The 144,179-nt window shown below is 46.0% G+C and overlaps 2 protein-coding genes and 1 long non-coding RNA gene across 3 annotated transcripts; 2 read left to right on the top strand and 1 right to left on the bottom strand.

The window, feature by feature from the left end:
- Positions 1-40,159: 40,159 nt before the first annotated feature.
- LOC134969649 (cytochrome P450 2J6-like) lies at positions 40,160-71,527 on the top strand. The gene is made up of 9 exons (XM_063945736.1): positions 40,160-40,403; positions 43,953-44,115; positions 46,682-46,834; positions 51,216-51,376; positions 53,028-53,201; positions 54,574-54,718; positions 54,998-55,185; positions 68,486-68,627; positions 71,185-71,527. Exons 1-9 carry the CDS (start codon positions 40,176-40,178, stop codon positions 71,364-71,366), a joined length of 1,536 nt encoding a protein of 511 aa, XP_063801806.1. The 5' UTR covers positions 40,160-40,175; the 3' UTR covers positions 71,367-71,527.
- Positions 71,528-81,519: 9,992 nt separating this feature from the next.
- On the bottom strand, positions 81,520-86,750 carry LOC134969648 (uncharacterized). The gene is made up of 2 exons (XR_010189514.1): positions 86,402-86,750; positions 81,520-81,831 (listed from the first exon to the last, which is right to left on the bottom strand). It is a non-coding gene; the product is annotated as an uncharacterized LOC134969648 (long non-coding RNA).
- On the top strand, positions 84,829-136,537 carry LOC134969647 (cytochrome P450 2J6-like). The gene is made up of 9 exons (XM_063945735.1): positions 84,829-84,990; positions 86,445-86,607; positions 87,233-87,385; positions 110,140-110,300; positions 127,273-127,446; positions 127,724-127,868; positions 127,983-128,170; positions 132,717-132,858; positions 136,149-136,537. Exons 1-9 carry the CDS (start codon positions 84,829-84,831, stop codon positions 136,328-136,330), a joined length of 1,470 nt encoding a protein of 489 aa, XP_063801805.1. The 3' UTR covers positions 136,331-136,537.
- The last annotated feature ends 7,642 nt before the right edge of the window (positions 136,538-144,179 follow it).

Raw genomic sequence — 144,179 nt, 5'->3', positions numbered from 1 at the left:
CCGCGCCACACACAGGGCAAAAGGGGTTTACGCTTAAAATGTTTACCCCTCTAAAACAGGCTACTACATTTACCCCAGAGAGTACAAAGACCATTCATCGTGTGATCCTTTTTGGCATGCTTTTATATTTCGTAATTTTTTAGTTGCATAGATTGGTGTATTTTACTTGCACTTTTAGTGACTGCTTTAATTTTTTTTGTAACATTTGAATGTCTGGTGTTTTATTGACCCTTTTTTTATTGACATTTTGCAATGTCAGTGTTTTATTGACTGTTTTATTTTCAAAGAAATGTGTATTGAAGGTTATTTCATTTGTGCAGTTTTTGTATTTGCACTTTGTACCGTTAAGCATTTTGTTTCATTGGGTTTGTCTTGTTTTATTTTTACCTTCTGTATTCTAAAGCTAATATAGCATTGAAAAGCAAATTGTATAGTTATTTGAATACAACTCTTTCAGATAAATACAAGGCTATTAAAATATGCTAATTAACTTGCAGCAGCTGTCCTTGAGGTTTGTTGTAACCAGAATGATTAATTTGTCGTTTTCTAGAAAAACAGAGTCAGGTTAGGGCAGGGGCGTTTTAAGTGAGAAGGGGGCTCGCGTGCAACCTCCGTTGCAGGCGCCCTCCTCTCCAGCAGCTAGTAGACTCCGGCTTAATGCACAGGTCTGCGGGAACATGGCACCCGCGCGTTGTTCCCGAGGACATCTTCAGTGTGCATGCGCATATCACTTGGAAATGACTGCAGCGGCCATTTTACAAGTGATTTGTGCCCGCACTGCAGGGCTGCCGCTGCGGTACTCTGGAGGAGTAAGCATGCTATATGGGTGCAGTGCATAATTGCCATCTTTCCCGGAAAGGCCGGGAGACTCCCGAAAATCGGGTGGTGCTCCCGCCCCCCCCCCCCCCTCAAAGAGTGGGCAAATATTTTATCTGTATGCCTTCTTTCAGCAAATAGTATTGTTGGCCATTGACTATCGATGTTTAGTAAATATCAATTGTTCAAGGCCAATGTTGAGGGTTTCCCCATGAAAGGTAGGGGTCCAATGTTTCTGCACCATCTAATTTATTTTCCAGTAATGGTCAGAGTGACGTTTCCAAGTTAATTTTCATGTGTTTGCATCGATACTTAGGAGGGAATTCAATTGACGGCGGAAAATTTAAACCCCCCCCACCCCCACCCCCACACACACACACACACCCTCCGCGGCGCTCAGTTTTTCCCGCAGCGGGGTTTGGATATTTAAATAGAGTACTGAAAATAAGTGTTTTTTCTCGCACCTCCAGATTAAGTCTGATTTTTCCTAAAATCATTAATTTTAGGACAGTGAACAGAGTGTGTGATCACCATTTGCTCCCTTCCTCAACTATTTAGGCAGAGTTCGTAGTGCAGCATTGTCATCATTGTGGCCCACGGGCCATTGGGTGGGATGTACTAACCTTGTGGTATACATCCCACCACATATCACCGATCATCGCACCAATACCAATCGCAAATGCACTAACATATGCATATGCACTAATTTTATTTACACAGAATTGCACAGCCAATTCCATGCGACTATGCAAGTCCATACAGTCATGAATTACCCCCTATATGTCATATTTAAATTGGGGATACTGTGTGGCATAATGGGTACTGGCAGCCCTACAATGTAACAGCATGTAAACTAGGGGACTACGATGGTTCATAAAATCAACTAGGGCACTACTATGGGGCATTACATTAACTAGGGCACTACTATGGGGCATTACATTAACTAGGGCACTACTATGGGGTATAACATTAACTAGGGCACTGCTATGGGGCATTACATTAACTAGGGCACTACTATGGGGTATAACATTAACTAGGGCACTACTATGGGGCATTACATTAACTAGGGCACTACTATGGGGTATAACATTAACTAGGGCACTACTATGGGGTATAACATTAACTAGGGCACTACTATGGGGCATAACATTAACTAGGGCACTACTATGGGGCATAACATTAACTAGGGCACTGCTATGGGGTATAACATTAACTAGGGCACTGCTATGGGGTATAACATTAACTAGGGCACTACTATGGGGTATAACATTAACTAGGGCACTACTATGGGGTATAACATTAACTAGGGCACTGCTATGGGGTATAACATTAACTAGGGCACTACTATGGGGCATAACATTAACTAGGGCACTACTATGGGGCATTACATTAACTAGGGCACTACTATGGGGCATTACATTAACCAGGGCACTACTATGGGGTATAACATTAACTAGGGCACTACTATGGGGCATTACATTAACCAGGGCACTACTATGGGGTATAACATTAACTAGGGCACTACTATGGGGCATTACATTAACTAGGGCACTACTATGGGGCATTACATTAACCAGGGCACTACTATGGGGTATAACATTAACTAGGGCACTACTATGGGGCATTACATTGACTAGGGCACTACTATGGGGTATAACATTAACTAGGGCACTACTATGGGGTATAACATTAACTAGGGCACTGCTATGGGGCATAACATTAACTAGGGCACTACTATGGGGCATTACATTAACTAGGGCACTACTATGGGGCATTACATTTACTAGGGCACTACTATGGGGCATTACATTTACTAGGGCACTACTATGGGGCATTACATTTACTAGGGCACTACTATGGGGCATTACATTTACTAGGGCACTACTATGGGGCATTACATTAACTAGGGCACTACTATGGGGCATTACATTAACTAGGGCACTACTATGGGGCATTACATTTACTAGGGCACTACTATGGGGCATTACATTTACTAGGGCACTACTATGGGGCATTACATTTACTAGGGCACTACTATGGGGCATAACATTAACTAGGGCACTACTATGGGGCATTACATTAACTAGGGCACTACTATGGGGCATTACATTAACTAGGGCACTACTATGGGGCATTACATTAACTAGGGCACTACTATGGGGTATAACATTAACTAGGGCACTGCTATGGGGCATTACATTAACTAGGGCACTACTATGGGGTATAACATTAACTAGGGCACTACTGTGGTTCAGAAAATGAACTAGGGCACTACTATGGGGCATGTAATTAACAATTGCTGCAGATAAGTGTCTCTCTAGAAGCATTGGGACAGGGCCCCTTCAATATGTTGCTATTGGCAGGGGTGGATTGGCCATAGGGCTCACCTGGAAGATTCCTGGTTGGCCAACGTGTCTGTGGGGCCTGTTTTGTGTGTTGTCATGTGGCCCCACCCACCACATGACAGGAAGCCAAGTACACTGCATTGTCCCCATTCATGCTGTTATTCCATCTCTGCAGTACAGCAAATCTGCCATCCAGTGACGCTGCCATTGCTACATGGAGGATCTGTTCAATTTGCCGGCTGTCGGGATCCCGGCAGTCAGGATGCAATGCCACCAACTGGAATCCCGGCAAAACAGGACTATTCCCACTCGACACCCACAGAGTGGGAATAGATCCTGTGGCGAGCCTCCGAGCCCATAGCGCGCAGAGCGCAGCGAGACCGCAAGGGGACTTTTTGCGCTTGTCTCGCTGCCGGCAATCGGGCAGGCTGAGTTGCCGCTGTCGGGATATGGACAGCTGGCATCCCACCTGCCGGTAAATCGTATGTATTGCCCACATGGTATGTTATGCCCCTTGTGCTGCCCATGGCATGACACAACTGCAGCAAAAGACACAAGGAAGGCCGCAATTGCGTACAATCAGGACTTATGAGGACGGGTCCCACCCCCCTCAACCGACCCCATCCCCCTCATCAGACCACACCCCTATTAGCGCTGCTTCCATAAATTTCCTGGGCTGGTTTTCCATCCCAGTCCACACCTGGCTATGGGGCCCACAAAGTTCTGATTATGCCCCTGCCTATATACTGTCGTGGTATCTAGTGACTTTAAAGATACGATTCTCAAAAATACTGGTGTGCTTGAAACCATCACTTGGATCCATGTTGCATACCTCTCAACTGTCCCGATTTTCGCGGGACAGTCCCGATTTATTGGGTCTGTCCCGCTGTCCCTCCCGCGGGCCGCAGTGTCCCGCGGTGGGGGGGGGGGGGGGGGGCAGTTGGGAGGCTCTTGATCACTCACTGCTCTGCTCAGTTGAGAGCAGAGCAGCGGTGAGCAGACGCTGTGCGCATGCGCAGAGCGTCTATTCCAGTGAGTTAGAGGGAGAGGGGGCATGCCAGCAGCTCACAGAGCGCTGGCCATGCCCCCTCAGTGACGAAAACGGCGGCGTGGCTCGCGATCACGGACCCTCCACGAAGCCACGCCCCCTTCCACACAAGCCACACACCCTTTTCGGGCGCGGGCGCGCTACGCGTGCCAAGATGTCTCTCCTTTCTATACTTGAATGTTGGGAGGTATGATGTTGCAAAAGTTAATGCATGTAGAATTAGAAACAAAGAAACAATCTCAGGTACTGTAGGCTAGGTAGACTGTGCATCATTTTAGGGAACATTGGCCCAACATTTGGCAGCCGTGCAAACGCATAGTCGCCGCCCACGGGGGAGTGTATTTTCGCTTTGCAAGTGTGCGAACGCGTGTGCAGCCGAGCTCTGCAAAAACAGTTTGTGCAGTTTCTGAGTAGCTCTGGAATTACTCAGCCGCTGCGATCACTTCAGCCTATTCGTGTCCGGAATTGACGTCACACACCCGCCCTGCAAACGCTTGGGCGTGCCTGCGTTTTTCCAACCACTCCCAGAAAACGGTCAGTTGACACCCATAAACGCCCTCTTCCTGTCAATCTCCTTGCGATCGGCTGTGCAAATGGATTCTTCGTTAAATCCATCGCTCAGCAACGAACCGCTTTGTACCCGTACGACGCGCCTGTGCGTTGCGGTGCATACGCATGCGCAGTTTTTACGTTTTTTAACCAGATCGCTGCACTGCGAAAATCGTCAGCGAGCGATCAACGCAGAATGACCCCCATTGTTAGGTGGAGATAGGATATGCAGCTTTTAATTTGTTTCTGTTTTAATGGCGATTTAACACCAAATTGAGGATAAAAGTCAAGATAAGCTGATACAATTCAAAAAGAGCCTGTTCACTATTCAGTTAGGATGACATGATAGACTAGTGTGTTCACAAGAGCCATTATTCTCTATAAGGGGCCTATTTATCACCATCCGCATCCAAGGATGCGGATGTAAGGCGATAAAATCGCCCAAATCCGCACTGCGATAATTGATTACATCGCAAGGATGTATCAATTATCGTATGCGATGCCTGTCTGCAGCATCATCAGGGAATTTTTCATGAAAACACCCCAATGTCCTCTTGGGCATGCACCGATATCGCCGGTCGACCCCCCCTGTCGCGACTACTCCCCCCGCGCCGCGGCCTCCTCCCTGCAGGTTATTATACTTACCAGTCCAGGGAGCTGGTGATCGCTGCTCCCACAGAGCTGACGGGCACTGAGTTATGTGAACTGCTGTGACCCCCAGTGCTGTAAAGGGAGCTGCTGTTTTGCAGCGTCACTTTACTGCACCAGGGGTCACAACGCAGCACATGGAGGACCCGGTGCACAGCAGCCCGCAGTGGAGCACCGATCACCGGCTCCCTGGACTGGTAAGTATGTTTTGTTTTTTCCTTTTTTTTTGTTTTAAACAGTGATCAGCTTGTGTATCCATCGGACACACAGAGCTGATCACCGGAGGCCGGTCCCCAGTGGCGTCACAAGGCGGGTGCGGGGGGTGCGTCCCGCACCCGGGTGTGACGCCTGGAGGAGGGAGACACCAAATGTCAGCTCCTTTCGCACTGACAGGAACCAGGTGCTGCAGTGAGAAAGTCTCCTACAGCACCCGTCTCCTGTCACAGAAGAGGAGCCGACAGCGGATGGAGACTGGCTCTTGGGGAAGCCCAGCATCTCCGGAAATGCTGGGCACGCCCCCAGAGTGACTATTCTGGGATCCCCGCGAAGCCACGGCCCCTAAATACAAGGCAATCGCGGCAGGAGATCAGGGGCGCGCACCGGGTGTCACCACACCTGGTGACGCCTCTGCCGGTCCCCGCACAGCTTTCTGTGCCAGGGGCAGAGAAAGCTGGGCAAAGGGTGCAGATCGCAGTGCTGCCCTGTGATTTCGCCAGCCCGAGCTGGCGAAATTATCAAAGGGTTCACTGCGGTGGTTTGTTTTTTTTTAAAGTAAATACGGCCATATCGCATTTCCCATTATAAGTATGGGAAATTCGATGTGGGTTAGTAAAAAAATTACAATTAAATGGTTTGGAGCAGCTTTTAAACCACTTAACTGACGATTTTTCCCTTCAAAAGCGTTAAAACATTGTTTTTTTTTATTTATTTTATTTAATCAAGTTGAAAAAGTATTTTTTGACATATTTAAACATTATATTATGCACATCTGCAGAACGGATCTCCTCGTCAAAAACGGGGGGACAGAGTGGGACAGCGCAGTTGCATGAAATCTGACCATGCCAGTTAAGTGCTCCAAATGCTCCAAATGCCCTTTAATACGTTGGAGTGATACTAAAATAATGTGAAAAGGGTGTGAAAACACACTTTTTCCCATTATTTTAGTAAAAATAATGTTAATAAATAGGCCTCTAAGTCATGGAACTAGTATGCCCTCTAGTGTCTATATATGATCTTGCATATATATTGGTAGATGCTCAATTAGCTTAGTGATATCATTCAGGTGCTCGAAAGGGAGGGGTATTTCTAAGCAAGAAAAAAAGGCATTTGTTTCCCCCAGCACCCTGAATGATAACCGTAACCAGATATAAATTCCACATAATAATAGAATTCAGAGATCTTCGTTACACATATTTGCGCAAATATGTGTAACGAAGATCTCTGAATTCTTGTATTATGTGGAATTTATATCTGGTTACGGTTATCATTCAGGGTGCTGGGGGAAACAAATGCCTTTTTTTCCTATATATGATCTTGCGCCATATAATTTTGTCGTTCTACATAGATATAGCTTGTACACACTGTGAAGGGCCTTTACACGTGGCAAAATGGCTATTACCAGAAATTGCTTCTGATCAGCTGTGCCGAATTAACGCGAGATCGTATTTATCCGGATTTTTCTTATTGGCTATCCAAAACACATGACATCCGAGAGCCAATCAGACACTGTTTTGAGATCCGGTTAAATCCGGTAAATCCGAACCCGCACATCTCTAATTTTCATCCTGTAAGACTGGGTAGACACTTGCCTGATATCACATGATATGTCGTTTTCGGCAAATCAGAACGACATATCGTACAGTGTCATATACAATATCCTCTAGTTGGCTTCCCTGCCAATTAGAAGATATCATGTACGATATGGTGCAGTCAGGGCCGTTTCTAGACAATATGGCTCCCAATGCGGACAGTACAAATACGTCCCCGCTCCCCCATATTTAAAAAAATGTAGCATACAGAGGAGCGTGCAACAAAAAGGGGAGTGGTCTCACTGCAAGGGGCGTGTCCTTATCCCCCGTGACACATACCCCTAATGCTTGATTAATTAAAATGCTTACGTCAAAGTGATATTGCTTATCTGCGATCCTACGTTTGTCAATCTATAGGTTTGTGCCTCCGCTTTTGATAGACTGCAACTTGCCAAGGGGAACAGATACAGATAGGGAAAAGGGCAGAGAAACAGATGCGGATGGTGGCAGCCAAGGTAGTCCGGGGTCGGGGGGCATAGATGGAGAATAGGGAAGAGGCTCACACGAGGACTGTGACTGCAGCTACTCTCATTGCCTCTGACGGGTCTGGGACTCAGAGTCGACAGCACAAAGGTCGACACACCTTAAGTCGACGCCAATTGGTCGACACACCTTAGGTCGACATGGACAAAAGGTCAACATGGACAAAAGGTCGACAGGAACAAGGTCGACATGGAAAAAGGTCGACATGAGTTTTTTTATGGGTTTTTTTGTGTCGTTTTCTTCGTAGAGTGACCGGGAACCCATGCCATGCTTCGGGCATGGTGCCTTCGCTCCGCTACCGCTTCGCTCGGCACACTTTACCGTTCCAATCGTAGTCCACGTGGATCGTTAAGTATGAAAAGGTTCAAAAAAAGAAAAAAATCGTGAAAAACTCATGTCGACCTTTTTCCACGTCGACCTTGTTCCTGTCGACCTTTTGTCCATGTCGACCTTTTGTCCATGTCGACCTAAGGTGTGTCGACCAAATGGCGTCGACCTAAGGTGTGTCGACCTTTGTGCTGTTGACCTGGAGTCCGGATACCGCCTCTGACAGGGGTGGTGTAGTCCAAACTCCGTAATGATGAGTCTGCCCACTGGAAGCAGGGGTAGTAGCTGGAGAACAGAGGAGGATAGCCGGGCGCAGGGATACATGGAGGCACGCTTGATAGCTGGGCACAGGGATACATGGAGGCACGCTTGATAGCTGGGCGCAGGGATACATGGAGGCACGCTTGATAGCTGGGCGCAGGGATACATGGAGGCACGCTTGATAGCTGGGCGCAGGAATACATGGAGGCACGCTTGATAGCTGGGCGCAGGGATACATGGAGGCACGCTTGATAGCTGGGCGCAGGGATACATGGAGGCACGCTTGATAGCTGGGCGCAGGGATACATGGAGGCACGCTTGATAGCTGGGCACAGGGATACATGGAGGCACGCTTGATAGCTGGACGCAGGGATACATGGAGGCACGCTGTTGTGACTGGCAGCTTCCTGCTCTAGTCCCTGTAAAGACATTTCCAGCTGAGGTCAAGGTCACCCTTCCTGCAATCTGCTGGGTCCTAGTGCCCAGACGCTCCAGCCATAAAAATGGGATGGCTGTCATTAGGTCGACCTAACATACATTGTGTCAACAACATTTGGTCGACATGTATTAGGTCGACATGATCACTAGGCCGACATGGTCATTAGGTTGACATGTAAAAAGGTCAACGTGAGTTTTTCACAATTTTTTTAATTTTTTGACCTTTTTCATACTGAACGATCCACATGGACTACAATTGGGAATGGTAACCTGTGCCGAGCGCAGCGGGGCACCATGCCTGAAGCTCGCGAGACATGTTAGGGGGCACGGTGCACTAATTGGGGTTCCCCGTCACTTTTTGAAGAAATCAACACCAAAAAAAGTATAAAAACTCTTGTCAACCTTTTTCCACGTCGACCTAGCACATGTCGACCTAATGATCATGTCAACCTAGTGATCATGTCAACCTAATGCATGTTGACCAAACGTGGTCGACCCAATGTAAGTCAACCTAACTCATGTCGACCTAATGAACCACACCCATCTCGCTTAGTCTGGGACAAAGGGAGTCCGTGCCGACCATCGCACAGACAGGCCGTTGTTCTGGTGTGTACCGGGCCTAGGTACAGACACGTCACTGTGTAATAAATACATTTGCCCATTGTGTCGCAATCTTCAACCTGTCCCAGCACCAGAGAGCCTGGGAGTGCTTCCTCTCCATAACCATCCTGTCTTATGCCACAGTCGCTTCTCTGTCTTTATGCTAATACCACTACAGAGCCCTTCCCTGGCGTAGAGCCATGCGTCCGAATGTGCAAGGACTTAGACGCTCACTTCCGGCATCCGTAGACACTGAAATGCCGCTTTGTGCATCTGAAGGAGCACCATTGGTCTCACCGTTTACACTGGCACCAGCCCCATACCAGGTGCAGTCTCTCTGTCTGAGTATGGCCCCTGATATGGCAGAGGAGCGCACCCCCCCCCATTTGTCTCACAGCATCGCTTTACGACACTGCAAATACTTTTTCTTTTTTTCTACCAATGGGGGCGTGGTCACGCCTCCCACGGTTAGCCCGCGCCCCCAAGGCATTACCAGGACCCAGCAGACCTCTCTATAGCAGTGTGTCTTTGGACTCAGTGGCTGGGCTAAAATATGTTAATACTGCAGGAGGCATCTTGTGTTAAAAGATATCCACTGCTGGAATCTCAGAAGACGCAGCATGGGAACACCATCCAGAGGCAGAACTCTGGGAGGCAACGGAGTCATCTGCCGCCGGGCTCCTGCTCTGAAGGGGGACACCTCTACTTCTATTCTGTCACACCAGTGAATTAAGGTAATTGATAGCTTCCGCTGTCTTTTCAGTGGCTGACTTCCTCACTGGTCCCTGCACCTTACAAATCACACCCTCTTTATTATACTGAATATACAGATTTTACAGGTATCACACCCAGGATTAGAAACCACAACCTATTACACTGGAAGCAGGCACCTTACTGATGATGCTTCTGTACAGGAAATATGAGAATTTTAACTATATGAAGCTACTTCTCTGACATTTACACATAACTTCATATAGTTAGAATTCTCATGCTTCCTCTACAGGAGCAAATAACTCCATCAGTAAAGTGTCTGCTGTCAGTGTAACAGGTCATGGGATGTAATCCTGGGTATGACTGCTAAGAAATTTGTGATTTAAGATAAAAGACAATTAAATGTATACATACAGTATATAATTTTTTTTTCAGAACACCACACACACACACACACACACACACACACACACACACACACACACACACACACACACACACACACACACACACACACACACACACACACACACACACACACACACACACTTATCTTGTTAAAGGAAATAGTGGGGCACCAATATTTATCTTGCCTCCGGGCAACTGGGACGAACTTACGCCACTGACACCATCGCTATCACTGATCGCAGCATCGGCCATCTGAGTCACCCTAAGGTAACTCAGAATGGCCACCACATCTCCCCTGCCAGCACCAATACATGCACAGTCCCCAAATCATTGGCCAAGTGCGGCCGATTGGGGTCTGCAAGCAGGGATGCATCATCCCCTCTTCTTCTCATGAGCGTATCCATAATGGTTGCAGGTTGTGTGGCACACACCGCACACCCTGCTCCTATAACATAAGCTTTCCTGTCTGGAATTACACTGCAGAAATCACTGGGAAGATGTTACTGGTGACATTTTCCCGGAGATTTGTGCAGTAGGGAAATCACTGGAAATATGGCGTGGACGCCATCTTCATGGAGACCTGAGCATGTGCAGAAGACTCTGCAATTGGGCCAGTAAAAGGGGGGGTGGGGGCGTGGGATTCACAGACACTGCACATTGGCCCCTCCTCTCTTAAATCATCCATTTCTACTGTTTACACTGGTTGCCTGGACATTACTTACCCTCTATTACTCAACATTACTAATCAGCACTGTGAGTGCTGGACTGATCCACTGTCGGGGTTGTTACTGCTGACCTAGTAGGTTGTTTGCACCATGCCAGGCTATTGTCCAGCAAGCCCTGTTCCAGCCCCACAAAACCCAGTCTCTCCTCCCTTCACTGGCTGCCTGTAAGATGGCAAAACGTTTTCAAGATTGGCGTACTGCTTTACAAAGCTCTACATGAGCAGAGCCCAAGTTAACTGAAGCAGCTTCTGATTCCATCCAGCCCCACTCGCTTACTGTGATCTGTAGATGAAGGGCTATTAACAGTATCTAAAGTCTCCTGGAATTCATCTGGGCGTCGAGGAGCTTTCAGCTTTGTGGCTCTGAATTGGACACTGCGAAGCGCGCCAGCTTCTATGCTGTGTGTGGGCGCTACCAATGCACTTTCTATCATTATTTAGTTAAAATGTATAAACTCGCTGTATTATTTTGCGCACGTTGGGCCTAATTCAAGGTTGATTGCAAAAGCAAAATCTTTCTCTAACGGGTAAAACCATGTGCACTGCAGGTGGGGCAGATATAACATGTGCAGAGAGAGTTAGATTTGGGTGGGTTATTTTGTTTCTCCGCAGGGTAAATACTGGCAGCTTTATTTTTACACTGCAATTTAGATTTCAGTTTGAACACACCCCACCCAAATCTAACTCTCTCTGCACATGTTACATCTGCCCCCCCTGCACTGCACATGGTTTTGCCCATTAGAGGAAGATTTTGCTTTTGTGATCAACCTTGAATTAGGCCCTTTGTCTCCACCCAAGTAAGAGCAGTGTGACCAGGGCCGGTTCTTGGCCTTGTGGCGCCCCGGGCAAAGTATATGGGCGTGGCTTCAAATGGGGGCGTGGTCAGTTACGCCCCCATTTGTGCCCCCTGTAGCGCCGCTGAAAGAAAAAATAAAATAAAAAAAAGTATACTTACTATCCCCATTCCTGATCCAGACCGCTGCAGACCTCCTCCGCCGGCGCCGCTCTTCTCCTCTCCTCTCCTCGATCTATGGGAGAGACGTTATTACGTCTCTCCCATAGAACAGCATAGACACTAGAGGTCAATTATGACCCCTAGTGTCTGTGCCACTATGCTGTGCGGTGCGCGATGACGTCATCGCGCACCGCACAGCAAAGGTCCTCTCCATGAAGGGAAACTAGACCGTAGCGTCTAGTTTCCCTTCATGGAGAGGACCTTTGCTGTGCGGTGCGCGATGACGTCATCGCACACTGCACAACAAAGGTCCTCTCCATGAAGGGAAACTAGACGCTACGCGTCTGGTTCCCTTCAAAGCGGGGGGTACAGCAGGGCACTGCGGGGGGCACAGTGGCGGATCTTGCCATGGAATGGCGCCCTCCGGAGGGCGCCTGCGCCCTTCGGAAGGCGGCGCCCTGGGCAAAAGTACTGCTTGCCCGTGGCAAGACCCGCTACTGAGTGTGACACACCATGTAATACAGAACTGAACCTGCATACTAATACCAACTGCATTTATACAGCAAACTGAGTGTCCAATATAGGAATTGCCATATTATACCACACTAACCTATATTTGTGTACAGTAGCGGATCTTGCCACGGGCAAGCAGGACTTTTGCCCGGGGCGCCGCCTTCCGAAGGGCGCAGGGCGCCATCCGGAGGGCGCCGCACCAGGGCAAGATCCGCTGCTGCTGTGCCCCCCGCTGCCCGCTGCCCCCCGCTGTGCCGCTGCCCCCCGCTGTGAAGGGAAACTAGACGTACGCGTCTAGTTTCCCTCCGTGGAGAGGTCCTTTACTGTGCGGTGCGCGATGACGTGTGGAGAGGACCTTTGCTGTGCGGTGCGCGATGACATCATCGCGCACAGCACATCATTTCAGTCTGTACAGGGGGCATAAATGACCACGCCCCCTGTACAAAGCCACGCCTCCTATTGCCGCCCGGGGCGCACAGAGCCCCAGAACCGTCCCTGTCTGTGTATGTGAGCTGCAGCAGCACCATTCAGTAATAGTATAGCTCATTCAGCATGGGATCAGTACGAGATCCCGGTGGTCGAGATCTCGTACTGATCCCACTGCGGGCTCACTGCGCTTGCCACGCTTCGGGACAGGTTTATATTCCCATCCTGGTGGTGGTCCAAGAGGGGTTACCAGCCGGCGGTCAGGACTCCGACCACCGGTATTTCAGCTGGTGTCGGGATTCCGGCGTCGGTATCCTGACCGCTGGGATCTCGCCAGACGGTCACTTGACTGCCTCCCTTCAGCATCCATTCCCCAAAATTGGTTACACTATAACAACATAGTGCCACAACACTGGACTTGATACAAAGCATCCTACAAATATAAACATGTTTGCATAAAAATAAGTGATATATACACAATTATAATATATGAAAACCCACAAGCTCACTGTATAAACTCATTCATATAGTGTTGTATCCATCTTTGATACTCCTGTTTTGTTCATACAGGTTGATCAGATTATTACATAAATAACTCACCAGTGAGAGTGATGTATCATCCTTGGGAAATCACTTTGCTATGTAATTGGTAAATTAGCAGCACTATCCGATTTAGGAGTAGAAACACAATATTTTAAAGAGGAGACTGGAACAAATTATCATAAGACGAAAAAACATCTGATTTTATTGACACAATCTATATAAGAAGGTCCACATACGTGCATATCTCACACACAGGGGCAGATGTATTAAGCCTGGAGAAGTGATAAAGCAGTGATAAGTGCAAGGTGATAACGCACAAGCCAATCAGCTCCTAACTGTCAGTTTACATATTGGAGCTGATTGGCTGGTGCATTATCACCTTGCACTTATCACTGCTTTATCACTTCTCCAGGCTTAATACATCTGCCCCTTTTTATATCACATTTTTCCTACTTTCTCACTTCCTTCTTTTCTTTACATTTTGTAATTTTGAAACAATTTTAAAAAACCACACAGAGACAAATCCTTTTTTCTTTTTTTGTTACAGTATATGCTCATTTTTATTTCTTATGTGGTAGCACACCCTGCATCAAAATAAGTGTACTTGCTTACATTATAATACAATAGGGGGTCCTCTTTTTCTGATATTCTGACAGAGACAGCATCCTGTGCGATTGGCATCCTCTATATTTCCGGTTTCGCCTGTACCCCTGTGGGCCAGTCCAACCCAGGCCGAGCTTTCAGCTTTGTGGCTCCAACTCTCTGGAACTCACTTCCCCGCACAGTTCAAGAGGCCCCCACTGTAGAATCCTTCAAATATAGACTCATAACTTCCTTTATGTCCCACGCATTTCACTAATGTCTCTTGTGAAGCTTGTTTTGTACTTTGTGATGTAATGGCAAATGTAAAGCACTTTGGGGTCTATTTATGAAGCAGTGAAAAGTGTGGAGAAGCGATGGCAACCAATCAGCATTGAAGTAACATTTATAATTTGCATACTATACAATTGTATGGAGGAGCTGATTGGTTGCCATGGGTAACTTCTCCACAGGCTCTCTTCTCCACTCTTTTCACTGCTTCATGAATAGACCCCTTTTTGAGTCCTATTAGTAGAAAAATGCTATATAAATAACATTATTATTATTATAAGTAACATTATTCCCTGTTTGCGGTAAAAGTGTTAGCTTTCATATCTAAGGATGTGAATGTGATAAAATCGACCCAATCCACACTGCGATAATTTATTACATTGCATGGATGTATCAATTATCACATGCAGGGATAGAGCTTGCAAGAAAGCTCTGTCCCTGTGATGCCCTCTGCAGCATTATCATACTATTTTTTGTATACCGTCGCTACTGCCGCCTCCGTCATGACTACTCCCCCTCGCGCCGTGACCTTTCCCCCTCACCACCACCATTGCTCCTACTCACCTACCCAGGGATCGGTGGTCAGAGCTCCTGGAGGACTGACAGACATTGGGGCTCCCTGCTGCTGTGTACTCCGGTGCTGTAAAGTGAGCTGCTGCTTTGCAGCATCACTTTACTGCACCAAGTGTCACAGGAGCAGCAGGAAGCCCTGATGACTGGCAGCCAGCACCGGAGCACTGACCACCGGACCCTGGGGAGGTGAGTATGTGTTTTTTTTTACACAGTGATCAGCTTATGTTTCCATCGGACACACGTCGCTGATCACGCCGCCGACTCCCCGCACAGGTTTCTCTGCCTAGGGCAATATCAGGATGTTTGTAGACGCATGTCTACGGGGGCGTTCGTTGCTGTGATAACGCGTGATCCCGATCACATGACCGAACATCCCAATACATCAGGAAATTAGATAATAATTAATATAAGGCTGACGCTGCTGGTCACGTGACCGGCTTTCTCAGATTTCTGATTATTCTACACTTCAATCGAGGCCAGAATTTATTAGCGTATGCATGACCCAGGATGTAGCTAGGTGCCCTGACCAATGAATGTGCAGCAGGTCTGATTGCCTAGCAACCAAAACATACACAATGCACCTGATAGGTGCATATTCCAAAAGTCACTTGCTCTCGCTTGACCTTAATAGGATTAAAATAAACGAAATGGCAATATAAAACAAATGTTTTTATACTTATTAAGTTTGTTGACAAGTTGAGTTTGCCTCCCTTAATCTGTTTATACAAAATGATGTGTATTTTATTTAATTGATATTCCATATTGAGACGTAGAGATGTGCACCAGAAATTTTTTGGGTTTTGTGTTTTGGTTTTGGATTCGGTTCCGCGGCCGTGTTTTGGATTCGGACGCGTTTTAGCAAAACCTCCCTGAAAATGTTTTGGCGGATTCGGGTGTGTTTTGGATTCGGGTGTTTTTTAAAAAAACAAAACCCTCAAAAACAGCTTAAATCATAGAATTTGGGGGTCATTTTGATCCCATAGTATTATTAACCTCAATAACCATGATTTACACTCATTTCCAGTCTATTCTGAACACCTCACACCTCACAATATTATTTTTAGTCCTAAAATTTGCACCGAGGTCACTGGATGACTAAGCTAAGCAACCCAAGTGGGCGGCACAAACACCTGGCCCATCTAGGAGTGGCACTGCAGTGTCAGACAGGATGGCACTTAAAAAAATTAGCCCCAAACATCACATGATGCAGAGCTAAATAAAATTAAAAAAGAGGTGCAAGATGGAATTGTCCTTGGGCCCTCCCACCCACCCTTATGTTGTATAAACAGGACATGCACACTTTAAAAAAACCATAATTTCAGCCACAGGGTCTGCCACACGACTGTGACTGAAATGAATGGTTGGTTTGGGCCCCCACCAAAAAAGAAGCAATCAATCTCTCCTTGCACAAATTGGCTCTACAGAGGCAAAATGTCCACCTCCTCCTCATCGTCCGATTCATCCCCCCTTTCACTGTGTACATCCCCCTCCTCACAGAGTATTAATTCGTCCCCACTGAAATCCACCATCTCAGGTCCCTGTGTACTTTCTGGAGGCAATTGCTGGTGGATGTCTCCACGGAGGAATTGATTATAATTCATTTTGATGAACATCATCTTCTCCACATTTTGTGGAAGTAACCTCGTATGCCAATCGCTGACAAGGTGAGCGGCTACACTAAACACTCTTTCAGAGTACACACTGGAGGGGGGGGCAACTTAGGTAAAATAAAGCCAGTTTGTGCAAGGTCCTCCAAATTGCCTCTTTTTCCTGCCAGTACACGTACGGACTGTCTGACGTGCCTACTTGGATGCGGTCACTCATATAATCCTCCACCATTCTTTCAATGGTGACAGAATCATATGCAGTGACAGTAGACGACATGTCAGTAATCGTTGGCAGGTCCTTCAGTCCGGACCAGATGTCAGCACTCGCTCCAGACTGCTCTGCATCACCGCCAGCGGGTGGGCTCGGAATTCTGAGCCTTTTCCTCGCAGCCCCAGTTGCGGGAGAATGTGAAGGAGGAGCTGTTGACGGGTCACGTTCCGCTTGACTTGACAAGTGCCTCACCAGCAGGTCTTTGAACATGTGCAGACTTGTGTCTGCCAGAAAGAGAGATACAATGTAGGCTTTAAACCTAAGATCGAGCACTGTGGCCAAAATGTAGTGCTCTAATTTCAACAGATTGACCACCCGTGAAACCTGGTTAAGCAAATTAAGGGCTCCATCCACAAGTCCCACATGCCTAGCGGAATCGCTCCGTTTTAGCTCCTCCTTCAATCTCTCCAGCTGCTTCTGCAATAGCCTGATGAGGGGAATGACCTGACTCAGGCTGGCAGTGTCTGAACTGACTTCACGTGTGGCAAGTTCAAAGGGTTGCAGAACCTTGTACAACGTTGAAATCATTCTCCACTGTGCTTGAGGTGCATTCCCCCTCCTTTGCCTATATCGTAGGCAGATGTATAGGCTTGAATGGCCTTTTGCTGCTCCTCCATCCCCTGAAGCATATAGAGGGTTGAATTCCACCTCGTTACCACCTCTTGCTTCAGATAATGTCAGGGCAGGTTCAGGAGTGTTTGCTGGTGTTCCAGTCTTCAGCATGCTGTGACTGAATGCCGAAAGTGGCCCGCAATTCTTCGGGCCACCGACAGCATCTCTTGCACGCCCCTTTCGTTTTTTAACAAATTCTGCACCACCAAATTCAATGTATGTGCAAAACATGGGACGTGCTGGAATTTGCCCACATGTAATGCACGCACAATATTGGTGGCGTTGTCCGATGTCACAAATCCCCAGTAAAGTCCAATTGGGGTAAGCCATTCCGCGATGATGTTCCTCAGTATTAGGACCGCTATTGTTCAATATTTTCATTAACAACCTAACAGAAGGTCTAGAGAGCATGGTGTCAATTTTTGCAGATGATACTAAATTGTGTAAGGCTATAAATACAGAGGAGGATGCCGAATCTCTTCAGAATGACTTAGTTAAATTAGAAGCATGGGCAGCCAAATGGAGAATGCGCTTCAACACAGACAAGTGTAAGGTAATGCACTGTGGTAACAAGAACAAAAATTACACCTACCTACTAAATGGGGTAAAATTAGGGGATTCTGTACTGGAAAAGGACTTAGGTGTCCTCATAGATAGCAAGCTAAGCAGTAGTACCCAAAGTAGGACTGCAGCAAAGAAGGCTAAGAAGATATTAGCATCCATAAAACGGGGTATTGATGCTAGGGACGAGAGTATTATACTCCCGTTATATAAATCACTAGTGAGGCCACACCTTGAATACTGTGTACAATTCTGGGCACCGTACTACAAAAAGGATATCCTGGAGCTTGAAAAGGTACAGAGGAGGGCGACCAAACTAATTAAGGGCATGGAGACGATGGAATACAAGGAAAGGCTTGAAAGACTAGGCATGTTTACATTGGAAAAGCGGAGACTAAGAGGGGATATGATCAACATTTACAAATATATAAGGGGACAATACACAGAGCTTGCGCGGGACCTGTTTTTGGTTAGATCAACACAGAGGACTCGTGGACACTCGCTCAGGTTAGAGGAGAGGAGATTCCGCACAATACGGCGTAAAGGCTTTTTCACAGTAAGGACAATACGTGTTTGGAATTCCCTGCCCGAGGGAGTTGTAATGGCGGAATCTGTCAACACCTTTAAGAATGGGTTAGATAAATTCCTAATGGATAAGGATATCCAGGGGTATGGTGCATAGTCATGCATTATAGTTACTATAAATAGGGATAAAATGCAACGGCTGACAGCAGCATCAGTCAAAAATTTTAGTCAAATCATCATGCATAGGAGACCACAAATAGGTTGAACTCGATGGACAATTGTCTTTTTTCAACCTCAGATACTATGTTACTATGTAGTTTCCGTAAGAGGTTGTCAGCTGTGTGCCTCTTATGGAAAGCGGTGATACAAAGCGTAGCCTGCCTAGGAATGAGTTGGCGTTTGCGAGATGCTGCTACTGGTGCCGCCGCTGCTGTTCTTGCTGCGGGAGGCAATACATCTACCCAGTGGGCTGTCACAGTCATATAGTCCTTAGTCTGCCCTGCTCCACTTGTCCACATGTCCGTGGTTAAGTGGACATTGGGTACAACTGCATTTTTTTAGGACACTGGTGACTCTTTTTCTGAGGTCTGTGTACATTCTCGGTATCGCCTGCCTAGAGAAGTGGAACCTAGATGGTATTTGGTACCGGGGACACAGTACCTCAAGCAATTCTCTAATTCCCTATGAATTAACGGTGGATACCGGACACACGTTTAACACCAACACAGCTGCCAAGACCTGAGTTATCCACTTTGCAGCAGGATGACTGCTGTGATATTTCATCTTCCTCGCAAAGTACTGTTGGACAGTCAATTGCTTACTGGAAGTAGTACAAGTGGTCTTCCGACTTCCCCTCTGGGATGACGATCGACTCCCAGCAGCAACAACAGCAGTGCCAGCAGCAGTAGGTGTTACACTCAAGGATCCATCGGAGGAATCCCAGTTAGGAGAGGACTCGTCAGACTTGCCAGTGACATGGCCTGCAGGACTATTGGCGTTCCTGTCTAAGGAGGAAAGTGACACTGAGGGAGTTGGTGGTGTGGTTTGTAGGAGCTTGGGTACAAGAGTAAGGGATTTAGTTGTCAGTGGACTACTTCCTCTGTCACCCAAAGTTTCTGAACTTGTCAATAACTTCTGATGAATGCGCTCCAGGTGACGTATAAGGGAGGATGTTCGTAGGTAGTTAACGTCCTTACCCCTACTTATTACAGCTTGACATAAGGGGACAATATACAGATCTTGCGCAGGACCTGTTTTTGGTTAGATCAACACAGAGAACTCGTGGACACTCACTCAGATTAGAGGAGAGGAGATTCCGCACAATACGGCATAAAGGCTTATTTACGGTAAGGACGATACGTGTTTGGAATTCCCTGCCTGAGGGAGTTGTAATGGCCGACTCAGTCAACACCTTTAAGAATGGGTTAGATAAATTCCTAATGGATAAGGATATCCAGGGTTACGGGGCATAGTCACGCACTATGGTTATTATAAAAAAGAGGGGTAAAACGTAACGGCAGTCGTCAACTTCAGTCATAATTTTATACAAAATAATCGTGCATAGGAGACCACAAATAGGTTGAACTCGATGGACAATTGTCTTTTTTCAACCTTAGATACTATATTACTATGACAAAGGCAACACACAGCTTGACACCTGTTGTCCGCATTTCTGTTAAAATAATTCCACACCGAAGAGGTGATTTTTTTTGTCATTTGACCAGGCATGTCAATGGCCATATTCATCCCACGGACAACAGGTGTCTCCCCGGGTGCCTGACTTAAACAAACCACCTCACCATCAGAATCCTCCTTGTCAATTTCCTCCTCAGCGCCAGCAACACCCATATCCTCATCCTGATGTACTTCAACAGTGACATCTTCAATTTGACTATCAGGAACTGGACTGTGGGTGCTCCTTCCAGCAATTGTCTGTACTCCTCTTCTTCTTATGATTCTCAATACCTTGGAGATGAGAGGAAGAGGAGGAAACACATAGACCGACTGGAACACCCACGGTGTCACCAGGGCGTCCACTGCCACTGCCTGAGGGTCCCTTGACCTGGCGCAATACCTCTGTAGTTTCTTGTTGAGGCGTGACGCCATCATGTCTATCTGAGGCAGTCCCCACTGACTTGTAATCTCTGCGAAGACTTCCTGATGAAGTCCCCACTCTCCTGGATGTAGATCGTGTCTGCTGAGGAAGTCTGCTTCCCAGTTGTCCACTCCCGGAATGAAAACTGCTGTCAGAGCGCTTACATGAGCAAAGAATCCTGGTGGCTTCTGCCATTGCCACTCTGCTCTTTGTTCCACCTTGGCGGTTTACATGAGCCACTGCGGTGATGTTGTCTGACTGAATCAGAACCGGAAGGTCGCAAAGCAAATTCTCCGCTTGACGAAGGGCGTTGTATATGGCCCTCAACTCCAGGATGTTGATGTGAAGACAAGCCTCCTGACTATCAGGAACTGGACTGTGGGTGCTCCTTCCAGCAATTGTCTTTACTCCTCTTCTTCTTATGATTCTCAATACCTTGGAGATGAGAGGAAGAGGAGGAAACACATAGACCGACTGGAACACCCACGGTGTCACCAGGGCGTCCACTGCCACCGCCAGAGGGTCCCTTGACCTGGCGCAATACCTCTGTAGTTTCTTGTTGAGGCGTGACGCCATCATGTCTGTCTGAGGCAGTCCCCACTGACTTGTAATCTCTGCGAAGACTTCCTGATGAAGTCCCCACTCTCCTGGATGTAGATCGTGTCTGCTGAGGAAGTCTGCTTCCCAGTTGTCCACTCCCGGAATGAAAACAGCTGTCAGAGCGCTTACATGAGCGAAGAATCCTGGTGGCTTCTGCCATTGCCACTCTGCTTTTTGTTCCGCCTTGGCGGTTTACATGAGCCACTGCGGTGATGTTGTCTGACTGAACCAGAACCGGTAGGTCGAGAAGCAAATTCTCCGCTTGACGAAGGGCGTTGTATATGGCCCTCAACTCCAGGACGTTGATGTGAAGACAAGCCTCCTGGCTTGACCAGAGACCTTGGAAGTTTCTTCCCTGTGTGACTGCTCCCCAACCTCGGAGGCTCGCGTCCGTGGTTACCAGAACCCAGTCCTGAATGCCGAACCTGCGACCCTCTAGAAGGAGAGCACTCTGCAGCCACTACAGGAGAGATACCCTGGCCCTAGGGGACAGGGTGATCATCTGATGAATCTGTAGATGTGACCCGGACCACTTGTCCAGAAGGTCCCATTGGAAAGTCCTCGCATGGAACCTGCCGAAAGGAATGGCCTCATAAGACGCCACCATCTTTCCCAGAACTCGAGTGCAGTGATGCACTGACACCCTTTTTGGCTTCAATAGGTCCCTGACCAAATTCATGAGTTCCTGGGCCTTTTCTATCGGGAGATAAACCCTTTTCTGGTCCGTATCCAGAATCATGCCTAAGAAAGGCAAACGAGTCGTTGGAACCAACTGTGACTTCTAGATATTGAGAATCCAGCCGTGCTGTTGCAACACCTTCAGGGAAAGTGATACTCTGTTCAGCAACTGCTCTCGTGATCTCGCTTTTATTAGGAGATCGTCCAAGTACGGGATAATTGTGACACCCTGCTTGCGCAGGAGCACCATCATTTCCGCCATTACCTTGGTGAAAATCCTCGGGGCCGTGGAAAGCCCAAACGGCAACATCTGAAATTGGTAATGACAATCCTGTACCGCAAATCTCAGGAACGCCTGATGAGGTGGATATATGGGAACATGGAGGTATGCATCCTTTATGTCCAGCGACACCATATAATCCCCCCCTTCCAGGCTGGCGATGACCGCTCTGAGCGATTCCATCTTGAACTTGAACCTTTTTAAGTATAGGTTTAAGGATTTTAAATTTAAAATGGGTCTGACCGAACCGTCCGGTTTCGGGACTACAAACAGGGTTGAGTAATACCCCATCCCCTGCTGAAGCAGGGGAACTTTGACCACCACTTGTTGAAGACACAATTTTTGAATTGCATTTAAAACTATCTCCCTCTCAGGGGGAGAAGCTGGTAGGGCCGATTTGAAAAACCGGCGAGGAGGCACCTCTTCGAATTCCAGCTTGTAACCCTGGGAAACAATTTCTATTGCCCAGGGATCCACCTGTGAGTGAACCCAGATGTGGCTGAACAGTCGAAGACATGCCCCCACTGGGGCGGACTCCTTCAGCGGAGCCCCAGCGTCATGTGGTGGATTTTGTAGAGGCCGGGAGGACTTCTGCTCCTGGGAACTAGCTGTGGTTGGCAGCTTTTTCCCCCTGCCCTTACCTCTGGCAAGAAAGGACGATCCCCGTACTCTCTTGGGTTTATGCGACCGAAAGGACTGCATCTGATAATGTGGCGTTTTCTTAGGCTGTGAGGAAACATAAGGCAAAAAAGCTGATTTACCTGCAGCAGCTGTGGAAACTAGGTCCGAGAGACCTTCCCCAAACAATTCCTCACCCTTGTAAGGTAAAACCTCCATATGCCTCTTTGAGTCGGCATCACCATAGCGTTGGCTCTGGAACCCAGTAGGCCAATGTCTCTCTGAGCATCTCATATTTAGGACAGCATCTTTAATATGACCCAGAGTCAATAAAATGGTTTCCTTATCTAGCGTATATATATCAGCAGATAAGGTATCTGTCCACGCTGCTACAGCGCTACAAACCCAAGCCGACGCTATCGCCGGTCTGAGTAAGGTACCAGAATGTGTGTAAATTGACTTCAAGGTAGTCTCCTGTCTGCGATCAGCAGGATCCTTGAGGGTTGCCGTATCTTGAGACGGCAGCGCTACCTTTTTGGATAAGCATGTCAACGCTTTGTCCACCCTTGGGGAGGATTCCCACCGTATCCTGTCCGTAGCCGGGAAAGGATACGCCATAAGAATCCTTTTGGGAATCTGCAGTTTTTTGTCTGGAGATTCCTAAGCCTTTTCAAAGAACTCGTTCAGCTCATGAGATGGGGGAAAGGTTACCTCAGGTTTCTTTTCCTTATACATGCGCACCCTCGTGTCAGGGACAGAGGGATCATCTGTGATATGCAAAACATCCTTTATTGCAATAATCATATAATGAATACTTTTAGCCAATTTTGGCTGCAACTTTGCATCATCGTAGTCGACACTGGAGTCAGAATCCGTGTCGGTATCAGTGTCTACTACTTGGGATAGTGGGCGCTTTTGAGACCCAGAAGGTCCCTGCGACATAGTGAAAGGCAGGGCTTGACTCCCTGTACATTCCCTGGACTCTGCTTTGTCCAACCTTTTGTGTAATAAATTCACATTTGCATTTAAAACATTCCACATATCCAAACAGTCAGGTGTCGGCGTTGCCGACGGAGACACCACACTCATTTGCTCCACCTCCTCCCTAGAAGAGCCTTCCGCTTCAGACATGCCGACACACGCGTACCGACACCCCACACACTCAGGGAATTCTCTAACTGGAGACAGTTCCCCCACCAGGCCCTTTGGAGAGACAGAGAGAGAGTATGCCAGCACACACCCAGCACCAATGACCCTGGACAAAAATATACCCAGATAGCGCTTTTATTTAACATAAATATATCACTGCGCCAAATTATGTGCCCCCCCTTCTTTAAAACCCTGTGTCACCGTGTTCAGCAGGGGAGAGTCCGGGGAGCCAGCTTCTCAGCGTGTGCTGTGGAGAAAATGGTGCTGGTGAGTGCTGAGGATCAAGCTCCGCCCCCTCAGCGGCGGGCTTCGGTCCCGCTTGATTTCATTTAAAAACTGGCGGGGAATCTCAAATATACAGTGCAGAGCCTATATATGTAGTGTTTTTGCCAGACCAGAGGTTTAAATTGCTGCCCAGGGCGCCCCCACTGCGCCCTGCACCCGTATAGTGCCTGCCGTGTGTGTGTTATGTGGGAGCAATGGCGCTGCGCGTTACCTCAGTAAAGATCCGAAGTCTTCTGCCGCCTCTGAAGTCTTTTATCTTCTTATACTTACCCGGCTTCTATCTTCCGGCTCTGTGAGGAGGACGGCGGCGCGGCTCCGGGACGAACTGCTAGGAGAGACCTGCGTTCCAACTCCCTCTGAAGCTAATGGTATCCAGTAGCCTAAGAAGCAGAGCCTAGCATTTAAGTAGGTCTGATTCTCTCTCCTCAGTCCCTCGATGCAGGGAGCCTGTTGCCAGCAGGCTCCCTGAAAATAAAAAACCCTATTGATTTATGGAATCATATTTATGAATATTAATATTTAATATATCATATATGGTATTTAATATATGAATATATTTGAATTAATATGCGTTTATCATATATATCTGCAAATATATTATGTCAGGCCTACAAACTAATTGGCTGATACATATATGCAGTCCTTATACATATGACTTATTAATTTATGAAGTTAAGATTCCTTAAAGAGAGTTCAAGCTTGAATATTACCGCTCTTTTTATATGATTCTTTATTTACAGGCAGATCAAATCGTACAGAATAAGATATACACAGTAGTGATATATATACTAATTATTATATTAAGCTTCCTTCGTTACATAACATAAAACAACATGACATAAGTTTCACAAACAGTTCCAATTACTATCATATTTATACTTGCAAGTTAAAGATTGCCATCCCAAGAATCATTCCTTCTGCATGTTCTCCATGACTTCTCCTCCTGACTGACTTCCTTCCTTCTCCTTCTCCTCCTCCTTTCTTCCTCCCTCTAACTAAAAAGTCTGCTGCTTTTTATCCCATATTTTACCAATTCAAACTATCATATTCTCATAGTTTCCAATGGAATAGGTAATTATAGGTTTGTCAGATTCCAAGGTGTAATAAAACAAACATTGAACTGGGCTGTCGTGTCCTGTTCACAGAGGCATGGTGTCATAAAACGTGTCCTTTCCTTATACTGTACATCAAAGACCTTCCTTTGGTTATTTGAAGTGTAACAATATTTGTTTGCCTGAAGCATGTTTTATCAATGGATGTGATCTTTTTTCGTAGTAGTTAATTTATGGTCCTACTGGACAATTGACCAGCTAGTTTTATAATTGCTAAAGGTATTGCGAATCTTGATTCTGATCTACTGTAAGCACACCTGTGAATTCCAATGACCAACAGAGCTCTGTCACACACCTATTATCATTTATGGCCTAATACCTTTTCTCTACAATGACTCTTGATCTTACTGTGACCTCTCTAGCCTTATTTATGACTAGAGCAGAATAAACCTGTTCCCTACACTGTTTTACCATCTTGCAGTAAAACACAAATATACAGTATATCTATATAAACACATACACAAACCTAATCTCTTAAATCAGCTAAACATTACCTCATACATTCAAATTTATTTCATATCTATTCCTTACTATATATATCCACTATACTGTCCACTATGGTAACATCGCCTATTTATAATGAATTATATTTTGATTCAGACAACATCTATTAGCCTAATATTATACTAAGTGCAGACAATTACCCATATGGCAACAGTCGCCCCCTTGTGGCCATGAGAAATTCTTTTGATTGGCCACACATTAAACTAGCGTAATTGCTTCCAAATACATTTCAAAATATTTCTTCAAAACATAACTTTTGTTGTAACCATAATATAAACCATAAGTGTAATAATAATAACCATTATGATTTAAAAAAAAAATCTCTAAAAACTCTTAGCTTACCTAACCTTATTTTACTTTTTAACTAAAGCAGACAAGACTGAGGTTTTTATTCAGTATTCATGAGGAAAACTAATTTCTACAGACATTTGGAATACCATAGCCCAATTGTAGACCTTTTTTTTCTGTATCTGGATCAGTACGTTTGGACATTTTTGCTGTTCTTGGCTGTAGCAATTTACTGGGAGAGTAATGTCATCTGCGTGGTTTGCTTGCCATTGGAGACGTATTACGTTTGCATCATGGAGGCAGTTGAAGTAGAATTCTTCATAGCAGCTGCTCCTTTGCTTGCCATTTCGCTGTTTGAGGCAGAGGGCTGTGTACGTCGAGTGCTGTGTCTTGAACATTCAGTACTTGTGACGACCCTCAGTAATGGTCTTTAGCCTTGTGCGTCCTTTAAATGTTTTTCCAATGCCGCAGTTGTGACATGTGTCCATATTGCTTTTGTACAAACAGGTTGTGATTTTGAATAGAACAGGCATATATGAAACAGTCTTTTTTTTCTTTCTTTCTTTCTTTCTTTCTTTCTTTCTTTCTTTCTTTCTTTCTTTCTTTCTTTCTTTCTTTCTTTCTTTCTTTCTTTCTTTCCTTGTTAATAGTAGGTCTTAATTGTCTTCGGGCAATAGTACCACAAATGGCTGTGAGTAGTACACCTACTCTGTTCTGTATTTCCTCACTGAATAAATTACCATGCAGTCTTAAGTCTCCTTATTCTACCTTGAACCTATTTATACATCTCAATCTTAAATAACCCTATACCAGTTTAACCCATATAAAGGCGTTTTCTATCCTACCTATATTTTGACTAATAATTATTTAAAATGCTTTTGATGTGTATATAGTAACATCCTATCAATACAATAAATGAATACAATTTTGCTTCAAACAGATATTAAATATCATTTAGGAATGGTTTTGATTAAATCTAATTCCATCCAGTATTAGATATTTAATTACTTTTGAAGCTTTTACGAAGGAAGCATAGGTAGTATCTACTGTGTAATATAAAAAAAAACATAAAATATTTACAAGGTATATAATACAATGATATAAAATATATATATATATATATATATATATATATATATCAGACAAATGTTTACATATATATTTGATTAAGGTATATGAAGGGATGAGACAGTTCTGTATAATCGCAGTGATGAGATGTGCTGTACACTGTTGTGGGGGTGTACATGTAGTTTGAAAGACAAGTAATGATTACTTGTGATGAAAGGGTTAATGAAAACCTTCCCCTTTCTTGTGAAACTGGAAAACTCCTTGAGGATTTGTCCATATATCAGTCTTTAGGGATGCTATGTAGATTTTGCTGGATAGCAGCGATGAAAGGGTTAATGAAGACCTTTTCCCTTGTAAATTGGAGTCTTTTTGGAGTCTTGCACCATTCTGTATACAGGTTGCCAGGATTACTATGAATCAAACAAAAAGACATACAATGAATATCACAGATATTTATACAGTGATGTAACATACCGTGCTATGCATTCTGTCCTATCTGCTGCATGTTATCAGGTACAGAATTTACAAATGTGTCTTTAAAGATTGAATAACAAACAAACAATTGTTTCTGGCCTGTGCCAATCTTTCCTGTCACCTTGTGTGTCAATGGCAGCACAATTGTCGCTGCAGATTTGATGCAGGTTTAATTTGGAAACTGTGGCTGTTGGAACATCAAAGCAAACAATGGCTACATTGGATCTAACAAGTAAAGGAATGATACTACCGTATTCACTTGTGACCATACTCCCTTGTGATGCAGCCTGGTCCCAGACTGTCTCCAACCATAGCGTTTGCTGCTTGGCATGGCTTCTTGGTCTTGAAGCATCTTGTATTTCCTGAAAAATATTCTTGTGGGGAGAGAAACTTGTTAGACTTTGCCAAATATGTTTTGTAGGTTCCAGGGCCTTCTGTTTGTCCACACCTTTAATAAAATGGTTATGGCACCAGTGCATAAAAACATTTTCATCCTGGTGATCCTTTTTGTCATTGTTAATTGGTGTGTGGTTTGCAGAATGACATTCTGCATGTGGTCTCTCTGAGAGCCTGCAAACATTTGCACCATCACTAGATGTCTCTGAGTGTTGTGTGGGGGTTACAAAAGTTTGGGAACTTTGTTTGTAAACTTGCATTCCTGAATTAATTTCATGGATTTTCCCTTTAAACATGTTCCCAGGTGAATACATTTCAAGGTTTGCAACTCTGGTTGCCATGGGAGTTTTCACCATGGGGAACTTCTCCACCCCTGTGTGCACTGTACTGCAGCTATCAGTGTTTAAGTCTGCTGACAATTCACCTTTGCCTAAGGGCATAACAAATTCTTCATTTACATTGGGAACTCTGAGAGTGTATTCAGCAGAATACTCATAATCTGAATTACACTGATCTTCCCCCTTACTAGACACAGTATAGGGGACATCTCCTATTGCTGCTACCTCCTTTACATTAATGTGCTGTCTGATGATAGACACATCCGGCACATTGCTACTTTCTTCATTTACCACAGAGGCTGTTCTGCTGGTGGTCTGTGTGACCATAGCAGACTCTGTGTGCTGCACATGGACAATGCTGTCCTGAGTCTCACCTACATCTACAATATTCTCCCTTGTACTTCCTTTTATCTCCTCCTGAGAGGTCATGACAGTTTGCTTACAATCTGCCAGGCTTTTTGCTTCTGCCCCAAACTTTTTCTGTTTATTTTTCTGTTTAAGGGACTTAAATAATGAATGCATTTTTGCATTAATGGTCAGGCACGCCTTACGAAGACGTGAACCTGATCCTTCTTTACATTTCTGTTTGGCTTCTAAAGCCGCAGTTCTGCGCATTTTTCCTAATGCTGCTGCAACTTTTTGCATATTTAACATTACAATGCTAAATTTATAGATTCTTTGTTTTTAGTACTGAAGGTATCCTCTCCTTAAGATTGACCGGTGTCTTAAGGTTAAACTCTAATACCTGGTACATATATTCATTTATTTGGAAATACTCATTTCCACTGTGCACATTTTCTATTCTAGGCCTTTAAATTCTTTATTCTCATTTGTAACCTATTCCACTGTGATCTTGTACTTTGCCAGCAGGCTTACAGCCATTGGTGCTGCTTCCTAATAGATATTATGTTAGTTAAAATAACGTATATTGCACTAACACATTTATCCTAGGTTATACAGAATACAAAATTGACATTACACAATGGTAATAAATTTTCATAGATACATCCCCACCGTGATTCTGCAGATTTGGTAGCCAGCTTATAGCATTTGCTACTCCTCATAAATATTATAAATCAGATAATCAGATTCAGTAATAACAAGTCCAATTCGTGGTCGCCAATATTGATTTATGGAATCATATTTATGAATATTAATATTTAATATATCATATATGGTATTTAATATATGGATATATTTGAATTAATATGCGTTTATCATATATATCTGCAAATATATTATGTCAGGCCTACAAACTAATTGGCTGATACATATATGCAGTCCTTATACATATGACTTATTAATTTATGAAGTTAAGATTCCTTAAAGAGAGTTCAAGCTTGAATATTACCGCTCTTTTTATATGATTCTTTATTTACAGGCAGATCAAATCGTACAGAATAAGATATACACAGTAGTGATATATATACTAATTATTATATTAAGCTTCCTTCGTTACATAACATAAAACAACATGACATAAGTTTCACAAACAGTTCCAATTACTATCATATTTATACTTGCAAGTTAAAGATTGCCATCCCAAGAATCATTCCTTCTGCATGTTCTCCATGACTTCTCCTCCTGACTGACTTCCTTCCTTCTCCTTCTCCTCCTCCTTTCTTCCTCCCTCTAACTAAAAAGTCTGCTGCTTTTTATCCCATATTTTACCAATTCAAACTATCATATTCTCATAGTTTCCAATGGAATAGGTAATTATAGGTTTGTCAGATTCCAAGGTGTAATAAAACAAACATTGAACTGGGCTGTCGTGTCCTGTTCACAGAGGCATGGTGTCATAAAACGTGTCCTTTCCTTATACTGTACATCAAAGACCTTCCTTTGGTTATTTGAAGTGTAACAATATTTGTTTGCCTGAAGCATGTTTTATCAATGGATGTGATCTTTTTTCGTAGTAGTTAATTTATGGTCCTACTGGACAATTGACCAGCTAGTTTTATAATTGCTAAAGGTATTGCGAATCTTGATTCTGATCTACTGTAAGCACACCTGTGAATTCCAATGACCAACAGAGCTCTGTCACACACCTATTATCATTTATGGCCTAATACCTTTTCTCTACAATGACTCTTGATCTTACTGTGACCTCTCTAGCCTTATTTATGACTAGAGCAGAATAAACCTGTTCCCTACACTGTTTTACCATCTTGCAGTAAAACACAAATATACAGTATATCTATATAAACACATACACAAACCTAATCTCTTAAATCAGCTAAACATTACCTCATACATTCAAATTTATTTCATATCTATTCCTTACTATATATATCCACTATACTGTCCACTATGGTAACATCGCCTATTTATAATGAATTATATTTTGATTCAGACAACATCTATTAGCCTAATATTATACTAAGTGCAGACAATTACCCATATGGCAACAACCCTAACAAAATACTTTCTTTCAGGAAACTCAGGAGAGCTCCTTGTAATGCACCGTCTCCTCTGGGCACAGTATCAAACTGAGGTCTGGAGGAGGGGCATAGAGGGAGGAGCTAGTGCACACCCATTCTAAAGTTCTTTATAGTGCCCATGTCTCCTGCGGAGCCCGTCTATCCCCATGGTCCTTACGGAGTCCCCAGCATCCTCTAGGACGTAAGAGAAATATGCAATAGAATGCACATGTGGACTGTGGTATGTTGGTCGCACATCTAGAGCCCTAAAAATACGAATAGGCAAACACCTTCGAAACATAAAAAAGGGAATGACTACCCAAGCCCTTTCCGAACATTTTAGGGTTCAGCACAATAGCTGCATATCTGGGATAAAACGTTTCTGTGGACTGAGACATATAAAAGGTCCATGGAGACGGAAAGACCTAGATAGACAACTAGCCACAGCTGAAATGAAGGCCATATATGAGTTAGGAACCCTTAAACCAGAAGGTCTTAATGCAGATTTTGAAGTCAAGTGGTTTTTATAATTTTCCTATTTCTCATCTTTTAATTTTACTTTTGAATTTTACATTATATAACTAGCCTGTTTATAAGGTAATATTTAGTAGGATTGAATATTAATATTTTTCTTTATTTTAGAATAAAACATCGTGGTGCTGATTAAAAAGCGTCACCGGAAGTGACGTAACGTTTTAGGGAAAGCTTTGTGTATTTATTAGTGATGAGCACCGGAAATTTTTCGGGTTTTGTGTTTTGGTTTTGGGTTCGGTTCCGCGGCCGTGTTTTGGGTTCGAACGCGTTTTGGCAAAACCTCACCGAATTTTTTTTGTCGGATTCGGGTGTGTTTTGGATTCGGGTGTTTTTTTCAAAAAACCCTAAAAAACAGCTTAAATCATAGAATTTGGGGGTCATTTTGATCCCAAAGTATTATTAACCTCAATAACCATAATTTCCACTCATTTTCAGTCTATTCTGAACACCTCACACCTCACAATATTATTTTTAGTCCTAAAATTTGCACCGAGGTCGCTGGATGGCTAAGCTAAGCGACCCAAGTGGCCGACACAAACACCTGGCCCATCTAGGAGTGGCACTGCAGTGTCACGCAGGATGGCCCTTCCAAAAAACACTCCCCAAACAGCACATGACGCAAAGAAAAAAAGAGGCGCAATGAGGTAGCTGTGTGAGTAAGCTAAGCGACCCTAGTGGCCGACACAAACACCTGGCCCATCTAGGAGTGGCACTGCAGTGTCACGCAGGATGGCCCTTCCAAAAAACACTCCCCAAACAGCACATGACGCAAAGAAAAAAAGAGGCGCAATGAGGTAGCTGTGTGAGTAAGCTAAGCGACCCTAGTGGCCGACACAAACACCTGGCCCATCTAGGAGTGGCACTGCAGTGTCACGCAGGATGGCCCTTCCAAAAAACACTCCCCAAACAGCACATGACGCAAAGAAAAAAAGAGGCGCAATGAGGTAGCTGTGTGAGTAAGCTAAGCGACCCTAGTGGCCGACACAAACACCTGGCCCATCTAGGAGTGGCACTGCAGTGTCACGCAGGATGGCCCTTCCAAAAAACACTCCCCAAACAGCACATGACGCAAAGAAAAAAAGAGGCGCAATGAGGTAGCTGTGTGAGTAAGCTAAGCGACCCTAGTGGCCGACACAAACACCTGGCCCATCTAGGAGTGGCACTGCAGTGTCACGCAGGATGGCCCTTCCAAAAAACACCCCCCAAACAGCACATGACGCAAAGAAAAATGAAAGAAAAAAGAGGTGCAAGATGGAATTGTCCTTGGGCCCTCCCACCCACCCTTATGTTGTATAAACAGGACATGCACACTTTAACCAACCCATCATTTCAGTGACAGGGTCTGCCACACGACTGTGACTGAAATGACGGGTTGGTTTGGACCCCCACCAAAAAAGAAGCAATTAATCTCTCCTTGCACAAACTGGCTCTACAGAGGCAAGATGTCCACCTCATCATCATCCTCCGATATATCACCGTGTACATCCCCCTCCTCACAGATTATCAATTCGTCCCCACTGGAATCCACCATCTCAGCTCCCTGTGTACTTTGTGGAGGCAATTGCTGCTGGTGAATGTCTCCACGGAGGAATTGATTATAATTCATTTTAATGAACATCATCTTCTCCACATTTTCTGGATGTAACCTCGTACGCCGATTGCTGACAAGGTGAGCGGCGGCACTAAATACTCTTTCGGAGTACACACTTGTGGGAGGGCAACTTAGGTAGAATAAAGCCAGTTTGTGCAAGGGGCCTCCAAATTGCCTCTTTTTCCTGCCAGTATAAGTACGGACTGTCTGACGTGCCTACTTGGATGCGGTCACTCATATAATCCTCCACCATTCTTTCAATGGGGAGAGAATCATATGCAGTGACAGTAGACGACATGTCCGTAATCGTTGTCAGGTCCTTCAGTCCGGACCAGATGTCAGCATCAGCAGTCGCTCCAGACTGCCCTGCATCACCGCCAGCGGGTGGGCTCGGAATTCTGAGCCTTTTCCTCGCACCCCCAGTTGCGGGAGAATGTGAAGGAGGAGATGTTGACAGGTCGCGTTCCGCTTGACTTGACAATTTTGTCACCAGCAGTTCTTTGAACCCCAGCAGACTTGTGTCTGCTGGAAAGAGAGATCCAAGGTAGGTTTTAAATCTAGGATCGAGCACGGTGGCCAAAATGTAGTGCTCTGATTTCAACAGATTGACCACCCGTGAATCCTTGTTAAGCGAATTAAGGGCTCCATCCACAAGTCCCACATGCCTAGCGGAATTGCTCTGTGTTAGCTCCTCCTTCAATGTCTCCAGCTTCTTCTGCAAAAGCCTGATGAGGGGAATGACCTGACTCAGGCTGGCAGTGTCTGAACTGACTTCACGTGTGGCAAGTTCAAAAGGTTGCAGAACCTTGCACAACGTTGAAATCATTCTCCACTGCGCTTGAGACAGGTGCATTCCACCTCCTATATCGTGCTCAGTTGTATAGGCTTGAATGGCCTTTTGCTGCTCCTCCAACCTCTGAAGCATATAGAGGGTTGAATTCCACCTCGTTACCACTTCTTGCTTCAGATGATGGCAGGGCCGGTTCAGGCGTTTTTGGTGGTGCTCCAGTCTTCTGTACGTGGTGCCTGTACGCCGAAAGTGTCCCGCAATTCTTCTGGCCACCGACAGCATCTCTTGCACGCCCCTCTTGTTTTTTAAATAATTCTGCACCACCAAATTCAAGGTATGTGCAAAACATGGGACGTGCTGGAATTTGCCCAGATTTAATGCACACACAATATTGCTGGCGTTGTCCGATGCCACAAATCCACAGGAGAGTCCAATTGGGGTAAGCCATTCTGCGATGATCTTCCTCAGTTGCCGTAAGAGGTTTTTAGCTGTGTGCGTATTCTGGAAAGCGGTGATACAAAGCGTAGCCTGCCTAGGAAAGAGTTGGCGTTTGCGAGATGCTGCTACTGGTGCCGCCGCTGCTGTTCTTGCGGCGGGAGTCCATACATCTACCCAGTGGGCTGTCACAGTCATATAGTCCTGAGCCTGCCCTGCTCCACTTGTCCACATGTCCGTGGTTAAGTGGACATTGGGTACAACTGCATTTTTTAGGACACTGGTGAGTCTTTTTCTGAGGTCTGTGTACATTTTCGGTATCGCCTGCCTAGAGAAATGGAACCTAGATGGTATTTGGTACCGGGGACACAGTACCTCCAACAAGTCTCTAGTTGCCTCTGCAGTAATGATGGATACCGGAACCACGTTTCTCACCGCCCAGGATGCCAAGGCCTCAGTTATCCGCTTTGCAGCAGGATGACTGCTGTGATATTTCATCTTCCTCGCAAAGGACTGTTGGACAGTCAATTGCTTGGTGGAAGTAGTAAAAGTGGTCTTACGAGTACGACTTCCCCTCTGGGATGACCATCGACTCCCAGCAGCAACAACAGCAGCGCAAGCAGCAGTAGGCGTTACACGCAAGGATGCATCGGAGGAATCCCAGGCAGGAAAGGACTCGTCAGAATTGCCAGTGACATGGCCTGCAGGACTATTGGCATTCCTGGGGAAGGAGGAAATTGACACTGAGGGAGTTGGTGGGGTGGTTTGCGTGAGCTTGGTTACAAGAGGAAGGGATTTACTGGTCAGTGGACTGCTTCCGCTGTCGCCCAAAGTTTTTGAACTTGTCACTGACTTATGATGAATGCGCTGCAGGTGACGTACAAGGGAGGATGTTCCGAGGTGGTTAACGTCCTTACCCCTACTTATTACAGCTTGACAAAGGCAACACACGGTTTGACAAATGTTGTCCGCATTTCTGTTGAAATACTTCCACACCGAAGAGCTGATTTTTTTGGTATTTTCACCAGGCATGTCAATGGCCCTATTCCTCCCACGGACAACAGGTGTCTCCCCGGGTGCCTGACTTAAACAAACCACCTCACCATCAGAATCCTCCTGGTCAATTTCCTCCCCAGTGCCAGCAACACCCATATCCTCCTCATCCTGGTGTACTTCAACACTGACATCTTCAATCTGACTATCAGGAACTGGACTGCGGGTGCTCCTTCCAGCACTTGCAGGGGGCGTGCAAATGGTGGAAGGCGCATGCTCTTCACGTCCAGTGTTGGGAAGGTCAGGCATCGCAAACGACACAATTGGACTCTCCTTGTGGATTTGTGATTTCGAAGAACGCACAGTTCTTTGCTGTGCTTTTGCCAGCTTGAGTCTTTTCATTTTTCTAGCGAGAGGCTGAGTGCTTCCATCCTCATGTGAAGCTGAACCACTAGCCATGAACATAGGCCAGGGCCTCAGCCGTTCCTTGCCACTCCGTGTGGTAAATGGCATATTGGCAAGTTTACGCTTCTCCTCCGACAATTTTATTTTAGATTTTTGAGTCCTTTTTTTACTGATATTTGGTGTTTTGGATTTTACATGCTCTGTACTATGACATTGGGCATCGGCCTTGGCAGACGACGTTGCTGGCATTTCATCGTCTCGGCCATGACTAGTGGCAGCAGCTTCAGCACGAGGTGGAAGTCGATCTTGATCTTTCCCTATTTTTGGAACCTCAACATTTTTGTTCTCCATATTTTAATAGGCACAACTAAAAGGCACCTCAGGTAAACAATGGAGATGGATGGATACTAGTATACTTATGGATGGACGAGCGACTGCCGACACAGAGGTAGCTACAGCCGTGGACTACCGTACTGCGTCTGCTGCTAATATAGACTGGATGATAATGATATAAAAAATATATATATATCACTACTGCAGCCGGACAGGTATATATTATATAATGACGGACCTGCTGGACACTGTCAGCACTGCAGACTCCTAAAGTAAGCTACTAGTATCAAGAAGATAGAAAAAAAAAAAAACACCACAGGTAGGTGGTATACAATTATGGATGGACGAGCGACTGCCGACACAGAGGTAGCTACAGCCGTGGACTACCGTACTGCGTCTGCTGCTAATATAGACTGGATGATAATGATATAAAAAATATATATATATATCACTACTGCAGCCGGACAGGTATATATTATATAATGACGGACCTGCTGGACACTGTCAGCTCAGCACTGGTGACTCCTAAAGTAAGCTACTAGTATCAAGAAGATAGAAAAAAAAAAAAACACCACAGGTAGGTGGTATACAATTATGGATGGACGAGCGACTGCCGACACAGAGGTAGCTACAGCCGTGGACTACCGTACTGCGTCTGCTGCAGTGCTAATATAGACTGGATGATAATGATATAAAAAATATATATATATCACTACTGCAGCCGGACAGGTATATATTATATAATGATGGACCTGCTGGACACTGTCAGCAGAATGCGTTTATAGAATAAAAACACCACACGACGAGTGTTTAACTTTTTCAGGCAGACAATCACAATATACTGGTGGTCAGTGGTCACTGGTCAGTCACACTGGCAGTGGCACTCTGGCAGCAAAAGTGTGCACTGTTAAAATATGTACTCCTGCTATAACTTCTCCCCAGTCTCCCCCACAATTAAGCTGTGTGAGCAGTGAGCACTCAGCACAGTCAGATATACAGTATTACATAGATGATGCAGCACACTGAGGGCACACTGAGGCTGAGCACAGATATGGTATGTGACTGTGTCACACTGTGTATCGTTTTTTTTCAGGCAGAGAACGGATTAATTAAACTGGTGGTCACTGGTCACACTATCAGCAAGTAGTACTCCTAATATGCTCCCCAAAATTAGTAAATCAAGTGTCTCTACTACTCTCTAGTCTACTCTAAACGGAGAGGACGCCAGCCACGTCCTCTCCCTATCAATCTCAATGCACGTGTGAAAATGGCGGCGACGCGCGGCCCCTTATATAGAATCCGAGTCTCGCGATAGAATCCGAGCCTCGCGAGAATCCGACAGCGGGATGATGACGTTCGGGCGCGCTCGGGTTAACCGAGCAAGGCGGAAAGATCCGAGTCTGCCTCGGACCCGTGTAAAAAGCGTGAAGTTCGGGGGGGTTCGGTTTCCGAGAAACCGAACCCGCTCATCACTAGTATTTATATAAAACTTGGAACACTATAAATATCCCATATGAGTGGCTCCCATGGAGAGGAGACGGACTCCCATATATCCAAAACAAAGCATGTTTGCGCTGAACAAAGATGGACACTGACAACGCTGGCGGGTGTGAGACGCTGGTGTTGCCATAACAACTGTATGACGCGGACGGCCGAGACAACACGGGAGCCATAGGACGGAAGTGTTGTCAAACGGAAGTTCGGGTCACCATGACTACGGCGGGACGCGGACTTAGCGGAAGTCACGGTAGTCATGACTACACGTGACGTAGAAACCGGACACTCTCACCCTCAGCTAAAAGAACCATGGGACAAGTAGTCATTTTTGTATAGTGTTCAGCTGAGAGTGAGACTTTAGGACTGGCCAGGAGGTATTTAAATACTCATGGAAGCAGAGCCATTGTTAGTCACACCTTGAAAAAGACCCTAGCAAAGAGGGTAGAAACGCGTTGGTGGATTGCTGGCATCCGGACGTTGTTCCAAATAGCGGGACCTACCTCAGCTGCTTGCCTGTGGGAAAACCCTGCAAATCTCTTTCCCACGGACTTTTATGCTGATTTGAACTGATTTCATTTCCAACATCTCTGGTAATTCCCCTATACATTGGGCATTAGAAGGATTGTCACTGAAAAGACTGCTGCTGATGTTTTTAACGTTTTAAAACTGTGTGTTGTTCAAATATATGTATTAAACGTACTTCACTATATATATTCTTTTCTTATTGCATATTTCCCTCTGCAACGAGGTAGCTGATGTTGGAAATCAACAAAGAGGATATACTGTGGAGAAGCGCTAGTTAAGTAACCCCTCCATTTATTTATTTTGTACATACAGTGGTGGTGAAGGGTGTTGGAAACCTTCCAGGAGGTGTTACAAATAAGCTGCTTTCAGTGAGCACGGTTACTTTCACTACACTCACTTTCTACACCAGGAGCTTGGTCATCCACAGTACAGTCCAGGCCTGGCCCCCTGCAACTTCGTCTTGTTCCTACAAATCAAGCGCAAGATGTTTGGGATCTGTTTTGAGCCACCAGAAGCTGCGGTGGAGACCTTCATCCAGAATGTAGAAGACATACCTGCCTCGGACTGGTCCAGCTGCTTCACCAAGTGGTTTGAGCGCATACAACTTTGCATAGACTTCTCTGGCGGGGTTCCGTATGATTGACCGACGGTCGGGATGATGACCGTCAGTATACCGACAACAGCATCCCGGCCGTCAGTATGTCAGCAGCGGGGCGAGTGCAGAGTCCCCTTGCAGGCTCTCTGCGCTCGCCACCGGTTCTGTTCCCACCCTGTATGGGAATAGACTCTGTGAGCCGGGAATTCGGGTGTCGGCATTGTCAGCAGTCGGGATTCTGGCGTCAGTATCCTCAGGGGCAAACGCAGGATTTACTTGGGGGAGTTTCTGTATCTTTTATATACATACATACAGTATATAGCAATCGGTGTCAGCAGCACTGAGGTAGTGAAAAGACTTTTCATTACCTGAGTGCCGCCGACACCACTTGCTATATTTGGGCTCCTGGCCGGCGGGCACATGACGCCTTTAAAATAAAGAGTGCAATAAAGAGTGCCCGTGTGTGTGTGTGTATAAAAAAAAAATTCCATATACAGTATGACACACACACGCACATACATAACATACATATAAACACACACAGCCATACTTGCCTTCCTGACCCTCTCCATGAGGGAGAAAATGTTCTGTTCCTGGACTTTCCTGGTAATGTATGATTGCCATCACCTGTGGTGAGCTAGTTAATTGATAAGAAAGGTGTTTCACCAGGTGTAGTATTGTATGCCGGCGCCCGGGCTCCCGGCAACCAGCGTACCGGCGCCGGAATCACGACCGCCGGCATACCGACAGCGTGGTGAGCTCAAAGGAGCCCCTTGCAGGAACGGTGGCGCGCTATGCGCGCCGTGCTATTTATTCTCCCTCCAGGGGGGTCGTGGACCCCCAAGAGGGAGATAAAGTCTCGGTATGCCGGCTGTCGGGATTCCAGCGCCGGTATACTTTGTGCTGGGATCCCAACAGCCGGCAAACTGAATACCACCCATTTCACCACAGGCGATGGCAATCATACATTACCAGGAAAGTCCAGGAACAGAGCATTTTCTCCCTCATGGAGAGGGTCAGGTAGGCAAGTATGACACACACACATACCCCAGGCTGAGAGGAGGAGACTGGTGGCCGCCTTGTCACTGTAGATATAATATGATCATGCACAAAGCCTCCCGCGTATATTCTGTGCAGAGAGCTCTGACTACTAGAGCTCCCTGCAGCAGCAGAAGCTGTGATCGCGATCGCGGTTTATACTGAGACAGAGACCAAGCTGTCTCCGTCTCTAAAAACAAGAATTTTCCAGATCGGGGGGGTTGCTGGGTACTCAGAAACCCCCCCTGCGTGCGCTACTGATCCTGGCCGCCAGGATCCCGACTGCCGGCAAATTAACTGCATCCCCTCTTGCAAACACTTTGAAAAATTATAATGTTCACTTTGTAAATAATAATACATTTTGTGCTTCTGGAAACTTATTGCACCTCCCTGGTATTGCCTGTGACATTGAACAGGGCAGGGACGTTTAACTTGCGTGCTGTGTAACCAAACGCCTATTATTATCATCACGGCTTCCCTTCTGGGAGGGGAGCTTCATCATTGTACTTTGTATGTTACAGCAGCAGCATGAGGCCCTGATAAGGAAGTCAGTGCAGGAGGAACTGCTAGCAGCCAGCATGGAACTCAGCACTGCTCTGATACTGGGACTCATCCTCCTGGTAATTCTATGGAGGAAACTGTCTCGGCCAAAGGGTTTCCCTCCTGGTCCCCCAGCCCTGCCCGTAGTGGGCAACCTTCTGCAGATGGACTTCTCCAATCCCCTGAAGAAAATAAGGGAGGTGAGTGCAGAGTCTACCTAAGTGCAAGCAAATATCTGTCTATAGGCAGGCTTACCATACTATCCCTTTAAATCAGGACACTCATGAATTACACAGGTTCTGGGGCTGGCTGACTTCAAGCCTGCATTTCACCTAGTTTAAATTAGCCGCAGAACCTGTGTAATCCATGAGTGTCTCAGTTTAAAGAGATGGGATGGTAAGCCTAAGGATAGGGACAGAATATACCCCAGATGCGCAGGGGGTGTTCTTGTTACGGGTGGGGGGCAGGAAGTCGGCACAAAAAGCACGTATGTCAACCTCACAATGTCGGTGCCGGGATCACGGCATTTTACCCATGCAGGTAATCATACTGGTAACCGGCATGGTAAGTGTACTAACACCCACACAGGACATGTGCTGTAAGGAACATTGGGGGTCATTCCGACCCGATCGCTCGCTGCAGTTTGTCGCAGCGCAGCGATCGGGTTGGAACTGCGCATTCGCCGGCGCCACAGTGCGCCGGTGCATGGCAGCCGTTGTTGCCTAGCGATCGTCTCTGAGGCAGAGGCGGTCGTTGGGCGGGAGGGGGCAGGACGGTGGCGTTAAGCCGTTTAGGCGTGTGGCCGGACCGTTGGGGGGGGGGGCCGCGGGCAGCAACAATCAACTCCCGGCTAGCCGCAGGAGCTGCGCTGGCCGGGAGTTACTCCACAAATACTAAAGCATCGCCGCTGTGCGATGCTTTTGTATTTGTGTGTGTGTGTGTGTGGGGGGGGGGGGGGGTCTGGACTGACATGCGAGGTGGTCTAGCCCTGTGCTGGGCGTCCCCCCGCATGTCAGGGAAGATAATCGTAGCTGTGATAAATTTAGCACAGCTACAATCAACTCAGAATGACCCCCATTCAACGGAATCCCTTTGTGAGGTCGACATATGGTGAGTGCCGACTTCATGACCGCATACTCTTGTTTCTAGTGTAGATACTGTAGGTATAAGCATGTGATTTATGGTAGAGCTTAATTTACTTATTCGAACTAGAGATACTTATTTGGGGCAGTTCACTGCTAAATAAATAAACTGACCCTGTGACGCTGGCAAATGCTGACGCATTCCACCGCCGTCCCCTGAAAATAATCACATTATTTTGGGCATATTATGATTAGAGATGAGCGGTTTCGGAGTTACTTGGATTTACTTCGATCTCAAACACAGCATCTTATTGGCTCTCACATGTTTTGTACAGCCAATAAGATAAATCTGAATTTGCGCTAGTTTGGCGAAAAGAACTGAGAAAATCTGAACCCGCTCATCTCTAATTATGATTGGGGAATGCCACGTCCTCTGGGTGATTATTACCTGTTGCTTCTGCCCCAAGTTTATTTCCTTTAAAACCACCCTGGCCTGCATTGCCACCTGCACTGGACCTGATTCAGAGGGGATAGCACTGCCGATGTGTACGCCGTGGAGTGATTATCATCCGACTGCGCATACGTTATAATCGAACTGCACATTCGCCAACATACGTTTACGATGCCGCTTGCAGTGAGGAATTAACTGCAAAGTGATTGACAGGAACCGACCGTTTGGAGGTGGTTATGGGGAGAACCGGCAAATATGTCAGCGTGTTGCAAATGTTTTCAGGGCGTGTCTTAAGGCCCGTACACACTAGTCGATATATCGGCCGTTCTCTTGAACGGCCGATATATCGCGGGTCCGTCGGCCAGTGTGTACGGGCGATACGTCTGTGAACTCGGTCGTTCACAGACGTATCGCGTCGGCCGCGCAGCACAGCCGACGGCCAATATATCTACCGATATATTGGCGCGTCGCTGTGTGTGTACGGGGCGGTCGTCCGACCGCCCGTACACATGCTGCGGCGGCCGGCGGTGATTGACAGGTGAACTGGGCGGGCGCCCGCCCAGTTCATGACGTCAGTCCCCCGACGGATCGGGCAGTGTGTATGCACAGCACAGTGCCCGATCCGTACATAGATATATCTGCAGATCAATTGATCTGCAGATATATCTACTAGTGTGTACCCACCCTTAGTGTCCGAATGTAATCTTGTACGCAGAACACACGGAGCCAGCATTGCAACTCCCGTGGCCATCCTGCCAGACCGTAGACACGCTCATCACATCTGCATAGTGGTTGGATGGAGTACGCAGTTCTTGAGCTGTTGCGGTGGCTTTGGTGGCCGTCTCTGTCCACCTGTGGGCAGCTGATACACTTGCGTTGGCTTTGCGGTTCCATAGCTTTAAAAATCACAGCTGCGTAGGCTTTAGCGACCACATCTGAATCATGCCCAAAGGTCAGCAAGACACACCTTCCAACAGTGCAGAAGCCTCCTGAAAGTCCAGGAAGGTGGGGCAAAAATCCTCATACATGACATGCTAAGGAGGACCTACTTATGAGGCCGTTTCTGCTGCCAAAAATTGGCAATGTCTGCTGCAGAAGTTATTGTACAACGGACATTCCGGAGCTTGGCTCTGGTAGCTAAAGTCATTATAGCCTATAGGCTACTCACCGAAAAAATACCTTCAGGAGAGGGGTCCGTCTGACCGCAGAACCAGCAGTGTCGGCGCGGGAAGTGGGGAGGGCAGAAGGAGGAAGTACAGTGATCGCATATGCGACCACTTCGCATTGATTACCAGGGGGGGCTGCTTCCAGAGCCCGTCCCAGCAGCTCAGTAATGATACATTCCAGCGATCAAGAATTCCTTATTGCCATGAATTGTGGTAATAAAGAATCTTTAATATCGAGGATATGCCGCAAAAAAATAATAAATGTGCTGTATAGACATATTTCTTAATATCTGTTCTTAGCAAAGTGTCCCTTGAAACTATTTAAAAATGTTTGCCGTGATAGGGGCTGCAGGTCAGCAAGCTCTAATCAGTGCGCCTTATCTTCTCTGTATAGGTGCAGCAACAGACTTGATAAGGCTAGTTACATGAGTGGATGAGTACACGCAGTCATATATGACCACATTACTTTTCTGAGTGCATGGTTTTGTCTTGTAGCATACAGTATCACGTCAGTACATTATAGTTCCACTTATGTAACACTGACCACATGCAAAGAAGACACAACACTGTACAGTAGGATGACACGCATGTAATATATCTTAACACACCATATGACCTTTCTGTGTCAGTTCTCCGAGATGTATGGTATAATGCAAAGCTTTGCAGGTGCAGCAACAGACTGGTCAGGACTGGTTACATGGCTGGATGAGTACATGCAATCATATAAGATCAGTGTAGATGTATGCTGTATGTGGATTGCATCTCTGCTAATCACTTGCCATACAGGAAGTGTTAGTTACACAGGAAGTTTTTGTTAATACAGGAAGTGCTGCTGCAGCCACTGTTCAGCATGACTTGCAGCTAGTAAAGTCACACTTCTACAGTTCTCCAGAGTCCTGAGGTGATTTGCACACAGAAGTGAGCATATTATGTCAATGCACTATAATTCCACTTATGTAATACTGATCACATAGAAAGACAGAACACTACACAGAAAAATGGCATACCAAGTTGTTATAGCTAACACACAATATGATCCTTCTGTGTCAGTTCTCTGAGGTGTATGGTCCAGTGTACAGCATCTACCTGGGATTCACACCGGCTGTGGTGATCCGGGGACTCAAAGGACTAAAAGAAGTTCTGGTGAATAAAGGAGTTGACTTTGCAGACAGACCTCAGAACAGATTATCACAAGCCATCTCCGGTACCAGAGGTAAATTGTATATACACTACAGTACCCTGTAATTGTCTCAATACTGCAGTACCAGGGCTGCCAAGAGAAATCCTGGTCCCCAGTACAACAACTTTCTGGTCCCCCCACCCCCCTGGAGGGGGTGTGACCACAGCATGCAGGATGCATTTTAACACAGGGGGCAGAGCGGGGACTAGAGAGCAAAGACTCAGTGCCATCTTCCTGGAGATATCACCGGGAAGATGGCCCCAGCCACAGGTATTGATGTAGCATGCTCATCTTGATGTGACTATTCACAGCCGGCAATCCCTTAATTCACTCCTAATGGAATTAATGGAGCGATCGGCAGTGGCGAATAGTCACAGCCTAGCACACCACGCAGCATGCCACATTGCAGCAAGATGAGCATGCTTACCTTTGTGTACTCCGGGGGGAAGCAGCGGACCAGGGCCCCGCCTAACCCCCTCCAGCATCCTGGGTAATTAGTACCTGCCCCTTCCCCTCTCTGCGCCACTACCAGCCCTATACTAGGTACAATATATCTGCCTGCACAGCTTTTACTTCCATTGACAATCATCTTTACCTACATGAGAATGGTCAGTTACAAATCAGCTATGCCCCTTCCACTGCTAGTAGAGATGGGTTCGTCTTGCGTACGACTGTTTTCATCTGTAATTGCATACGCTTGATACCAGAGCATGTGCGGAGCGAAAACATGCACAATATGCTCTGTAAATCTAGCTACATTCAACTCTACATCAGCCCCATAGCATACCTGGGGTCAGTTTGATTTGCCGATGGACGGGATGCCGGTGGTCAGAATACCGACAGCGGCATCCTGTCCATCAGAATCCCGACAACTCCCTCTAAAGTACTCTAACCCTACCCTGCCCCCTACCCTAACCCTCCCTTGTGATTGCCTAACCCTAACCCTCCCTTCCCCGCTGCCTAAACATAACCCTCCACGCATGGTGCCTAACCCTAACCTCCCCTTCTTTGTGCCTATACCTAATCCTCCCTTCCCAGTACCTAACCCTAACTTTCAAGATCCCGAGGTCGGTATATCGACCGCCGGGAATCCCGTCCGTCGGTAACATAACTGCAACCCACATACCTCTTTCATAATGTTGACACTACAATGTCGATATGGTTCAACAGATTGAAATACACCATGTATACATCCTTAGGTTAGGTTTATGTTGTAGGATGGAAGCACTAAGAATAGGCACTTGAGGAGTTTAGGTTTAGGCTGCAGGGTATGGGTGTAGGTTAGGTACTCAGGGGTGGGCTAGGCACTAGAAGGAGTTTAGGGTTAGGCTGCAGGGCGTGGGTTAGGTACTAGGGGGCAGGTTAGGCACTAGGGGCAGTTTAGGGTGAGGCTGCAGGGGGTGGGTCAAGGTTAGGTACTCGGGGGTAGGTTAGGCACTGGGTGAGTTTAGGGTTAGGCTGTAAGGGAGTGGGCTAGGGTTAGATACGAGGGGGTGATTAAGGCACTAGGCGGAGTTCAGGGTTAGGCTTCTGGGGTGGTTTAGGGTTACGTACTAGGGTGCGGGTTAGGCACTAGGGGTGTTTAGGATTAGGCTGCAAGGGGTAGGTGAAGGTTAGGTACTTGAGGGAGGATTAGGCACTAGGGGATTTTAGGGTTAGGCTGCAGAATGGTGGGTTAGGGTTAGATACTAGGAGGTGGGTTAGGCACTACATGGAGTTTAGGGTTAGGTTGCAGAGGAGTGGGTTACAGTTAGGTGATTGGGGTTGGGTTAGGCAATAGGGGGAGTTTAGGGTTAGGCTGCAGGGGGTGGGTTAAGGTTAGGTACTCGGGAGAGGGTTAGGAACTAGGAGAGTTTAGGGTTAGGCTGCAGGGGGTGGGTTAAGGTTAGGTACTTGGGGGCGGGTAAGGAACTTGGAGGAGTTTAGGGTTAGGCTGCAGGGGGTGGGTTAGGTACTCGGGGGAGGGTTAGGCACTAGGGGAGTTTAGGGTTAGGCTGCAGGGGGTGGGTTAAGGTTAGGTACTCGGGGGAGGGTTAGGCACATGGGGGAGTTCAGGGTTAGACTGCAGAGGGGTGGGTAAGGGTTAGATACTAGGAGGTGGGTTAGACACTAAGAGGAGTTTAGGGTTAGGCTGCAGAGGAGTGGGTTACGGTTAGTTGCTAGGGGGTGGGTTAGGCACTAGGGGGAGTTTAGGATAAGGCTGCATTGGGTGGGTTAGGTACTAGGGAGAGGGTTAAGGATAGAGTTAAAATATTTACTGAAACCGCTACTCCATCTGGGGTCTACGCCACCAGTGATGGCCACTTGCCACTGGCCGCTGGAGTTGCTACAGCCATTGAGACCAGTTAAGTGACCAATGGGGAACCAGGGATGTTAAGACGTCATGTCATCCAAGTAGACAAGGTGAGTGATGACATTCCAAAATGTCAGCCATGTCGAAATCCTCATGTCAACCTCATGCACATTGACACCTATCTGTCAATCTAACATACCATAGCCAATTATACGACCCAAATTTCATTATTGTTTTGCTCTCATTATAGCCAGTTATATTGTATTTTAGCTTATCCTACCGTCCCATGCATGTTTCTCTCTCCAGGGCTCATAATTGCTCCTTACGGCCAAGCATGGAAGGAGCACAGGCGCTTCACCCTGTCCACGCTCCGCAATTTTGGGCTGGGGAAAAGGTCTATGGAGGAGAGAATCTGTGAGGAGAGCACACACATGATTCAGGAGTTCATGAAGAACTCAGGTAAGGCTGTGATGCCCCGGCGTGGCCATGTGTGCACACAAACTCCTTTCTTTGTCCCTTTGTTTTTGGAAAACTTTAATGATCTGTCTGAGTGTGGCTCTCTCCCTCCACCTACAGTATGTCTGATTTGGACATATGTCTGAGACGGAGCCCTTATAATTGTGCTCCCTAAACCTAAGAAGGACCCTCTTCACCTCGATTCTTATCACCCTATCTCCCTCTGTCTATCGACATCAAGATACTTGCTAAGCTACCAGGCTTAATAAGGTAATAAGTTAACTGAGGTTATACAGCCAGATGAAACTGGGGTTATGCCTGGAAAATCCACTTCTGTAAATCTTAGGCACTTACATTCACACATTTAATTACACTATCCTGCTGACCCTGATGGAGCTGGTTTGTCCTTGGATGCATCAAAGGAGTCTGATTCTTTTGAAAGGTTGTACCTATGGAAGGTTCTGACTCCGTTCGTTCCTACTTTCTTGGTGGGGGATTCAGTTATTTTACTCTAAGCCAGGAGCAAGTGCTTAATGGCTTTGCCACTAGATCCTTCTCTCTGGCTAGGGGCACTTGACAAGGTTGCCCACTCTGGTCTCTCCTGTTTACAATGACAATTGAACCCCTAGCATGTGCTACAAGGGCTGATGATTCCCTCTGAATAGTCCAATACAGTGAAGATATCGTTATAGGTGGACGATATGCTAGTAGTTTTGTGGACCCTGTATCTCCTTTGTATGGTTAATCAATTTGACTCCTTTTCTGGCAATAGAATTAATTGGGACAAGTCTAGAATTTGTCCCAATCGGAGTGACTCTGCCTTTGCTAATCACCTGCAATCTCCCTTTCACTGGGTTACTCAGTTGCACTATTTGGGAATTGTCAATTTCCATAGTAATGTGGATTATTTTTGGTTGAATGTACAGCCTCAGACTGACTTTCTTAAAACCAAGTCTTATATGTGGAAAAATTGCCATTGATGGTTGATTATGGTTGAAAGTTAACCTTGTAAAAATGGTCATTCATCCAAAATTCCTGTATGTGCTTCAGTCAGCCCCGGTATTTGTACTCGCCCATCAAATAAATAGGTCCATGGGGCCAAATGTAATAGAGTGAGAGTTTCAGAAAGTGAGAGATTTGGTAAGATTTTTCTGTTTTTTTGTTTTGTTTTAAAGTGGCAATTATTTACACTGCAAAACCAGGGTGATCTTGCTGTGTAAATTATTGCCACTTTAAAAAAAAACTGCAAAACCTTACCAGATCTCTCACTTTTTGAAACTTTCACTCTATTACATTTGGCCCCATATCTTCATTGATGTGGGGTGATTAGAGAGCCTGTATAACGGCCCTCATTCCGAGTTGTTCGCTTGCTAGCTGCTTTTAGCAGCTTTGCACACGCTAAGCCGCCACCTACTGGGAGCGAATCTTAGCTTTGCAGAATTGCGAACGAGAGATTAGCACAATTGCGAAAAGAAATTTCTTTGCAGTTTCTGAGTAGCTCGGGACTTACTCTACCACTGCGATCAGTTCAGTCAGTTTCGTTCCTGGTTTGACGTGACAAACACACCCAGCGTTCGCCCAGACACTCCCCCGTTTCTCCAGCCACTCCCGCGTTTTTTCCAAAAACTGCAGCGTTTTTCCGCACACACCCATAAAACGGGCAGTTTCCGCCCAGAAACACCCACTTCCTGTCAATCACACTCCGATCACCAGAACGAAGAAATATCTTCGTTAAGCCGTGAGTAAAATACCAAACTTTTTTGCAAAATTACTTGGCGCAGACGCACTGCGAACATTGCGCATGCGCAGTTTGCGACAAATCGCTCCGTTGCGAAAAACACTAACGAGCGAACAACTCGGAATGAGGGCCAACATTCAAGGCGTTGTGTAGGACACAGAGTGAAGGGAGTATGGCACTGCTTGACTTGCAACTTTATAACCTAGCAGCACAGCTCATACAGAAGTGACATCAGACATTTAGCCTCAATACGCCACGCACAACAATACAATTGAGCCCTCGGTTCCCATGCAACATTGCTAGCGTCAGGCATCTTTTTATGCAGAAATTGCATCTTAGCCGCAACGTGGTGCAGCTAGGGCGCACCAGGAGACTGTGCTGATTGATTTGATATGCGACACTTGTATACAGTATCTGTGTGTGAGTCTGTGTATGTATAAATGAATCAGCACAGTCTCCTAGTGCATCCTAGTCGCATCTCATTGAGACTAAGGTGGAGATGTACTAAGCAGTGCTAAAAGTGGAGAAGTGAGTCAGTGGAGAAGTTGCCTATGGCAACCAATCAGCATTGACATAACATTTATAATGTGCATACTATAAAAATATACAGAGCAGCTGATTGATTGCCATGGGCAACTTCTCCACTGGCTCACTTTTCCACTTTTATCACTGCTTAGTACATGTCCCCCATAGGCGCATTTTTAGCAAAAAGACGCCCTGCGATAGCAGAGTTTCACGGGACCTGGCACGCTGAGAGGGGCCCATCTGTTTCTACCTGGCTGCGGCAGACTACTTCTGGAAGTGCTGATTGCTCCGTGGTTGTCCCCCGTTATTGATACAAACAATAAAGGTGTGGCTTGTCTCCCGTCCTTCATCTGCTAAACCCCTCATTGATTCTGTTTCCTCGCTATGTGGTAATCCTGGCTTTTAGAGAGTGCTACATCTGGAGCCTGTCTCTGGCATACCTATGGGGTAATGTCTATTGGTCATCTCTATGGTGTATTTCCAGTTGTGCCTTCATCTGGCACTCTTAATGCAGACTGTTGGGTTCTCCTTTGAGCCTGTCAGGAAATTTTTCTGTTTTTGGTCTCGGTTTTGGTCTGTAGTTACTAACTGAGTGATGACAACGGGAATGAGTTTCCCTATTTTTCATTCTAGAATTTGTATTTTTTGGATTGGTGTGGATGACTTTATGCCCTCTGCTCTCCAAATGCAGGGGTGTAGCGAGGGTGGCTCCAATGGAGCGCCGAAAAAGATAGAGGGCGCATCATCACCCTCTCTCCTCACAATGCACTGTACAGGCAGCCGCAAAGCAGGAGCAGAGGGGGCGCACACTGACTCTGACTCAGAGAATACAGTAGGTAGGGCACAGGGCAGGCCACAGGCAACACAGCAGGAGACACTAACAGCCGGCACATGCCAGAGCTCTGCCTGCCCTCTTTATATTCACTGTCTGCTTGTAGCTGTGCAGCATGGTTACGTCTGTCCAACAGCACCACTCCCTGCCCCTGCTGCTGTAGCACCTCTTTCTGTCTATCCCAGCTGCTGCAGCACTTCTCTCTGCCCCAGTGGCTGCATAATCTCTCTCTTTCCCAGTTTCTGCATCATCTTTCCTGGAAGCTGCAGCACATGTCTCTACTTCTGATGCTGCAGCACCTCTTTTTGCCCAGGCTTCTGCAGCACCATTCTCTGCCACCTCTCTCTGACCCGTGTATAAGCGGCTATACTGTGGTGTAATGTGTATAAGTGGCTTTACTGTGGTGTAATATTAATAAGCGGCTCTACTGTGTGGTGTAACGTGTATAAGGTGCTCTATTGTGTGGCTTATTGTGAATAAGGGGCCCTACTATGTAGCATAACCTGTATAAGGGGTACTACGGTGTGGTGTAATGTGTAACGGACACTACTGTGCTGTGTAATGTGAATTGGTACTATTCTGTGGCCACATCCCTAGACCAGGCCCTTTCACCAATTTAGAATTTTAAATATTTTTTCTTTTCAATTGTAACATGCCAGCACCTCTTAGCTAGGCCCTCAATTCAGTACAGGGGAGCGGGGCGCTAAAACATACTCCTTGCTCCAGGCACCATGGCGTCTAGCTAAACCTCTGTCCATATGTATGTTAATAATTTATGCAAGCTCGCTAAGGTTTGCCTAACCAGGAGATGGATAGTTTCAATACCAAACCCAATTACAATTTAAGGTACTTGGGTTTTGTTCAGAGTTAGCAAATCAAAAAAGCTAGCAATTGGGCAAAACCATGTCACACTGCAGGTGGGCCAGATGTAATATGTGCAGAGAGAGTTAGATTTGCGTGGGTTATATTGCTTCTGTGCAGGGTAAATATACTGGCTGCTTTATTTTTACACTGCAATTTAGATTTCAGTTTGAACACACCCCACCCAAATCTAACTCTCTCTGCACATGTTACATCTGCCTCAAATTGCAGTGCAGCATGGTTTTGCCCAATTGCTAACTCTTTTGGTTTGCTAACAACTCTGAATAACCCCCTAAAGGTCATTTCACTGCTGACACCCTGGTCGAGGTTTGAATGAATAGTTGTCTATACTATTTCTTTGTTACCAGTGGTAGTTATCCATATGTATGACAGTGAATAATACTGTAATTGCCGCTGGTATTTTTCAGATGCACCAATAGATCCACACTTTGTCACTGACAACGCTGTGTCCAACATCATATGCTCCATTGTGTTTGGGAAACGCTACGACTACGATGACTCATCGTTCCGAGAGATTCTCAATCTTCTCCATGAAAATATGAAGATGGCAAGTAGTTTCTGGGCTCAGGTAAGTCATTTTATGGCTGCCAAAACCTAAGGTGAATAAGGATAAAATGTAAATATTTATTAAGTAACTACATATACCATGTATCAAAGGATATTTGCAAGTGACCTTTAAATTGTACTCAAACAAAATTGCAACAATTGGACACACATTGAGTGAACACATACCTTTTGAGTAGCCCTATGATCCGGATTACCTTACGCGCCTGATTTGCGCGCCCCCACAGTCATTAGCGATATATCTTCCGGTTGGCATTGCTTTATGGCTGTCCAGACGATATTGCATTCGGCTCCGTGCATGGTAATGAAGGTCGGAACGAGGGATTGTTCCGTCCTTCGTGATATTGTTCTGATGTGTACCAGGTTAATAATATGTTGGCCCATCAACTGCCATATTGTCCCGGCACACATTGTAAGTACCCAGCTTTAGGGGGTCATTCCAAGTTGATCGTAGCTGTGCTACATTTAGCACAGCTACGATCATTCACACTGACATGCGGGGGACGCCCAGCACAGGACTAGTCCGCCCCGCATGTCAGTCCAGCCCCCCCCCCGCAGAAGTGCAAAGGCATTGCACAGCGGTGATGCCTTTGCACTTCAAGAGTAGCTCCCGACCAGCGCAGCTTTAGCGTGCTGCCCGGGAGCTACTCATCGCTCCCCGGCCCGCAGTGGCTGCGTGTGACATCACGCTGCCGCCACGGCCCGCCCCCCCCAACGGTCTGGCCACGCCTACATTGGCCGGACTGCGCCCCCTAAACGGCGGCTTGCCTCCGAGGCGATCGCTAGGCAACGACGGATGGCATGCACCGGCGCACTATGGCGCCGGCCCATGCGCAGTTCCGACCCGATCGCTGGGCTGCGAGAAACTGCAGCGAGCGATCGGGTCGGAGTGACCCCCTTAGTTACTGACTTTAATGAATAAACCACTCCTTGACCACCAGCGTATGCTGCAGTAGACTTATTTAGCACAATGTCACATTTACAACACTAGACACTAGGCATTTCCTTTAGTAAATTAAGAACAGCACCTCCCACATTGAGGACGGGATGTACTAACCTATTGCAGTACATTCCGCCACAATACGCGCATTGATGCTATCATACATGATGAGTATAGCAAAGGACAGATCTTTCAAAAAGATCTGCCTTTCGCGAAGCTGAGACGTCTAGGTTTCAGCCCCAGGAGTCCCTCTGCTCTGGAGGAAAGCTGAAAAAAGCTCATAGGCTTCTATAGGGTATGTTGGGAGGGGACCGTATCGGATCCCCAGGAAGATGTCCATAGGCTCCCGCATTCAGGGCTTAGTACATATGGAAATGCAGTAAACACCCTGAAAACGTTTTTTTTTTACCGCATTTTTCCTTTAGTACATCCCGCCCTGAGTGCTCTCAACATGACCACGTCCACTCCATTCGCAAAGATATTTACAGTCAGGGACCCTTTGGGGGCGATCAGGCCAAAACTACTTTGGCTAAACTGAACCATACTCTGACAGGGCAATGGGATGTATATTTTATTGGGATATTATATTTTCAGGAGACATTCTGTCCCCTGTACCATTCCTCAGCATCTCCACAATGTAATTACCTGGTTGGGATTGTAACAATACTGTATGACAGATATTCTCTGCACATATGTCTGTGGTTCCTCCCCGCAGCTGTACAATGCATTTGGATTTGTCAGATATCTTCCTTTGCCGCACCAGAGGATTTTCAGAAACGTAGACGTGATTTTTGGATTCCTCAGAAGAGTTTTAGAGGAGCACAAGAGAAGCAGGGTACCAGGAGAGCCCGGAGACTACATAGACTGCTACCTCGAAGAGCTGGATAAGGTAACTAACAGGTGTGATACAGGAGGCCATTGGTTGGGATGTTGGCGGTCATGTGACTGCTAACCGCATCCCGTACTAGCATACTGTAAATACAAAGAGCCTAATTTTAGACTCAGATTCATCAAACTTTGGAGACTTATAAATTGCAAGTATAGGTTGAGTATTCCATATCCGGAATGCTTGGTAGCAGGAGCATTCTGTATAAGGGATTTTTTTTGGGATAACAGAATACCTGTTATCTGGATGGGTCCTGGGGGCCTGCAGCAAGTCCGGAGCGTCGGCAGGGGATAGGTCCCGGTGGTGCGCAGCAGGTCCGGCGCATCGGTGGCAGGGTTCTGGGGGTCTGCAGTGGGTCCGACGTGTCCGTGGTGGTTCCTGGCAGCAGTGACAGTGAGGGAATGGCTGCAAAGCCACTCCCCCACCTGTCTGTGATTGGCCGCAGACTGCAGTGACTTCATGACGCCGGCCATGTCATGACGTCACTACAAGGCATCCGGATAGCGGATACTCGACCTGTACCAACCAACCAGCTCCTAACTGCCATGTTACAGGCTGTGTTCGATAAATGACAGTTAGGAGCTGATTGGCTGATACTTTATCACCGTGCAATTTATCTGAATCTTAGAGGTCTATTTATGAACATTTTTTTAACTAAAATAATGTGAAAAAGGGTGTTTTCTGTTTTCTTACCCTTTTCACATTATTTTACTATCACCTGAATGTATTAAAGGGCATTTGGAGCAGTTTTCATGAAAGCCACATCGCATTCCCCATACTTATAATGGGAAATGTGATATAGACAAATTTACTAAAAATTCCGCAGTGTGCCCTGTGATAATCTCACCAGCTCAGACTGGCGAGATCAGAGGGCAGCACTGCCCAGCTTTCTCTGCCCCTGGCAAAGAAAGCTGAGCGGGACAAGGCAGAGTGATCAGCTACGTGTGTCCGATGCACACACAAGCTGATCAGAGTGTAAAAAAATAAAGTGAAAAAAAAAACCCCAACCCATACTCACCTGTCCAGGGAGCCAGTGTCCGCTGCTCTGGTGAGCGCTGCTGGGCCCCCCATATGCTGCAATGTGACCCCGGTGCAGTAAAGTGACGCTGCAAAGTGGCAGCGCACTTTACAGCACCGGCGGAACACCGCAGTACACAGAATCTGGCGCCCAGCAGAGGCAGCGCGGGCCGGCTCCCTGGACTGGTAAGTATATTGATCTGCTGGGGGTGTGTTGGCATGCAGATAATATTGCATCACATGTCCTGTCCAAGTGCCATTTTGGACCCTTTATTTGGCTTCACACCCTTAAATATTGGGCAGGCTTCTCCGGCGCAGCAATGACTACTTGTGAACTCTCCTCTTGTACTGTATTCAGGAGCAGGAGGACAGTAACAAGTCAACCTTCAGCGATGAGAATCTCTTCACATGTGTGGGTGACTTATTTCTTGCCGGGACGGAGACCACATCGGCCAGTCTGGAGTGGTGCTTCCTTTACATGATGATGTATCCAGACATTCAAGGTTCCAGAACGCACTTCCTCATACATTAACTTTATTATTTATGCATGGCTCCATTCTAGTAGGAGTAACACAGTCAGTGGCAGTTACAGAGTTGGGGCTGCGGCACTGTCCAAAATTCAAATAGAGGAGCCGCACTAACTGCCAGTAAGTGCCGGCCGGCGATGTTTGGCAGTGTTGGGGGGCAGTTGGCGTGGCCCCCCTATTTGAATTTTGGACTGTACTACAGCCCTGCCTCTGCAACTGCCACAACTGAATGCAATGTATCTTCTCTTCTGTCAGATAAGTGTCGGGAGGAAATAAATAAGATTCGGGGGGACAGAGAACATCTAGACTATGAGGACAGAGTGAGGATGCCGTATACACAGGCTGTGCTGCAGGAAGTCCAACGCTTTGCCTCTGTTGTGCCACTGGGTGTCGCTCACTCATCCGTAAAGGACGTGCAGCTGAACGGCTATACCATCCCAAAGGTGAGCAGCAATTATATCAAGTCAAAGTTGGCATCAGTAACTGGACATAATATATAGTAATATAATAGTGCTGTTACCTTTCTTTATCAGCCTACAGTATATCCCAATTATTGTATTATTTACTTGTTACATTGATATTATGTCACCAGTGGCACATAGAGGGGGGCAGGTACACTTTACCTGGGTCCCTCTACCCCCCTTCCCGGTTGTAGAAACTGGCAGGGAGCTATAGGACTGACGGCTGCTGGAGCAGCCTCTCTCCCCAGCCCAGCATACAGTACATCACACGCTGCTGTGTGCTGGGCTGGGGAGAGAGGAAGCTGCAGAAGCAGTAACTCTTCACTTTCCCTGCGTAGAGCGGTCACACCCACCGCCACCACTGGTCTCTGCCACCACCGACCGAACATGACACCGGCTTTGCAATTAGAGATGTGCACTTGAAATTTTTCGGGTTTTGTGTTTTGGTTTTGGGTTCGGTTCCGCGGCCGTGTTTTGGGTTCGACCGCGTTTTGGCAAAACCTCACCGAATTTTTTTTGTCGGATTTGGGTGTGTTTTGGATTCGGGTGTTTTTTTCAAAAAACACTAAAAAACAGCTTAAATCATAGAATTTGGGGGTCATTTTGATCCCAAAGTATTATTAACCTCAAAAACCATAATTTCCACTCATTTTCAGTCTATTCTGAACACCTCACACCTCACAATATTATTTTTAGTCCTAAAATTTGCACCGAGGTCGCTGGATGGCTAAGCTAAGCGACCCAAGTGGCTGACACAAACACCGGGCCCATCTAGGAGTGGCACTGCAGTGTCACACAGGATGGCCCTTCCAAAAAACCCTCCCCAAACAGCACATGACGCAAAGAAAAAAAGAGGCGCAATGAGGTAGCTGTGTGAGTAAGATAAGCGACCCTAGTGGCCGACACAAACACCGGGCCCATCTAGGAGTGGCACTGCAGTGTCACGCAGGATGGCCCTTCCAAAAAACACTCCCCAAACAGCACATGACGCAAAGAAAAAAAGAGGCGCAATGAGGTAGCTGTGTGAGTAAGATAAGCGACCCTAGTGGCCGACACAAACACCGGGCCCATCTAGGAGTGGCACTGCAGTGTCACGCAGAATGGCCCTTCCAAAAAACACTCCCCAAACAGCACATGACGCAAAGAAAAAAAGAGGCGCAATGAGGTAGCTGTGTGAGTAAGATAAGCGACCCTAGTGGCCGACACAAACACCGGGCCCATCTAGGAGTGGCACTGCAGTGTCACGCAGGATGGCCCTTCCAAAAAACACTCCCCAAACAGCACATGACGCAAAGAAAAAAAGAGGCGCAATGAGGTAGCTGTGTGAGTAAGATAAGCGACCCTAGTGGCCGACACAAACACCGGGCCCATCTAGGAGTGGCACTGCAGTGTCACGCAGGATGGCCCTTCCAAAAAACACTCCCCAAACAGCACATGACGCAAAGAAAAAAAGAGGCACAATGAGGTAGCTGTGTGAGTAAGCTAAGCGACCCTAGTGGCCGACACAAACACCTGGCCCATCTAGGAGTGTCACTGCAGTGTCACGCAGGATGGCCCTTCCAAAAAACACTCCCCAAACAGCACATGACGCAAAGAAAAAAAGAGGCGCAATGAGGTAGCTGTGTGAGTAAGATAAGCGACCCTAGTGGCCGACACAAACACCGGGCCCATCTAGGAGTGGCACTGCAGTGTCACGCAGGATGGCCCTTCCAAAAAACACTCCCCAAACAGCACATGACGCAAAGAAAAAAAGAGGCGCAATGAGGTAGCTGTGTGAGTAAGATAAGCGACCCTAGTGGCCGACACAAACACCGGGCCCATCTAGGAGTGGCACTGCAGTGTCACGCAGGATGGCCCTTCCAAAAAACACTCCCCAAACAGCACATGACGCAAAGAAAAATTAAAGAAAAAAGAGGTGCAAGATGGAATTGTCCTTGGGCCCTCCCACCCACCCTTATGTTGTATAAACAGGACATGCACACTTTAACCAACCCATCATTTCAGTGACAGGGTCTGCCACACGACTGTGACTGAAATGACGGGTTGGTTTGGACCCCCACCAAAAAAGAAGCAATTAATCTCTCCTTGCACAAACTGGCTCTACAGAGGCAAGATGTCCACCTCATCATCATCCTCCGATATATCACCGTGTACATCCCCCTCCTCACAGATTATCAATTCGTCCCCACTGGAATCCACCATCTCAGCTCCCTGTGTACTTTGTGGAGGCAATTGCTGCTGGTCAATGTCTCCACGGAGGAATTGATTATAATTCATTTTAATGAACATCATCTTCTCCACATTTTCTGGAAGTAACCTCGTACGCCGATTGCTGACAAGGTGAGCGGCGGCACTAAACACTCTTTCGGAGTACACACTTGTGGGAGGGCAACTTAGGTAGAATAAAGCCAGTTTGTGCAAGGGCCTCCAAATTGCCTCTTTTTCCTGCCAGTATAAGTACGGACTGTGTGACGTGCCTACTTGGATGCGGTCACTCATATAATCCTCCACCATTCTTTCAATGGGGAGAGAATCATATGCAGTGACAGTAGACGACATGTCCGTAATCGTTGTCAGGTCCTTCAGTCCGGACCAGATGTCAGCATCAGCAGTCGCTCCAGACTGCCCTGCATCACCGCCAGCGGGTGGGCTCGGAATTCTGAGCCTTTTCCTCGCACCCCCAGTTGCGGGAGAATGTGAAGGAGGAGATGTTGACAGGTCGCGTTCCGCTTGACTTGACAATTTTCTCACCAGCAGGTCTTTGAACCCCAGCAGACTTGTGTCTGCCGGAAAGAGAGATCCAAGGTAGGTTTTAAATCTAGGATCGAGCACGGTGGCCAAAATGTAGTGCTCTGATTTCAACAGATTGACCACCCGTGAATCCTTGTTAAGCGAATTAAGGGCTCCATCCACAAGTCCCACATGCCTAGCGGAATCGCTCCGTGTTAGCTCCTCCTTCAATGTCTCCAGCTTCTTCTGCAAAAGCCTGATGAGGGGAATGACCTGACTCAGGCTGGCAGTGTCTGAACTGACTTCACGTGTGGCAAGTTCAAAGGGCAGCAGAACCTTGCACAACGTTGAAATCATTCTCCACTGCGCTTGAGACAGGTGCATTCCACCTCCTATATCGTGCTGAATTGTATAGGCTTGAATGGCCTTTTGCTGCTCCTCCAACCTCTGAAGCATATATAGGGTTGAATTCCACCTCGTTACCACTTCTTGCTTCAGATGATGGCAGGGCAGGTTCAGGCGTTTTTGGTGTTGCTCCAGTCTTCTGTATGTGGTGCCTGTACGCCGAAAGTGTCCCGCAATTCTTCTGGCCACCGACAGCATCTCTTGCACGCCCCTGTCGTTTTTTAAAAAATTCTGCACCACCAAATTCAAGGTATGTGCAAAACATGGGACGTGCTGGAATTTGCCCATATTTAATGCACACACAATATTGCTGGCGTTGTCCGATGCCACAAATCCACAGGAGAGTCCAATTGGGGTAAGCCATTCTGCGATGATCTTCCTCAGTTGCCGTAAGAGGTTTTCAGCTGTGTGCGTATTCTGGAAACCGGTAAAACAAAGCGTAGCCTGCCTAGGAAAGAGTTGGCGTTTGCGAGATGCTGCTACTGGTGCCGCCGCTGCTGTTCTTGTGGCGGGAATCCATACATCTACCCAGTGGGCTGTCACAGTCATATAGTCCTGACCCTGCCCTGCTCCACTTGTCCACATGTCCGTGGTTAAGTGGACATTGGGTACAACTGCATTTTTTAGGACACTGGTGACTCTTTTTCTGAGGTCTGTGTACATTTTCGGTATCGCCTGCCTAGAGAAATGGAACCTAGATGGTATTTGGTACCGGGGACACTGTACCTCCAACAAGTGTCTAGTTGGCTCTGCAGTAATGATGGATACCGGAACCACGTTTCTCACCACCCAGGATGCCAAGGCCTCAGTTATCCGCTTTGCAGCAGGATGACTGCTGTGATATTTCATCTTCCTCGCAAAGGACTGTTGGACAGTCAATTGCTTGGTGGAAGTAGTAAAAGTGGTCTTACGATTTCCCCTCTGGGATGACCATCGACTCCCAGCAGCAACAACAGCAGCGCCAGCAGCAGTAGGCGTTACACGCAAGGATGCATCGGAGGAATCCCAGGCAGGAGAGGAATCGTCAGAATTGCCAGTGACATGGCCTGCAGGACTATTGGCATTCATGGGGAAGGAGGAAATTGACACTGAGGGAGTTGGTGGGGTGGTTTGCGTGAGCTTGGTTACAAGAGGAAGGGATTTACTGGTCAGTGGACTGCTTCCGCTGTCGCCCAAAGTTTTTGAACTTGTCACTGACTTATTATGAATGCGCTGCAGGTGACGTATAAGGGAGGATGTTCCGAGGTGGTTAACGTCCTTACCCCTACTTATTACAGCTTGACAAGGGCAACACACGGCTTGACAAATGTTGTCCGCATTTCTGTTGAAATACTTCCACACCGAAGAGCTGATTTTTTTGGTATTTTCACCAGGCATGTCAACGGCCATATTCCTCCCACGGACAACAGGTGTCTCCCCGGGTGCCTGACTTAAACAAACCACCTCACCATCAGAATCCTCCTTGTCAATTTCCTCCCCAGCGCCAGCAACACCCATATCCTCCTCATCCTGGTGTACTTCAACACTGACATCTTCAATCTGACTATCAGGAACTGGACTGCGGGTGCTCCTTCCAGCACTTGCAGGGGGCGTGCAAATGGTGGAAGGCGCATGCTCTTCACGTCCAGTGTTGGGAAGGTCAGGCATCGCAACCGACACAATTGGACTCTCCTTGTGGATTTGGGATTTCGAAGAACGCACAGTTCTTTGCGGTGCTTTTGCCAGCTTGAGTCTTTTCATTTTTCTAGCGAGAGGCTGAGTGCTTCCATCCTCATGTGAAGCTGAACCACTAGCCATGAACATAGGCCAGGGCCTCAGCCGTTCCTTGCCACTCCGTGTGGTAAATGGCATATTGGCAAGTTTACGCTTCTCCTCCGACAATTTTATTTTAGATTTTGGAGTCCTTTTTTTACTGATATTTGGTGTTTTGGATTTTACATGCTCTGTACTATGACATTGGGCATCGGCCTTGGCAGACGACGTTGCTGGCATTTCATCGTCTCGGCCATGACTAGTGGCAGCAGCTTCAGCACGAGGTGGAAGTGGATCTTGATCTTTCCCTAATTTTGGAACCTCAACATTTTTGTTCTCCATATTTTAATAGGCACAACTAAAAGGCACCTCAGGTAAACAATGGAGATGGATGGATACTAGTATACTTATGGATGGACGAGCAACTGCCGACACAGAGGTAGCTACAGCCGTGGACTACCGTACTGTGTCTGCTGCTAATATAGACTGGATGATAATGAGATGAAATCAATATATATATATATAATATCACACTAGTACTGCAGCCGGACAGGTAGATATATTTATTATGTAATGACTGATGACGGACCTGCTGGACACTGTCAGCTCAGCAGCACCGCAGACTGCTACAGTAAGCTACTATAGTAGTATGTATAAAGAAGAAAGAAAAAAAAAAACACGGGTAGGTGGTATACAATTATGGATGGACGAGCGACTGCCGACACAGAGGTAGCTACAGCCGTGGACTACCGTACTGTGTCTGCTGCTAATATAGACTGGATGATAATGAGATGAAATCAATATATATATATATAATATCACACTAGTACTGCAGCCGGATAGGTAGATATATTTATTATGTAATGACTGATGACGGACCTGCTGGACACTGTCAGCTCAGCAGCACCGCAGACTGCTACAGTAAGCTACTATAGTAGTATGTATAAAGAAGAAAGAAAGAAAAAAAAACCACGGGTAGGTGGTATACAATTATGGATGGACGAGCGACTGCCGACACAGAGGTAGCTACAGCCGTGGACTACCGTACTGTGTCTGCTGCTAATATAGACTAACATAGAAACATAGAAACATAGAATTTGTCGGCAGATAAGAACCACTTGGCCCATCTAGTCTGCCCCTTTTTTTTTTATATTATTTTTTTTTATCACTAACCTTATTTGATCCTTATTTCTTTGTAAGGATATCCTTATGTCTATCCCATGCATGTTTAAATTGCTCTACTGTCTTAGCCTCTACCACCTCTGATGGGAGGCTATTCCACTTGTCCACTACCCTTTCTGTGAAATAATTTTTCCGCAAATTTCCCCTGAACCTCCCCCCCCTCCAGTCTCAGTGCATGTCCTCGTGTCCTATTGCTTCTCTTCATTTGGAGAATGTTTCCCTCCTGGACTTTGTTAAAACCCTTCATATATTTGAAAGTTTCTATCATGTCCCCCCTTTCCCTTCTCTGCTCCAAACTATACATATTGAGATTTCTTAGTCTTTCTGGGTATGTTTTGTGATGTAGGCCATGCACCATTTTAGTTGCCCTCCTTTGTACAGTTTCTAATGTATTAATATCCTTTTGAAGATATGGCCTCCAGAACTGAATACAGTATTCTAGATGAGGCCGTACCAATGACCTATACAGTGGCATTATTACTTCTTTCTTTCTGCTGCTGATTCCTCTCCCAATGCAGCCAAGCATCTGACTAGCCTTCCTCATTGCCTTGTTACATTGCTTACCTGCTTTTAAGTCATCTGAAATAGTGACTCCTAGATCCCTTTCCTCCTCAGTAGTTTTCAGTATAGTGCCATTAATACTGTATTTAGCTTTAGGATTTTTGAGACCCAAGTGCATGATTTTGCATTTTTGGGCATTAAACTGTAATTGCCAGACTCTTGACCATTCCTCTAGTCTACTTAGATCCTCAATCATTTGTTTTACCCCACCTGGTGTGTCTACCCTGTTGCATACCTTTGTGTCATCTGCAAAAAGGCATACTTTCCCTTTAATGCCATTTGCAATGTCACCAATAAAGATATTAAAAAGCACTGGTCCAAGTACAGATCCCTGGGGTACTCCACTGGTAACATTTCCCTCCTGTGAATGCACTCCATTTACCACAACTCTCTGTTTTCTATCCTTCAGCCAAGATCTTATCCATTCAATAATCCTAATATCCAATCCCAAACTTTCAAGTTTATTTAGCAGTCTGCGATGTGGAACTGTATCAAAAGCCTTACTAAAGTCTAGATAAGCTATATCCATGGCTCCACCTTTATCCATCACTTTAGTCACACGATCAAAAAAGTCAATAAGATTTGTTTGACATGATCTCCCCCCAGTGAATCCATGCTGTTTGGGATCCAGTAAATTGCCGGATTTGAGATGATCTACAACTCTTTCTTTTAAGAGTGTTTCCATCAATTTCTCTACTACTGATGTAAGACTCACTGGTCTGTAGTTGTTTGCCTCTTCCTTGCTTCCACTTTTGTGCAGTGGGACTACGTTTGCTCTTTTCCAGTCCCCTGGAATTTCTCCTGTAGCTAATGACTGGTTGAATAATTCTGTCAATGGTGCTACCAGCACCTCTTTAAGTTCTTTTAGTATCCTTGGATGTATCCCATCTGGCCCCATAGATTTGTCCACTTTCAGCTTTGAGAGTTCTGTTAGGACCTTCTCCTCTGTAAATGTACTTGTTTCATTTTCCTGAATATCCCTGCAACTTAACTGTGGCCCCTTCCCCTCTCTTTCAGTAGTAAATACTGAGCAAAAATAATCATTAAGATGATCTGCTATTAAATTGTCTCCTTCAACAAGACTCCCAGTGTCCGTCTTTAGTTTTATAATTCCGCCTTTTGTTTTTCTCTTTTCGCTTATATACCTAAAAAAAAGTTTTGCCTCCTTTACCCACTGACTGGGCCATTTTCTCCTCAGCTTGTGCCTTTGCACATCTGATTACCTTCTTTGTCTCCTTCTGTCTAACAAGATATATCTTTTTGTCTTCATTATTTTGTGTCTGCTTATATTTGCTAAAAGCCATCTTTTTTGCTCTCACAATATTTGCTACTTCTTTTGCAAACCACACTGGCTTCCTTTTCCTTGTGTTTTTCCTAACAGTTTTGATACAAAGGTCTGTTGCCTTCAATATTGCACATTTGAATGTTTTCCACCTCTCCTGCACTGTTTCCAAGTTCCTCCACTCTGCCAAAGAATCGCTTACACATTTTCCCATCCCTACAAAATCAGCCTTCCTAAAATCCAACACCTTTGTTTTTGTATGGGACGAGTCAGTCTCTGTCTAATGCTGAACCATACTGCTTGATGATCACTGGATCCGAGGTTTTCACCCACTTTTACGTCCGATAATCTGTCTCCATTTGTAAGTATTAAGTCTAATATTGCGTCTTTCCGAGTGGGCTCCCTCACCAATTGGTGGAGGGATGCTCCCTGAAGGGAATTTAAAATGTTCCTACTTCTAGTGGAACTAGCAACAGACACCTCCCAGTTTACATCAGGAAGATTAAAGTCTCCCATGATTATTACCTCTCCTTTTAATGCCATTTTAGTTATGTCCTGCAATAGGTTCTTGTCAAGTTCCTCTTCCTGACCTGGTGGCCTGTATATCACGCCAATACGAATAATAAACTTTTCCCCTGTTTCTATGGTCACCCAAAGGGCCTCAGTTTTTTCTTCAATACTTTGTATTAATGTAGTATTTATGGCATTTTTTACATACATTGCTACCCCTCCTCCGATTTTTCCAATTCTGTCCTTCCTAAACAAAGTATATCCCGGTATAGCTATGTCCCAGTCATGATTTTCATTGTACCATGACTCTGTAATTGCCACAATGTCTAGATCATCCCTTGTCATTATTGCAGTTAGTTCTGGGATTTTATTTCCTAAGCTCCTAGCATTTGCACACATAGCTTTTAGAGTTTTGTTTGTGCTTTTTCTGTTCCTAGCTATGTTCTTCTCTCTGCCTATTTTTATTTGGTTTTGATCTGAATTATATTCTGTTGCTGTGGATATGCTTCCTATTCCCTTTGCCTGCAGAAACAATACCTCTGTGTTGGGGGAGCAGATTTCTTTATTCCTATTTATGTAATATCACACTAGTACTGCAGCCGGACAGGTAGATATATTTATTATGTAATGACTGATGACGGACCTGCTGGACACTGTCAGCTCAGCAGCACCGCAGACTGCTACAGTAAGCTACTATAGTAGTATGTATAAAGAAGAAAGAAAAAAAAAAAACCACGGGTAGGTGGTATACAATTATGGATGGACGAGCGACTGCCGACACAGAGGTAGCTACAGCCGTGGACTACCGTACTGTGTCTGCTGCTAATATAGACTGGATGATAATGAGATGAAATCAATATATATATATATATATATAATATCACACTAGTACTGCAGCCGGACAGGTAGATATATTTATTATGTAATGACTGATGACGGACCTGCTGGACACTGTCAGCTCAGCAGCACCGCAGACTGCTACAGTAAGCTACTATAGTAGTATGTATAAAGAAGAAAGAAAAAAAAAAAACCACGGGTAGGTGGTATACAATTATGGATGGACGAGCGACTGCCGACACAGAGGTAGCTACAGCCGTGGACTACCATACTGTGTCTGCTGCTAATATAGACTGGATGATAATGAGATGAAATCAATATATATATATATATATAATATCACACTAGTACTGCAGCCGGACAGGTAGATATATTTATTATGTAATGACTGATGACGGACCTGCTGGACACTGTCAGCTCAGCAGCACCGCAGACTGCTACAGTAAGCTACTATAGTAGTATGTATAAAGAAGAAGAAAGAAGAAAAAAAAAACGGGTAGGTGGTATACAATATTATATATATATTATATACAATTATATATATATATATATATATATATATTAAACTGGTGGTGATTATTAAACTGGTGGTCAGGTCACTGGTCACACTATCAGCAACTTGCAAGTAGTACTCCTAAGCAGACAATCACAATATATATTATACTGGTGGTCAGTGTGGTCACAATGGCAGTGTGGCACTCTGGCAGCAAAAGTGTGCACTGTACGTTATATGTACTCCTGAGTCCTGCTCTCAGACTCTAACTGCTCCCCACTGTCAGTGTCTCCCCCACAAGTCAGATATACATTATACAGTCACTCTATCTATCTATCTATCTATCTATCTATCTATCTATCACTTCAACAAGTAGTAGTACTCCTACTAATGCTCCCCAAAATTACTACTGTGTCTCTCTCTACTCTAGTCTCACTCTCTTCTCTATAAACGGAGAGGACGTCAGCCACGTCCTCTCCCTATGAATCTCAATGCACGTGTGAAAATGGCGGCGACGCGCGGCTCCTTATATAGAATCCGAGTCTCGCGATAGAATCCGAGCCTCGTGAGAATCCGACAGCGGGATGATGACGTTCGGGCGCGCTCGGGTTAACCGAGCAAGGCGGGAAGATCCGAGTCGCTCGGCCCCGTGTAAAAAAAAATGAAGTTCGGGCGGGTTCGGATTCCGAGGAACCGAACCCGCTCATCTCTACTTTGCGTCCGCACATACTGAAGCCTCTTTTGCTCATATTTCCCAGAGGGGTTCTAGCCACACCTCCACTTGTTGACCATGCTCCCTCCATTAGTGGGGCCCAGCAGAGCTGTCAGCGGCCCTGCCCACCACTGAGTTATAGAACTCTGTGCATTAGAATGTGACTTGCTACAGGGTTATGTGGGAACAAGGTAGAAGGGGAAATGATCTCTACAGCATTTTTCATGGTGTCCCGAACTGAGCTATTTGGCACGATTTGAAGGTAGGTGTTATATGGACACATCTGTAGACAAATAACAATATATAATAAATACAATAGTAACATGAAGGACATATAAATGTATATAATATGGTAAATCTGATTAGTATTCTGCATGCCACCAATAAGAGCTTCTCCCAAACATGAAAACGGTGGACCTCTCACTTGCACGCTCCTCCGGCATTTACCCCGGTTCCCTCACATGCCGCCGGTTCTTTGTACTCTTAAACCTCACTTACAGTATTAAATATAATTGAGCGCTATTTTGTATTGTGTGGCACCTGTAAATTAAATTGTGTGGCACCTGTAAATTAAATTTGGCACCTGTAAATTAAATTTGTTAAACGATTGTTTACAGCTCTTTTGTAGACAGTTTTGTTATAGTTCAGGATTTCCATTTATGAAGAGTGGCGTTACTTACTATCTGTCCCTACCTCTTAATGGCCAGTGGGATTCCTCAGTCCTTAGTGTGAAATTGAGACTGTCCGCGGCTCTCCCACAAGCGGCTGCCGTCACCTCTTATCGGCCAGTGGGATTCCTCAGTCCTTAGTGTGAAATTGAGACTGTCCGCAGCTCTCCCACAAGTGGCTGCCGACAGTGGTGAAATTGCGGGCCGTGAGATGGTGACATCACTCGGCGGAGACAATGGTGTTACAAGGGGCTCTCTTCTGGATCTCTTGGCTTGCACCTCTAACGCGTTTCGTGCTTGGCGCACTATTTCAAGGAGTGTTTTGATCTTCGGATTTGCTGTTTTTATACTTAAAAAAACTAAAAAACTTTATTGTTCACATTCATTAAAAGCTGGAACTTCCAGCCGGAAGTGGTCCATTTTTGATGGTAACCACATGTTTATAGAGTATAATTTGAAATAAAAAATTAATAAAAATGTAATTGATTAAAATAAGGTGCCACACTTATGAAATGTTCTTTGTACAAGAAAACTATGTATCAAAAAATTATTTACAAAAAATTGCAGAAAAAGAAGAATTTTAACATACAAACTTAGAACCAACTTCAACATTTATTCCTATTCATTGCAATGGCCCTCACATAGATACATTTGAAAAACTATTAGAAAAAGAAATTGAAAATCTGCCAGAAAAACAAAAAATTAAATACAATATATCAGAACAAGAAAAGAAAGCTATGAAGGAATTACGAACAGATACAGAAATTGTCATAAAACTGGCAGATAAGGGTGGTGGAATAGTAATAATGGGACGTGAGCAATATGGACAGGAAGCAAACAGGTTACTGTCTGATACAGAAATATATGAACTTTTATCAGAAGGTCCTACTGCAAACTTTGCAAAATCTCTTGAAGAACATCTTAAAGAAGGACTAAAAATAGGGATATTACTTTTGGTGCCTCTACCTTTTGGTTTGGCATGGAACTCTGGTGCACCAGGCCACCGTTCAAGCACTGGTTCTCCTTACATGAGGTAACTTTAGGCTTCAAGTTCAGCTACTCGCCTTCATTGGCTCTAGGGGCCTGGTGGGATTATATCTGTTTTCCAGTCATGGAGACCTGATTGGCTATTGACATTCCAGTTTGTTTTTTTATAGGTCTTTTACCTCAGTCTGGATATCTGCCCCGCCTCACTCTTCATCATGGTGTATGACACAATTATCAGCTTTGTGTTATACTAATGTAAACCCATTTGACCTCATTTATAAATACACATATGTGTATTAGAGATATGCGCCGACCCCTGTATTTTTGGTTTTGGTTTTTATTTGGCAAAACCACCTTTGCATGTTTTGTTTTTGGATCTGTTTTGTTTTTAAATGCCCAAAACTGCCAAAATTATGCAATTTGGGCCTGTTTTTGTTCCTACAGTATTATTAACCTTATAACATTAATTTCCAGTCAGTTTCTATAGGTGAGGGCCGATAGCACACTTTACACATAACATGGCAGAGGGTGTGGGCATCCTCGTGGGGCACAGGGGAGAAGGGGATCTTCAGGAAGGAAAAGGTTGGGGGGATGGAAGCTCAGGGTGGAGGAGGAAGGAAGGGTGAACCAGGTTGGGGGGATGCTCAAGGGTCACAGGATGAGGAAGGAGAGATCAGGGTGCACAAAGTAATGGGGGGACACTCAGGGAACACAGGATGGGGGAGGGGAGCTCAGGGGGCCACTAAGGGGGGCAAAGTGTAAGGAACACAGGATGGGAGTGTTGAGGGACACAGTGTAAGGGGGGCATGCAAACTTTCCAGACCATCATGAAATTGGTCTGGGGATCACAATAATGATCAATACTGAATAGGCCCTCTGATTGGATTCGACAGACAGAAATAAGACTCAGGACTTTCCGGACCAAAACACGGAGATCCAATGGCGGGATCTCTGTGTTTTGGCACATTTTGAGATCTGAACCCGGCAGGAAGATCTGAGCCGGAGTTGGATCTGCTTGGAACCCCTAAATTCGGGTGGGATTAGTTCCCAGGAAACCAGACCCGTTCATTTCTAATATGTATTGGACATTATTACCAAATTACACGACAAATTCTATTAAAGTCTTAAATTCCATTCCTGGTTGACCTTCTTTTTCCATCCAGGGGACATTCATTTTAACAGACCTGACCTCAGTGCACTATGACGAGAGCCAATGGAAGTATCCGCATGAGTTTAATCCAGAGAATTTCCTGACCAAGGAGGGAGAGCTGGAGAAAGTTGACTCCTTCCTGCCCTTCTCTGCAGGTAACACAGGGCAACGGGAGTAGTTGGCGGGGAGCTTCTAAAAATGAAAAGTGGTGATGTTGCCCATAGCAACCGTTCAGATTCCATCTATCATTTCTCTATTGCATCCTAGAAAAAGATAGTCAGAATCTGATTGGTTGCTATGAGCAACATCACCACTTTTTAATTTTAGAAGCTTTAGTAAATATATATACACCTTAGTGTTTTGGCCCATGAGAACAACATAATTGAATCAAATGGATTTTGTTTGCCAATAATCAGAATAATGTGTATGTTCTGGGAGACCCAGAATTGGCCGTCTACATTTGTGGCCAACTTCCCACTGTGATGAAGGTTGGTGGGTGATAGACAATCAAAAGGTCTACAGGAAATAGGTAGACATGTTCAAATGGTCGACACATGAACAATCTACACGTTTTTTTGGAGGGTTTTTCATGTTTTTTCAACTTTTACTGAAATTACTATCCATGTCACAAACTATTACCTTTAGTAACCTTGTGGCGAGTGACGTACCCATCGCCCCTGTGTAATGTCTACCTTTTTTATGTTGATTGTTTGACCCTGCCAACCTTTTGTACCTGTTGACCTATTGAGTGTCGACCATACAGTGTCGAGCTATCAACTCTAGACCTTTTGACAGTCTATCTGTTAATCCACACCAGTGTTGAGATCATTTAATTTATTGGTTGAACAATCAGATCCATGCAATCTGGCCATCCAAAGCGCAACTAATACCCCTTTTCCACCTCTAAGCACGGGTTGTAGCCGGGAGACTGACACGTGTGCTACCCGGCTGCGGCCCGTGCTCAGCGCCCTTTCCCACTGCGTTCACCAACCCGGCATATTGCCGGGTTGGTGACGCTGCTGGTGACGCGGCAGGGGTGGCGCTGGGAGATCACATGATCTCCCAGCATTGCCCTTCCATAGATTGTGAACGGGGGCCGTGTCGCATCGACACGGCTTCCGTTTACACTGCACAGTTTACCGGGTTGAACTCATGTTCAACCCGGTAAACTACCCGGGTAGGATTCCTGGATCACTTGATCCAGGTTGACCCTTTTCCACTAGCAAAAAACACGGGTAAATGCGCACCCCCATGCATTTACCTGTGTTTTTCGAGCTAGTGGAAAAGGGGTATAAACCACTCACAAGTCAAATCATCCAATGACAGTCAGTCATATGGAAATCACTGGAAATCAGCGTGTGGAAATTAGGTCAGCTACTGATTTTATTAATCCATATTTCTTGTTAATGTTTAGTAGTGTAGGTTTGGAACGCTGAGCTTTCTGGGTTGCATAGGTCCAGCTGGAATTCATCACTGAAGGACAGGAAGGGTTTGAAATCCATACACACCCGGTGCTCGAGGCACTGACGCTGAATAGCAGCCAGTGAGTAGGCCAGAGTCTCAATAGTGCCAAGAACTTTATGAACTAGTTGTGCCAGGAAGCACAGCAGACTGTGGCTGCACTCTGTCAGCAGACTGAATACTAACACTTTTAGTGCTGAGACATTTATCCAGACTTGCATGTCTACTTACTGTGCCTATCTCTCTCTCTCTCTCTCTCACAATATATATATATATATATATATACATACATACACTTGCATATCTGGAAACCCCCTTTCTTCTCCAAACACCACAGCCACCAAAAGGATAGAGACCCTTGTACATTGATTTGTCCAGGGGCCTACACGGCTGTTAAGACGGAATTGCCCGAGAATTCTTCTGTGCATGTATAAGATCATGCGCTCGCCATAGGGGACAATAGGAGGAATCTGAATAGCTCTCTCAGTGCACATTGCGAAAGGAAAAGTCTGTAGACTTCTATTAGGCAATACCACATACAGAAGGCGTTGCCTACCGGGACCAATCTTCAGAATATATCCCATTCCAGGGCTTGGTGCAAATGAGAAATTACATTTTCGGGGGGTTGACCGCATTTTTACCTTTGATATATATATTGCCCAATGTCACAAAACCTTATTTGCACTGCAGAATCATACATGAGGTTTATAGTTGTTGCTGTTTTCCTGTTTTGATTATTTGTTTATGTACTCTGTAATTGGGCGCAGCTGAACCATTGTGGCGCCATATAAATATAGGATAATACTAATAATAATAGTTGTCTATAGAGATGCCTGCACTGGCCTTTATAAAGAAGGCAATCTTGCTTGCAGCTCCTCTGATGAAGGTAAATGCAGTATCAAATATGGGTTTTAGTCCAGTATAAAACTGTCTTTGCCATGAAATAAATTCTGCGTAATATATATGACGTAAACACGCCTGTGTCATGTGACTATAGAAAGAAAGTATGATCACAGCGTCCCTCCCAGTCACACAGTCAGCGGCATCAGTGCTACCCAACTCCCCACCCTAGTGGTGGACCTGTGACCCCTGCCGCCACAGACCCAGTCATCACTCTGAATTATTGGCTGGCATTCCATGGGAACATACAAATGTTTTCTGAGACACGCCTTTAATATCATTCATTTATGTCTGCACTTACATATTGCAGCACCTTGGCTGCCCTCTGACCGTTCCTTTGTTTCTCCTCAGGACCACGAAGCTGTCTCGGGGAGAACCTCGCACGCATGGAGATCTTTCTCTTCTTCACTAATGTGCTGACACATTTTAAGCTCTGTTGGCCGGACCCCAAGTCACCTCCAGACAGCACCCCGGTGTTTGGAATCTCCCACACTCCTAAACGTTATCAGATGAGGCTGGTGGCCCTCACATAGAACTGAGAAGAATGGAAACGGACTTCAAGAACCTTCTCAGCACTGATATGATAGGGGAACATGTAGTCAGCACTGATATGATAGGGGAACATGTACAAGAAATTATAATTATTGGTTCTTATTAATAAATAGTCCCTAATATATGGATGGATGCTACTCTGTGAGATTTTCCACCCTATGTTGATGATTTATGTATAATTTGACTCCTGAAAAGAGTGTAAGGTAATCCAATCTATCTGCACATACAGCTATGGAACTCTGCTACGCGATTATATTTCATTCTATGAAGACAAACAAATTGGTGTATAAACGGCCTCACATTGGTTAAAAATAGCATCCTTCATAAATAACTGAAAGAAATGATAGCTTAGGGAAGCAGTTACCTAACCGACGGCCGGGATACCGACGGTCGCTATACCGATGCCGGCATCCCGAACAAGGATGCTATCCCAACGTCTGCATACCGACGCCGAATGGGATGCCGGTGTCACAATACTGACAGCCGCCATCCCGAACGTCCTGACAGCGGGACGCAATGGCATCCAGCCGCGGGGGGGTTTAGATTTAGGCTGAAGAAGGGGGTTAGGGGGAAGCGCAGGGAAGGTTAGGGACCGGGGAGGGAGGGTTGTGGTTAGGCACATAGAAGGGGAGGTTAGGGACCGGGGAGGGAGGGTTGTGGTTAGGCACATAGAAGGGGAGGTTAGGGAGCGGGGAGGGAGGGTTAGGCACATAGAAGGGGAGGTTAGGGTTAGGGACCAGGGAGGGAGGGTTAGGCACATAGAAGGGGAGGTTAGGGTTAGGGACCAGGGAGGGAGGGTTAGGCACATAGAAGGGGAGGTTAGGGTTAGGGACCAGGGAGGGAGGGTTAGGCATATAGAAGTTGAGGTTAGGGTTAGGCACCAATCGGGGAGAGTTAGGGTTAGGCACATAGAAGGGGAGGTTAGGGTTAGGGACTGAGGAGGGAGGGTTAGGCACATAGAAGGGGAGGTTAGGGTTAGGGACTGAGGAGGGAGGGTCAGGCACATAGAAGGGGAGGTTAGGGTTAGGGACCGGGGTGGGAGGGTTAGGCATATTGAAGTGGAGGTTAGGGTAGGCACCAATCAGGGAGAGTTAGGTTTAGGCACATAGAAGGGGAGGTTAGGGTTAGGGACCGGGGAGGGAGGGTTAGGCATATAGAAGGGGAGGTCAGGGTTAGGTACCATTCGGGGAGAGTTAGGTTTAGGCAGAGGGGAAGGGAATGTCAGGATTAGGCACCAAGCAGGGAGGGTTAGGCACCACCGGGAAGGGTTAGGGTATGGAAAGGGTGAGGTTTCGGGGGCTTACTGGGGGACTGTCTGTATTATAATGGACGGGATGCCACTGTCGGTATGCTGACCACCGGCATCCTGTCCATCAGTCATTTATACTGATCCCATGGCCTATATCTAGAAGTTTTCCTATGGTTTAATATGATCTCCTGTAACTTTCCTTCGTGACTGAGTATGGGTGACATTTGCATTGTGTAATTGGTGAGACTCCAGTGACCTTCTCAATATAGTAGATTACGTATGCAAGGCAGCGGTTCCCAAATGCGGTCCTCAAGGCACCCTAACAGTCCAGGTTTTAAGGATATATATGCTTAAGCCTACGCACCATAACCCTGAATATCTTTATCCAATAGGAATTTATCTAACCCATTCTTAAAGGTGTTGACTGAGTCGGCCATTACTACTCTCTCAGGCAAGGAATTCCAACTACGTATTGTCCTTACTGTGAAAAAAACTTTTTGCCTCAATGTACGGAAACTCCTCTCCTCTAACCTAAGCGAGTGACCACGTGTCCTCTGTGCTTATAGAAAACAGGTCCCTCCCAAGCTCTGTGTATTGACCCCTTATATATTTGTAGATGTCCCCTCTTAGTCTCCTCTTTTCCAATCTAAACATGCCTAGCCTTGCAAGCCTTTCCTCGTATTCCAGCGTCTCCATGCCCTTGATTAGTTTGGTCGCCCGCCTCTGAACCTTTTCTAGCTCTAGGATATTCTTTTTGTATATGGCACCCTTTACTCCTACTTCAGTGTATATGACACCCTGTACACCTACCTCTGTGTATATGACACTCTGCACCCCTACCTCAGTGAATATGGCACCCTGTACCCCTACCTCAGTGTATATGGAACCCTGTACCCCTCCCTAAGTGTATATGGCATCCTGTAACCCTACCTCTGTGTATATGACACCCTGTACCCTACCTCTGTGTATATGGCACACTGTACCCCTACCTCAGTGTATATGGCACCCTATACCCCTACCTCAATGTATATGACACCCTGTACCCCTACCTCTGAGTATATATGGCACCCTGTATCCCTACCTTCCTGACGTTTCTGACAGTGTACACCCCCTGATGCTTTGTGTGACACCCTGTACCCACCTATACCTATGTGTGTGTGGTTTTTTTTGCCTTGTACCTGTGTGTGCTCAGGGAGAGAGGGGAGCTGGCAACTGTGCCCAGCGAGGGAGGGGATATTTTGTGTACGTCCCTCGAATATTCGCTGGAATGTGTTAAGTGGCCCCCCAGCTGAAATAATTGCCCACCCCTGCTGTAGACCCTGCTAGTTTGATAAGGTGACCCTATTTGGAAGATCCAGGGGTCCCCTACTGATCTGGCAGCTTGACCAGTAGAAACTGTTTGGGGGAAGAACAAAGGAAGAGGAATGCACCTTGGACTGAAAGAGTTAAAGAAAGGTGGGGACCAAGGAACTAGAGGAATAAGAGTCAGATACTACCAGCACAAAGTGTCCACTACTTGGAGAGAAGTGAGGTTGACTGAGGGGTGTACCAATCTATTTTGTAATCTCTCCATGCCAATAGGCCTAGTTAGTAAGTAACTTTATTTTAATTTCCTCTCTTTTATTTTCTGAAACTAATTGCAATATAATCTGTATGACAATGTTTGTAACATATCTTTGTAACTAAACCTTGGAAGTATTTTTAAGATTAAATACATTTAATTTAGTATATTCTCTGTGGTTCTTGTTGAACTCTGAGGGCCAATACTACATACCAATGTGTAATTAAGTGTGAAATAGTAATCTTGGTGAATATTGTGATGGCAGTGAAATTGTGTTATTTTCAATGAGTGACTTAAGTGCGCACTGTCACAACCCAGCTGTCCTAGATTGTGGTATCTGAGTGCAGGCTAGAATCGTGACATGCCTTATAAGAAAATGAAGATATTTAGATACCATTGATGGTATTGAAGTGTTGTGTCTATTCCGACAGACATAAAAGGCATCACTCTATGCTCACACAGGTTCCAAATTAAGTTTTTCACCATAACAGTCAAGTTTCTAACATAGGGGGAGCTGTATAAATCCTTCTAAAGAGTGGAGAAGTGTACATGTAGAAAAGTTGCCCATGGCAGGTATGGGACTCAAGGTCGACACCCATTAGGTCGACACCCATTGGTCGACAGTGGGTATGTCGACACTAGAAATAGGTGAACGTGGCCAAAAGGTCGACATGAACAAAGTCGTCATGAAAAAAGGTCGACATGAATTTATTTTTTGTGTGTCGTTTTCTCTGTCAAGTGACCGGGAACTCCAATTAGTGCACTGCGTCTCCTTGCGTGGCTGCTGGTAAGCTGCCTCGCACCGCTACCACTGCGCTTGGCACAGGTTGCCATTCCCAATCATAGTCCACATGGATCATAAAGTATGAAAAAGTAAAAATAAATGTGAAAAACTCATGTCGACCTTTTTTCACATCGACCTTGTTCATGTCGACCTAATGGCCATGTTGACCTATTCCTAGTGTTGACCCATCCACTGTCGACGAATGGGTGTCGACCTAATTGGTGTCGGATACCGCCCATGGCAACCAAACAGCTTCTAGCTAGCTTTTATAGAGTACATTCTATAAAATGATAGGGGAAGCTTATTGGTTGCTATAGGCAACTTCTCAACTTCAGAAACATCACAACAAAATACTAGCGCTTCCAAGCCACCAAGTTTATTTGATCACTTTTAAATATAATTGTAATGCAGCTCTCAATTTAGCAGTACTGTTCTGCCAAATACTAATATAGCAAAGAGAGATAAACCCAAGAGATCAATTTATCAAGAGAGCGCATTAACAATTTATTACAAGTTCTCATAAAACACACCTAGAATATACAAACAACAATTTTATAGATATATAAAAAATACATGAGAGACTTCCGGGGGCGGAGCCAGCGAGTATGGCTGCCTTTTAATGTGGCTCCCTGAGCTGAATTGAAATCCACAACGATCCCCTAATATTAACAAGAATTGGGACTTCAAACAATTATATTTTCGTTGCTGACACCTGAGGGATCTCAGGACTGCACAATTATTGGGGAGACTTGCCAAATACCCCGGAGTCAGGCCATCGGAAGAGACGGCCGGCAGGCTTGCCAACATGGCGTGGGCGCGAAAATGAGGCTGCCTATGTGAACGTGCCCTGATGGTTCATATCCCTGGTGATGCTTGAGCCCACTTGAACTACAACCCCTACAGACCTGGAGGACGGCGGCGCTGTGAGCGGTGAGCCCGTGGAGCGGGGCTGAGAGGGAAGGAAAGACGCCTGATCGGAGGACGCTGTATGCATGTGCCGCGTCTCGGACGGGTGCCCGGCCACTGAAAACAGCTGCAGGTGCTAACCTCCCAGCGGGACGCCAGAACCGCTTGCGAGCACGGATGAGGAGGAACCGCCGGCAGCCTTGTCCCTGCTGAGCCCGCGACACGCTGGCTGGACCGGAGGGCACTTCAAGGCAGAACAACTGCGGCAGTGGACAGCGGAGTTTCCCGCACGTCACCCGCAGCGCGGTGATCGGAGCCTAGACAGGAGTTTAAAAGCGGAGACCCCAGGACCACACACACTCGGCTCCCAGCAGTGCCCCTCTAAGATCCGCGCCTTTTGTTTCTTCTACCCACCCAGGTACTAATTCTGTGTGTACACCCCTTTTCTCTACTTATTAACATTCCTTATAACTACCTACACCTTTCCTATACTTGAATCCGCCCCCCCTTATGTGTTTCCCACATCCCCCCCTTCCCATATTTTCCCTCCCCACTCCATGATCCCTTCTGATATCTCCCTCTCCTCTACTCTGCACATTTCTCCGGGACAACAGGACGTAGGCTGTGATCAGCCGTTTGCCACTCTGTATAATAATCACAGGGCACAAGGTGGACTGCTCTAATTTGATTTACGGACAGTTTATGGACTGGTTCTAATTGGCTCCCACACCTATCAGAGAAAGTGGACGATCCTATACACTGGGGAGGTTCTTTGATAGAGAACTTCTGCGATCCCCCTTGTCCCCCTGTTTCACATTTCTTACCTCCACACACAGTATAGGTTTTCAGACTTTCCACAGAGTTAGAAACGTTGTATATGTGCCTGTAGTGACACCTGGTGGCGGGATTGAAAATATCTCTTAAAATCTAACTTGCAGGCTGCTGCCATCGATTTAACATACTTACTTGTTGTATGATCCGCACAGGTTCCACTACGCTTGGTTCTGCTACGGGTTTAAATTTTACTTTTATTCCTAATTTCTTTTTTTTTTTTTTCCCTCCCTTTATTTATCACGAAATTGCTATGACCCTTGCATATGCTTCTGAACTAGATGACTAAGATATGATGTCTGTTATGTGAGTGCCAGTTGCTACGTCTCTTATCTACCGTTCATTTGCCTGTACACGACTACCGGCGTCGGTGCGACCGCTGGTCTTTTGACCTCCGGCTCTATATACTTGCCAGGTGCCCTTTTATGTACAAGCTACTCATTTTGTGATAATATGTAGTTAACGTTTCACTTTCAGAGTCTAACGAACACATCTCAGTAAGACTTATGTATACTTTATAGGGGTTATTTTACTACTGTGGTTATTATTGGTCCCCCCTGCTCTGCTTCTACCGCTGGTCCGCCGTGGTATGGACAAGTATTTGGCTAAGAGCCAAAATCCCTCCGCAGACATGCCTAGTTCCGCGGCTAAATCAGGCTATAAACGCCAAACCAACCAGAAAACAAATGCTTCTCACCCACCCTCTCCTCCTTCTCCTTTATCGGGAGGAATTGAGGACACCCATTCTATCCATATGGCAATTCCGTCACCAGCGGATAATGCCAAAGAAGTTATTAACATGCTAATGCCCCTCATTGATAAAAAATTCGAGGCTCTGCATGCGCGACTAGACACATCTCTAGCTAAGATAGAGTCAAACACGGCTAGAATAGACACTTTAGAACAACGAACCAGCGATGCTGAAGACTCAGTTCACGCGTTGCAACAAGAACTAGCGATTAAATCTCAAACTATACACACCATGGTCGAGAAACTTGATGACCTGGAAAACAGGAATAGGAGATGTAATTTACGTTTTATCGGCATTCCCGAAGAGGTAACTGACACACAATTGCAGGATTACGTTGGGAACCTTGTCCCGTCTGCTCTAGGTCTGCTAGATTCTGACTTGCCACTGCCAGTGGAAAGGGCGCATAGGCTGGGTGCAATTCGCAGGGATAGAGGTAACCAATCTAGACCTACTATTGCTAAATTCTTGGATTACAGAGACAAAGAAAAAGTACTGCAGGCTTACCGCGCTGCCCCAGAGCTGCGAGTGGGGGGTCATAAAATCCTGGTGTTCCAAGACTTCTCAGCCTTGGTCTCACAGAAACGTAAGGCATTCTCGGAGGTCTGTAGGTTTTTAGTAGACAAAAAGATAAGATTCGCTTTACTCTATCCAGCCAAATTGAAAGTAACTGACCCCCAACAGGCGAAGTCCCACTTCCTTAGACATGGCCCGCCCTCGCCTGCTCGCTCTAATGACAGTTCATGGGACTAGGTGGGTCACACTCATATAGCCCCTAGTCATACTATCTTCTCAGGGGGGGGGGCGCTTGACCTGAGCCCACTTGGCAGCCACACCCTTACAATTATCGTTTATTTCTTTGCCGCCATGCCAATGAAGGAGGGGGATCTGGGGGTCGGAGGGCCGGACGCACTTCCCCCTTATATTAGGTCTTACCCAAGATTTTAATATTTACCTAGACTCTGAAGGTTTTTTTTTTTTTGCTTTTTGTTTTTTCTCAATCTTCTCTTTGTTTTTCATTTAGGATGTTTTGTGGGTTTTCTATAACTGCACTACAATGTTTGTTGTTTGTGTTGTTTTTTGTTCATGAACGGAGCATTCCCTCCATTACGGTGGGGAATCCTCAGTTTGTTGGCATGGGTCAATTAGATGACCCACGTTTAGTTATAGTTCTAAAAAATGGAAATGCATTACTTCACCTGAAATTACTGTATGTGATAACCTGCTCTGTACCCCCAGCAGTCTCCAGGGGTTGTGTGACGGGGGAAGGGGGCTGGGACCTGAGCGCCAAAGTCTCTCGGACCCCTGCTGTTATACTCTCTGAGGGGGAACAGTTGCTCCCAATTGGGAATGTTTGGGGCGCACCGGGGAACCTCAGTCATCTCTTCATCGCCGATGATGGCGGATGATATTAGCCGCACAGCTGCGGGCCGGGAGACCAGCCACCGTTCTATACTGTCTTGGAACGTGGGTGGACTAAATACCCCGATCAAGAGAAAAAATGTACTCATTCACCTTTGTCGGAAAAAACCCTCTATTACCTTCCTCCAAGAAACTCATTGGAGGCTGGGCGATGAATCTACTTTACGAGCCCCCTGGTTGGCGGAATGCATACAGGCCTCTTACTCCTCAAAGTCCAGAGGAGTGGCAATCTTGTTTCATAAACACTTAAGATACGAGATTCTCCATACACTGGTGGACCCTGAGGGCCGCTATTTAATTCTTGATGTGGAGATTGAGGGTAGAAAATTTACCTTAGTGAATTTATATGCACCCAATGTGGCAACCGGGGAATTTTTACGTCACATTACGCAGATTCTAGCCAGCAGAACCAATTACTCTTTAATAGTTGGAGGAGACTTCAACGCGGTGGATGACCACATACTGGACAAATCAGCTCATGTTGCTAGACCGACCTCCCCATGTTGGCAATTTATACAGGAGATGAAGGAACTCTTAGAATTGAGTGACCCATGGCGCTTACTAAATCAAACGGACAGGTCTTATAGTCACCTTTCTAGGGTACACGGCACTATGTCCCGGATAGATTATATATTGCTGGCCAATCATCTATTGGATCAGGTGAAAAGTACTGCATTGGACGATATTGTTATCTCGGACCATGCTATTGTACGATTAGAGCTATATGTGGACTCCCGGGGGGGCGTGGACCGCCTTTGGCGTTTTCCGGATCACCTATCAAATTCAGAAGATTTCAAGAAATTCCTATTACATTCCTGGCATAATTTTGTAGATGACAATATAGCACATTGGGATGACACGGTCCTTTTTTGGGAAGCGTCAAAGGCGGTGTTGCGAGGTCATATAATAGGTTATGTAGCAAAGTTGAGGAAGGACAGCTCAAGACAATATCATATTTTACACAACGCTTTGTCCCAAAGCTTCAACATGTATAAAGCCATCCCCTCGGAGGAACATCTGGAGGGATATGTCAGAGATAAAAAATTACTTGATGCCTTTCTGACGGCTCAAGCTCAACAACGCTTAGACTACACCAAATTTCATTACTATAAGTGGGGCAACAAAACTGGTAAACTACTGGCCACTATGTCTAAGCCGAGAAGACAGCGCTCCTTCATAGCAGCGTTGAGAGATGATTCCCTGAACAAAACTTACACAACGACATTTTAACACATTTGAGTGATTATTACACTGCCCTTTATAGCCCCATACCCCCACACGAAAAGTTACAAAGGGAATTCCTGACTATGGCGAATTTACCTCACCTCAGTACTGATCAGCAAGAGGCGCTTGACGGGGACATAAGGGAAGAGGAAATACGGGAGGTTATTGCTTCTCTACAGCCACACAAATCGCCTGGACCTGATGGGTTCACAGGGACATACTATAAATTGTTACAACGGGAACTGACACCGACGTTGTTGGAACTATTTAATAAAATATACAGGGAGCACCCAAACTACTCTTCCTTTTCTCAAGCATTCACGACACTAATCCCCAAACCGGATAGGGATTTAATGTCAGCCGACTCATATAGGCCCATTACTCTTTTAAACTCTGATTTTAAGATTTTTACGAAAATAATGGCCAATAGGTTACAATTGATTCTCCCTGACTTACTGACGGACCACCAATATGGCTTTGTTCGGGATCGCCAATCAGTTAAAGCCATCCGAACAGCCATAGCGGCCACAATTGCGTTGAGGAATTCACCCCATTCAGAACATATCCTCTTAAGCCTAGATACACACAAAGCTTTCGACACTGTGGCGTGGCATCATTTATTTGATGTGTTGGAGTGTAGGGGCTTCAGCGACAGGTTCGTGAACCTCATTAAATATCTATATACTGCCCCGAAAACCTCGTTATTGGTTAATGGCAAACGCGGTGCTCAAATTACCATGCAAAGGGGCACTAGGCAGGGCTGCCCATTATCCCCTCTTCTCTTTAATTTGTCTATAGATCCCCTCTTCCGAGTTCTACAAGACTCAACCGTTTATAAGGGTATTCCTATTGGAAACATGGAGATAAAATTATCTGCCTTCGCGGATGATGTTCTATTATATATAGGGAACCCTAGAGAGTCATTACGGGATACTTTGAGATTGTTAGACGATTTTGGTAAAATATCGGGCTTTCAGGTTAACCTTGCCAAGTCAATAGGTTTATGTTTAAAAACCGGAATAAGAAGTCCAGGGTGGGGCCGCCAGCTGCCTATCAAGTGGGCTCCCACATATATCACGTACTTGGGCATCAAACTCCCTAAATACCCATCAGAATTATACAGGCTGAATGTTAAGGCGGCGATTGACAACATAGCGAAGGAGTTGGAGGCTTGGAAGAGCTTGACGCTCTCATACCTAGGACGGGCTAACTTGATTAAAATGTGCACATTCCCCAAACTGTTGTATATCCTGCAATCCCTCCCTGTACTGCTTAGTAGATTTGACGTAGCATACATAACTAAATTGTTTAGACAATTCATATGGAAGGGTAAAAGACCGCGTATTGCTATGCATAAATTACAACAGCCTAAAATTAATGGGGGAATTAATTTCCCAGACGTCCAAAAATACAACCATGCTTCTTTATTGAGATTTTTAAGAGACTGGTTACATGATAGTAACACTTATGCTAATACACAGCTGGAGGCACAATTTGTAGGGTCCAGAAACCTAATATCTTTCCTTCACGGGGTGGAAGCGGAATTCGACCAGGAATTGAAAGATAACCCTCTTCTTTGGTCGACATATCGCCTGTGGCATATTCTCAGACGCATTCGAAATTTAGGGGGGCACAAGTCCTTGTTTCAGACGTTCCTGGACAATCCAGAGTTCCAACATGGGGAGGCGGTCTTTCCGTTCACGCTGTTCAGTAGAGGGGGCCTGAAAAACATACGTCACATAATTAATGAGGGTAGAGGGAAGCCATTGACATTTGCAGAAGCGCGGGAGATTTACCCATTTATCTCTGACTTCCCGTTAGCGTTCTTTCAGATGCAACATTATGCCAGCTCAGTGATCACAGCTCTTTCGGAGGCGGATTTTACTAACGATTTAGATACTATGCTATTGACCCCGCCTGCCACGAAACGAGCTATGTCCATACATTATAGAAAACTCACCACTTTACTCGACCATTCTGCATCACAATATGGGATGCAGAAATGGACATCTGATTTCCCTAGGCTTACCTGTGAAATACTTTTAAACAGCCTGCTTCAATCCTGTAAGCTATTGCCTTCGGCACAGTATCAAGAAATGTTCTATAATATTATCCATAGGACCTATTTCTCCCCACATAAGCAATATTTGGCAGGCATGACGGATTCGGATAGGTGTCTGAAATGCCATACGCCCGAATCCGATCTCATGCACTGTTTCTGGCTATGCCCGATTATCCAACGTTTCTGGCTGCAAGTACGGCGGTATGCCATGGATGAGCTGATTAATTTTATCCCCTTCACGGCGGAATGGGCAATTTTCGGAATTCTTCCACCGGGGCAGAGAGTCACAAAGGGATGCAAACGGTTACTTTTGGCAATAAGTGCGGCTGCACGAAAGGCGATTTTACAGGCCTGGATCCTTAAAGATCCTCCTACCTTACTTCTATTCAAAGGGAAATTACACCACCTATTTCAAATGCATTGGATAGAAACTACTATACAGAAAGATAAACTGGTGGGGCAGTTCTTTGAATCCTGGGAAAGCTACATCGCCACCCTCCCCACTGATTTTCAAATTAGAATAAAGAATTCATTGAAAGAAACGCTATGGTATGAGACCAGATCGGCGGTTGGTGACCCTCCCATAGTAATAGTAAATTGATTGTTGGGGGTGCTGCATGGTCCCGGCCTCCTCATAAACCCATAGTATGGAGACTAGCAGGGTTTTTTTTCTCCTTTCCCCCATTCTTTTTATTTATTTATTTTTACTTTTATTCTGGGGTTCTTTCGCTTATAGTCTTTTTACACGGAGGTGTATTAAGTGATGTTATGATGTGTACATGCCTCTACTCAACACTACATCTGATAACATACCGAAGATCTGGTGTTAATTGGCATTGAGGATTTTTCTGCTTAATGTATTTGATTACTTGCATGTACATATTTCTCGATAATGCGGAACCTGATATTTTTGTATTGTGAAGTGATGCATTGTTAATAAAAATGATTACGTTAAAAAAAAAAAAAAAATACATGAATGAACTTCTCCTAGTGGAGATCCTATAACTCCAGCGGTCGAAAGGGTAATTACATTCACCACTTATTTAGGGATCTTTAATCCACTGAATCCAGTCTCTGTTTTGTGCATATAGGACTGAACAGTTTATGGTGGTCATTCCGAGTTGATCGCTAGCTGCATTCGTTCGATGTGGCTAAATGAAGGCACTTCTGCGCATGTGTATGCGGCGCAATGCGCACGCACGACGTACTATTACAACGAACGATGTAGTTTCACACAAGGTCTAGCGAAGCTTTTCAGTCGCACTGGTGGCCGCAGAGTGATTGACATGAAGTGGGCGTTACTGGGTGTCAACTGACCGTTTTCAGGGAGTGTTCGTAAAAACGCAGGCGTGCCAGGAAAAATACAGGCGTGGCTGGGCAAACGCAGTGCGTGTTTGTGACGTCAAAACAGGAACTGAACAGTCTGAAGTGATTGCAAGCGCTGAGTAGGTATTGAGCTACTCTAAAACTGCACTAAAAAACTTTGTAGCCGCTCTGCGATCCTTTCATTCGCACTTCTGGTAAGCTAAAATACACTCCCAGTGGGAGGCGGCATAGCGTTTGCACGGCTGCTAAAAACAGCTAGCGAGCGATCAACTTAAAATGACCACCTATATCCATACCATGCAATATAATGTCTGCATCCTATTGGAAAAGACCGCTTGTTGGTATAGCGTCAAATTTCCGTTCCTTATTGTTTAGTTGGCACTTTGATAATACTGTAGCCGTGTCTCTAAAAGGCAGCATGGGGAGGATGCTGTCTGTACTGGAAAATCACAGCATTACGGCTCGACCCGTTGCCGCTGTAGCCTCTGCACATAATGGGGGTCACTCCGAGTTGATCGTAGCTGTGCTAAATTTAGCACAGCTGCGATCATGTTCCCAGACATGCGGGGGGGGGGACCAGCACAGGGCTAGTCTGCCCCGCATGTCTGTCCGCCCCCACCCCCCCCCCCACGCTGTCCGGCACAACGGCGATGCTTTTAAGTAACTCCCGGCCAGCGCAGCTCCTGCAGATGACCGGGTGTTGCTCGTCGCTGCCCCTGGTCGCAGCGGCTGCGTGTGACGTCACACAGCCAATGCGGCCCGACCACCGCACTGCGGCGCCGGCGCAGTTCCTACCCGATCGCTAGCGCAGCACAGTCAATCTGGAGGATGCGATCCGATGCTCACGAGAACGCAGATCGGATCGGAAACACCTCCAAAACGCCCGATTTCATCCGATATATCGGGCAGAATGCCCGAAATCGGATGAAATCGGACATTATCGTTCTAGTGTATGGGGCCCTTTACGCGTTTCCCCGCTGGTATATAATAGCAGTTTGGGAACTGTGATAGGATCCTATTGGAGCCGCTGCCCCAACAAGGGTTTTTTGTTGAATAGCCTTGAGATATAATTTCTTAGTGCCACCATATGCAGATATATTTCCGTGCCCTGCTGCCACCAATGATAAATACACCACTTATTCTCTTTAGTATGCGGTTATGCCTCTGATATAGAACAGGACAGGGAAGTTTCACTTTTGCTGTGAAACCAAATACCTATTATTATCAACACAGCTTACGTTCTGGGAGGGGGAGCCTCAGCGTTGTACTTTGCATTGCAGCAGCGTGAAGCCCTGAGGGGTCATTGTATAAGAAACAGCTAGCAACCAGCATGGAACTCAGCACTGCTCTGATACTGGGACTCATCCTCCTGGTAATTTTATGGAGGAAACTGTCTCGGCCAAAGGGTTTCCCTCCTGGTCCCCCAGCCCTGCCCGTAGTGGGCAACCTTCTGCAGATGGATTTCTCCAATCCCCTGAAGAACATAAGTGAGGTGAGTGCAGAGTCTACCTAAGTGCAGGTAAACATCTGTATGTAAAATAGCATAGAAACAGAATATAACCCAGATATGTAGGGGGTGCTCTTGTTTCGGGTTGGGTGCAGGCGGTCGGCACTCATCGGGGTAAATTTACTAAGGTGGGAGATTTTTAGAACTGGTGATGTTGCCCATAGCAACCAATCAGATTATATATATTATCTGCTAGAAGCAGCTAGATAAATGGTAAGTAGAATCTGATTGGTTGCCACGGGCAACATCACCAGTTCTAAAAATCTCCCACCTTAGTAAATTCACCCCACTGTGTCAACCTCACAATACTGGTGCTGAGATCCATACACAAGGCCTGATGCAAGCAAAGCCAAAAAGCACACAACTAGGCAAAACCATGCTGCACTGCAGGTGGGGCAGATGTAACATGTGCAGAGAGAGTTAGATGTGGGTGGTGTGTGTTTGAACTGAAATCTAAATTGCAGTGTAGAAATAAAGATGTCCAGTATTTGTGGGATACATGCAAAAGCAGCCCCGTATTTACCCTGCACAAAAAATATGTAACCCACCCAAAGCTAAATCTCTCTGCACATATTATCTGCCCCACCTGCAGTGCAACATGGTTTGGTCCAGCGTGCTTTCCGGCTTTGCTCGCAACTCCAAATCAGCCCCAGAAGTACTGTAAAGAAATCTCATAGCATTAGCTTTTGACTCATTGCCCCAATGATGAATTTATTGTTGGCGTGATATGCTGCGCTACGGAATTAATCTGGGATTTTATGCGTTGCATTAATTCGCACCTTACAGCTTTATTCATTGAAATTCCTGTTCTGTGGAACTATAAGTAATTTTCAATATTGTTCAACTGCCCTATAAATGCCTTTTCTGCTTACTAACTGTTCTTAACAAAGTGTTCCTTATTGAAACTAATGGAATATATTTGCAGTGATTGGGGCTGAAGGTCAGCAAGCTCTAATATCAGGATGTAGTTATGTGACCATACCACACACCCCTAATATTAGCACGCCTTATCTTCTGTGTATAGATTGTTACTGTAATTCAAAGCTTTGCAGGTGCAGCAACAGACTGGTCAGGACTGGTTACATGGCTGGATGAGTACATGCAATCATATAAGGCCGGTGTAGAGGTATGCTGTATGTGGATTGCATCTCTGCTAATCACTTGCCATACAGGAAGTGTTAGTTACACAGGAAGTTTTTGTTAATACAGGAAGTGCTGTTGCAGCCACTGTTCAGCATGACTTGCAGCTAGTAAAGTCACACTTCTACAGTTCTCCAGAGTCCTGAGGTGATTTGCACACAGAAGTGAGCATATTATATTAATGCACTATAATTCCACTTATGTAATACTGATCACATACAAAGAAGACAGAACACTAAATAGAAATATGGCATACCAAGTTGTTATAGCTAACACACAATATGACCCTTCTGTGTCAGTTCTCCGAGGTGTATGGTCCGGTGTACAGCATCTACCTGGGATTCACACCGGCTGTGGTGATCCGGGGACTCAAAGGACTAAAAGAAGTTCTGGTGAATAAAGGAGTTGACTTTGCAGACAGGCCTCAGAACAGAATGGCAGAAACTATTTCCGGTACCAGAGGTAAATTGTATATATCACCTCAATAGTACTAGGCATACTTGCTGACTTTTATATTCTAATCACTGAGAGAAGCCTGAAGAGAAGGTCCAGGTGTCCGCAGATAAAGGTGCAGTCTGATGCCTCTTGTCATTAGGTCCCGCCCCTTCCTCATGCACCTGTGAACAGAGGGATTATGCTTTCTGTCCTTCCTTATGCAATAAGAATTGAGCATTATGCAGGAGAACATTTGAATATTTGGAAGTTTCCAGGGCATTCTGGGACATTGGGTAAACAAAGCATTAGACAATATAGGAATACTGAACACAATGACATATATTTATTACAGAAAGATAAGATCACAGTAGTATTTATATTGATTTCAGTATATACATTTAGGGGTACATTTACTAAGCAGTGATAAAAGCGGAGAAGTGAGCCAGTAGAGAAATTTCCCCATCAACCAATCAGCAGCTCTGTATAAGTTTATAGTATGCAAATTACAGATGTTACTCCAGTGCTGATTGGTTGATGGGGCAACTTCTCCATTGGCTCACTTCTCCGCTCTTATCACTGCTTAGTTAATGTCCCCCTTAGACATCCTAAAATCATTAGCTTATCCTACCATCCTATGCATGTCTCTTTGCAGGGCTCATAAATGCTCCTTACGGCCAAGCATGGAAGGAGCACAGGCGCTTCACCCTGTCCACACTCCGGAATTTCGGGCTGGGGAAAAAGTCTATGGAGGAGAGAATCTGTGAGGAGAGCACACACCTGATTCAGGAGCTTAAGAAGAACTCAGGTAAGCCTGTAATGCCGCGGTGTGGTCTTGTGTCTGTACTGGGGCTGGTTATGGAATTACTATTAATTATTATTTATGTAAAAGTCACAGTCCAATTTCTGGGCCAAGAGGATACCAATGATACAATCTCCCTAGGCCGACAGATCTGGAACTAAGTGAGTGAGCTGACGCACAGGGCGCAGGAACAAGGGGGGAATGGCAACTGTTGCGGCCCTGTGTTTGGCTTGCACAGTGCCTGTAGTATAGAAGGAGAGAGAATTGACAGCATTGGAAAGGAATGAGTTAAACATCTTGTGAGGGGTGGACCTAGCTGGAAGGAAAGAACAGCCCTTGAAAAATGGGAGGGTTAGTATTAGAGATGAGCGGGTTCGGTTCCTCGGAATCCGAACCCGCCCGAACTTCAGCTTTTTTTACACGGATCCGAGCGACTCGGATCTTCCCGCCTTGCTCGGTTAACCCGAGCGCGCCCGAACGTCATCATGACGCTGTCGGATTCTCGCGAGGCTCGGATTCTATCGCGAGACTCGGATTCTATATAAGGAGCCGCGCGTCGCCGCCATTTTACACGTGCATTGAGATTGATAGTGAGAGGACGTGGCTGGCGTCCTCTCCGTTTAGAGAAGAAATAGATAGGAGAGTGAGAGTGAGACAGTGACACTTCATTTACTGGAGCTTAGGAGGAGTACTCAGACAGAGAGTGCAGAATTTTGCTGATAGTATTAGTTAGTTATAGTGACAGAGTGAGACAGTGACACTTCATTTACTGGAGCTTAGGAGGAGTACTCAGACAGAGAGTGCAGAATTTTGCTGATAGTATTAGTTAGTTATACTAGTGACTGACCAGTGACCACCAGTGCAGTTTTATATTATTTAATATAATCCGTTCTCTGCCTGAAAAAACGATACACAGTGACTCAGTCACATACCATATCTGTGCTCAGCCCAGTGTGCTGCATCATCTATGTATAATATCTGACTGTGCTCACACAGCTTAATTGTGGGGGAGACTGGGGAGCAGTTAGGTTATAGCAGGAGCCAGGAGTACATATTAAAATTAAACAGTGCACACTTTTTTTCTGCAGGAGTGCCACTGCCAGTGTGACTGACCAGTGACCTGACCACCAGTATAGTATACTATATTGTATTGTGATTGACTGTCTGCCTGTAAAAGTTAAACACACGTCGTGTGACTTGTGTGGTGTTTTTTTATTCTATAAAATAAAAAACTCATTCTGCTGACAGACAGTGTCCAGCAGGTCCGTCATTATATAATATATACCTGTCCGGCTGCAGTAGTGATATATATATATTTTTTATATCATTATTTATCATCCAGTCGCAGCAGACACAGTACGGTAGTTCACGGCTGTAGCTACCTCTGTGTCGGCACTCGGCAGTCCGTCCATAATTGTATACCACCTACCCGTGGTTTTTTTTTTCTTTCTTCTTTATACATACTACATCTCATTATCATCCAGTCTATATTAGCAGCAGACACAGTACAGTACGGTAGTCCACGGCTGTAGCTACCTCTGTGTCGGCACTCGGCAGTCCGTCCATAATTGTATACCACCTACCCGTGGTTTTTTTTTTCTTTCTTCTTTATACATACTACATCTCATTATCATCCAGTCTATATTAGCAGCAGACACAGTACAGTACGGTAGTCCACGGCTGTAGCTACCTCTGTGTCGGCACTCGGCAGTCCGTCCATAATTGTATACCACCTACCCGTGGTTTTTTTTTCTTTCTTCTTTATACATACTACATCTCATTATCAACCAGTCTATATTAGCAGCAGACACAGTACGGTAGTCCACGGCTGTAGCTACCTCTGTGTCGGCACTCGGCAGTCCGTCCATAATTGTATACCACCTACCCGTGGTTTTTTTTTTCTTTCTTCTTTATACATACTACATCTCATTATCATCCAGTCTATATTAGCAGCAGACACAGTACAGTACGGTAGTCCACGGCTGTAGCTACCTCTGTGTCGGCACTCGGCAGTCCATCCATAATTGTATACCACCTACCCGTGGTTTTTTTTTCCTTTCTTCTTTATACATACTACATCTCATTATCATCCAGTCTATATTAGCAGCAGACACAGTACAGTACGGTAGTCCACGGCTGTAGCTACCTCTGTGTCGGCACTCGGCAGTCCGTCCATAATTGTATACCACCTACCCGTGGTTTTTTTTCTTTCTTCTTTATACATACTACATCTCATTATCATCCAGTCTATATTAGCAGCAGACACAGTACAGTACGGTAGTCCACGGCTGTAGCTACCTCTGTGTCGGCACTCGGCAGTCCGTCCATAATTGTATACCACCTACCCGTGGTTTTTTTTTCTTTCTTCTTTATACATACTACATCTCATTATCATCCAGTCTATATTAGCAGCAGACACAGTACAGTACGGTAGTCCACGGCTGTAGCTACCTCTGTGTCGGCACTCGGCAGTCCGTCCATAATTGTATACCACCTACCCGTGGTTTTTTTTTCTTTCTTCTTTATACATACTACATCTCATTATCAACCAGTCTATATTAGCAGCATACACAGTACAGTACGGTAGTCCACGGCTGTAGCTACCTCTGTGTCGGCACTCGGCAGTCCGTCCATAATTGTATACCACCTACCCGTGGTTTTTTTTTTCTTTCTTCTTTATACATACTACATCTCATTATCATCCAGTCTATATTAGCAGCAGACACAGTACAGTACGGTAGTCCACGGCTGTAGCTACCTCTGTGTCGGCACTCGGCAGTCCATCCATAATTGTATACCACCTACCCGTGGTTTTTTTTTTCTTTCTTCTTTATACATACTACATCTCATTATCATCCAGTCTATATTATCAGCAGACACAGTACAGTACGGTAGCCACGGCTGTAGCTACCTCTGTGTCGGCACTCGGCAGTCCATCCATTATTGTATACTAGTATCCATCCATCTCCATTGTTTACCTGAGGTGCCTTTTAGTTGTGCCTATTAAAATATGGAGAACAAAAATGTTGAGGTTCCAAAATAAGGGAAAGATCAAGATCCACTTCCACCTCGTGCTGAAGCTGCTGCCACTAGTCATGGCCGAGACGATGAAATGCCAGCAACGTCGTCTGCCAAGGCCGATGCCCAATGGCATAGTACAGAGCATGTCAAATCCAAAACACCAAATATCAGTAAAAAAAGGACTCCAAAACCTAAAATAAAATTGTCGGAGGAGAAGCGTAAACTTGCCAATATGCCATTTACCACACGGAGTGGCAAGGAACGGCTGAGGCCCTGGCCTATGTTCATGGCTAGTGGTTCAGCTTCACATGAGGATGGAGGCACTCAGCCTCTCGCTAGAAAAATGAAAAGACTCAAGCTGGCAAAAGCAGTAGCACCGCAAAGAACTGTGCGTTCTTCGAAATCCCAAATCCACAAGGAGAGTCCAATTGTTTCGGTTGCGATGCCTAACCTTCCCAACACTGGACGTGAAGAGCATGCGCCTTCCACCATTTGCACGCCCCCTGCAAGTACTGGAAGGAGCACCCGCAGTCCAGTTCCTGATAGTCAGATTGAAGATGTCAGTGTTGAAGTACACCAGGATGAGGAGGATATGGGTGTTGCTGGCGCTGGGGAGGAAATTGACCAGGAGGATTCTGATGGTGAGGTGGTTTGTTTAAGTCAGGCACCCGGGGAGACACCTGTTGTCCGTGGGAGGAATATGGCCGTTGACATGCCTGGTGAAAATACCAATAAAATCAGCTCTTCGGTGTGGAAGTATTTCACCAGAAATGCGGACAACATTTGTCAAGCCGTGTGTTCCCTTTGTCAAGCTGTAATAAGTAGGGGTAAGGACGTTAACCACCTCGGAACATCCTCCCTTATACGTCACCTGCAGCGCATTCATAATAAGTCAGTGACAAGTTCAAAAACTTTGGCCGACAGCGGAAGCAGTCCACTGACCAGTAAATCCCTTCCTCTTGTAACCAAGCTCACGCAAACCACCCCACCAACTCCCTCAGTGTCAATTTCCTCCTTCCCCAGGAATGCCAATAGTCCTGCAGGCCATGTCACTGGCAATTCTGACGAGTCCTCTCCTGCCTGGGATTCCTCCGATGCATCCTTGCGTGTAACGCCTACTGCTGCTGGCGCTGCTGTTGTTGCTGCTGGGAGTCGATGGTCATCCCAGAGGGGAAGTCGTAAGCCCACTTGTACTACTTCCAGTAAGCAATTGACTGTCCAACAGTCCTTTGCGAGGAAGATGAAATATCACAGCAGTCATCCTGCTGCAAAGCGGATAACTGAGGCCTTGACAACTATGTTGGTGTTAGACGTGCGTCCGGTATCCGCCGTTAGTTCACAGGGAACTAGACAATTTATTGAGGCAGTGTGCCCCCGTTACCAAATACCATCTAGGTTCCACTTCTCTAGGCAGGCGATACCGAGAATGTACACGGACGTCAGAAAAAGACTCACCAGTGTCCTAAAAAATGCAGTTGTACCCAATGTCCACTTAACCACGGACATGTGGACAAGTGGAGCAGGGCAGGGTCAGGACTATATGACTGTGACAGCCCACTGGGTAGATGTATGGACTCCCGCCGCAAGAACAGCAGCGGCGGCACCAGTAGCAGCATCTCGCAAACGCCAACTCTTTCCTAGACAGGCTACGCTTTGTATCACCGCTTTCCAGAATACGCACACAGCTGAAAACCTCTTACGGCAACTGAGGAAGATCATCGCGGAATGGCTTACCCCAATTGGACTCTCCTGTGGATTTGTGGCATCGGACAACGCCAGCAATATTGTGTGTGCATTAAATATGGGCAAATTCCAGCACGTCCCATGTTTTGCACATACCTTGAATTTGGTGGTGCAGAATTTTTTAAAAAACGACAGGGGCGTGCAAGAGATGCTGTCGGTGGCCAGAAGAATTGCGGGACACTTTCGGCGTACAGGCACCACGTACAGAAGACTGGAGCACCACCAAAAACTACTGAACCTGCCCTGCCATCATCTGAAGCAAGAAGTGGTAACGAGGTGGAATTCAACCCTCTATATGCTTCAGAGGTTGGAGGAGCAGCAAAAGGCCATTCAAGCCTATACAATTGAGCACGATATAGGAGGTGGAATGCACCTGTCTCAAGTGCAGTGGAGAATGATTTCAACGTTGTGCAAGGTTCTGATGCCCTTTGAACTTGCCACACGTGAAGTCAGTTCAGACACTGCCAGCCTGAGTCAGGTCATTCCCCTCATCAGGCTTTTGCAGAAGAAGCTGGAGACATTGAAGGAGGAGCTAACACGGAGCGATTCCGCTAGGCATGTGGGACTTGTGGATGGAGCCCTTAATTCGCTTAACAAGGATTCACGGGTGGTCAATCTGTTGAAATCAGAGCACTACATTTTGGCCACCGTGCTCGATCCTAGATTTAAAACCTACCTTGGATCTCTCTTTCCGGCAGACACAAGTCTGCTGGGGTTCAAAGACCTGCTGGTGAGAAAATTGTCAAGTCAAGCGGAACGCGACCTGTCAACATCTCCTCCTTCACATTCTCCCGCAACTGGGGGTGCGAGGAAAAGGCTCAGAATTCCGAGCCCACCTGCTGGCGGTGATGCAGGGCAGTCTGGAGCGACTGCTGATGCTGACATCTGGTCCGGACTGAAGGACCTGACAACGATTACGGACATGTCGTCTACTGTCACTGCATATGATTCTCTCAACATTGAAAGAATGGTGGAGGATTATATGAGTGACCGCATCCAAGTAGGCACGTCACACAGTCCGTACTTATACTGGCAGGAAAAAGAGGCAATTTGGAGGCCCTTGCACAAACTGGCTTTATTCTACCTAAGTTGCCCTCCCACAAGTGTGTACTCCGAAAGAGTGTTTAGTGCCGCCGCTCACCTTGTCAGCAATCGGCGTACGAGGTTACATCCAGAAAATGTGGAGAAGATGATGTTCATTAAAATGAATTATAATCAATTCCTCCGCGGAGACATTGACCAGCAGCAATTGCCTCCACAAAGTACACAGGGAGCTGAGATGGTGGATTCCAGTGGGGACGAATTGATAATCTGTGAGGAGGGGGATGTACACGGTGATATATCGGAGGATGATGATGAGGTGGACATCTTGCCTCTGTAGAGCCAGTTTGTGCAAGGAGAGATTAATTGCTTCTTTTTGGGGGGGGTCCAAACCAACCCGTCATATCAGTCACAGTCATGTGGCAGACCCTGTCACTGAAATGATGGGTTGGTTAAAGTGTGCATGTCCTGTTTTGTTTATACAACATAAGGGTGGGTGGGAGGGCCCAAGGACAATTCCATCTTGCACCTCTTTTTTCTTTTCTTTTTCTTTGCGTCATGTGCTGTTTGGGGAGGGTTTTTTGGAAGGGACATCCTGCGTGACACTGCAGTGCCACTCCTAGATGGGCCCGGTGTTTGTGTCGGCCACTAGGGTCGCTTATCTTACTCACACAGTCAGCTACCTCATTGCGCCTCTTTTTTTCTTTGCGTCATGTGCTGTTTGGGGAGGGTTTTTTGGAAGGGACATCCTGCGTGACACTGCAGTGCCACTCCTAGATGGGCCCGGTGTTTGTGTCGGCCACTAGGGTCGCTTATCTTACTCACACAGTCAGCTACCTCATTGCGCCTCTTTTTTTCTTTGCGTCATGTGCTGTTTGGGGAGGGTTTTTTGGAAGGGCCATCCTGCGTGACACTGCAGTGCCACTCCTAGATGGGCCCGGTGTTTGTGTCGGCCACTAGGGTCGCTTATCTTACTCACACAGTCAGCTACCTCATTGCGCCTCTTTTTTTCTTTGCGTCATGTGCTGTTTGGGGAGGGTTTTTTGGAAGGGACATCCTGCGTGACACTGCAGTGCCACTCCTAGATGGGCCCGGTGTTTGTGTCGGCCACTAGGGTCGCTTATCTTACTCACACAGTCAGCTACCTCATTGCGCCTCTTTTTTTCTTTGCGTCATGTGCTGTTTGGGGAGGGTTTTTTGGAAGGGACATCCTGCGTGACACTGCAGTGCCACTCCTAGATGGGCCCGGTGTTTGTGTCGGCCACTAGGGTCGCTTATCTTACTCACACAGTCAGCTACCTCATTGCGCCTCTTTTTTTCTTTGCGTCATGTGCTGTTTGGGGAGGGTTTTTTGGAAGGGCCATCCTGCGTGACACTGCAGTGCCACTCCTAGATGGGCCCGGTGTTTGTGTCGGCCACTAGGGTCGCTTATCTTACTCACACAGTCAGCTACCTCATTGCGCCTCTTTTTTTCTTTGCGTCATGTGCTGTTTGGGGAGGGTTTTTTGGAAGGGCCATCCTGCGTGACACTGCAGTGCCACTCCTAGATGGGCCCGGTGTTTGTGTCGGCCACTAGGGTCGCTTATCTTACTCACACAGCGACCTCGGTGCAAATTTTAGGACTAAAAATAATATTGTGAGGTGTGAGGTATTCAGAATAGACTGAAAATGAGTGGAAATTATGGTTTTTGAGGTTAATAATACTTTGGGATCAAAATGACCCCCAAATTCTATGATTTAAGCTGTTTTTTAGGGTTTTTTGAAAAAAACACCCGAATCCAAAACACACCCGAATCCGACAAAAAAAATTCGGTGAGGTTTTGCCAAAACGCGGTCGAACCCAAAACACGGCCGCGGAACCGAACCCAAAACCAAAACACAAAACCCGAAAAATTTCCGGCGCTCATCTCTAGTTAGTATATATAGGGAAGGATAGGCCATTTTGTTTCTCTCTGTTTGTGAAATTGCCTTGTGCTGGGTGAGTGCTGCAGTGCAGAATATTCCCCAAAGTTTTATTACACTTACTCTCTCTGTTACTTCTCTTACCCTCTCTGTACTCTCTCTTACTTCTCTCTGTTGGTGAAATTGCCTTGCATGAGTATTGCTGAGTGAGAGCTGAATAACACCAGTGCTGCTGCATCAGCATGTAGGGAGGAGTTTCACAACACCCAGCAGGAGTTTTTGCACAGAAGTAAGTAGTACCAGAAGCAGCAGCAAGTGTTTGGACATCTGGACTAATAGGACAGTGATTATATCACAGAAAGGTGAGCAGCATGACACACATGCTCACTCACAGACACACATAGACTTGGGCTAGGCAGTGCAGATACTATTTTATTTATTAGATCTGTTTTGCTGGGCTGTTGTTGTACTTTTACATTTCATTTTACAGCATCAGTTTCAGGGAGTGAAAATCCAGTGAAGTGAGACAGTGAGAAGCCTAATGCAGCTGCTGGCTCTATTCTGTCTGTGTCTGACTCCTCCTTCCTGATCAACTAATCTTTGCCAAAGCTGTGAACTGAATAAACTATTTCACTTTGAAGATTAGTTGATTTTGAACTAATCATTCATGAACTACCCATCACTAGCCAGTTTCAACGTCTCCCCTGCTGCCTCCCTTACAGCCGGCGGGGAGCGGCGGCGGGGGTCGTCCCAGGATAGGGCGCGGCAGCATTGAGCCCCACAGAGGTGCCTTCCCTGCAGACAGAGAGAGCTCCGGCCTGCGGGGGGAGGGCACGCGCAGGGGGTCCGGTGGCAGGCACAGCAGCGATAGTGACGGCCAGCAGGCGCAGGATAGGATAGATGATTGGCGGGGGGCCACGCCAATTGTGGTCAAGGGGGCCAGCGGATCACCAGCAGGCCAGGCGGTGCATTGGCCGTTGGGTCCCTGCCGGCCGACGTGCCAGGAGAGGTGCGCCGGCATCTGCGTGGGGCTCCCGCTGGTTCCAGCCGCGACTTTTGGGGAAGTCAGGAGACTTCCAGAGAGTTGGCGTCGGCTCTGTCGACGGTGGTGGCGGCATTGGGCCCATTGGCCGCATCCCCGGGCGCGCACGCAGAAGCAAGAGCGTCCGGTACGCAGCCGGGGTCAGCGGCTCAGCGAATAGCGCGCGCTTTCCGTGACCTGGGGGCGGCGCATTTGGGACACCGTCCAGTATGGACGGAGCGCGGACGCGAGGTGGGGATGTCTTTGCCCCGGAGTGCTAGGCAGGCCCCGGGAGTGGTTTCCGGGTCCCGTGCTTTGTCTTATTTTTCAGGTGATCGCGGAGAGGTTGAGTGAGCGATGGGAGTATTTTGAAGTTTCCACACTGGAGGACTCCCAGTCCGAACAGTCAACAGCATCAGGGGAGCTCGGGGAAGAGGAGATGGCAGAGTTCGAGGAGGAAGACGTCGGTTTGGCCACGCCGGAGGATTCCATGTCGGGGCAGTCGGCGGCATCAGGTGAGGTGGTGCAGTCGGTATCGGGTTCCTCCACGAGCTCTAGTCCTCGTAGTTCTTCCTCTTCCTCCTCTTCATCGTCTCTGTCGTCGCGGGCGTCCAAAGTCAGTAGCACGACTAGGGCGAGGAAGCGGGCGACGAAATTCGCCAAGAGGGCAGCGGGCCAGCAGAAGAGGCGTAAGAGACGCAAGCGGCTTAGCGAGGAAACTCGTAGGGCCAAGAAGTGCAGCGATTTGCCCGGTGTCGTGCGCTGCGACTATACTGCTGTAATGCGAGGGCTGCGAGATAGTTGCCGCAGGAAGATTCACAGGGGGGACTTCGTGGATGTGTTCGTCTTGACGAAGGACGCGAAGAAGGAGTATAAGGCGGCGGTCGCAAAGAAGGGCATCGGGGCTGAGGCATTCCGTACCTTCGATAATTGGCTGGCCGGGTTTTGGGTCTTCGCGGCGTGTTACCTGGAGGACAGGCCGAACGAGCACATTAACATAATTCGGTACCTGCCTCTCATGCATGACATGCAGCGCACGTCTTCGGGTTCGTAATGGCGTAAGTACGACCAGGAATTCAGGGAAAAGCAGGACGGTTTGCAGGTCATGGATTTTGGGTTCAAGGACGTTGAGGTCTGGCTCAAGGTCACGCGGGCTTCGCAACAGGCTGAGGAGCCCTGGAAGCCGGGGGCGGATGGGCACCGCGCAGGGTCGTCCGCCCAGGGGTCCGGCGCGGATGGCGGGTTGGCCAAGCCGGGTTGATCGGCCGTCCGCGCAGGGGGGTGAGCCGCCACAAAAAGACAATGTTTCGCGTTTAACAACGCGGCGTGTTCCTTCGGCAAACAGTGTCGTTTTCGACACTCATTCCTGCAGTGTGGCGGATCCCACCCAGCCTCTTCCTGCTTCAAAGGCAGTCATCAGGGTGCCCGGGGTAAGCCAACTTACCCCAGGCCAGCCGCGGGCGGGAGCGCTCCGCAGAGCGCCAACACCAATTAAGTTGGAAACTATGGGCCGGTGGTTTGACTGGTATCCGAATAGGGAGGATGCACAATTTTTGTTTTCCGGTTTTCAGTTTGGGTTTCGCTTGCCTGTTGCGAGCGAGGTGTCCAGGCGGGCCCAGCGGAACCTCCAGTCTGCCCGAGCCTTGCCGTTAGTACTGAGGGAGAAAGTGGATAAAGAGGTCAGGTTGGGCAGGATGGAGGGACCGTTCCTATCACCCCCGGTGGATGACTTGGTCATCTCTCCAGTGGGGGTGGTTCCCAAGAAGACTCCAGGTGCTTTCCGGCTCATTCAGCATCTTTCTTACCCGTCGGGGGCGTCGGTCAACGACGCAATACCGCCGGCTCATTGCTCGGTGGTGTATCAGTCGTTTGACGAAGCGTTGGAGATGGTCCGCAGTTACGGGACTGGGGCCCTCATGGCTAAGATCGATGTTGAGTCCGCTTTTCGGTTACTGCCATTACATCCGGACTCGTTCCGTTTTATGGGTTTCCGGAGCGGAGCGGAGTATTTCATTGACAAATGTTTGCCGATGGGATGTTCCGTTTCATGCTCATTTTTCGAGCGTTTTAGCACGTTTCTACATTGATGCGTGGAGTCTTCGTCAGGGGGTCACGGGGTAGCACATTACCTCGATGACTTCCTGTGCGCGGGTCCGGCAAATTCACCACGGTGCGGCAACTTGCTTTTCAGCATCCGAGCGCTGTTTTTCCACTTCGGCGTTCCGGTAGCCGAGGATAGAACAGAGGGCCCGTCCTCCTGTTTGGGGATTGGGATTGACACGGTGGCAGGATCGTGTCGGCTGCCTCGGGACAAGGTGGTGAAGCTCTGCGACGCTATTTGCCGGTTTGAGGGGTCGCGTAAGGTCACACTGCGGCAGGCGCAGTCCTTGCGGGGCATGTTGAACTTTGCTTGTCGGGTAATCCCGATGGGCAGGGTTTTCTGCCGGAAGTTAAAAAGGGCGACTGCGGGGTGTGTCAGACCACACCATTTTGTGCGTTTGTCCTCAGAGATCAAGAGGGATTTGGCCGTATGGGCCTCGTTCCTAGAGGACTTCAACAGGGTGTGTATATGGCAGGCCCCAATGGTGGACAGCGCTCGGTTGCAGCTGTTCACCGATGCAGCGGGTGCCTCTGGATTCGGCTGCTATCTGGAGGAATCTTGGTGCGCGGCCTCGTGGCCGGCGGAATGGCATCGCGAAGGTTTAACTAAGGACCTTTTGCTGCTGGAGCTTTTCCCCATTATGGTAGCACTGGAGGTATGGGGCGATCGGCTGGCTCATCGCAGCATCTTGTTTAGATGTGACAATCTGGGCGTGGTGCATGCGATAAATAGGGCGAAGTCGCTGGTCGTTCTGCGGGTGCTGGGGCAGTTGCTGTTGACATGCCTTCATCGGAACGTGTGGTTCCGCGCGCAGCACGTGCCGGGGCTAGAGAACGGAATTGCTGACGCGTTATCACGAGGGCAGTGGAAAAGATTTTGTTTGTTGGCACCCGAGGCCGACGAGCATGGTTTTCATTGTCCCGGTTATGTTTGGCAGGTGATCGGGCCGGACTGGAGGGTCTAGCGTTGCGGTCAGTCACGCCAACTACGCTTACGGCTTACAGGCAAGCCTGGAGTGAGTGGGAGGAGTTTGTTCAAGGACGGAATTCACAAGGTAAGAGTGGGCATTGGATGATGCTTTCTTTTATTTGGCAGCTGTATGTTTCGGGTAGGTCCAGAGCGGTGGTTGCCCGGTACTTGGCTGGTATTTAGTTTTTCAGCAAAATAAAGGGCGTCCCTGACGTGACGAAAAGTGGGATTCTGCTGAAGGCGATGAAAGGATGGGCGCGAGTCGCGCCGACACCGCCTGACAGGAGGCGGCCCATTGACGCGGCCTCGTTGCTGGCTGTCATCAGGGCGGTGGGAGGTGTCGCATCGTCCATGTTTGAGTCGCTGTTGTTCAGTTTGGCGTTCTCAATGGCTTACCACGGGGCCTTTAGGGTTTCAGAATTGGTAGCGCCTTCTAAGCGAGCAGATTCGCGCATGCTTGTCGGGGACGTGGTGGTGGGTGAGAAGTCCTTGCTTTGCAGATTGCGTCGCTCTAAGGCGGACCAAGTGGGGAGAGGTCGATGGGTCGCCTTGTTTCCGGCTCTTGATGAGAGCATTTGCCCAGTAAGGTTGGCAGTGTGATATGAGGCAGTACGGCCCGACGATCGGGGGTCATGGCTGCTGCATTATGATGGGCTGCCGGTGACGAAATATCAATTTTGTTGGATGCTGGGTCGCTGTCTTGTGAGCTTGGACCTTCCACCCGCTGCGTTCGGGACGCATTCCTTCCGCATAGGGGCTGCGACGTTGGCTGCGGCGGCGGGATTTTCCATGGCTGAGATCCAGGCGGTGGGGCGATGGAAGTCGTCAAGTTACAGACGGTATATTCGCCCCGTTGCATGAGATATTGGCTCGCGCGCGTTTTTGTGCACTTGCTGTTGTTAATCATGATTGTTACAGTTCAGTACGTTATGGTGTTGTGCGTTTTGTCTGTCTTCCCATTTTATCCTACTCAGGGATTAGCTACTCGCCGTTGCGGGCATGAGCCGGCAGCGGGGGTCTGGAGTTATTTTGCGATTTTTTGCCTGACTTGACGGACTGAATTCTAATCCACAATTCGGCTAATTCGTTCTAATCAGAGTCCCTCAGCAGGTCTTTACGCTTTCACCTCCAGCTGAGTTCTTACGTGTTTTACCCTTTTTTACCCCCCCCCCCTTTTATTTTTAATTTTGTTTTCAACTTCCCCTTTTGTGTGTTCATGTTCTGCTTCAAATTGGCTGGAAGCTCAGGCAGATCGGCTGGGCCGAGATTTCTGCAGTATTCGGAAACAAAATTTTTTCTTTTTGGCAGATCCTTCAGGTTAATGCAGTAAATTAAACAATGGTATAGATGATTAGTAACCACTTTTACCCCCTTTTCCTCCTCTTCAGGTTGGTTGGAAGATGACTTGCCTATTTGGGTGGTTGGCCACTCTTATGTGTATTGGGCCGTCCAGTTTTGGCCTCGGAGGGGGCACAGATGTTTCCTAGGGCTAGAGGAGTTTGTTGGCTTGGTTGGCAAGGGATGATGTGGACGGAGTTAAGAAGTAGACTAGTGAGTCAGGCCAGCAAGCATGGAGCCCTAGGGTGTTGGTTGTCCATTTAGGTGGCAACGACCTGGGGAAGAGGACTTCTTTGGAGATGCGGTGGGCCATGATACAGGATCTGGCAAGTTTGGCCGCAGCATGGACCAATTGTGTATTGGTGTTCTCCTTGATGGTGCCAAGGTTGAGTTGGCAAGGTGTGGCGGACGGTCGCGAAATTGAGGAGGCCAGGCAGAAGGTGAATGGGGCGGTGGCGAAGTGGGTGTTGTCCCACGGAGGCCAAGTGGTTCGCCACCCTAGGATTCGGTTCAAGGACAGTCACCTTTTTCGGCCTGATGGTGTGCATCTATCCAATGAGGGGATGATGCTTTTCCTGGAGGATCTGTTCCTAGTGTTGCATGAGTTAGGGCGAGGTTATGGTGGCGGTGCGAAGACTCTGGGGAGGAGTCTTTCGCTGTTGGCGGAAAAGAACGGCAGTTTGTAGTTGTATGGTAAGCTGTAGTGATTTACAGTTGGATTTGGTTTAGGTGCACTCACCTCCATCGACTTATTTGCCGCTCGACCACCCGACCGGGATGGCAGCGGAATGGGGCACCCCTCCGGGTGGGAAGTCATTGTGAGGGTGGAGCTAGCACCTATTACCGTTTTTGATAGTTTGTAGTTAAATTAAGATGGTTTTGATTTTAGCAGTTTTTTAAGGTTAGCGTCAGTTTAATAGAGCCGTTCTTTTTTCTGCCACCATATGCCGGCTGATTCGGCATCTTAACCAAAGCTTTTCATTACAGGTGTGCTATGGTTAGGGTCAAATAAATAGCTAGCAATTTTCTGCCAAATTCAAGTCTCCGTGTCTTTATTTATGGGTATAAGAGGTAACGAATGCTTACTTAGAACGAAGGGGTCCACCAAATGTCACTAGGATGTTTAAGCCGCCACAGAGCTGCCTGGAGTGTGTACATAGGACCAGGGCTTAAAGTGGTTCTCAAGAGGTGGTGGAACTCTTCTCCCCTCCACACCCCCACACCCCCCTTCATGAGGTGGGACCAGGGCTGGTACTAGGGTGTTCAGTGCCCTCTGCAAACCATAAATCTGCGCTTTTTTACTCTTCATCTGAGTTTAGGCTGCAGACAAAACATTGGTCCTGTATGTCCAGGCTTTCTTAGCTACGCCACCTTAGTCAATATGCACTTATGAGGGGATCATTGTTACCTCTCTGCTGCACTCCCAGGACCTACAGAGGCCCAGGTGCCTGTGTGCAAAGCTGTACAAATTCTGGTGCTTTCCTCATAATGCGCATTTGTGGTGCATACGCACGCGCAGTCAATCAGTAATCGCCTGCTGTGCGAAAAACGGCAGCGATCAGAGGTCTGAATTGGGCTCCTAGTTAACAAGTTCCATAAGTAAATAATGGTTAAGAAGGGCTCTAAAGACCTTGTGGAAGGATATTATAAAGATGGTACAATAAGGATGGATTATACTGTGGATATGGCAGCATAATAGGCAAATGGAAGAATTGAACTTTTAAAACATTGCACTTACTTGGTAACCAATCAAACACTTCCTTCCACCTGCAATAAACATATAAAAAAAAAATGTTGCTATGGCCTTAGGCACGAGATATCGTCCGAACTGGCAGATCGGATGATATACAGTATCATATACATCGGCAAGTGTGTATATATAGTATACCCTATATTGTTAAGGATGCGTGCTCCCGGATGTGAGTGTATGCCTTCACTGACGAGACGCAAACGATATCGTTCAGCTTGTATGAACTAAATTGTTTGCGAGGGATCTTGCGTGATGTCACGGACATCGACAAGTGTGTACCCAGCCTTAATTCAGCTTTGCATCTGCTGAACAAAGATAACCAGAACTACATATACTGCACAGGTTCTCAAACTCTGTCCTCAGGACCCCACACAGTGCATGTTTTGCAGGTCTCCTCACAGAATCACAAGTGACATAATTAGCTCCACCTGTGGACCTTTTAAAATGTGTCAGTGAGTAATTAATACACCTGTGCACCTGCTGGGTTACCTGCAAAACATGCACTGTGTGGGGTCCTGAGGACCGAGTTTGAGAACCACTGATATACTGTATATAAAACATACTTGCCTACCTGACCCTCTCCATGAGGGAGAAAATAATACTTGCCTACTTTTGAAAAAGCATTTCAGGGAGATTGTGAAAGTAACACCTATCAGCGTGGGCACGTACTGCTACATCGGAGAGGCGTGTCATGAAACTTACTTACATCCAAATGTAAATGAGCCCTAAAGTTAGTAAGATCTATTTGTTGAAGAAAAGACACTGATATTTTGCAGGATTTGTTCGTGTATTGTGTTTAACAAGAGCTTCCATATACTGTAAGTGGCCATAGGGATCATTGTGCCTTATAACCAATGCAAGGAAATGGCACTAATGATCCCATTTGAATGTATGTAGCTCTGATTTCTTTTCCCCCCAAGAATGTAATAGCTGCATAATGGGGGTAAGGTACAATGAGGGAGATTGATGGACTATTCAGGGAGTGAGGGAGATTGCTGCTATTTCAGGGAGTCTCCTGCAGAATGAGGGAGGGTAGGCAACTATGGAGAAAATGCTCTGTTCCTGGACTTTCCTGGTAATGTAGGATTGCCATCACCTGTGGTGAAACACCTTTCTTATCAATTAACTAGCTCACCACAGGTGATGGCAATCCTACATTACCAGGAAAGTCCAGGAACAGAGCATTTTCTCCCTCATGGAGAGGGTCAGGTAGGCAAGTATGATATAAAATGTAAAAAAATAACTTCCAGCTGAAATGTCCTTGGTCTCAGTGGTGTCACATGACCGTGCAGTGCCGGTACTTTCGTTATCCGTTTATCATATGTTGGATAGTTACTGTACCTAAACATTGTTTGGAAGAAGCCGCCGATCTGCACACAGGCGGAGAAACGCGTAAGAGGAGTGCTAATCACGGCTGAGACTCGTTGTATCCAACACTTGTACGTGAGGACCGGAGTGGTAACTATTAAGAGTGAGACGTCACTCTACAAATTGGATTCCTGGTCTGAAGACACGTGGTGTTGGTTTTAAATATAAGCGTGGCCACGCTGGACTGTTCAGCACTAATATATTCTCTGAAAGAGATCGTTAAGAGACTATCATTTACCATCTTTTTCACTAACCATCTGCATGCATGCTAATGCTATGAACTAACAGCTGAATATTGCTACATTGCTATGTTGCTATATTGCTGTATGACATTAATTGAGCTTTTTTAACATCTTGGAGCCTGCTTTCCATCTGGCAAATGTCATGAACTGGCAGCTAAATATTGCTCTATGATCATATAGGAGCTTTTTACATCATCTGACATCTTTAAGCTTTTTGTCTGTTTCCAACTGGCAAATATCAGTGTGAGGAATTAGGTTGACTAATACTGCAGTGATTAAGTTGATTAATTGATAAGTGGCCACGGGGGTAAATATAATTTTAAAGGCTTTTTTATTACACAGGCCGTGGGATTATTGTAATGTTATGTGTGTAATGTTTATTAAATGTTTTATGTTTTAAATGTATACTGATCTGGACAGCGCTTCATTTACCTTTCTTGTTGTTCTGCATTTTTTTGGAGGTAACAGTGACCTCTTAGGTGAAGCAGCAATCCTTGATCAGGTTATTACAATTTAAATATCCCAAAACTTTTAACTATCTGCGCCCAGGTGTTTTTCTTGTTTCTTTGTATTGATTTTTACACTGTTTTTCCGGGGCAGCGATAACTGTACCGCTGAATATGCCTTCATTACAATGTGTTACTGAAAGGTTGGAGAGGAGGAATGGATATCTAAATGGTGGTGAATTTGGTCCCAGCATAGTGAAGGATCCTGTAAATGAACAGAGTGGGATGCACCAACTATTTAATAAATTAGAACATCTGTGCATCCAGGAAACTAAACATTGGTGGGACCAGATCACGCTACAGAAATATTTGGATAGTAACCTCATACCTAGAGGACTACGTATTTTAAAAACTGCAACTTTTAAGGATGATGAAAAATTCGTAACTGAGTGGAACACACTTTTGGATAATTGTTCCAATAATTTGATGCGGTTACTTATTAAATATAGAGAGGAAAAAGTCAATATGATCAAAGTTGAAATAGACCAAGTTCAAGAGAAATTGAGTATGTTTTCAGGTGACCCAGGATTTAAGGAAAGAGATTCCAGGGTGAACAAAAAAATAGAGGACTTCGAACTATCCTTGATAGAAAAAAAAGATGGTAAAATGAACAGAGACAAAGGAGATTATAGTAAGGGTACAGTAAGAACATATAATAGACTGATTAGAGACCGACAACTAAAAACATCTAACACATTTTCCCCTCGTAATAATACAGGTAAATGGAGAGGAGCATCCCAGTATAAACCTTATCAAAATCCTAATAATAAAAAGGAAAGAGTAAATTTTATACACAAAAATAAGTATGAAGTTTTGGAAAGAGAGGAGGATGGAAGAGTTGGTCCAAGTACACCTTACTGGAAAAATCAAGGGATGAATAGATCAAGATGGTATAGCAATAATGATAGTGAGGATTATTCACCTAGACAAAATGTTTTTTTAGATCAAAGACCCAGATTCACAAGGAATTCAGGCCAAAGGAGCGAAGCCATAAAAAGAAGAAGGGAACAGAATATAGAGGATGTAGAGGAGGAAGGAGGAAACAGAGGAAAAAATGTACGCCTCAATTAGAACCTACTAGTATATTTAATTTATCTTCCAAGGAACTAACCAGAGATGAATTAAAACTCCTCTCTAAGGGATTAAATTTTGCTCCAGCCTGTAAACCAAATATATTTACATTATTCGTGGATCTTAATAAATATGTTAGAACATTGAGTAGGAAACGTTATTTTGCGATTAAAAATTTGGCTAAGACGGGCAACACTGACACACCCATTATTTTGGATGATAATGATGCAGTTGCTTTATCTATCTTGGAAACATTGGATACAGGACATGATACGGGTCTGATTGGTACATCATATGAAAAGGTGTATGATATAAACACCAGGAGTAAATTCAGACGTAAGTCTGATTTTTATCCATTACAATTCAGAGGCCCTTATATAGAAAGTTTCTACAAGAAAACTATGGAGGATTTTCGGGTTATGTGTAATAATGCGGATAAAAAACATCTAAGGGATAATCTCACTCAGAGTGAAAGAATAGCTATGAAGGATTTGTGCAAAAACCAAGATATAATCATAAAATCTGCGGACAAGGGGGGGGGGATTAGTAGTGCAAAATCTATCCGATTATTTACAGGAAGCAGCAAGACAGTTAAGTAATACTCAAATTTATAAAAATTTGGGGGGGAATCCCACGGAATTGTTTCAATCAAAATTAAAAAAGATGCTTCTGAAGGGCCAGGCAGAGGGAGCTATATCCAAAGACACATATAATTTTTTGTTTACACTACACCCCGTTGTCCCCACGTATTATCATTTACCCAAAATACATAAATCCCTCACTGCACCCCCTGGGAGACCTATTATTTCGGGAGTGGGCTCTTTAACTAATAATTTATCACATTATGTTGATTCATTTCTACAAGGTCATGTTAAAATTTTGAAGTCCTATATAAAAGATACAACACAATTTTTAAATTTGATTAATGGTTTAAGGTGGAAGGAAGGTTATTATATGGTCACTGTATTCAAATATACCGCAAGATCAAGGTGTACAGGTCATTGAACGATTTCTATCTAGAGATGAATCAATAACTAATGACCTCCGCAAGTTTATATTGAATTCGATTAAATTCATATTACATCACAATTATTTTGTTTTTGATTCACGTTATTATTTACAAACACGGGGTACGGCGATGGGAACCAGGTTCGCCCCGAGTTTCGCGAACCTATACATGGGGGACTATGAATACCAACATGTGTGGGGGAGTGAGCTTGGGGCGGGCCTGGTTCTCTATTGCCGATTCATAGATGATCTATTTTTCATTTGGGATTCAAATCAAGCACCTTTAAGTCCATTTTTAGATAGTCTAAATCACAATCACTATGGTCTCACGTTCACTAGTAAATTTAGTTGTGAAGGGATCACTTATTTGGATATAGCGCTCTCTGTTATTGATAATAAAATAGTCACAGAAACTTATGTTAAGGAAGTGGATCAGCACAAATTTTTAAATTATCGCAGTAATCATCTGAGGAAATGGTGTGATAATATTCCCAAGGGACAATTTATACGCATGAAAAGGAATTGTTCGTCTCAAAGTGGGTTTGAGCGGCAAGCATGCAGATTATATAAATCATTTATTGAACAGGGATATCCAGAAGACATAGTGGATAGGGCCTATAAGGAGGTACAGGTAATAGAAAGAGAGACTTTATTTACTGGACGTAAAAGTGAATCTAAAGTTGATAAAGGGCCAAGGGATATGACAATGAACTTTATTACTCAATATAATTCTCATGCATCAGATATCAAAAGCATTATAAGAAAGAATAGTCAATTATTGAAGCTAGATCATCATGTAGGGGATTGTATCACGTTGAAGGGGGGTGTCACGTTTCGCAGAGCAGATAACTTAAAAGGTAAACTAGCACCTAGTCACTTTAAGAGAACAATGACTCATTATAAAAACGAGAGTAAAGGGGGTAATTGGTTACCCACCAAGTTACCTGTTGGATTCCACAGATGTGGGAAAGAGAGATGTGAGACTTGTAAATATACGGATAAAAAGTCAGTTGATATTACAGGTTGAGTATCCCTTATCCAAAATGCTTGGGACCAGAGATATTTTGGATATCGGATTTTTCCGTATTTTGGAATAATTGCATACCATAATGAGATATCATGGTGATGGGACCTAAAGCTAAGCACAGGATGCATTTATGTTACATATACACCTGATACACACAGCCTGAAGGTAATTTTAGCCAATATTTTGAATAACTTTGTGCATTAAACAATGTGTGTGTACATTCACACAATTCATTTATGTGTCATATACACCAAATACACACAACCTGAAGGTCATTTAATACAATATTTTGAATAACTGTGTATTAAACAAAGTTTGTGTACATTGAGCCATCAGAAAACAAAGGTTTCACTATCTCAGTTTCACTCAAAAAATTCCGTATTTCGGAATATTCCGTATTTCGGAATATTTGGATATGGGATACTCAACCTGTATATCTTTTGTTACGAAGGAGAGGCATGACATAAAGGATTTTCTCAACTGCAGTTCCAGTTACGTTATATATGTGTTATCTTGTGGTTGCGGAAAACAATATGTAGGACGCACCACAAGGACATTGCATACAAGGTTTATGGAACATAAACGTAATATTAATAATAAGGTTAAATCACATTGTCTATCAAACCATGTATCTAATTGTCCATATAGTACATATGATAAAATTAAAATTATAGGTATTGAACAGATCAGTGGCACACAGAGAGGCGGTGATCGTTTTAATAGGTTATGTAGGCGTGAAGCCTTCTGGATCTTTAGACTATGCACATTGAAACCACAGGGACTGAATGATACAGTTGAATTGAACAACATATAATATTAGAGATATATATATTATTTATTATGTTTATATATTATATTATGTTTTATATATTATATTATATTTTGTTTAATCACTATTTCTGTAGTGTATGCGTATGCATATATTATAGTTGCATTAATATAGGTAGATATGCATATACACCATTAATAGATTATTAATTTAGTAATTATTAATTTAGTAATTATTGAGTTAGTGGATATCAGCGGTATGGGAATAAAAGTTCTGGGATATATATAATATATGTTTTTTAAATTTTTAAATTATTAAATTGTGTCTAAATAAGTTCATGAACACTATTATGACTAATGATGATGGGTACAGTATAAAGTTGGATAATAATATGCTTGAGTAAAACAATTAGGAAGCGTCCCCATAATGTTATGAAGTGAAACGCATGAATGGAACGCATATAAGGCGCCTGCGTAAGTGTGACGAATCAACTGACAACGATTGAGATTGAAGAGATGGACCGCATAGTGGAACGCACGGTGTGCGCATGTGCGCAGTACGGAACCAGGAAATAGTAACATCTCCGGTTTCCGTATAAATAGCAGGCTAATAGGAGTATACCGTCATTCATTATTCTTTGGAAGAAGCCGCCGATCTGCACACAGGCGGAGAAACGCGTAAGAGGAGTGCTAATCACGGCTGAGACTCGTTGTATCCAACACTTGTACGTGAGGACCGGAGTGGTAACTATTAAGAGTGAGACGTCACTCTACAAATTGGATTCCTGGTCTGAAGACACGTGGTGTTGGTTTTAAATATAAGCGTGGCCACGCTGGACTGTTCAGCACTAATATATTCTCTGAAAGAGATCGTTCAGAGACTATCATTTACCATCTTTTTCACTAACCATCTGCATGCATGCTAATGCTATGAACTAACAGCTGAATATTGCTACATTGCTATATTGCTATATTGCTGTATGACATTAATTGAGCTTTTTTAACATCTTGGAGCCTGCTTTCCATCTGGCAAATGTCATGAACTGGCAGCTAAATATTGCTCTATGATCATATAGGAGCTTTTAACATCATCTAACATCTTTAAGCTTTTTGTCTGTTTCCAACTGGCAAATATCAGTGTGAGGAATTAGGTTGACTAATACTGCAGTGATTAAGTTGATTAATTGATAAGTGGCCACGGGGGTAAATATAATTTTAAAGGCTTTTTTATTACACAGGCCGTGGGATTATTGTAATGTTATGTGTGTAATGTTTATTAAATGTTTTATGTTTTAAATGTATACTGATCTGGACAGCGCTTCATTTACCTTTCTTGTTGTTCTGCATTTTTTGGAGGTAACAGTGACCTCTTAGGTGAAGCAGCAATCCTTGATCAGGTTATTACAATTTAAATATCCCAAAACTTTTAACTATCTGCGCCCAGGTGTTTTTCTTGTTTCTTTATATAATACAGTACTTCAGACATATGCAGGCCCAATGATCACCGACTTGGTAGGAAAATCTGCGGCCACTGGTAATGTGCACTTGTGCAGCAGCTCCATTCCATCCTTTATACTGCATGCAGTGGCCGCTGGCCAAGCTGTGGGCAAGGGGGGTTTCCGGGCACCTGGAAACCCCCCCTGTGTTTACCTATGATACCGCCTATTGTACATGTGTTGATACCTCCACAATGGTCTTGGAAGTTGGACCCTTATGGTTCTAAAAACTAAGAAAAGTGGGATTTATCTCTACAGTATAGTAGTCTGTACTATTTATTTGTTATCTGTGCTCAAGTTGTGCCATATGGCCACTTACTAACTGGTAGTTACTTAAATGTATAAGCTTCTACAATAGTAAATAATAATTACTAATGGTATTCTTCAGATGAACAAATAGATCCCCACCTCATCATTGACAACGCTGTGTCCAACATAATTTGCTTCATTGTGTTCGGGAGACGCTACGACTATGATGACTCAACGTTCCGAGAGATTCTTGATCTTGTCCATGAAAATATGTCGATGGCAATTAGCTTTTGGTCTCAGGTAAGTCATTTTAGGACAGCCAAAACTCAAAATATGAAGAGAATTCAAATGAACCTTAGAAACCAGAATCAAATTTAAATATTAATTATGTAACTCCAAAATACCAGTCATCAAGTGACATTTAAATTCTCGTTAAACCCACATATGATATTTTGATACACTGTATTGCACAAGAGGGTAAAGTATATGGTCTTATTAAGTTATTACTCCCTGAGTATCAGAAATCTCCAGTTAATCAAAAACATAATCAAAATCTACGTACTATGGCCCTCATTCCGAGTTGTTCGCTTGTTAATTTTCTTCGCATCGCAGCGATTTTCCGCAATCTGTGCATGCGCAATGTTCGCACCACGCCTGCGCTAAGTAAATTTGCTAAGAAGTTTGGTATTTTACTCACGGCTTTACGAAGAAATGTCTTCGTTCTGGTGATCGGAGTGTGATTGACAGGAAGTGGGTGTTTCTGGGCGGAAACTGGCCGTTTTATGGGAGTGTGTGAAAAAACGCTACCATTTCTGGGAAAAATGCAGGAGTGGCTGGAGAAACGGGGGGGGGGGGGTGTCTGGACGAACGTTTGTGACGTCACACCAGGAACGAAACTGACTGAACTGATCGCACTGGCAGAGTAAGTATCGAGCTACCCGGAAACTGCAAATAAATTTCTGATCGCTATTCTATTCGCTATTTTGCGAATCTTTCGTTCGCTAATCTGCAAAGCTAAGATTCACTCCCAGTAGGCGGCGGCTTAGCGCGTGCAAAGCTGCTAAAAGCAGCTAGAGAGCTGTCAAAGTCAGAAAAATATCTCTATGCACACTGCCATATTTGCACCTCACACAGGTCTGCGCTGCGCATGCGTGCGCTCTCCCGTGAGTGCGCATACTCGCTGTTGCGGGCACCCGCGGGCGCACGGTATGTGCATTTACGGTAGAGTTCATGTGTTCGTAGCATGCGACTCAATCGTTACATATTTTCACTATATAATGTATTTTGTAGATCATGGTCCCTTTGATAAGATTCTGAAAGTTTGGTTAATATAGAATGTTCTTGAACAGAGAAATCCCCCTTTGTTTGATACGAAGGGTCAGACAGGAGTAATACAGTGGTGTTTAGTATCCATCGGAAGAGTATCTAATTAGCAATATTCCGGTGTTGGTTTGAAGCGGATTAATCGCTCGTGCGAATAATTATGGACATAAGAAGTTTATGTCCATTTACTATTATTTGCACTTAATTATCCATGCGGCGGGAAACCCAGTTTCCCTCCCACCTGAGCTGTTGGAAATAGTCACAGCCCACCTGTATGAATCAACCTATGACCTTTTGTTATAATGCGAAGCCGAATTCCTGTGTCCAATGAACAATGAGATTGTAGGGACCATTGAATTGTATTGTGTGTGGGGCATAAATAGACAAGCCGATCACATCCAGCTCACTCTTCAACGGTTATCATTGCTGAAAATCGGGAGCTGGATGTCCAGAGGCGCATGCGATCGTTTCCTTTGTGCGTAAGTTTTCTCCGCAATCATATTGTCTTTCCTTGTTGTTATGGGCCATATCTCTCTCTCTCTCTCTCTTCTCCTTTTTCTCTCGTAATCCCTTGAACGTAATTGTATTGTATTGTATTTCATGTATAGTTATCTGGTTAGGTAGTCTATGTTATATTGTAGTGTATGACTTGTATTGTGTTAATTCTTTTGCAAGTATATCATTCATAATATATATATATTAGGCGTTGGACCCTAAGCACGGTATCTGTGTATTTCTTATAGTGCTAAGTATTCTCAGAGCGTCGGTGACGCTCAAACAGCTTTTAAGTTAATAAGGTTAGACTGTGTTGCATCTACACCCTATCTCTACACAAAGGTTTTACAGCATATTACATTGTTTATGGTTTAGATATAAAGGTTTAACATTGTGAGCGTCTGCGCCGCTCGTGATCTCCTCGTGGTCTCGAGCGTCCGCTACGCTGATAGCGTAGCATTACGGTAGTCGCTCACCTATAAGTGTGCCCGATACCAACAGCGTATTCTCGTGAGCGTCTGTATCGCTCGAGCAGCCCGCTCCCGATACAGCGTCCGTTACGCTATAGTGAACCATTACGTTAGTCGGCAGCCAATAGCGTGCCTGCCTGTGATCTCTTTGCCGTGAGCGAACGTGACGCTTGAGCGTCTCGACCACGGCTAAGCGATTGTTACGTAACGAGCGTACCCTTACGGTACTCCATACATAAATAGCGTACAGTGTTCTTAGACCTCACAAAGGGTTTTATATAAGATAAATATTTAGCTTTATCAATTGGCGGCTCGCCCGTCCTTCACATATCTGCACTAGGTAATTTCAGCAGACATTATCCAGCAGCAAAGGGCGGGAGGTCATATTCCTCGTAGTGCTGTTTGGATAAGCGTCTGCTTCGCTTAGTAAAGGGTGCTGAAGGAATCCGGGACCGGAGGTAAGAACAAAACGATAGTGTTTTTTTTAAAACTGTTTATTTCTGTCTTGCGTACACACGCACGCATATCTGCATTTCTTTTCATTCGTGTATTTTCATATATCACTCTCCTGTTTGCCATTGTATAATTGATAAACGTACTAAGAGAGATTTGCCGCTATTTCATAGTTAAAGAGTAAAGGTAATACAGTTAAGGTATAGAAATACACACAGCTCTACCTAAAGGTAAAAGGAGAGATTGGTGTGGTGTGCGGTAGATGATCGAGGATCATCTACATTGATAAAACGTGTTAGTTGTGTTACGGTGGACAAAGACTGGTGTACACGTGTCTCTAACAAAGGGAGAGACTCGCGTACGCAAAGGCCGACGCACGCAGCGTAAATTACGCAACGGAGCGTCTGAGTACGCCCACGTAACTCAAGTCGCACGATAGTGTTGATTTTTAAATAGCGCAACAGGCGATAAGTAACAAGTAACGCAACAGGCGATAAATAGCGCAACAAGCGATAAATAGCGCAACAGGCGATAAGTAGCGCAAATCTATTTTAAATTCGAAATTTAAATTAATAGATCCTTCTCCTAATTTGTAACACATCTGGTCTAAAGAGAAATTTCTGCGCAGAAATAGAAATAGAAACAAAAGTGTATATGTGGTGAGTGAGTGTTTGTTTTTACAATTTTGAGGATTGAACCAAAAGAAATCATCGAGTTCTCGTGAAGGTACATACGTGTAAGTGACATGCACGGTGGCTAGGGAGGCATCCTTGGTTAAACATAAAATTTGAGCATTAGAGTGTAGCAGACCAGGAGGTCATACTGTAACAGACCAGGAGGTCGCATACAGACCAGGAGGTCTAGGTACAGCAGACAAGGAAGTCCGCTATAGAGTCCACAGGCACAACACCAAAAAAAAAAAAGGGTTGGTGCAACACCCATATAGGCCATACAAGCTCTTGCTGAAGGAATTCGCAGCCGCAATTTTCGATTCCGCTGGTCGCTCCGTACATAAGATTAGTTGCTTATGTGCTGAACGATTGTACCGCACGTAATTGTGTGCATTAGTAAACCTGACCGGTACTATTTGTGTACGAAGGTCATAAACGCTATTTGTACATTCTAACGTGATTTGTGTAATTTTTTATTTTTTCAAAAAGGGAAGTTCGCTGGTCACTCAGGAACTATCTGACAACCACACCTTTACTGGAAAGGGTTAATGCTCTGCGGATCACACCCACATGTTCCAGTAAACAAAGGTTAATAGGGGCCCTGGGTCGAGTACGCCAGCACTATATCAGTGTGATCAGGTCGTATTGGTCGGCGTGGGCGAGTGAGTGAGGTGCTCGGTAAACTTCACCGCCAACCTATCGTGAATATCTTGGTTTTTTGTAAGGTTCCGTAACACCTGCAAATTATGGGGGCCAGTTGTTCAGGAAGGGGGCGATCAACCTCGGTTCGGGTTGATTCTATAAACCGACCAATCGGGTCGGCAAGGTACGTAATGTGTGAAAAATACGGAAGGCACACAGAAATTTTATGTGATGAATGGGAGAGAATGACAATGCATGACGGGGAGAAATTCCCAAGAATAGGTAGCTTCAGCCCAGAAGTGTTAACGAATTTAAGGAGAAGGATATGTCTCATTAAATCAGCAAAGAGACGAATCAAGCATTATGATTATTTGCAGTTGTGGCAACAGGAGGGTGACATACAGAGAGGATTGGCTCAGGCGGCGGGATCTGGCTCTATCAAGAAACTGATAGCCACGGCCCCACCGCCACCATACATACCAGGAGAGAAATTGGTTGCGGAGAATGACGCACTAAGGTGTAACAAACAAACACTTAGCAACTGTGTAAATGTTAAAGATAATGTTAACCAATTAACCAATGCAAGTATTAACCCATGCAAGTTGTACCCTGTTTTGAACTTTCCCCAGGAGTGTGATCAAGAGGACGAATCGGCAGCAATATCAGCGCTCTCTCTAGCAGCCACCATATCAGAAACAACAGTAGGCACGGCCCAACCCATAAGATTAGTAACAAAGCCCCCTAGCGGAGGGACAGGTGAGGTCGTATCAACGGGTAAGTACGGCACCATACACTATGCTGAAACTATTTCACCACAAACTGCAGAATCTACACAGAATGATGTTGTTAGAATTAATCCTGTTAAGGTAATAGTAGTGCCAAATGGGAAAACGGACACTTCAGGAGTCACTCCTGTTAGGAACATCGCCATGTATAGCCCGTTTACCCGAATGGAATTAAGGACCATAGTGTCTGAATTCCCTGACCCTAGAAAAGATTTAGTTGCTAGCCAAAAATACATCAGAGACCTAGGAAACACTTTAGAGCCCAATAACAAAGATTGGCAAGTACTGCTAAGAGCTTGTTTACCCTCCAACGTCGACGCAACTCAATTTTTAGTTGACTGTGGATTAGATCAGGATGTACCTCTTACAGATGTGTACAACAAAGATAATGTAAAAAGAATAAGCTTACAGTTAAAGGAGTATTTCCCAGCGGTAGTTAAATGGAACAAGATATTCTCCATTAAACAAAAGGAGTCAGAAACAGCTGCAGAGTATTTTCACAGAGCATTATCAGAGATGGCAAAATACACAGGCATAGAGGACATTAGAACAAACATAAACCATCGAGAAGTAGCAGTATCGGTACTGATGGATGGTTTAAAAGAGTCATTAAAGACTAGGGTACAGACCACACAACCATGTTGGCGAGGTCTGTCTGTGGCTACTTTGAGAGAGGCTGCTATTGATCACGACCGGAATATCACCAGACACAGGGAGTCACAAGGTGATAAGTTAATGTCAGTAAGTATACAGGCCCTGACCACAAAACAGCCTGTGTTAATATCACCAAACCCTGTGGGTAAGTCAAATGTGGTAACATGTTATTTTTGTCACAAACAGGGACACTTTGCACGAGACTGTAGATCGAGAAATGTACAAAAATCTTATCAACCCCCTAGACAACGACACGACACACGACATTGGGATCAGGCTCCACAGAGACGGAGTTATGAGCCACATACAGGGGAAACAAAAAGATACCCCCCGAACAGAGACTGGCACGCCTCTGGTAGTTCCCAGCTAACTCCCTCACAAGTAGTTGCTGCCAGCGGGATTCAGGGAGGTCACCATACCCAATAGGGGTGTGGCCATACCTGTAATCTGCAGCCAGTAAAATTGATTGCAAGCCTTGGAAGTGAACCCGAAGTTGCAATTAATGTAGCTGGTAAATCATTAAACTTTCTTGTAGATACGGGGGCGGCCAAATCAGTGATAAATTCGACAGTGGGCATGAGAACCACTGGTAGGACAATTCCAGCCATGGGAGTAACAGGAGTAGTCCAGCATTACCCTGTTAGCAAGCCAGCCGAGATTACAATAGGGCCTTTACATACCAAGCATTCCTTTTTGCTGGCTGCATCGGCACCGACTAATCTCCTGGGAAGAGACTTACTGTGTAAAATGGGGTGCGTCATTTATTGTACTCCTGAAGGTGTATTCTTGGACATACCTGAGAATCACGCCCAGGAAGTGCGAGACATGTTAGACTCCCCATCAAAATTAATGTCACATACCATTATGACAAATAGGACTCCCTCCCAAGTAGAAGAAATGACATCTCAGATACCAGAGTCACTTTGGACTAAAGATGGACAGGACACTGGATTAATGGCAAACGTAGCTCCGGTAGTTGTACAAGTAAAAGATGGTAGGATAGCTCCAAAAATCCCACAGTACCCTCTGAAGCCAGAGGTGGAGTTAGGAGTTTACCCAGTAATAGAGCGCTTGCTACAACAGGGCATTCTGGTAAGAACGTCCAGCACTGCCAATAGTCCCATCTTCCCTGTGAAAAAGAGTGGGGGGAGGGGTTACAGGCTAGTGCAGGATCTAAGGGGGATTAACAAAATAGTTGAGAGTCAGTTCCCCGTAGTGCCAAATCCAGCTGTCATCCTAATGCAAATCCCTCCCACTGCGAAATTTTTCACTGTTATTGACCTCTGCTCCGCTTTCTTTTCGGTACCTCTGCACCCTGACAGCCAATATTTGTTTGCATTCACATACAGAGGAGTCCAATACACATGGACTCGATTACCACAAGGATTCATAGATAGTCCAAGTATATTTTCTCAGGCTTTGCATGATTGTTTACAGTCTTTCCAACCAGTGAGTGGATCAGTATTAATACAGTACGTGGATGATCTACTACTGTGTTCTGATTCATTGGAAGCATCCCTGAAGGATACGAAACAGCTCCTGTTTCATCTTTCAGACACAGGACACAAGGTTTCCAAAGACAAGTTGCAATTATGCCAAACTAAGGTAAAATATTTGGGACACTGTCTAACACAAGGACTGAGACACCTGACCGCTGATAGAATTCAAGCAATTAGAGACATGACTCTGCCACAAACCCAGCAACAGATCAGAACATTTTTAGGAACGTGTGGGTATTGCCGTAATTGGATCCCAGGGTTTTCCATTCTAGCGTTACCCTTGCAGGAGATGGTCTCCTCAAACAAACCTGATCGGATTTCGCATACAGACGAGTCTGAGACGGCATTTGAGAGACTTAAACAGTGCCTAACGCAGGCACCAGCATTAGGTATGCCAGACTATGGGAAACCCTTTGAACTATACGGAACAGAAAGTGCTGGTTGCGCGGCAGGCGTCCTAACCCAAAAGCACGGTGATGCCAGCAGGCCAGTAGCATACTACAGCGCTCAGCTAGACACGGTAGCACGATCCCTCCCCACATGCTTGCGAAGCGTTGCTGCGATAGCATTGCTAGTAACGAAAAGCGAAGACGTAGTGCTAGGTCACAACCTCACAATTCATACACCACATGCAGTGTCAGCCTTGCTAAATTCTGCCCAAACCAGGCACGTCTCATCAGCGCGGTTTACAAGATGGGAATTGGCACTAATGGCCCCCGTAAACATCACCATAAGGAGATGCAGTGCATTAAATCCTGCAACATATCTCCCAGGTGTGCCTGGACAGGCACAAAGGGTGGAGGATGAGAGTGGTGGGGAAGGAGAATTTAACACAAAGGAAGACACACATGATTGTATGGAATATTTGACCCAAAATTTTACCGCAAGGCCTGACATCAGTAACAATCCACTGGAAGATGTAGATCTAACTTTCTACACGGACGGTAGTTGTCACAGACAGTCAGACTCGGGAGACTTGTGTACTGGATACGCAGTCGTAGATGACCAAGGCACCATAGAAGCGGAACCGCTAGGCCCACCTCACTCAGCCCAGGTTGCTGAACTGGTCGCCCTAACCAGAGCATGTGAATTGGCTAAGGGCAAATCAGCCAATATCTACACCGATTCTAGATACGCATTCGGGGTAGTCCATGATTTCGGAGCCCTATGGCGCCTCAGAAATTTCATGACGGCAGCTGGTACACCGATAGCGCATGCAGCTCACATAAAAAGGCTTCTAACAGCGATACAGGAACCCGACAGAGTGGCTGTTATCAAGTGTAAAGCACACACATATAGCCAGGACCCAGTATCACTTGGTAACAGCCGAGCAGACGAAGCTGCTAAGTTAGCAGCCGGTACCCCCAGACAGACAGACACCACACAACTGATGGTATTTAATACCATCAACACACAGAAGTTGTGTGAGATGCAAAATTTGTGTTCCACACAGGAAAAGGCAGTCTGGAAGGCAAAAGGATATGGCCAGGAGTCCTCAGGACTCTGGACGGATGGACACGGTAAACCAGTGGCCCCCAGAGCATACCTTCCATGAGTCAGCTCATGGGCTGACTCATCTGGGCAAGGAAGGGATGCGCAAGTTGGTAAGAGCATATTGGTGTGCCCCAGGATTTTCATCTCATGCGAGTAAAAGAGCAATGTCATGCCTTACCTGTTTGAGAAAGAACATCGGAAAGGCAATACCTACAGAACCATCTCATATCCCACCTGCCGGCGGCCCTTTCCAGGTAATACAGATTGACTTTATACAATTACCCCCTTGTCGGAATTTGAAATATGTACTTGTTTGTATAGATGTTTTCTCAAATTGGGTTGAAGCATTTCCTGCGGCTACAAATACCGCAATGTTTACTGCTAAGAAAATTGTGCAGGAATTTGTATGTAGATATGGTATCCCTAGAATTATCGAAAGTGATAGGGGTACCCATTTTACAGGTGATGTCTTTCAAGGAATGTGTAAGTTGATGGGAATTGATAGCAAGCTGCACACTCCATACCGTCCACAGGCGAGTGCGAAAGTGGAAAGAGTGAACAGCACTATTAAAAATAAACTGAGTAAAGTGATGGCAGAGACAGGATTGACATGGCCAGAAGCTTTACCCATTGTACTGTACAGCATCAGAACCACTCCCAGGTCCCCTCTTAATCTGTCTCCCTTTGAAATCTTGTTTGGTCGACAACCGCATGTTATGATTAACCCTCAGGATGATTTGAAGTGTAACAATGAAGTGACTGTAAAATACTTGATTAACATGAGTAAACAGTTAAGGAATCAAAATGATAATCTGAAGTTAGTGATTCCTGATTTACCAGATAGTAATTGTCATGACATTGAACCTGGGGATTATGTAATGATACGGAATTTTCTACGCTCAGGTTGCCTTATTGACAGATGGGAAGGACCATACCAGGTCTTATTGACTAGCACTACAGCATTGAAGGTTGCTGAGAGAGAGACTTGGGTTCATTCGTCCCACTGTAAGAAGGTTGCTGATCCAGAGAGGTCCCGTGATAAGGAACAGACGGTAGAGGTTGTATCACTGGAGTGTCTGTTCCAGGAGGATTGAGGCGGCACCTGAGCATTGAAAATCACAAGACCAAAAGCAGTTGTCGATCCCCTGTTCCCTTTTATTGTTTTTCTCCAACTTCCCATCCCCTCTCCCTCAAATTATTTTCCCCCCTTCTCATTCTTCTCCGTTTCCTCCTACAAGATGGACTTGCCCCAAGAGACTGTGATCCGGATTTTCCTGTTGACCATGATGTTGATCAGAGCAGTCTGTTCCGGCGAGAGTACCATGGAGGTCGAGAGAGGTTCTGGAATGGGTTCTGATGATAAAAATGGAGGCGTAGTTTTCCAAGAACAACTTAACCAACAAGTAAAGGCGAGTATCAGAAAACGATCCGATAGCATTGACAATAGAAGGAATTGTGAAGGATTGTTAGCTGAAGAAAACTGTATCTGTAGGCTCTGTGACAACGTAGTGGAGGATGGGTGCATTAAGAAATGCCAATCCAGTTTTAATATCCATATGGACCGGCATCCATTGAGTGACTATCACTCCTTAGTGGGTAGTGTGTTAAATAAAACAGATTGTTGGGTATGCTCTCAAGTACCTCAAGGTCATAGCAAATCAGGGCTAGTACCATTTCCTTTAACGTTAGGGGAGGTACTTGAGTTAAGTGGTGGGAGACAGGAGGTTTAATATCTCCAGCCCTCCTAGTTTGAAGCTCCACCAATACCATGTGGATAGGTCCCTATTATGCTTTAACATCTCCAATCCCCGAAAGCCGGGAAATTGGGAAGTGTCATGGAGTAACCAAACCATGACCTTTTCGCATAGAGCAGATAGAATGCCTACAGATACAGAGCTTATACGCCACATAGCCAGTAGAGGAAAATCTTTCCGGTATAGGTATACCTTAGGAAATAAGATTACGAGAGTTGGAGAGGTATCACCAGGATACTGTGCACATATCGTACAACCTGATACGTGTACTAAGCAGATGGAAGAATTAGGGTTAGGAGATTTCACATGGAAGGTGTGTAATATGGTTATGTCCTATTCCGTCCCATATGTCCTCCCCGATGATGCATATTTCATATGCGGGAGAAAGGCGTATAAGTGGCTTGCCCCGAACTCTGAAGGATTGTGTTATATTGGAAAAGTACTGCCTGAAGTAATGACTGTATCACATGACAAAATGAAAGACATACACCGTGTTGCCCAAACTCCTTATACTCACACCCATTACGAGCACGTAGTTAAACGGCACCTGATAGAAAGAACAGAGCATCCGGCCTCTGACATGATCCATGAATCCACCGGGATTCAGTTTCTAATCGCGTTAGACATCACTCGCACCGCCAGAGGAGTGTTGAATTATAAATACATATCTGCGCTTGCAAATTTGTTAGATAATATCACTGAAATGTATGATGACACGTTTAGGTATACTGGAAGAGAACTTCAAGCTTATAAAACAGAACTGGTACAGCATAGAATGGTTCTTAATTACCTCACAGCAGTGACAGGCGGATATTGTGTCACACTGGCAACACAATACGGCGTGAAATGTTGCACATATATTACGAATAGCACCGAGGACCCGGTCGAGGTCATAGACCAAAAGATGGACGATATTCTCCAACTGAAGTGGGAATTTCGCAGGAGACACAATCTCACTCTTGCTGCTGTAGGTAATGAGCTGACTGGTTGGGTGTCATGGTTGAACCCGCGAAATTGGTTTTCTGGTTTAGGAGAATGGGCTCAAGGAGTCATAATGGATATTGGGAAGTTTCTCCTATGTATCTTAGGTGTTGTCATATCAATTGGTTTGATATTTAGATGCGGTCAGGCTTTAATGAAGTGCAATCGTCGTACTAGGGTAATGAGTTTAAGGAGTGAGGAAACTGTAATTCCCATGGATCTGATTTATGACCCAAATGTAGAAACAATGATGTGATGAAAATGCGATTTCTACGGTCCGTTTCTTTCACCTGTTTTTCCGTTTCCTCCAAGGTAAAAAAGACCCACTTGGACGAGGAATTTGATGAGCCGATATACAGACAACAGATGGATTAAAGAAGAAGTTTTGACAACCTTATACACAGAGATTTGATGAACTTTGCCATAGATCCCCAGTTTCCCTAGAAATTTTAAAATTACGCTAGCCCAAAATTTTTTTGTAAATCTATGGACATTGACAAAGCTTTTTGCTCGCACCTAATGGGCAAAAGCACAAAGAAGACTGCATTCAACAGACACCAAACAAGACCTCAATCGACGAATGTACTAACCTGACATAGAATACCACTGCATTTACCGTAATTATGTCTTTTCTTCATCTCTACAACCTTCAGGTAATTACACACATAGTATAGGGAATACAGGCACAGATATCAGCAATCACATATTCCCCCCATTCATGTATCATCAACTAAAATGTGCTCCCCATTTTTGTTACAACCAAAATCCGAAAAGAGCTCGGTAAAGTTTGACAGCCCATCCACAGACCCGTACCACGGGATAAGAAGGAATTCAAATGTATACTTCGCAATACCTCGAAGCTTGATTTAAAACACGTACGGCACGATGATACATGACCCCCAAGCACGGATTCATACACACATGCTTCTGCTATCTCACTAGGTCATACCCTTTTCCTACCTTCTCCTCTCCTCCCCTACCCAACCATGAAAATGTATTAACCCCTGACATATATTTTTCTCTTTTTGAAATGTTTTAGGAAGTGGCAGTTATTGTTGACTGCCAAAGGGTGGACTGTCAAAGTCAGAAAAATATCTCTATGCACACTGCCATATTTGCACCTCACACAGGTCTGCGCTGCGCATGCGTGCGCTCTCCCGTGAGTGCGCATACTCGCTGTTGCGGGCACCCGCGGGCGCGCGGTATGTGCATTTACGGTAGAGTTCATGTGTTCGTAGCGTGCGACTCAATCGTTACATATTTTCACTATATAATGTATTTTGTAGATCATGGTCCCTTTGATAGATTCTGAAAGTTTGGTTAATATAGAATGTTCTTGAACAGAGAAATCCCCCTTTGTTTGATACGAAGGGTCAGACAGGAGTAATACAGTGGTGTTTAGTATCCATCGAAAGAGTATCTAATTAGCAATATTCCGGTGTTGGTTTGAAGCGGATTAATCGCTCGTGCGAATAATTATGGACATAAGAAGTTTATGTCCATTTACTATTATTTGCACTTAATTATCCATGCGGCGGGAAACCCAGTTTCCCTCCCACCTGAGCTGTTGGAAATAGTCACAGCCCACCTGTATGAATCAACCTATGACCTTTTGTTATAATGCGAAGCCGAATTCCTGTGTCCAATGAACAATGAGATTGTAGGGACCATTGAATTGTATTGTGTGTGGGGCATAAATAGACAAGCCGATCACATCCAGCTCACTCTTCAACGGTTATCATTGCTGAAAATCGGGAGCTGGATGTCCAGAGGCGCATGCGATCGTTTCCTTTGTGCGTAAGTTTTCTCCGCAATCATATTGTCTTTCCTTGTTGTTATGGGCCATATCTCTCTCTCTCTTCTCCTTTTTCTCTCGTAATCCCTTGAACGTAATTGTATTGTATTGTATTTCACGTATAGTTATCTGGTTAGGTAGTCTATGTTATATTGTAGTGTATGACTTGTATTGTGTTAATTCTTTTGCAAGTATATCATTCATAATATATATATATTAGGCGTTGGACCCTAAGCACGGTATCTGTGTATTTCTTATAGTGCTAAGTATTCTCAGAGCGTCGGTGACGCTCAAACAGCTTTTAAGTTAATAAGGTTAGACTGTGTTGCATCTACACCCTATCTCTACACAAAGGTTTTACAGCATATTACATTGTTTATGGTTTAGATATAAAGGTTTAACATTGTGAGCGTCTGCGCCGCTCGTGATCTCCTCGTGGTCTCGAGCGTCCGCTACGCTGATAGCGTAGCATTACGGTAGTCGCTCACCTATAAGTGTGCCCGATACCAACAGCGTATTCTCGTGAGCGTCTGTATCGCTCGAGCAGCCCGCTCCCGATACAGCGTCCGTTACGCTATAGTGAACCATTACGTTAGTCGGCAGCCAATAGCGTGCCTGCCTGTGATCTCTTTGCCGTGAGCGAACGTGACGCTTGAGCGTCTCGACCACGGCTAAGCGATTGTTACGTAACGAGCGTACCCTTACGGTACTCCATACATAAATAGCGTACAGTGTTCTTAGACCTCACAAAGGGTTTTATATAAGATAAATATTTAGCTTTATCAGAGCGAACAACTCGGAATGAGGGCCTATATTCTGCGTAGTGTTGACAATCTTCTGCGTTTGATCCACATTTGACGATTTTGGGCTAAAAGAAGTTGGATGTAATACTGTAGCTGTCAATTTTGAGGTAGTCGGCGAATTGCAGCCACTTTAAACCTGCAAAAAATACTCTGATACGTCATCTACTTTTTAAAAACATGGCGACTTCTATAATTATTGGTTCAAGCATACAGCTGCCAATTTTGCCTCATCAGCTGTATATAAGCGTCAGGAGTTTGTTTGGTTTGGTGAGGAGTTGGGTATAGGAGACCGGCAGTCAGAATACCGTCACCGGCATCCGTACTGCTTGATATCCGAAGCTGCGCTGAGGTAAGGGAACCCTAATCCTAACCCTCAACCTAAACCTAATCCTTAACCTCCCCCCTCCCCTGCAGCCTAACCCTAACCCTCCCTGGCAAAGTTACGTTCAGGATTTTGGTTGTTGGCATTCTGACAGCTGCCAGGATTCCGGCGCCAGTATGCCAACCTTTGGGATCCGAGCACCAGGATTCCAACTACATAAATTGGTGAGGATTTTGGCTTTGGTGTGTATTTTTGCGGTTATGGATTTTTTTTCCTGTGTCATTTACTGATTGATCTTATTGGGGTTTTTTGTGTTTTTTTTTTCTTTTTTGTCTGTTTTTTGTTTAGTATTTTCCTGTTTTTCTTCTCCTTTTTGTCTTATTTGTGTGAGCGGTGAGTCTGTGTCTTGTCTATTTTCTGTGTTAACTTTGAGGATGGCGATTGGAAGGAGAGGGAATAGTGTCAGTCAGGAGGATACAGCACCGCAAACACAGTAGTTGTGGAGGAGGTTGGTGAGGAGGCAGGGAGTCAGCCTGCACAAAAGTAACTAAAAGTGTATTTTAGCTGTGCAAGTGTGCGATCGCATGTGCAGACGAGTGGTATAAAAAACTTTGTGCAGTTTCTGAGTTGCCCAGAACTTCTGCCGCTGCGATCACTTCAGCCTGTCCTGGGCCGGAATTGATGTCAGACACCTACCCTGCAAACGCTTGGACATGCCTGCGTTTTTCCAACCACTCCCAGAAAACGGTCAGTTGACACCCACAAACGCCTTCTACCTGTCAATCACCTTGCACTAGGCTGTGCGAATGGATTCTTTGTAAAACCCATCGCACAGCAACGATCCGCTTTGTACCCGTGCGACGCGCCTGCGCATTGCGGTGCATACGCATGCGCAGTTCTGACCTGATCGCATCGCGCTGCAAAAAACGCTAGCGAGCGATTAGGTCTGAATTACCCCCATGGTTTTGCCAAACTGCTAACAAATTTGCTGCTGAGATCAACTCTGAATTAGGCCCAATATCCGTTTCAGTTATGAGAATTGGGCCCTGGTGTCTGACAAAGTGACTGTCTATGACAGAATTTTTAGTTCCATGTCCAGGGAAAACTTCCTACACCTTTTTGGCAAGGGTCTACGAGAGAGTTAACACTGTTATGCGATATCCCGAGAACTGTGGGAAATTGACCAAAATGGTTTTCGGACATTAAAAATAGGTTGTAGAGAGCAGCAGCATGGAGAAGAGGTGACCCACCTTTAGGGATGGCTTATACATCCTATGAGGAGGTGCTGACACAAATGATACCACCTGAAATCATAGAAGGACTTAATATTAATGAGATAAAAAGACTCTATGGACTACTGTACTTTGAACATCTTTGTTTGTAGCCTACTCCCAGTGGTCCTGACAGTGGTCTAAATAACCCAAACCTTCCAGAGGCATTCAAGCACAAGCAAACGGTGTTACCAGGATCATGTAATTTGGTACTGGGATTATAAAAAAAGGGGGGAGGGGGAGGAGTCACAGGACTCGCCGCTCAGGCGCTTTAATCTGAAGCAACCTGGGATCTCCAGCCACTTATTAAATATATTAACCCCCATTCTTGTAGTATCCACCCTACTCTCCAACAGATGCTACTCCCAACTATCACCAATCCCCCGACATCACAATTGCCTTGCTCATGAGTCACTGGCCCAATTTGCTGTGCTTACCACCACCAAAACGTTCCCCCTTGAAACTCCACCAGACATAACACTAAAAAAAAACTACTAGAGCACTTACATCTCAGACGAAAGCTCTTGAAATGACCGTCTGAAACCTTGACAGCTGTTCAGTAATCAGGCCAAAACTTCATCAGTCAAGTAAACCCCATCCCATCTACAGAATGAAGCATAGCGGTATTGCAGTCTGTGATGCTGCACCTCTTAAGCCCTGCACCAGTTGTATTGACCTTCTTCCAAGACTCATTAACAGAGGGACCAGGGGCAGAATCTCTCCATACCCTACAAGGGACAGTCTCCGACCAGATAACCTAAGTCCCCGGCCAATGCTCGACTGAAAACCACTGAACATCCATCTTAGCTGTCAAAATCAGGTTCTCTAATACGTGCTTAACCAGGTCATTACCCCTAGATGCAGCAGCAAGATTCACTCCAGAGCAGCCAACCACAAAACCAGCCAAACACATGCGTTAAATCTAATACAATCTTTCTAGCCACCCACGCACATGTGGTCATGGACTGCATTTAGAAGGCAGAAAGAAGAACAGGAATGTCAGGAGCAGGCACCAATAAGTTGCCACAACACCCAGGCAGCCACCTACACTACACAGCCTAACTAGGGAGGAAGGGAAGACAATAACCACGCCTCACTACTTGCTCCCGAAACCACATCATGAGATACCTGCAGGACACTCACTGCCACAGGCCCCCCTGTTTCCTGGAGATGGCCAGTGGGAAGTACGGTGTGGTGGGGGAGCATGGTGAGGAAAAGAAGCAGAAATGAAGAGAAGAAAAGGAAAGAGAAACTGGCGATAGGGAAAAGGGAAAACGCAGAGTAAGAAAGACAGATAGAAAGAGTTGGAAAAAGGAAAAATAAACCACACAAACACCAACAATAAACAGCACACTAGATGAAAACCTTAACCCTCCAGGTCCACGTCAATAACCAAGACCAATGGTTCCCAACTCCAGTCCTTAAGTACCACTGACAGGTCATGGTTTTTGGATTTCTATAATCATGCACAGGTGAGGTAGTTAAGTTTCCAACCTGCATCCAGAAACAGAAATCTTCAAAATACTGTATGACTTATTGGGGGAAAAAAACTGAGGGTTTTTAACGCTGACTAACCAATACAACCACAACCAGCAGCCAAGCCAAAACCACAAAAGCACCCTACCTACAACCACAACCAGCCACCCAAGTGGGTGGGGTGGGTGCTGGCTGCAGGTGCTGACAGTACTGGGGGTACTGGGGGGGGGGGGGGAGAAGACAAAAGTGAGGCTGTATCTGGAAGTCTGTCAGCCAGTGAGAGCTATTAGGGAAGGGGCGGGGCCTCCCTGCTTCTAGATACACTCTGTAGATCATATAATAGATTTTACTATACATACATATGTCTGTGGTTCCTCCCTGCAGCTGTACATTGCATTTGGATTTGTCAAATATCTTCCTTTGCCGCACCAGAAGATTTTTAGAAATGTTAAAATTATTTATGGATTCCTCAGAAGAGTTTTAGAGGAGCACAAGACAAGCAGGGTATCCGGAGAGCCCAGAGACTACATAGACTGCTACCTAGAAGAGCTGGATAAGGTAAGATTGATAATGATTGGGGGGTGTAGGGGCAGCAAATTATAATAGAGTCGAGAGGAGGGCTCATTCTACCTCAGCTACATGCAAAAGCAGGCAGTATCTTCTCTGCATGCACATAATATTGCACTTGCGTTCGTTGAATCGCAGCATGCTTTCCCCAAGTGCCATTTTGAACCCTTTATGTGGATTTGCTACTGATTCCCCCCCTTTAATGTTGGGCAGCCTTCTCCGGCACAGCAATGACTACTTGTGAACTCTCCTCTTATACTGTATTCAGGAGCAGCAGGACAGTAACAAGTCAACCTTCAGCGATGAGAATCTCTTCACATGTGTGGACGACTTATTTATTGCCGGGACAGAGACCATGGCGGCCAGTCTGGAATGGAGCTTCCTGTACATGATGATGTATCCGGACATTCAAGGTACATGCAGCTTCCAGAACGCTCTTCCTCATCCATTGGCTTTCTTGTTTATGCATGGCTCCATTCTAGTAGGAGTAATGCAACGTATCTGCAATGTATCTTCTCTTCTGTCAGATAAGTGCCGGGAGGAAATAAATAAGATTCGGGGGGACAGAGAACATCTAGACTATGAGGACAGAGTGAGGATGCCGTATACACAGGCTGTGCTGCAGGAAGTCCAACGCTTTGCCTCTGTTGTGCCACTGGGTGTCGCTCACTCACCCGTAAGGGAAGTACAGCTGTACGGCTATACCATCCCAAAGGTGAGCTACAATTATATGAAGGCAGTGTTGGCATCAGGGATCTCAATGTAGCTGTACTATTACCTTTCTTCATCAGACTATGGCGCTCATTCCGAGTTGTTCGCTCTCAAGCTGCTTTTAGCAGCTTTGCACAGGCTAAGCCGACGCCTACTGGGAGTGAATCTTAGCTTCTTAAAATTGCGAACGAAAGATTCTCTGTGCAGTTTCTGAGTAGCTCGAGACTTACTCGGCATCTGCGATCAGTTCAGTGCTTGTCGTTCCTGGTTTGACGTCACAAACACACCCAGCGTTCGCCCAGCCACTCCTCCGTTTCTCCAGCCACTCCCGCGTTTTTCCCAGAAACGGCAGCGTTTTTTCCCACACGCCCATAAAACGACCAGTTTCCGCCCAGAAACACCCACTTCCTGTCAATCACACTCCGATCACCAGAACGAAGAAAAAACCTCGTAATGCCGTGAGTAAAATACCTAATTGCATAGCAAATTTACTTGGCGCAGTCGCAGTGCGGACATTGCGCATGCGCACTAAGCGGAAAATCACTGTGATGCAAAGAAATTTACCGAGCAAACAACTCAGAATGACCACCTAAATCTTAATTATTGTATTATGTACTAATTACATTGAAATTATGTCACCACTGAGTTATAGTATGCGCTGTGTGCATTAGTATGTGACTTGCTACAGGTTTATGTTGGAACAAGGTAAAAAGTGAAATTGTGTCTACAGCATTCTTCATGGCCAGTTAAACGGGGTTACTTGGCACAGTATAAAGGTAAGCAAATGAGCAAAACAAGAAAACAGCGACTTACAGTCTGAGACAGTGGGAGGGATGTACTAAGCATCACATCCATGATGCAGTACACTCCGCAACACATCGCAGACGGGACAGGGGGGGGGGGGGGAGGCCACAGGGGGTGCTGGGAGGGATCCAATTGGGAACCTCTCAGGAGAAAATGCGGAAAGAAGCCCATAGACTTCTATAGGGTGACGCCATCCAAGCCCCAGAATACATTGCTTTCCGGAGCTTAATACATATGGGAAATACAGCCAAATTCAGAAAACGGACGTTTCTGGCTGCATTTTCCCTGTAGTACATCCCGCAATGTAGGACCAGTACATAGTATATAAACATTGCTGCATCAGCGGACAGGACATTGAAATAAGGATCAGGGTGGCAGAAACCAAGGGTTAGGGGCCATTGTAAGGATTAGGGAGTAGATGATAGTCAGTGTTGCTTGTAGAAAAAAGTTCTTAGTGGTACTGTATGCGTGCAAAAAATGGGTGTGGCCAATATAAATGGGGGTGTGATACACATACTGTAAGAGGGGCCAGATACACATATGACCCCAGTAGTGCCAGATACACATATGCCCCCACAGTGTCAGATATGCCCCCACAGTGCCAGATACAGATATGCTCCTACTGGCCAGATATGCCCCCACAGTGCTAGGTATGCTCCTACAGTGCCAGATATGCCGCCACAGTGCCAGATACACATATGCCCCCAGTGCCAGAGACACATATGCCCCACAGTGCCAGATATACGTATGCCCCCAGTGCCAGATACACATATGTCCCACAGTGCTAGATACACATATGCCCCCCAGTGCCAGGTACACATATGCCCCACAGTGCCAGATACACATATGTCCCACAGTGCCAGATACACATATTCCCCACAGTGCCAGATACACATATGCCCCCAGTGCCAGATACACATATGCCCCCCAGTGCCAGATACACATATGCCCCTAGTGCCAGATACACATATGCCCCTAGTGCCAGAAACACATATGCCCCCAGTGCCAGATATACATATGCCCCCAGTGCCAGATACACATATGCTCCCAGTGCCAGATATACATATGCCTCACCGTGCCAGATACACATATGCCCCACAGTGTCAGATATACATATGCCCCACTGTGCCAGATACACATATGCCCCCCAGTGCCAGATACACACATGCCCCCAGTGCCAGATATACATATGCCCGACAGTGCCAGATACACACATGCCCCCAGTGCCAGATACACATATGCCCCTAGTGTCAGATATACATATGGCCCACAGTGCCAGATACACATATGCCGCTAGTGCCAGATATACATATGCCCCTAGTGCCTGATATACATATGCCCCACAGTGCCAGATATACAAATGCCCTGCAGTGCCAGATATACATATGCCCCTAGTGCCAGATATACATATGCCCCCAGGGCAGATATACATATGCCCCACAGTGCCAGATATACATATGCCCCACAGTGCCAGATACACATATGCCCCCAGTGACAGATATACATATGCCCCATAGTGCCAGATATACATATGCCCCCCAGTGCCAGATACACATAGGCCCCCAGTGCCAGATATACATATGCCCCACAGTGTCAGATATACATATGCCCCACAGTGCCAGATATATATATGCCCCACAGTGCCAGATATACATATGCCCCCCACTGCCAGTTATACATATGTCCCCCAGTGCCAGATATCGGTCAATATACCGCTCGTCCCCCCTCCCCCACCTCCCTCCCCCTGCTGCTCACCCGCTGCTACTGTGTCAGGAGGGGAGAGGAGAGTGCAGCGCGATCCCTCAGTGGCATGCTCAGTCAAATGAGGCCTGGTTTGTTAGCCCATTCGAGCTGTGGCTGCCCGTCCACGAGCTCTGATTGGCTAGCGAACTAATGCCTCAGCTGAGAAGATACACGCCACCGCCCGAGACCCAAGTCTGACTGAGCAGCAGAGGGACCGCGCTGCACTCTCCTCTCCTTTCCTGAAACAGCAGTGGGCTGCAAGCATGGCGGTCGGCCCGGCGGTACTGCGTACCGGCTGGCAACTTCTTACCGGCACGCAGTACCACCATACTTGCAGCACTGATGATAGTCTAACTAAGAGAAATAAAAGAATATGAGGGAAGAGGACCCCACTCGTGAGATCTTATATTCTAAAGGGGAAGACAGACAGGGGAGAAACACATAGGGTAGACAGTGAGCATGGGGCAGAGGGTTAGGAATAGATATGGTTGGGTTTGATAAAGAAGTGGGTCTTGAGAGCCCGTTTTAAGTTTTGTAGAGAGGTGGAGAGTCAGATGGAGAGATCTAGAGAATTCCAGAGACAGGGAGAAGCACGTGCAAAATCCTGGAGGTGGGAGGAAGTAATTAGTGTGCAAGAGATTCAGCATGAATTATCGGAGCGAAGAGGGTGGGTGGGAGTGTAAAGGGAGATAAGGTTAGAGATATAGGTGGGAGAGGAATGGGTGAGGGCTTTGTGAGTTTGAGAAGCTTGAATTGGGTTCTGCAAAAAATGGTGGCAGTGGGGTCAATTGACGCTGCTTCTGAATGCGAGGTCTGCTCTGGACTAGCTTTAATTTCTTACTTTGTTGTATTAATATTGTATCATCTGCACCTTCTTGGATAGTGCTCTATCACCATCAGCAGGGAATACTGTATGGGTAGACGGTTTGCTGTTGGTTCTTTCTCATGGTGTTAGGTCTGGAGACAAGCACAGTTTCCACAATGAGGAGCTAGGCATTATTGCGGCTGAGCATTATCGTATACCTCCATACATCGCTCTACACTTCCATGCCCCACACCTTATCAGCTGTCCCGTATTTGCTATAGCATTGTGGGGTTTTGCTATTCATATGACTGTCTTGCCACATACTGTATCTATTGATTTATCTCTCTATGTTGCAGTGGTCACTTGGCCGTCTTCCACCATAAACAGTTTATATGGCTTTGCCTGAATTTATATATCCTGGTGTATATATTGCCATTATCTTGGCCCGGTTTGGTAGCCAACAGTGGACTGTCAGGATATTATAACACTCCCACTTGTCTAACAGTAATTGTCTGGTCACTGCTCCAGGGGTCCTGCTGCATCAGCTATATGTGGTGTGCTTGGTTCCCATAGCACAAATATGTTGGCGGCAGCTCTAGATTGGTAGTATGTCGTTCCTTGGGGTTTTATTTTGATGTAGTTGCATGGGCAATCTGATTGTGCAGGCTTTTGAAGGCTGGGCTTACCAGTAGTGAGTTTATAGTTGGCATTTAGATGGCACCCATTGTGTCACTGTCGTTGGTTTCTACCCCGGGAGTTTTGCCACTATTTCTTTTTGGTTTGGCACTGCTCAGTCTGCCTCCTCGCTGGGTGTTTTGGTATGGAATGTTGCGGCACTAGGCCACTGGTAGTCATATTACCGTAAGCTTTATATTGATCTTAATATATCCTTAGGCTTCAGCTGCTTGCCATCATTGGTTGTGGTGGCCTGTGGGTATTTTACTAGCTATCCAATCAGGGGCACCTAATTACCTATTGTTGCCACAGCTTTTTTTTTCTATAGTTTTTTTTTACTTCCAATCAGGTTATCTGCCCCTGCCTCCCTCTCCATCGCGGTGTACGGAATATGACACAATTATCAGCTTTGCATCATACTAATGTTTACCTCATTTCAATATACACATACTGTATGAATATTTAACATTATTAACAAATAACATGACAAATTCCATCAAATTGTCTTTTAAATTCCATGAAGGGAACGCTGATTATAACAGACCTGTCCTCACTGCACTATGATGAGAGCCAATGGAAATACCCGCATGAGTTTAATCCAGAGAATTTCCTGAACAAGGAGGGAGAGCTGGAGAAAGTTGACTCCTTCCTGCCCTTCTCTGCAGGTAACACAGGGCAACGGGAGTGGTTGGCGGGAAGTTTGGTGGGTGCATAATGCTTGAACAATCATTTCTGTTATTCTATTAATAATAATAATTATTATTACTATTCACTTAAAACAATATTGATTAACAACATCAATAGCTAACCTTATCTCCACATGCTGATTTCTATCTCTCATTGGAGGATTGGACCTGTGAGTGGTTTAGTTGTGCCTGTGAATGGCCAGATTGCATGGATCTGGTTGTTCTAGCAATGAATTGAACGATCTCATCACAATGGGAGGTTGGCCACGGATGTATACGGCCAATTCTGGATCAGCCAATAAACTCATGCACATTATTCAGATTATTGGCAGATAAAATCCAGTTGATTGATTCTGATGTTATGATGGGACAAAACACTTATAGTTCATGTATATGGGCCCTCATTCCGAGTTGTTCGCTCGCAAGCTGCTTTTAGCAGCTTTGCACACGCTAAGCCGCCGCCTACTGGGAGTGAATCTTATCTTCTTAAAATTGCGAACGAAAGATTCGCAATATTGCGAAAAGACATCTCTGTGCAGTTTCTGAGTAGCTCGAGACTTACTCTGCCAGTGCGATCGTTCAGTGCTTGTCGTTCCTGGTTTGACGTCACAAACACACCCAGCGTTCGCCCAGACACTCCTCCGTTTCTCCAGCCACTCCCGAGTTTTTCCCAGAAACGGTAGCGTTTTTTCGCACACACCCATAAAACGGCCAGTTTCCGCCCAGAAACACCCACTTACTGTCAATCACATTACGATCGCCTGAACGAAGAAAAAGCCTCGTAATGCCGTGAGTAAAATTCCTAACTGCATAGCAAATTTACTTGGCGCAGTCGCAGTGCGAACATTGCGCATGCGCACTAAGCGGAAAATCGCTGCGATGCGAAAAAATGTAACGAGCTAACAACTCGGAATGACCACCATTGTTAGCTTTCGAAAATAAAGGCCGTTCATGCAGGCAAAACAGTTCTAATGTTAGTTTTACAGCTTAGTATGGAAGGACAGGTCTAATGCTGAGCTTACTGCCCCCAGTACCCCCAGCAGGGCCCTTTCTCGTCACCGGTCTGTTACTGTTGCTAATACTATCATCTCTCCTGCCTCTCAAATCTGCTGTCTGGGTGTCACTTGACCATTCCCTCTTCTTCACGCACAACCCCCCCCCCACCCCCACCCCCACCCCAATTTATGAATTTTGCTGCTTTATCCTCCACAATGGGCTTGATTCATGTTTGTAAGTAAAGCAAAAAAGCAAGCAACTGGGCAAAGCCATGTTGCACTGCAGGTGGGGCAGATGTAACATGTGCGGCCCACAAATGTCAGACTGCTTTATTTAACACTGCCATTTAGATTTCAGTTTGAACACACCCCACCTAAATCTTGTTACATGTTACATCTGCCCCACCTGCAGTTCAACATGGTTTTGCTCAGTTCATACTTGCCTACCCTCTCGGAACGGCCGGGAGGCTCCCGATAATCGGGTGGCACTCCCGGACCTCCAGAAAGGAGGGCAAGTCTCCTGGAGCCTGCTTATGCTAGGAGACCTGCTCCCCCAGCTGCCCGTACACCACCGCAGCCATACCTATAGCATAGCGTCTAGTTCTCTTCGTGTAGAGGACCTTTGCTGTGCGGTGCGCGATGACGTCATCGCGCATCGCACAGTAAAGGACCTCTCCACGAAGGGAAACTCTAGTTTCCCTTCACAGCAGCCAGTGGCAGCGGGGGGCACAGCAGCAGCGGATCTTACCCTGGTGCAGTGCCCTCCGGATGGCGCCGGCGCCTCGGGCAAAAGTCCTGCTTGCCCGTGGCAAGATCCGCTACTGATCACCCGGGAAGCAGTGACTGACGCTGGAATCCCGACATCCATGGGAATCCCGGTGGTCGAAATCCCAACCAGGGTCCCGAATACAGACCCGAGAAGGAATAAATTAGTGTGGCGGTCGGGATTATGACTGCCGGGATCCCGACTGTTGAGATCCCATACTGATTCCTTATCAGCCAGTAGTGTTGCCATCATCCTATGCACTAAACCAGTCATTAGATACTTTGGGGGAGTGGGGGAGATGTATCAAGCCTTGGAGAGAGATAAAGTGCAGAAGTGGCAGCCTGCACCCATCCAGGTTGGTTTTGCCTTGTTAATGACTGACGCTTTAAAAATAATGGAAGAACTTGCACTTTGTGCTTTTTACAGGCTATTACGCCCCTTCCCCCTGCCTTCTGCAGCTCTTCCTTTCAGGAGATGCTATACTGTCATGATCTTGATTGGCCGGTAACTTATTCCCTCTCTAAGGAATATCAAATGTAACGTCACAAAACCTTATTTGCCCTGCAGAATTATACATGAGTTTTATAGCTGACTATAGAGATGCCTGCCCTGGCCATCCTAAAACAGGGCAATCCTGTTTGCAGCCCCTCTGATAAAGCTAAATGCAGCATCAAATATGGGTTTTCGTCCAGTATGCAAACTGTCTTTGCCAGGAAATAAAGGAGGTCATTCCGCGTTGATCGCTCGCTAGTAACTTTTTGCAGCGCTGCAATCAGGTTAAATCTCGGCAAAACTGCGCATGCGTATGCACCGTAATGCGCATGCACTTCGTACGGGTACAAGGAGGATCGGTGCTGGGCAATGGATTTAACGAAGAATCCATTTGCACAGCCGATCGCAAGGTGATTGACAGGAAGAGGGCGCTTGTGGGTGTCAACTGACCATTTTCTGTGAGTGTTTGCAAAAACACAGTCGTGTCCAAGCGTTTGCAGGGCGGGTGTCTGACGTCAGTTCCGAGACCAAAAAGACTGAAGTGATCGCAGCGACTGAGTAAGTCCAGAGCTACTCAGAAACTGCAACAAACGTTTTTGTGCCGTCAGCTGCAACAGTGGTTGCACACTTGCAAAGCGAAAATACACTCCTCCATAGGTGGTGACTATCTGATCGCAGCGATGCAACAAGTTGCTAGCGAACGATCAACTCGGAATGACCCTCAAAGTCTGAGTAATGCCTGTAAGGAATAGTCTTATGGTTGTAGGAAGAAAGTGTGATCACAGTGTCCTTCCCGAACGCCCAATGAGTGGCAGCAGTGCTCCCCAAACCCCCATCCCAGTGGTGGGTCTGTGCCCCCACCGCCATCTGCACAGTCATCACTGTGAATTATTGCCTAGCATTCCATGGGAACACAAATGTTTTATGAAAGATGACTTTAATATCATTCACTTGTGTCCACGTTACATATTGCAGCACCTTGGCTGCCCTCTGACCAGTCCTCTCTTTTCCCTCAGGACCACGGAGCTGCCTCGGGGAGAATCTCGCCCGCATGGAGATCTTTCTCTTCTTCACTAATGTGTTGACACATTTTAAGCTCTGTTGGCCGGACCCCAAGTCACCTCCAGACAGCACCCCGTTGTTTGGAGTCTCCCATTATCCTAAACGTTATCGAATGAGACTGGAGCTTCTGGCATAGAACTGGGGAGAAAGATGAAAACGGACTTCAAGACACTGCTCAGCCCTGATGTGATTCAGGACCCATAGGTTTCTTTTGGAGCTTCAGTATTGTGAAATTAACCCAGCTCCGGATTGTGAAGCTTGGTCCGGCCAGCTAATGCCATCTAAAGCCCGTGGCCTACAGTTTGCCCAATGTTATTGCTAAAATAGATAATATGTGTTTCCAAACGGGGGTGGTTCAAAAGGAGAGCGGGCCCCTGTGCAGGTTCCGAGCGAGCCCCCATATCTCCAGCAGCGCAGTACCCTCTGCTTCCGCAGCGCAGTAGGACTTGGCTGTGTGCCAGAGTCTACTACGTATGCGCAAGTCTCCGGGAACGTCACTGTATTTGCTACGTATATATAAAAAATGAATTTGTAAATGTAAAACATTAGTGAATGTTTATTATTAACATATATGTATAATGTATTATTAGGTGATTGGGGGGGGTTCATGAGAGAAGCAAATGAGAATATAAAATGGATGTGGCTTATTTGTCAGCATCCGCATCTGAGGATGCAGATGTGAGGTGATAAAATCGACCCAATCTGCACTGCGATAATTGATTACATCGATGGATGTATCAGTTATCGCATGCAGGGAGTCAGGGACAGAGCTTGCGAGAAAGCTCTGTCGCTGCAATGCCCTCTGCAGCACTACCGGGGTATCTTTTTTGTAAAAAAAATACCCTGAGTATGGGCTGTGCATGCGCCGATATTAACATTGCCGCAGGGTCGACCCCCCCCCCATCACGAGTAGCCACCCCCCGCACCGCGACACACCACCCACCCACCGCTGACTATATTCACCTATCCAGTGATCGGTTTCCTCCTGGAGGACTGCTGTGATCTCCGGTGATGTAAGTCACCTGTCCCTTTGCAGCATCACTTTACTGCAACTGGAAGTGGGGGGTGTCACAGGAGCAGCAGGGAGCCCCGATGTCCGGCAGCTGGCTCCAGAGCACCAATTACCAGTCCCTGGGTAGGTGCCTTTGATTTTTTTTATACACCCTGTGCATACCTCCCAACTTTTCATTTGTAGAAAGAGGGACACATGCGCAGCGAAAAAGGGGAGTATCCTAAGAAAAGGGGGCATGGCTTCACAGGAGGACCCGCAATCACGAGCCACGCCCCTGTTTTTGTCACTGAGGGGGCATGCCCAGAGCTCTGTGAGCCGCTGGCATGCCCCCTCTCCCTCTGACTCCAGTGAATAGACGCTGGCGTCTATTCACTGCTGCTCTGCTAAGCAGGGCAGCGAGTGCATGAGCCTCCCAACTGACCCCCCCTCCCCCGTGGGTGGGACAGCGGGAAAGTACCCAGAAAACTGGACTGTCCCGCGAAAATCGGGACAGTTGGGAGGTATGCCCTATATATAAATTAGCAGGACACAGGTCCTGCTAATTTATATACAGAAGATAAAGTTACAAAGTAGAACTACAGTGATAAACATGATGAGTGCTGCAATATAAGGACTGTGTGGGTGCAGCATCCAGTATATGTTCTAGATAAACCACTCTTATGGCCATGACATTGCAGCATTTGTCATGTGATTCAGTGTTGTGACTGTTATATGGCTTATGTCAAGTCACAGTTCTGCAGAAGAATGCAGAGGTGATGTAACCAAAATGAAACGACATGTAATATCATGTAAGATGTGATGTAACCAAATGAAACGACTTGTAATATCCTGTATTTTTTTTAATTACACAGCATGTTGCATAAACAATTAATAATAATAGTAATTAATAATAATAATAGATAATTAATATTCACTACGCAATGTAATAAAAATATGCTACACTACTGCTGAGCACTCAGCACAGTGGACCAAAATAGCACTTTTATATTATATTTGCATATGCTGCTTGCATGCATAGTGCATATTGTGTTTTGTTTTTTTATAATGTGTGCTTAGACTGCTGCTTATAATGATGCTGCGCTTCCTTCCACACCACACTTACCAACAGACTGACACGGCCGCTATCCTGGCTTCAGGTTTCTCTTGCAGTCACTGTCCGCCAGCCACCTGCAGTACTATCCCTTGTAGGTAGAGAGCGTTGCCACCGCAGAGTCCAGACAGAACAGGGAAGGGTGGGGAGGAGGGCGCAGCATCGTCGAATATCATGTGGATATGGCGCATGACATCATTTCTAGAAACGCCGGGGATCCACACAGGTGACCATGGGGTAGCCAGTGAGGGGGGGTTACTGGAGGGGGGCCAGGTCAGACGGCAGGTCAGAGTTATTATCAACTACTGTCTACAGTCGGTTCGATCAATTTAAATTCTAATCATTTATCCAAGCTATCCACGGCAGCTGCCGGAGCAACCATCGTGATTGCTTCCTAGAACCATGGGGCCCCTCACGGGAGTCCCCTTTTACCCCCGCTGTTGCTGGGCTTGTGTACATACTGCAAATTGTAGGATAATTGGCAGGGCCGGATCCAGGCCTACTAGCACACTGAGCGCGAAAATTTTGAAGCGCCTCCCACATGCGCGCCTGGAAAAGTGGGCGTGGCCTCGCAACTTCATATTATCAAACTATAAATAAGAAGATTTATGGTAGACTTACCATAGTTAAATCTCTTTCTGCGAGGTACACTGGATTCCACAGGGAATACATCGGGGTGTAGAGTTGGATCTTGATCCAAGGCTAAAGCTTTGACTGTTCCCAGGATGAACTGCGCTGCTGTCTCTATAACGCCGCCTCCGGGCACTGGAGCTCAGTTTCGTTAACCAGTCCAATGCAGCAGCAGGTAAAAGAGAAAGCAGATGTTAGTCACATAGAACCCCATTCTCACGACAGGAGAAGGGACCAGTGGCTAATGCCATACAAACCCAAAGAAGCTAAGTGCTTCAGGGTGGGCGCCCTGTGGAATCCAGTGTACCTCGCAGAAAGAGATTTAAGTACGGTAAGTCTACCATAAATCTCCTTTTCGCAAGCGGGGTACACTGGGATTCCACAGGGAATACATCTGGGATGTCCTAAAGCAGTTCCTCATGGGAGAAGATGCACCGTAGTGGGCACAAGAACCTGGCGTCCAAAGGAAGCATCCTAGGAGGCGGAAGTATCAAAGGCATAGAAACTGATGAATGTGTTCACAGAGGACCACCTAGCCGCCTTGCACAATTGTTCAGTGGGTCACCCAAGAAGGTCCAATAGACAGAGTAGAATGGGCTTTGTTAGCAGTAGGAGCTGGGAGTCCAGCCTGCGCATAGGCTTGTGCAATCACCATTCTAATCTGGCGAAGGTTTGCTTATTCGCAGGCCAGCCCCGTTTGTGAAAACCAAAATGTACAAAAAGGTATCTGACCTCCTGAAAGAGGCAGTCCTCTCCACGTAGATACGGAGAGCCCGTACCACATCCAAAGACCGTTGTTTGGAAGACAAACCAGAAGTGATAAAAGCCGGAACGACAATCTCTTGGTTAAGATGGAAAGAAGATACCACTTTAGGCAGATAACCGGGGCGAGTTCGAAAAACTGCCTGGTCACGGTGAAAAATCAAAAAGGGTGCACGACAGGACAAAGCGCCTAAGTCCAACACCCTCCTAGCAGAGGCAATAGCCAGCAGAAACACGACCTTAAGCGTAAGGCATTTACGGTCCACAGACTCAAGAGGGTCAAATGGTGACTCTTGTAGGGCATTTAAGACAACAGACAGAGCCCATGGAGCCACAGGAGGGACATAGGGAGGCTGAATCTGTAAAACAACCTGAGTAAAAGTATGAACATCAGGTATAGATGTGTGGCAGACATTACAGGGAATGTAGCCTAAAGGGGGGTACTCACCGAGCGATATTCTAAGCAATCTGACTAGATTGCTTAGAATTTCAGCATTATCGCTCTGTGTGTACCCCCCTCAGCAATAGCGATGCGCAGCCCCGCGCATCGCTATCGCTGCTGCTAGATTGGCCTGCATGCAGGCCAATCTAGCGGGTCGCTCACTTCACTTGCTGGGTGAAGTGAGCGGCCCCCCCGTCTCCCCCCGCACGCTCAGCACAGATCGCTCTGTGCTGAGCGGCGGGAGAGATGTGTGCTGAGCGGTTCGCTCAGCACACATCTCTCCTGCATCGGCCCGTCTATATGGGCCTTTAGAGCGTAACAGTACAATATAGTCAGACAAACACAATACCTGCAAATAACCCCCTGATTTATGTTACAGTAAATACAGGGCACAAACAGAGGATTAAAGTGGTATGAGGTGACTGAAATACACAGTAAAAAATACAAAACAGTATATACTGTGTAGTACTATATACATATATATATATATGAGACCCTGACGCACCTAGCCCCCCAGGGTACAGAATATAGTGATAGCAAGAAGTGTGATACACGAGAATGATATCCTCACAGCAGCTACAGGCACACTCAGTCACAGGTACAATGAAGAAGTTATTACAGATAAACAATAAAACTGCACTGGACTAGTAAAACTACATTATAAATATGTATGTATATAGATATAACAAAGCACAGTAGATACTGGATGTATATCACAGAATACTTGTACTAAATATTCAGGTAGCAGTACACTTGTTCTTAACTAACACTGTCTAAAATGACATGTAGAATACTTACTGTAAGTGACTGTAAATGCACAGCGCTCATGAGACAGGCGGCTTTACAGAGGAGACAGTGCCCAGCAGTCAGCTCAGCTACTTGTGTAACGATGGCGCCAAATTCTCTGTCAGGGAGTGAGGGAGAGTGAAATGCAGCTCCAGGAACACCAGCAGTAGATGGCGCCTGGAGCTGGGGGAGGGGCTACAGGTCAGCGCCTTATCCCCTATGCTGGTCCTCACCACCGGGTACTGTGGAGCCTATGTAAAACGGATTTTAGTAAATCTGACCTGTGCTCCCTGCCCTGGTGGATATAGTGGGGTCCCTGTGCAGTACAGTGTCCACGCCAGTGGCCTGGGAACCCTCTTACCTACTCCCTGATGTGCAGCGATGTGTGCCTGAAGTCCGGTGTGCCTCCGCTGCAAGTACCCGGGAACCCGGCCGTGGAAGTAGGCAACGCTGCTGTGGAGGTGATGGGGCCGCAGCACAGAATGTCAGAATGACATAAACAGTGCTGCGGCCCTTGAAGTCTTCTTAAAAAGCTCTTTTCAGGGCTGCCTAGCGCAGCCCCACCTGTTAGTGACCGGCTCTGCAGGCACCAACTTACAAATTGAGCTCCAGTGCCCAGAGGCGGGGTTATAGAGGAGGCGGTGCAGTGCATCCTGGGAACAGTCAAAGCTTTAGCCTGTTTGTGCCTCGGATCAAGATCCAACTCTACACCCCGATGTATTCCCTGTGGAATCCCAGTGTACCCCGCTGCAGAAAAATATCTTTTCACACCCGCTCTACACACACAATTAGCAGCCTTACACATAACAGCCACAGTAGTGTTCCTTACACATAATGGGGGTCATTCTGACCTGATCGCACGCTGCTGTTCATCGCAGCGCAGCGATCAGGTCAGAAGTGCGCATGCGCCGGCGCTGCAGTGCGCCAGCGCATAGCTGACGGCTGTTGTTGCCTAGCGATCGCCTCTGCCTGATTGACAGGCAGAGGTAGTCGCTGGGCGGGAGGGGGCCGCAGCGGCTGCGTGATATCACACGCAGCCGCTGTGACCCAGGCAGCGACGAGTAGCTCTCGGCCAGCGCGCAAAAGCTGCGCTGGCCAGGAGCTTCTCCTGAAGTGCAAAAGCAGTGCCGCTGTGCGATGCTTTTGTACTTCTGTGGGGGGGGGGGGGGGGGGGGGGGGGGGGGGGCGGGCCTGACATGCGTGGCGGACTGTGCAGGGTGTCCCCCCGCATGTCAGTGTGCCTGATCGTAGCCCTGCAAAATTTTGCAGGACTACAATCAGGTCTGAATTAGGCCCAATGTCTCCAGTGTAGTGCCAGATACACATGACATGCCAGATACCCCAGGAGTGCAGTGCCAGATAGACATGACATGCCCCCAGAGGTGGGTTGGCCCGGGGGGCAGGGTGCCATGTGCCCCCCGGACCACGCTACTACCAAGGGTCACGGCCGGCTGCCACCTTCCACTACACAGCACTGCAGAAGCTGCGGACGCGCTGACAAATTTATAATAAATTATCTTTGGGATAATTTACACCAGGCCTAATTTTTTTTTATTAATAAATATTTTTTAAACAAAAAAACCTTCATTTAAGATGGCGCCATTACTTATGGGCCAGTGCTCTGGATTTGCCCCCCAGGCTAACAGTTGCTAGCCAGCCCCTGCATGCCCCCCAGCAGTGCAGTGCCAGATAGATATGAGATGCCTCCCAGCAGTACCAGATACACATGACATGCCCCCCCAGCAGTGCCAGATACACATGACATGCCCCCCCAGCACTGCCAGATAGACGTGACATGCCCCCCAGCACTGCCAGATAGACATGACATGCCCCCCAGCATTGCAAGATACATGATATACCTCACAGCAGTGCCAGATAGACACGATATGCCGCTCAGAAGTGCCAGGTACACATGATATGTCCCGCAGCAGTGCCAGATACACATGATATGCCCGCCAGCACTGCCAGATAGACATGACATGCCCCCCAGCACTGCCAGATACATTATATGCCCCCCAGCAGTGCCAGATAGACACGAAATGCCCCCCAGCAGTGCCAGATAGACACCATATGCCACCCAGAAGTGCCAGATAGACACAATATGCCCCGCAGCAGTGCCAGATACACATGATATGCCCCGCAGCAGTGCCAGATACACATGATATGCCCCACAGCAGTGCCAGATACACATGATATGCCCCACAGCAGTGCCAGATACACATGATATGTCCCCCAGCGGTGCCAGATACACGATATGCCACCCAGTAGTGCCAGATACACATGATATGCCCCTAGCAGTGCCAGATACACATGATATGCCCCGCAGCAGTGTCAGATACACATGATATGACCCCCAGATACACATGTTCCCACAGTGCCAGATACACATGTCCACACAGTGCCAGATATGTCCCCAGTCAGCAGTGCCAGATACACATATCCCCACACAGTGCCAGATATGCCCCCAGTGCCAGATACACATGTCCTCACAGTGCCAGATATGTCCCCAGTCAGCAGTGCCAGATACACATGTCCCCACACAGTGCCAGATATCCCCCAGTGCCAGATACACATGTCCCCACACAGTGCCATATATGTCCCCAGTGCCAGATACACATGTCCCTACAGTGCCAGATATGCCCCCAGTGCCAGATACACATGTCCCCACATAGTGCCAGATATCTCCCCCAAGTGCATCTCTTGTTCTTAATGGCGTGGAGGCTGCTGCTCTTAAGCTGAAGGTGGGGAGGAGGGCTTAGTGATGTCACAGTCCGGCCCCGCCCCGCCCCCCGAAGACACTGCAGCGTCTCCTCTCCGGGCTTCTCCCGGAGAGGAGAAATAAAATGTAGGTAAGTATGACCTATGGTAGTGAAAGGATTTGACCTTATATTCATTAACCCTCGATGTGATGGCCTCTTAGACGTCTGGAGTGTAAATCTTTAGCCACAAGGTACATGCACAACACAAGCAGTAAAAATTCACACTGTTTTATTATGAGGTTAACAAAAGTATATAAGGCAATGCATATGGGTGTAACTGACATGTCGTTACACTCCCATTGGCTCGTTAATAGTTACCAGGCAGAACAGAAAAGGCGGATGTCCATATATGGGTTTTCTACAAGTTTCTCAAACATTTAACAAGGTTTTTGTAACACAGTATATTTGGGTAGAAAGAACAAGTTTCATCTGGTATGGAACTGACCTTGGATGCCAGACCCACACAGGCCTGGTATCTGTATGAGAGACAAAGGCACCTAGCAC

This window comes from Pseudophryne corroboree, chromosome 11 (genome assembly GCF_028390025.1).
Source record: "Pseudophryne corroboree isolate aPseCor3 chromosome 11, aPseCor3.hap2, whole genome shotgun sequence".
NCBI classification, from domain to species: Eukaryota; Metazoa; Chordata; class Amphibia; order Anura; family Myobatrachidae; genus Pseudophryne; species Pseudophryne corroboree.
This window is presented reverse-complemented; position numbering and strand designations above follow the sequence as displayed.

Bases quoted from the DNA above. Each gene is read 5' to 3' on its own strand.
- LOC134969649 (XM_063945736.1), top strand. From the start codon at position 40,176: ATGTTACAGCAGCAGCATGAGGCCCTGATAAGGAAGTCAGTGCAGGAG. The intron at 51,377-53,027 runs GTAAGTCATTTT...TCCTCCCCGCAG, and splicing joins CAAGTAGTTTCTGGGCTCAG to CTGTACAATGCATTTGGATT. The intron at 54,719-54,997 runs GTTCCAGAACGC...CTCTTCTGTCAG, and splicing joins GATGTATCCAGACATTCAAG to ATAAGTGTCGGGAGGAAATA.
- LOC134969647 (XM_063945735.1), top strand. From the start codon at position 84,829: ATGGAACTCAGCACTGCTCTGATACTGGGACTCATCCTCCTGGTAATT. The intron at 110,301-127,272 runs GTAAGTCATTTT...TCCTCCCTGCAG, and splicing joins CAATTAGCTTTTGGTCTCAG to CTGTACATTGCATTTGGATT. The intron at 132,859-136,148 runs GTAACACAGGGC...CTTTTCCCTCAG, and splicing joins CTTCCTGCCCTTCTCTGCAG to GACCACGGAGCTGCCTCGGG.